Genomic DNA, 144,179 nt, shown 5'->3' with positions numbered 1-144,179 from the left:
AGGTTTTCATTCCTTGCAGCAACGTTTGATTTGCTCGCTCCGCAAGCCCATTCATCCATGGTGATCTAGGCGTTGACAAATCATGCTGGATTCCCTTCTCAGTCAGGAAAGCTTCAAACTGCTGAGAAGTGAACTCCCCGCCCCGATCAGTAAAGAGACAGCCAATACGTTTACCATGAACATTCTCCAACCAAGCACAGAATGCCTTGAACCTAGGAAACGCTTGCGACTTCTGCTGGAGCATAAACACATGAATGTACCTGGAAAAAGAATCAATTAGAACCATGAAGTACCTTGCTCCTCCCAAAGAGGGCGCAAGTGGACCAACCAGGTCTGCGTGCACTAGCTGGTAGGGTTTGGAAGCCTGCCTGCTAGACTCCTTGCCTTTTGGAGCAACCTTCACCTTGTTCTCTGCACAAGATACACATTTCATGTGAAACTTACAGGGTTTGATGTTCAAACCCTCAACCATCTCTGGCCTCTTGGCCAGTGCCTTCCAAGAGAGGTGACAAAACCTTCTGTGTGCATCGTGAATGCATCCTGCATGAAGAACTTTGTTAGTTTGTGCAACACAACAAGAATCAACATTAGACACAACAGCACCAGTGTCATCATAAGTTATACAGAACAATCCATCCATAAACTTTGCATGCAAAATGTCCTCTTTGCCTTTTCTGATGACACAAACGCTCCTCTTGAAGGAAATATCAAAACCACGCCCAGTAAGCTGTGGGTGTTACGGAAAAGCAGCAATGCGAGAGCGAGCTGCAGGTGGCTGCAAAGCAAAACAGGATGTGAATGTTTGGGACTGTACTGGGGAAACAAAGGGACAGTCTATTCACTGTACTGAGCACCGGATGTTAGCTCAGAATGTAATCTGACCTGTACTGGAAGTACAGGGGTGGAGTTTATTTCTCTACTGTTGGAGTCTGATGAGTACAGATGCGTTTCTCTGTACTGCTGCATAGACAGAAATAAAGACATGTAAATAGAATTCTGTCTGTCTCTTTTCCCCCCTGGGGGAGGCAGGGAGGAGGGAAGAGTGGTGTGTCCCTCTCACGCTGAGTGGGATCGCCGATAGTGACCTAGCCTGTATCCTGCCGGGAGACGCAGACGGGGAGGTCAACAAGGATCTTAAGCCGGGTGCCTGGAGAGTGGCCAGTTTCCTCTGACTGAGGCTTAAGAATCCAACAGTGGGACACTGAGCAAATTGTCTGCAGCACCTGGAACATATAGTAGTACATCTTTGATGGTAGTGTGCAGACTTGCCAGTCTCACAGTCCCTTCTCCTGCGATTCGCAATGTCTTTCCGTCAGCCAGGTGGATCTCACCTTCTTGAGGTTTGAAGGAGATAAAGAGATGGCGGTCCTTTGAGACATGGCGGGTACTCCCTGAATCAACAACAAATCTGGCTTTGGCCTTTGGAGCAGCTTTTCCATCAAGCAAAACCTTGTTTTCCATCGGCGTGGGCTTTTGCAGCTTGCCCCCCTGCTCCTGGCCATCAGACTTGCCTTTAGCCTTTGGTGAAGCTGTGACAGCAAACAAAGCCTTGTTTTCCACTGGCGTGGGCTCTTCACCCTCCCTCTGCTTCCGGCCATCTGCAGGCGTCTGCCTCTGTTTACCTTTGCCCTTCCGGTCTCTGCAAAGGTGATGACCTTGGTTCCCATGAGAAACAGAGCTCTCAGCTGCCGACTCCTTGACTCCCCCTGGAGGCTGGAATGCTGCCTGGGATGACGTGACAGTCAGCTCCCCCTGCAGCTTGCAACCGGTGCCCTCGGCATCCCTGCATTCACTCGCATTCTGGGAAACAGCCAGGACCTCCGATGCAGTCAAACTCTGGGCTTGGATGACTGGCAGATGAGCTTCTTTCAAAGCATTCCACATCTTACGTGCAGTCACGTTGCCAGCTAACGTTTTAATTTCCTCCAGAGAGAAGAAGAAGAAGAAGAGTTTGGATTTGATATCCCGCTTTATCACTACCCTAGGGAGTCTCAAAGCGGCTAACAATCTCCTTTCCCTTCCTCCCCCACAACAAACACTCTGTGAGGTGAGTGGGGCTGAGAGACTTCAGAGAAGTGTGACTAGCCCAAGGTCACCCAGCAGCTGCATGTGGAGGAGCGGAGACGCGAACCCGGTTCCCCAGATTACGAGACTACCGCTCTTAACCACTACACCACACTGGCTCTCTGTAATCTGACCTGTACTGGAAGTACAGGGGTGGAGTTTATTTCTCTACTGTTGGAGTCTGATGAGTACAGACTCGTTTCTCTGTACTGCCGCATAGACAGAAATAAACACATGTAAATAGAATTCTGTCTGTCTCTTTTCCCCCCTGGGGGAGGCAGGGAGGAGGGAAGAGTGGTGTGTCCCTCTCAGGTCAGAGATGGACAAGACTATTACGTCAATGGCCTTGGAATTTTCGGCCTTCCATCTATCTGTCAGAGGAACTGGAGGGGCCTCAGACACAGTATGCCACACTCCAAACTGACGCAGCAAACTCTCACACCATTTTGCCCAGGTTTTATAATTGTGCCGATTTAACTTTGGGCACTCAGCAGCCTCAGAAGCTTGGAAAAACTCCATTCCAGCTTTTTATGTGAGCCATGAGCCTTTCACACTTCAGAAACGTCTTATCTCGGCAGCTCATAAATCACGAATTCTCTGGCGCAGCTCCCAGATCCATTAGTCTGCCGGAGTTCAAAGGCCCTTGCTGCGACAAATAGAAAAGCCTCACTTTCGCTTTTCCTCCATATACCTTTCAGCAGTCCGTCGCAGTCTTACTCTCCTGTAAGTGCTATGAATCTGGGCCCGAAACCTGTTGTTGGGATACTGCCAGGGAGATAAAGTCCATCATGGCCCCAAGCTGTCTGCCGGATGATCCATCGATCTCCCGTAGGCACACAGTATCAGCAATTAGCGACATGAGTTTCTAGGAAAAAGCTTGCCACATTCTAGAGCTCATGCACACTCTATCAGCAGATAGTCACAGCAAAAGTCGCACTCAGGAGAGCATTATTTACAAGTTTTAATAAGTGTTGATTAGAACAAAGAAAGACATGACTGCCTGCGTCAGTGTCTCCAGCACAGAGTGAGAACGAAAGCAATAGTTTTCAAAGGCCTGGAAACGATGCCTTATGAGGAACAGCTAAGGGAGCTGGGCATGTTTAGCCTGGAGAAGAGGAGGTTAAGGGGTGATATGATAGCCATGTTCAAATATATAAAAGGAAATCACATAGAGGAGGGACAAAGGTTGTTTTCTGCTGCTCCAAAGAAGTGGACACGGAGCAATGGATCCAAACTACAAGAAAGAAGATTCCACCTAAACATTAGGAAGAACTTCCTGACAGTAAGAGCTGTTCGACAGTGGAATTTGCTGCCAAGGAGTGTAGTGGAGTCTCCTACTTTGGAGGTCTTTAAGCAGAGGCTTGACAACCATATGTCAGGAGTGCTCTGATGGTGTTTCCTGCTTGGCAGGGGGTTGGACTCGATGGCCCTTGTGGTCTCTTCCAATTCTATGATTCTATGATTCTATGATTCTATGATTCTATGATTCTATGATTCTATGATTCTATTCTAGGAAACATAAACATCCTGTGAACAGGAAATACGCAGACTCTGTGACTCACAGCCTGCTCCCTTTTAAGGTGGAACGGAAATATCCTAACAAAAACAGCAGAACATATTGGCACGGGAAGAGGTTTTACTCACTGTCTACCAGTGGCTACTTTCCTTGCAAGGCAGTAGAGTAAAGGTGCATTTTTCTCAGGGGAGCAAGTGGGGCTTTCCCCCCCAAAGGCAGTGGGGGGGGAATGCAAAGTTTGCATGGGGGGGGATCAGTCCCCTGGATAGATCTGCAGATCCGTATGTCCCTTTGCCCGCCAGAGGCTGGTTGATTTTCGGCAGTTCCTCGCTGGCCTGACGCAGTGGGGAACTTTCCACCTAGGCGGTGACAGTGCTGGAGCCCTCTTCTTGCAGCGCCCTCCCCACACTGGCACTCAGCATCCAGACTCTTGCTGGCTGTGGGAGGGCGAGGAGCAGCAGCTGTTTCTGTCACTCACACCCCATGTTCCCTTCTCCCCTGGCCCTGCCTGCCGGTCGCGCTGCTACTGCTTTGGCCTGGGTGTTACTAATGGTACAAAACAAATAAACCTGGATATTTTGCAAAATTTTAAAAATCTGCCCGGATAGCCCTTTTAAACCATAAAAAGAGGATGTACCCGGTAAAAACCGGACATATGACAACTCTACCCCAAAGGGGTGATTTCTAGTAAGTGGCATTCAGAAGCATAGAGCTTTGTTAGTTACAGATTGTTTGTTGTTGTTGTTTAGTCGTTTAGTCGTGTCCGCTTCTTCATGACCCCCTGGACCAGAGCACGCCAGGCACTCCTGTCTTCTACCACCTCCCGCAGCTTGGTCAAACTCATGCTCGTAGCTTCAAGAACACTGTCCAACCATCTTGTCCTCTGTTGTCCCCTTCTCCTTGTGTCCTCCATCTTTCTCAACATCAGGGTCTTTCCCAGGGAGTCTTCTCTTCTCATGAGTCACAGATAGACTTTGTGAAAAAGAAAAAGAAAAGGTAAAGGTAAAGGACCCCTGACAGTTAAATCCAGTCGTGAACAACTGGGGTTGCGGCACTCATCTCGCTTTACTGGCCAAGGGAACCGACATTTGTCCGCAGACAGTTTTTCCAGGTCATGTGGCCAGCATGACTAAGCCGCTTCTGGCGCAATGGAACTCCGAGACCAGAGCAGTGCATGGAAATGCCATTTATCTTCCCGCCGGAGCGGTACCTATTTATCTACTTGCACTTTGACGTGCTTTCGAACTGCTAGGTTGGCAGGAGCTGGGACCGAGTAATGGGAGCTCACCCCATCGCGGGGATTCGGACCGCCGACCTTCAGCCCTAGGCTCAGTGGTTTAGACCACAGCGCCACCCAAGTCCCTAGACTTTGTTAGTCACAGTTAATAGACCATGGTGCAGACCTGAAAGGGTTAAAAACACTTTATAGCATTATGATGTTATAGTTTTATATCTCTACAGTCATACCTTGGGTTACAGATGCTTCAGGTACGTTTTCGGGTTGTGCGTTTTCGGAAGTACGGAACGGGTTACTTCCAGGTTTCGGTACTCACACATGCACAGAAGCAATAAATCGTGCTTTGCGCATGTGCAGAAGCACTGAATTGCAACCCATGCGTGTGCAGATGCAGTGCTGCTGGTTGCGAACGTGCCTCCCGCATGGATCACATTCACAACTCAAGCGTCCACTGTATTTCATTTTAAAATATTGTTAATTTGGCAGGTAGGGATAACTCTGTATGATGCCTGAATCCTTTCTAATTCCTGGAGTCTTGAATGCAGGGTTAAAATCTAATGAAGGAGTAAATTGTTGAAGTAGCCAGGCCAGCTTTTTGGTAATGGTCTTCTAGTATAACAAAGGATGTTACATATAGCATATATTCAACACAAAAAACAGTGACAATTTGTTGTTGACAAAGGACAGCTGGACATCTAAAGGGCCCCATTACCTTCAGAAGCTTAGGGCCTCATCAAACCTAAATCCGTCCCTGGTGTAGTTCGCAGCAGCAGCAGCAAGCACTGCAGTGGTTCTGGTGCAAGTCTCAGGGAGTCTGCATGGGGACAGCAGGGATTTCTGCTGGCTACTTTGCAGAGCTGGGCTTTCCTGGCCAATGAACAGGCCGGCTCTCCTGCCTTGGACAGTCTCTTCTCCTGGAACACAGCTGGAGCTGCTGCTGCTGCTTGTGATAGGAATTTTATGGTTTTAGATATATAGTAATGTTCATAACTGCACATACATAGATCAGCACAGGAACCATTTTGATTCCTAAACTGACCAAATCCTTTCTCTGCAAGGTTAAAAATGGAAAAGCCTCCCCATTGTCTCTTCCTTTAATCTGTGTTTGAATAAGGTGTGAGCCTGTGACCTGGCCCAGGAAATAAGTATTTTAGCACTACAAAAGAATGGCCAGGCTCCCCAGAAAATCCAATCAAGTAACCTGCTAGACAGGAGATAAACAAGGACAAGAGAAAAACAACATTTAAATTTCTGTGATGGAGGTGGGATGTATCTGAGGGGTGGTCTTAGGTTACACCCCTTCTGTGATGTATGCATAATGTTTCTGGGGGTGGTCCTGATCTAGAGAAGGGGAATTTCAAAAGTCTTTATAAGGCCTTGCAGGCCATTGTTCTGGGTCCTCTTCCTCTCCTGCGTGTGAGGGGGGTACCCTGTTGCAACAGATCAATAAAGATCAAGCTTACTAGCTGCTTTGCTTCTCAATATTCTCTGGTTGGCCTCTGTTATTTTCTCCTACCAATAGGGAACCTATGTAAGGACTCTATATGGGCTCTTGGATACCCCATAAGGGAAAAGGGCATATTTTTATTTACAACAGATGGCGACCACGCACGAAGGGACTTTTGGTTACCCGGATTCTGGAAACGAGGAAGGACTGGTTATCCAGCGCGCACCAGGCAGTTTGCCAGGAGGAATAACCAGTCTTCCATCGGTCCCAGGGTCTGGCAATAACTTGGAGTTCAGCGGGGCTAACCAGAGGAAGCAAATCTTGATCAGGCCGGCCTTAAACAATCAGTCAAGACATCGTGGGATCACCAGGAACAGCGCATGCGGAAGTGAGTATTAAGTAGGAAACACGGGTAGTGGGTTGGGGTCTCTAAACCACAGCAACCAAAATTCTTTAATTCTTCCTTTCCCCTTCAAAAAAAAAAAAAATTCTACTTTCTCTCCTCCTTTCTGTCCCCTCAATCTCAACACCAGCCCTAGCCCTTCGGAGTAGGCCCAGGCAAAAGTTGTGTGTGACTTCTTTCATTTCCCTTCTACAGTCTATATGCCGACCTATTCCTTCGGAGTTTTGCCCAGAAAAAGGTTGTGCAATTTCTTCTGCACTGAAAACTATAATTCCCAAAACTATAACTCCCAGGTGTAGCCGCACCTCTGCCATGGCGATCTTTGTTAGAGATGACCTGTGAGCAGAGAAAGCAAGGGCACCTGATTCCTTTCCTTCTTTGTCATTTCTGAGTCCCAATCTGGCACTGCGCTACGCAAGCGTCCAGTAGGGAACTCTCAGGTTAGATTGTAAGAGGCAGGAGGTTGCTGTGGGCTCCCTGGCTGAGTAATGACCAAAGGGGGGGGTTGAGATCGCTGACCGCACTGTTAGCTTAGTAGCCAGGAAAGGCCAACAGCTGTACCAGCCTAGTAAGTCAGGCCAGACGAACGGCGGTGTGTCACAGTACTAATTCTCGGAGTTGTCCAAATTGAGTGTACTGTGGGTTATTTATTGTGTTTCCTGAAAAGTGGGGATAAAACCCTGACTGCAGTATAAAAGTAAAAGCTAGCGCTATTAAAATTCTTAAAATGGGTGCACCTCAATCAAAAGAAATGAACCCACAGACTCCTGATGGGAAAGAAGCCCAGTTGGTGCTTACTTCCCGCCTGGACTCTGACAGTCCCCTTCAATTTGTGTTTAAGAAACGTTTTTCCAGTGTTTAAATTGTACTTAGGCAACATCCAGCAGCTGCTTATCTTAAATGTGCCATCTAAAATAAAAATGCAAGCTTGCTCCAAATTCTAAATCTAAGGAAGCCATGTTGAACCTTATCAGTCTTAAAAACAAGACAAAATGGAGAATGAAGTGTGCAAATGTTTGTTATTTGAGAGAGGCTCTAAAAGAGAGTTTTTCTCCCAAGTGGTAAAATCCTGTATACGTGCTACTTGTGTTCTGAAAGGAGGATTACCCCACCTCCTTCCTCTAGTTTCAGTGGGGAGGGTAACCTAATGTTTCTGCTGCAAAAGCCTAGTTGAGCCAACTGCTCTCTCAAGCTAAAATGCAGTGTATGTATTTCATTAAGCATATGCCTATGAAAGTATGGTGTTCCTTCTAAGAAAAATATCTGAGTCCAGTTTTAACTTTGATTTGGTTAGACAGAAGAGTTATTGTAAGGCTCCTGGTATCAGTCTCTATAAGACGTCCTGGCCTCTTTTCTTAGAAAATGCCCCCCCTTGTTTCATTCTGTCTCTTTCAGGTTTTTTTTCCTTCTCCTTCTTATTCTGTGCCAGGTAAATTTACTTCCGAGTAAGCTTCCTTTAAAGGAAACTGCAAAGGGGGGGGGGCATAGATTAGGCTTACTATTCCTCTGCAAGTTCAGGAAAAATTGTCACTTTTGTATTCCTTTTAAATCAAATCTATGGCTGTTTTAACTATGCTTTATAAGAGATCCTCTCCCTATCTTAGGAAAAATGTTCACTTCAGTCTTTAAAGATAATTTATCTAGGAACTTTCACTCTTTAGTCTAAGGAAGTAAACACTCACTCAAACTAGCTTCAAGATCTGCTAAAAGGGTTGGGTACTTTTATTTTCCTCTTCCTTAGTACATGATAGGCGCATGGCTTGTGGTCTCTTCCCCAGTTGTGTCTGTGTACATAAGTATGTGTGTGTGTCTCTCTGGTAGTACAAATCTTGCTATGAACCCTGTATTTTAGGGTTGGACTAGATGACCCCAGGTCCCTTTCAACTTTCCCAATTTGTGGCTGATGAGTTGAAATCCAGCCCAGATTTGCTCTTTGTTTTTAAAGGTGAGAGGTGAATGTGTGTGTTTCTGGTAGTACAAATCTTGCTATGAACCCTGTATTTTAGGGTTGGACTAGATGACCCCAGGTCCCTTTCAACTTTCCCAATTTGTGGCTGATGAGTTGAAATCCAGCCCAGATTTGCTCTTTGTTTTTAAAGGTGAGAGGTGAATGTGTGTGTTTCTGGTAGTACAAATCTTGCTATGAACCCTGTATTTTAGGGTTGGACTAGATGACCCCAGGTCCCTTTCAACTTTCCCAATTTGTGGCTGATGTGTTGAAATTCAGCCCAGATTTGCTCGTGATGTTTGAAGCAGAACTGGTGATATCAGGCATTTAAGTGATTAGTGTTTATCATTTTGTCTATTATTTACAAAAACCAGACTTAAAAGTCTACTCAAAGTTTAAGCACACAAAAATTCATATAGTTAAGTAGAATTAGCCTTGACCATGACTGAGAATGTTAAAAAAATAAAATGAAAAATCCTATGAATTCTAACTCTCTGGCCATTTTTACTCATAAATAAGAGAGCGGTTGATTGTTCCGCGAATGGCCAGAGGGATATTAGCCCTTTCCTGTACATAAAGGAAGCAGTCTCAGATTGCTTGGGCTGAATGGTGAATACTTGAATTGCTGAGTTTCTCTTTTTTGTTTTAAAATCTAACCCTATTTTTAACATCTACTCCTTACCTTTCCCTTCCTTATTCTAATTGAGCCAAAAGATGCAACATTTTCAATGGTATAAAAGGTTTGCTGAGGCATGAACTCTGCACATGCACAGAGGCTAGATCAGCTTTAAAAAAAGAGAGAGAGAGATTGGAGGGGGGAGAGAGAAGGTTTGGAGAGCAGTGTGCTGCAGGGAGAAACCTTTCCAAATAGCCATTGAGGGAAATCACCCTTAATGTGTTTTGCTCCAGGGGCTACTTAATACAAAAGAGTCAAGTACTGGACATGCCAAATTCTTTTCACAGGTAAATATCAAAGCACTCCCACTGTGAGTTCCTCTCTTGAGTAGATTTTATAACAGTTTGTGTGTGTGTGTGTGTGTGTGTGTGTGTGTGTGTGTGTGTGTGTGTGTATGCCTATGCATTTTAGGAACAGCATTTCCTGTCAGACCTCTCACATGAAATAATTTTCCCTTTCAACAGGTGTGTATATGCCTATGCATTTTAGGAACAGCATTTCCTGACAGATCTCTCACATGAAATAATTTTCCCTTTCAACAGGTGTGTATATGCCTATGCATTTTAGGAACAGCATTTCCTGACAGACCTCTCACATGAAATAATTTTCCCTTTTAACAGAGTGACCTTTCTTTTCTCCCACAGCACAAATGATAATGAGGGGATGCAAACAGTGATTTAAATACTCTATAAAAAGTAATTGCATTTGTTTTTCTTTTGTCTTTCTTCCCTTAAAGCCAAACAGTCACTTTCTTTCTGTTCAGCAAAACAAGTCTGAATCCCTGCTATATTAGTTGATTTCCATCTATCTCTTTGTGGCTTTGACATTTTTTTTTAGGTTACAAATAATTTGTTTCGTTTATTAAGTTCGTTTTATCAGTTCTTCCATTATATATATGAAATTAATCGAAGCACAACCAAACATTGTTTGTGGAATGGTATTTGTTTACCTTTTTGCCTGAGCATTTCTTATTAATTCTGTCATTTTGGCTAGTGCAAGGTACCTGCACAACTTTAAATTGCCATTCATTTTTCTTGGTATTAACTCATTTCCCAGTATTAACATTACAGCTGATGATGTCACATCAAGAAACACTTTTATTTTCATTTGGGATGTTAGAATGCCAAAACAGATTACTTCAGGTTACTTCAGGTTGCTTATTAATTGTGTGTCTTAGCATTTATTTATTTTTGGTTCCTCATAGCTCATTTTGTGTGTGTGTGTTTTACTTTGGGGACATGTTCATCACATGTTGAAAGTCAGTTTCATGAAGTTCTTTTATCAGATAGCATATGGTGAATTTTAAGTTTTTCCCCATTGTTTTCCCATTTTTTCAGTCTAGTAGTAATCTGCGTGGTTTTGATAATATATTTAATAATAGTTCTTTTCTGAATCTGATGTTTTTGTGTCAAGTTTGTTTTCATCTAACTGGTAATCTAATTTTTTGCTTTCCTTTTTATTTTTTAACCTTTGTATTTTTTACAGTTCTCTTTCTATACATGTGGAGTAATTTTTTATTTTATAATATGAAAAGAACAACAACAACAAAAATTAAGTGAAGGAAAGCAAACAAACTTAGCAGATAATAACTGTAATTATATGGAAATGTGATATTTGCAGCTTCCCATGGAAACTGGAGGACATCCTTTTTGCCTTTTGCCCCTTTCTTGTGTAACTGTGTTTTTAAGTCTTCCCAAAACCCTGCCCCCTTACAGGATATCACTTCTACAGATGTGCAATGATGAAAAGCAGCAACAACCCCTCAACTCACAAGACCTGCAACACCAGAGTTTTCAAAGTGCCCACAGTTATCTCTTTCAAAGGATATAGACTGCCAAAGGGGGGAGTGGACCTGACAAAGGGGGGAGGAGTTGAATTGCAAGGACATTTTTTCACTTGAACCTCAAGCCTCTGCTCCAGGATTCAAAAGATACATACGTAAAAGATCACAATTGTGTCCAGATATGCAACAGATATTTAATTATTTTGTTTTGTATTATGTGTTATTATGTAAGAATGTTGAAATGAGTCTGACAGTGTGATTTCCACAAAGGGGGGGGGGGCAATTTTTGTGTGTAACTGTTTTTATGTTTAATGTCTTATTCCTTACACACCAGTGGAGAATTCTCATGCATTTTATACTTTCCAATAGCTCACACTATTGTGTAGTCCAATGTTTAGATAACCACAATTCGTTGTCCCACCTGGCACTATGCCAACCTTCCCTACCCATTTTAAAAAAATGTGCTAAAACTTGCTTTACCAAGGAGAAGCTTCTAAGAAACATGAAGGTGGATATGCTTTGGTTTAGCAGGAATGATCCCTTATAGACTTAAATTGACTTATTTGGACAACTGCCCTTGTTAAGAATGGTTTTCTTTTAACAGATTGGTTTGAAGAGTTGAGAACCATGGGGCAAGATAAATTCAAATTGGACTCAGTTCGAATTGGGCAAGTGTATCCAGGCTGCAATTAGCTTTTGGTCCTTTAAGTGCAAGTGAGCAACTTCCCATTGTGCGAGTGCAAGACCACAGCCTATAATAAAATCCCATAGCTAAAGGCCAAGGCGAAGACCTCTCCCTCACGAGATGCCCAAAACCTGTGCCAGCTATGGTGAATGCCAGGCGACATGGTTAAATGAAAGCCCTGAGGGGATTCAACAGAAGGGATGTGTTGCTGTAGCACTATGTCAGTGTGAGACCACAGAAGAGCTACCTTGACACCTGAGAACACAAAAATGGGGGGGGGGAAGCAAACTGCACTTTTCAGTCATTAGTGGACCTTACCTTCCTGCTAGGTGTAAAGCATAGAACACTATTGAGTAAATGGTCTCTCCCAAAGTGTTAGAATGCCACAAGTAATTTAGTAGCAAAACGCAACATGTGTTATTTTTATGATATATTTATACAAACACATCCATTTACAACATACGATGTTATTATTTGTGGGGCAAAAATTTTTAAGAAAAATTCTAGCCCCAAAGGGGGGAATATTGTGATAGGAATTTTATGGTTTTAGATATATAGTAATGTTCATAACTGCACATACATAGATCAGCACAGGAACCATTTTGATTCCTAAACTGACCAAATCCTTTCTCTGCAAGGTTAAAAATGGAAAAGCCTCCCCATTGTCTCTTCCTTTAATCTGTGTTTGAATAAGGTGTGAGCCTGTGACCTGGCCCAGGAAATAAGTATTTTAGCACTACAAAAGAATGGCCAGGCTCCCCAGAAAATCCAATCAAGTAACCTGCTAGACAGGAGATAAACAAGGACAAGAGAAAAACAACATTTAAATTTCTGTGATGGAGGTGGGATGTATCTGAGGGGTGGTCTTAGGTTACACCCCTTCTGTGATGTATGCATAATGTTTCTGGGGGTGGTCCTGATCTAGAGAAGGGGAATTTCAAAAGTCTTTATAAGGCCTTGCAGGCCATTGTTCTGGGTCCTCTTCCTCTCCTGCGTGTGAGGGGGGTACCCTGTTGCAACAGATCAATAAAGATCAAGCTTACTAGCTGCTTTGCTTCTCAATATTCTCTGGTTGGCCTCTGTTATTTTCTCCTACCAATAGGGAACCTATGTAAGGACTCTATATGGGCTCTTGGATACCCCATAAGGGAAAAGGGCATATTTTTATTTACAACATGCTGTAATCCAAAGTGAGCTGTGAGTCTAGCCCTGCCCCCCAATAGAAGAGAGTCGGCCAGGGGCATAGGTGGAAAAGTGGGTTGTTAATGTATCCTCTCTTTTGCACGTCAAATTATGGCAACCCTCCTTTGGCTGGCCCCTGTAAGAACAGGGCGCTGGACTAGATGGACCATGGGCCTGATCCTGCAGGCTCCTCTTACATTCTTATATTGCTATTGGTCAAATGGTGCTGACTGTAACGTGTTTTTTATATATATACATTTTTATGACAAAAATGATATTTTTTATTTCAGTGTTACAGCGCTATAAAAACTATAATACAATAAACAAACAAACAACTATGATGTTTGTAGTATTATACCTCAATTTCTTTCTTTTTTTACAAAGAAATGCTGAAAAATGCTAACTAAAATGAATGCTAACTAAAAATCAATTAAACAAATAAATGGGTCAGAAAATGGTATTCACTGCAAGAATTACATTGAATGCGTGCTGCGTTTTGAAAGGCTCCGCCAACAAGCCCCCCCCCCGTCTCCAAGAACACAAAGAGCAATAAAGAGAGCAGAACAGAGGCCAGAGGTCCCAGCCGCAGTTTGAGACTGCTTGGGAAACATCCGGGAGAGGAGGAGTCTTAGAGAGGGTGGAAGGCAAGGACTTTCAGTCCTGGCAACTGCTCCATAGGGCCAAGACCTATGGGGAAGTGTGCTGAGACCACTAGGCTGCGTTGTATTTCGTTTCCTTGAATAAAGAGTTAATGTCACTGGCATCAGAGATTTGCTTCCTTTCTTGCAGACCTGAGTCTGACTCCAGCCCTGACACCTGGCACCTAAATCTAGGTAATGATGATGCCCTGGGGAAAGCATAAACAGGGAGCCACCCCTGGGAAGGCTTGTGCTCATGTGCCGCTGGCACAGCTGTGCCTGGGCTCCTCCTCATCCCCTCCTGCGCCTTGGGTATAAGGAGGGAGTTTTATCTTTAGCAGGCTTTTAGCCTTCATCACTAGTTTATTGAAACACTAACCCAAAAGGATCTATAGGTTGACGTGTATATGTGCAAAACAGAAGGAAGTGAGAGGGAAAGGAAAGAAGACCAGACTCATCTTACTAGGTCTGACTCATGGAAGTTATTTGGTTTTCCATTGTGTGAGGGCTTAATCTGAAAAGAAGTCAGCAATCCAAGTCTAGTTGGGTCTTGTGCTCCAGTGCACATCACAGCAGAACTCATTGGTCATTTTGTTGTCCATTTGCTCAGTTTGGAGAGATCCTTTTGGGGCTCACACCATTTTCTCAACTGAGAACCACTACCATTTGGCTTCCTCTTTTCCTCTATATGTGGCTTATTGGCTTGTATCCAGAGAAATTCCATAGGTGGGTTTTTCAATGTTTTCCATTGTTGTTCTATAGAGTTCCTGGTATCTGCTGCGTCCATGTCAGAAGATCTTTTGTGCAAATTTTCTTCATAGCATCTGCACACATAAATAGTAGGGATAACTGAGGAGAGATGTGAATATGTTTTAATAATAACTGATATCTCATGAAAAAAATCATTTCATAATAGGGCAACCTGTGGGTATTCTATCAGAAATGGAAAAAGGTCTCTTAATTCCCACAACGTCTCCAGTGTTTTGGTGAGGTAATGTAAGTAATATGAGGCAGCTGAACAGAGCTATGATACCACCGGTGTAAAAAGTTTTAACATTCTCTCTCATGTACAGATACTGATTTGCATGGCTTAGAGTGTAAGATCAGCGGACTTCCGGGTTAGCGCCACCGGCAATGGCGGGCTTCCTCTGAACTGGAGGAACCTGCTCTGTGAAATCAGGGTCTGGACCGCCACGGCGAGGCGGAGACCCATCAAAAACCACAGGCGGGAGAAGCCTGTGGACCTGGGATTCGGCTGGCACCTTTAGCACCTCCCCTACTCGCGGGGAAACCTGACTACGGGGATCCGGAGCGACGTGGGGTGAGCGGCACAGTGCTTCAAATCGATTGCTCTTTTCACGGAGTGAAGCCGCATTGCTGTTGTCGGAGAGCGCTGACTTTTTTCCTGTGGACAATTGGACTCTAAACAAGTACCCGTGAGTAGAACGGAAAATTGGATTATTAAACTTCGTAATTTGGCACCGGAGTGGGAAGGTCTAAACAGGAAGTCCGCCTCCCACTTTTGTAAACAGTTTGAAGCAAAGATATCGCAAGCTAAAGTCTGGAAAGTCATTTGTAAAGGACTAAATTTCCATAGGTTAAAACTACAAACCCCCCTTGGAAGCAGGAGAAGAGGGGGGAAATATTAAATTGTTCAAGCGTGGACCTGGGGAACTCTACAGCTGTAGAGATTAGAGAGCGTGAGAAACAGGCTCTGACCTTGGATAAGAATGTTGACACAGGAAACCTTAGTGTCTGCTTTGTGCAGGACAAGTGCTTTGTTGGAGCAGCTTCATGCGAAGATGGATTTGATGACTACTGCAATTGATAATTTCGGTCAAACAGTGACCACTGATATAGAACCTGCTCAACAACTGACCCAGGAATCTGCCCTGACAGGGCAAGTTGCGGAGAAGACAAAGGAGGAGGTTGTTGTTGAACCTCAAGTAATACAAGTTGAGAGAGATGTGGACCTGCAGGAGCATAAGCTGTCGTTGCTGAGGACTGAATCTGGAGTGAGGCAGACTTGGAGAGACGGAGTCCTGTCGGGACTGGAGATGGCAAGTTGGTCAGATCCTCCTTTGCAGGGATGCTCTGACCTTTGGGATTTGGTTTTGGGCCAGGAGGAGATTGGAGTGGTCGAGGCACTCAACTTTGGAGGGGCATTGAAGTATGTTTTGGAATATTTTTTGGATTTTAGTGCTAAACATGGAGAACGGGCTGACCGGCCGAGAAGGGATAAAGACACTCTTAGGTTGTTCCCCCGAGATCTACTCCTCAGAGACAAAGGAAGGAAATTAAGAACAAGACCAGCAGAAGACAAAGTAAAGTGCAGGTACAATTATGAAGAAGATCTGCAGAAGGGACATGGAAAAGAGTTAAGAGCCTCGGACATAAGATCACCAGGTTGATGGACTAGATGGAACAGATAGAAAGGACTGACAGAACCCGAGACCAGGAAGAAGAGACGGTGGATGAAGATTGGCAGAAAGTTTAAAAATTCATTTAGAGAAATATTGCAAATTTAACGACTGTTAGGAAAATCTTGGAATGAAACTATTAGGCTTATTAGAAATGTTATAAGGAGTTATGTATAAATAAGTTTTTTAAGTTTTAGGGTTTTTTATGGTAAGATAAGGCTAAAATAAATTAAGACAACTAAAGGACAGAATACAGTGAAAGATGGAAAGGATTTGCTGAGATAATTAATAATTAGAATACAAAAAAGGGAGGTGTGAGGAGGTCGAGGAAATAGGTTAATGAAGATAAGGGTATGGGAATATTGGATTTGTTTTTAAATCTATTTTTTGTTCTTGTTTTTAATTTTGGTGTATGGTATGTTTGGTACTTTTTATTCTCTTTGTATTGATTTGTATTGTTTAATTTCTTTTTTCTTTGCTTTTCTTTCTTTTCTCTTTTCTGTACAGTGGTGCCCCGCAAGACAAAAAACCCGCTAGACGAAAGGGTTTTCCGTTTTTCGATGTGCTTCGCAAGACAAATTTCCCTATGGGCTTGCTTCGCAAAATGAAAAAGTCTTGCGAGTCTTGCGATTTTTTTCGCTTCCCCCCCTTTTTCTAAGCCGCTAAGCCGCTAATAGCCTTTTAGCCGCTAAGCCGCTAAGCCTTTAATAGCCGCTAAACCGTTAATAGCGCTAAGCCGCTAATAGGGTTGCTTCGCAAGACGAAAAAACCGCTAGACGAAGAGACTCCCGGAACGGATTAATTTCATCTTGTGAGGCACCACTGTAACTTTAAATTCCCAATAAATATCATTTAAAAAAAAAATAGAGTGTAAGATCAGTGACTGAAATGTGCTTCAACTCTGTTCCACCAGTCAGGAGCTTTCTGTGTTCCTCAACTCTGTATCAAATTTCTTTCTGCTTGAAAAACAACAACGACATTTAGGCTACAAATTGGGGTTTTAATATACTGAATTTTATTTAAATTGTATTTTATCATTTCATACATACTTCCCAGAGAACAATTTTATTCGGAGGACATAGAAATACAGTGGCACCTCAGAACTCGAACGGCTCCGTTCTCAAACGTTTCAACTCCCAAATGCTGAAAACCCGGAAGTAAGTGCTCTGGTCAGGGGTGTAGCAAGGGGGGTGCAGTAGGTTTGGTCCACCCTGGGTGTCCCCACTGAGGGGGGTGACAAAATGGTGGGTGGCACTCGCTGTGGGGCCCGCAGTGCGCCTGAGCCATGCGTCTCTCCTGGGAGTGACACGGTGGCTTGAGTGCCTGCAGGCTCCGCGCTGCCCCAAAGAGTCTGCCCATTGCCTCCCCCTCAGATGTAGGGCGACTGAGTGGGAGGAGGCAGGCAGACTCTTTGGAGGCCCCAAGGTGCCCCCGTGGGTGGTTGGCCCCGTTCCTGGGCGCAGGACATGTGTGCCGCCCTAGGCGCCTGATTGGCTTTCTCCGCCGCTGGCTCCAGTTTTTGAACCTTCCTCGGAACACAAACATCTGATGCAGCTTCTGCTGTGCAAAAACCTAGCTGTTGGCCAATCGGAAGCCGCACCTCAGAACTCGAACGTTTTGGAAGTTGAACAGTCTTCCGGAATGAATTATGTTCAAGTTCCAAGGTGCCACCCATAGAGAAAATAAAATTTATCTTAAAAGATAAGGTCGAGGGCAGTAGGATTCGTGGAGACGTTCAATTCCATTCACATCTAAAGGGGAATTTCCCTAATCTGCCCTTTCCAAAACAAAACCATCTTTGACATTTTGCAGTGCACTTTTCCAGTCAAGGAAGGGCTTCAAACATGCCTATACTGGCAAAAGCCACATGCCAAACATTAGGGAAAACTACTTGGCAAATGTACATACAGATATGTGTTGATTAGGAGGATTCCACCCCAAAATGCTGGTGGACTTTAAAAAAAAAGATGTGGAAAAGCAGAGAACTGTACTTAAGACTGAAAAACTGAGAGAAATCAAAATTGGCAGATTTTCCTAGTTGGGAGTTGGGAGGACATATTCTTGCGAGTCTTGCGATTCCTAGTTGGGAGTTCTTTTCAGTAAAGTGCAGGAAGGTACCAACTTCCATCCTGAGTAGTCTACTCTTTTTTGAAATCTGAAATTCCCATGATCCACTGATGTGCCTTCCATTTTATAGCCTGACTGCAAAGTCAGGATCTTCTAGCAGTAGGCACAGCTCAGCTCACCTGCTACCTGAGGACGTAGAAGGTGCCTCTGCACCGGAGCCGTTGTGTGCTGCTGATTTCCGAAATCAGCAGAATGCAGAATTAAAATGGTTGTTCCACATGTTCCACATCTAGCACTCTCTTTCTCCATAAGAATACCACAAGGCTTGTTCTCATGGGCAAGTTCTCAAGCTCAGTTGGTTAGAGCGTGGTGCTCATAGTGCCAAGGTGGCAGGTTCAATCTCTGTATGGAACAGCTGCATATCCCTGCCTTGCAGCGGGTTGGACTACATGATCCTCAGGGTCCCTTCCAAAACTACAATTCTATTATTCTACTTATTTCCTCAAGTACTTACTTCTAGACTGAATTGCTGCAATGCTCTGTTTGGACTTGCTTTTAGAAACAGCCTAGAAATGTCATCTGGTGGGAAATGGTGCTGCCATACAGCCCCTACAGAATCAGTAAAGCAGTTGCCTGGAACTCAAAGATAGTAGAATATAACCAAACTTGTTCCGCCTGCATTGGCTGCCTCCTGGTCTATGGGTTCCGTTAAAAGTACAGTGGTGCCTTGGTTTTCGAACAGCTTAGTTCCCAAACAACTCGGAACTCGAAAGCTGCAAACCCGGAAGTAGGTGTTCCAGTTTTCGAACTTTGCCTTGGAAGCCGAACAGGCTCCTGAGCTTTCATTTTTACCCTTGCGCAGCTCATTTAAGTCCCACCCCCCCATCGTAATTAAAGCCTTCCGTTTCTGATTGCAGTGTTCTGAGGTGATATTTGGTCCTTTTGTTTTTGCTATTTTTGTGTTTTTGTTTGTGTGGCTTTTTCATTTTTGTGCCTGTGGCTTGTTTTTTGTTTTATGATTGATGGATTGTGTGACTGCGGAAATGGATAAAAGCTCCTCATCCAAACAATGACTGTCATCAGCACAGGCAAGGAAAAAAATTAATTTTAATTTTTATCATCTACAATACTGTCTTATTTATTTTATAGTACAGAACACTGATTATTGCTTTCATTCTATGGATCATTGGTATTGTTAGTAAAATTCATGTTAGGTTGCTGTTTTAGGGGTTGTTTTTAAAAGTCTGGAATGCATTAATCCATTTTGCATTACTTCCTATGGGAAAGCGCACCTTGGTTTTGGAACGGACTTCCGGTTGGTTGCACTATCGACAATTACACGAAACATATAAAAAAGACAGTAAGAAAGGATTTAGCTATACAAGATCTAGGTTTCAAACCGAAGTGTTTGAAGGGAAAGTGAAATTACTGAAGGCTGCATACAGCATACTGCTAGAATGGGAGACGAAAGATGAAGAGGTAAAATCCGTCATGATCAAATGGGCACAAGATGTAGGTCACAATATCATGATGGAAGATTGGGAAAGGTTATGGAAAATTGACCAAAAATTTACAGATTGTTCTTTGCTGAGGGAGAATTATATGAAGATGATGTACAGATGGTATATGACACCAGTGCAGCTAGGGAAAATGTACAAAACTAGCTCAAATATATGTTGGAAGTGCAAGGAAAAGGAGGGGACTTTTTATCATATGTGGTGGGATTGTAATGTAATTTTTAAAAATTGAGAAATGATATACAATGAATTGAAGAAAGTGTTCCATCTAACATTTGTCAAAAAACCTGTAGCATTTTTGTTAGGGATTGTAGGGAAAGACCTGCCAAAGAAGCTGAAAAACATCTTCATGTATGCGACAATGGCTGCGAGAGTCTTAATAGCACAAGGATGGAAGACTGAGGAAACTCCAATGAAAGAAGTATGGCAAGAGAATCTGATGGACTATGCAGAACTGGCAAAACTGACACACAAACTACGGGACCAGGATAACTGTGACTTTAAAGATGAATGGGGACCTTTTACAAAGTACTTAAAGACACAACAAAGTGAATTGGACTCCTTGGTAGGTTTTGAATAAACAATCACAATTTTTTTATTGATAACAAACAGCTAGACAAATTAAGGATCTATACAAATCTGTAATATGAAGAATAGCATTGATAGAGAAACCAGAGATTGGAACTGAGGGAAGTTGGAGGTGGGTGGGGAGGTGGGTTGTTTTATGGGAGGGAGGGGGGAAATGGGGGGATTAAGGATGATATATTTTAAGATAATATGTTTTATTTAAACCTTTAATAAAAAATCTATTAAAAAAAAGTCTGGAATGGATTAATCCATTTTGCATTACTTTCTATGGGAAAGCGCACCTTGGTTTTGGAATGGACTTCCGGAACGGATGAAGTTTGAGAACCAAGGTACCACTATATTTTGATATCATGGTAGTGTACAGCAAAAAAAACCATCACACATAATTCAAAACAGTACAAGGCAAAAAAGCTTCAAGCAGTTGGAAGTGAGGGTTCCTGCTGCATCTCTGCAGCCTGGAAGCGGAGGAGCCCTGCTCCTCTCTCGCTTCTCCAGATGATCTCAGGGAATGAGCGGGGATAGGATTGCACTTCAAGGACACATCCCAGAACCCCAGAGGGGTGTGGCCTGGGGAAAGGGGTGTGGTCTGAGGAAGGGGTGTGGCTTGGGGAGAGGAATGGAGGGCCGCATCCAGCCCCTGGGCTTCAGGCTCCCCACACCTGTTTTTAAAAAATGAAAAGGTAGCACCAAGGCAGACTGGTCTCCCCAAAACAGTTGGCTTTTTCTGTGCTCTGAAAAAAGGATGAAAATAGCACAGGGAAAATACAGGAAGGCAGGGAGAGATTTTGTGAGAATGTTATGTATTTGCTCAGTAAAAAATGGGGGGGTGCTTCCAGAAGGGAGTGTAATACTATAAAACAGGGGGCCCTAACTTTTTTGAACTGAAGAGCAAATGTGGAATTCAATAAACCACGATGGACACATAATGCACAGAAGAAAATTTGACAGTGCCCAGATCCCACCCCTACCCAAACAGGCAAAACACCAACACCCTAAAAATATATAAAACATAGGCAAAAAAGGGAACCTGCCCCCCCCAGGTCAACATTTACAAACAAACAAACTATACCTGCGCACCATTAAAAAACAGAAGGGGCAGCGGTGCCTTGGTGGGTGCTAAAGGAGGTATTTGTTGGGGACTGCAGTTGTAAAGGGTTGTCCAGATATCACAAGCAGATGGTTGGCAGCAGCAGACATCCTTGGAAAGCCACCAGGGCTGCAAGCACCCTGGAAGGGCATGTTGCCAAACCCTGCTGCTGTGCAGCTTCCAAGGAGCAGCTCCAGCCACCCCACCACCCTATCAGAGAGCAACCCGATGGCATATTGCTGCCCAACCCCTGCAAACAACACCTGGAACTGGTCCTGGCTCAGGCCTCTTCCTTCAGGTTTCTTCTTCAACCCATTTGTCATGGGCCAGGAATCAGCTTCACCTGCTGAGCAGCAGCCTGAAGGAGCAGAAGGCAGAGTGACTCCACCTTCTGCTGATCAGCCCTCTTGCTCCTGATGTGAACCAGCTGGCTCCAGCTTTCTTAGGCAGGGTTTCCTGCTTCAGTCAAACCTTGCTGCTTCTTGCTTCTCTTGACCTTGGATCCTCAGCTTTCTTGACCCCCGGACCATCTGACTACCTGAGCTGAGATGCTCCTGCCCTTAGGACTGGACTGAACCTTGTATATGGACTCTGCCTCCAGGCAAGGACCCCCTGAGACTTGGCTGGTTGGCTGGCCTCTCCCGCCACTGAGCTCTGCCGTTTGTTTCCAGCAACTTGGCTGAGGCCGGAAACCCTGCCTAAGGAAGCTGGATTGGCTAAAAATTACAGGAAGGGATACCGTAAATACCAAGTGTTTCATGTCAGCACCACATTTTCCATTTCAAGTATTTTAGAGCTGATTGTATGCGGCAGTGCCCTCTTTACGTATTCACATGGTGTATGTGGAATACATTGTCCTCTAGATCCAGAAACACACACAACACATATGATAAGCAAACAATACTCCAAAGGGCTTATCTTGTGAACTTGACATTTAAATTGTTTAATTGTGACAAAAGCTCCTGTTTCCAAAAAAAGGACAGGGTAGGGATCTCTGAAACATGGAGGGGAGGAAAAAGAAAAAACAGAAAGGATATTTCCAGGGGTTGGGCCCCTTCCAACTCTGCAATTCTATTATTCCCTTAGATTTAACAGCAAAACTAGCCGTTGACAGCAGCAAACCTGTATTTTTTCAGCTTTGCTTGGAGGGCAGTCTCCCCCCACCCCATTCTTCTCTCCAGGATTTCTCTCACATACCTGTAGTTGCAAAACCACAGGGGATCCCATCTGGCTTCACTGGGGAGAGCCAAGCAGCCTCAGTCCCTCTCTCTTCCTCCCCATGTAAAAGAGCCTTCCACATCACGGGGGGGGGGGGGTAAATCCTGGCAGTTTGGGAGCTTCAATAGTGCCCAAACCCCGGCTAGCCCCCCTCCCGTTACCTACGGCTCTGCATTAGTAGTAGTAGTAGTAGTAGTAGTAGTAGTAGTAGTACCCTGCCCATCTGGCTGGGTTTCCCTAGCCACTCTAGGCAGCTTCCAGCAAAATATAAAAAATAATAAAATGTCAGACATAAAAAACTTCCCTGAAAGTTGTGTGATTCTTTATCTCCCTGGCATCTGATGTGCTTTACCTTGAATCTCCTTGTCTGGGGGCTCCCTATCCCTTAGCTTTCTTCCATCCCAGAACTACTCCGTGATCACTACTCAGCCTGGTCGGTCCCTATATTACTGCCAAAATGACCACATTTCCATTCCTTCACAGGATTTTGGTTGCAAACTCTGTAGCTTTTTGGGCAGAACCCACAAGTGGAATACAGTATGAGGTGTAATGAAAATGTGATTGCTGAACATGATGCTGTCAAAAACCAGGAACAAGGATTCCTGATGACTGCCAAGAGAGTTCAGTGAAGGGAAGGAAATGATTGTGATGACATACAAATTAAAGAGAGCCCACAAACAGTCTGCAGGCGACAGCAAGTGAGAGAAGAAGAGTGGAACAGTTCTCTGTCCCTGTTCAGTGCTCAGCAGAGAAGTCAGGTGGACGTCCAGAGGAGAGAAGCCCCTGCTTCTGCACCCAGCATTGAAATGCAGGGAGAGGTCGCCAGAAGGATGCTCTGCATGACTCTTCTGGCAGTTCCTAGGAGACAAGTGGTCACATCTGCACCATAAGGCACATGGCTCCCATCAAAGAATCCTGGAAACTGTTTACCCCCCACAGCTACAATTCCCAGTACCCTTAACAAATGATATTTCTCAATATTATTTGGGAAAGGCCATGTGCTTTAAATGCGCAATGCAGATATGATGATAATGATGATGATGATTTTGCACACAAGCAACTTTTGTGAGCTTAATTTCAAATTTGCCATAAGCAATGTATCCAGGATCACTTGATTCCTCAGGATGGTGGCCCATTACTCTCTTAGAGGAGATGCAAAAGCATTGAGCATAATTGTTACTCTGCAACAGTCATTTTTCTCCTGATTAAAGAACAATTATATATTGACTATTTTTTGTAAACAGACTTGATTTCACTATGTTCTGCAATGGCCTGACAAATAGTCAGTGATGTGCCAAAATTGCACAAACAAATCCAATCATTTTCAAGGGCAGCCAAGTGAAAGTGGCGTTCCTTGTTTGTTAGTTTTTTATGAAGCCAAAGGAATAACAGGAAAACCTTGAACAGACAATTTCAAGGAAGGATTGCTTCCTTTTGATGAGTTATTAAGAACAAACTATCAACAGAAACCTCTAAGTGTTGCTTTCTGTCTCTTCCCAGGGGGTGGGCAGAAGATAGATTGTGGGGCATTCATGAACCACTGGACCACCTAAGATGTGCAATTAATTAAAAAATAATAATGAGGAATTAGTTTCGCTACAGAGAGAAAGTCATAAATTGAAGCCCTCATGCACTTTTGCAGGGAGCAGAGACTGAGTAATTAAGATCCGGGTCTCAACTGCCATAAATCTGCTGGTGAACAGGAAGCAACTTGTAAAGGAGGAAGAAAAAGCCAAGACAGGAGAAAGAATAGGTTTTGTTTTGAAAGAATAGGTCAAGGAGGAAGCCAGCTGCAAGGGAAAATGGACCTTGCCAAATGGGAATTCTGGTCAAACAAATTAGGCTATAAAAGCAAATGTATCTGGGAGTATGTCTCATTTAATCCAATGAGATACTTCATTCTGAGTAGATATGCACAGGACTGGACTCTTTAGGGTTTTTTTGTTAGATTATGAATTCCACTTGCCTATTAAAATAATCAAAGAGACTTAAATTTTTTTTAAAAATCATGGTAGAACAAAACTACTGAAACAATTATTCACAATAGTTAAAGCATCCAAAGGTCTAAAACTCCCAATAGTGATGAAAGAGCAAGTCACTAATTAATGTTAATAAAAACCTCAGAAGCTGAACGCCTTTGAACTTGAACGTTTCGACTCCTGAACAATCGAAACTCGGAAGTGATTGTTCCAGTTTTCGAACAATTTTCAGAAGCCGAACATCTGGCACAGCTTCCGCAGCTTCCAATTGAAACCATGATTTGGTTTTCAAAGTGTTCCAGGAATCAAATGGCCTCTTGGAACGCATTAAATTCGAAAACCAAGGTACACCTGTATTAGGAAAGAAAATGTCTTTACAATCTGTCGAAATGCAGAAAGAGGGAACCCAGTTAACCTCTAGCAGAAGGGAGTTTCACAGTTGTTGGCCCACCATCCTGAAGTTCCACATGTCTCTCGTGCTAATGCACCTGTTCGGACAGAGCAGGGGCTTTATCCAGGCACTTCATCTGAAAAGTAACTGGATTCTAAATTATTTAATTTAATCCTAAAGTGACAGGGACTGAAGATGGACAAATTATCAAGTGACCTGGCAGGTTCTTGCTGGCCCAGTGAATGTAAGGGCAGAGCAGAGCTCTTGCAATCCTCCATCCTTTTCTGGTTCCCACCCTACCCACTTTAAATTACCAACCTCCCATTGGGAAACCTTTAAAGTGTGCAGAATATTTGGCCCTCCAGATGCTGCTGAACTGCAACTCCCAGCAAACATGGCCAATGATTGGAGTTGCAGTTCAGCAGCATCTGACGGCCAAACAAATTTTCTGTTTTACAATTAGAATATTCATTTAAACAGCCTTAAAATATCAATGACTTCCCTTCTTCTCTTTCCATGGTTCATTTTGCATAACATAAATGCCTGTATATTTTATATAAGCTAAACCATTCAGTATTTCATTACATCCATCAAAACGTATTTACACTGTTTAATTTATCTTAATGCTGCCAGCGTTTTCAAATGTACACAATTCCCCCCCATATATTCAAGAAACATTTTCCAATCTTTAAACGTATGTTCTTCTTGTTCTCTTATTCTATAAATTAGGTCCACAGGCTGCACATATTCCATCAGTTTAAGTTGCCATTCTTCTTGGGCTGGGACCTCACTCGTTTTCCATTTTTGGGCTAACAATACACGGGCCGTGGTTATGGCATATATAAATAACCTTTTTTGACACCTGGGAATTTCCATCTGAATTATCCCCAACAGAAAGAACTCTGGTGTTTTTTTAAAAAAGTGCTTTAAAACATTTTTTTCCAGTTCATTATAAATTATTTTCCAATGCTCTTTAACCCTTTTACAGGTCAACCACATATGAAAGTACCTTCGATCTCATTGCATCTCCAGCACTTATCTGATTCAGCCTTATATATCTTATCAAGCCTACTCAGAGGCAGGTACCATCTGGAAATCATTTTCAAGCAGTTCTCCTTCAAGGAATAACATGCTGTAAACTTCAGATCGCTCTTCCAAAGTTTTCCCCAGAGATTAAAATCTATGTTATGTCCTCTATCTATTGCCCAGTCATAGAGGCTTTGACAAGCTCGTCTTTTGTTTCCAGATTGTACATTTTAGATAAAGGTTTTCTGTGTTTTGTATAAGTTCTTTTTCAGATTGTGAGCTTTGGTCCAAGAAACCATTTTTCCTATCTATTTTAAACATTTCATGTAATTGATGATATTGTAGCCAGTCTGTAACATGGCTCCTTACATTGTCCATTGATTTCAGTTTAGGTTCTCCCTCTGTGAAATACAGCAATTCCCTGTAAGTTGTCTATTAACTCTCTTTATTGTAATAACCTCAATAAGAGATAGCCATAAAGATGTTTTCCTCTCAAGCAGATTTTTATATTTCTCCCAAACTTTATACAAATTCTTCCTTTATGGTTCATAAAACTTTTATAGATTTTCACCTTCCCATACCAGAGACATGCGTGCCAGCCAAATTTTAAATCATGGCCATCTAAGTCCAGGATGTCCGCATATCCAGTGTAATCCATTCTTTTAACCAGCACAAGCAAGCTGCCTCATAATACATTTGCAGGTCTGGCAGAGCAAAGCCTCCTTTTTCTTTTATGTCTATCATAATTTTATGTTTAATTCTTGGCTTTCCCCCTATCAAATAAACTTAGAAATATCCTTCTTCCATTCCTTGAAGCAGAGGGGATCTGAGATGTTGGGGTTCTTAGTTAATGATGCTATATTTTAAAAGAGAAATTTGAAGTTCTTATAGCAAAACATTTTGGCCCCTATCATCATCAGTTGCTGTGATAGAAATGATGCTGTTTCCAAGGTGGCAGTCATAGAGTGCTGAGGATGGGAAGCTCAGAAGGCTTCATTCTCTGAAGCAAAGTGATGCGACCTCTGTCCTCTGAGGCCATGCAGTTTTAATGTACTCAGTGTGTAACAACAGTTTTCTCCACATTTTTGTCAAAATTGTCAGTTGGCAGTTTCTAAAACATGTGCGTAGGTTGGTTGTGGTTTTTAGCTGTGTAAAACTATATGAAATCCCATTTTTTGCATTCAGTAATATAAATTACATTTCAGGTTTGATGTAAAATATTCTGCCCATTCTGGTGCTTTGTAATATAGCTGTCTCCATGAGATACACATGGGATGTACAGTGTTTGAATGAGATAAAATTGCTTAAGTACAGCTGTCATCAACAGCTTATGGAGGAAGCTGGCAAAATGCTCTAACAGGAGGCTTGTTGATAACAATGGGTAGCATTCTCTGATTGCCAGGATATAGTTAGGAGATGGAATAATGGAAGTTGGAAGGGATCTTAAAGGTCATCTAGTCTAACCCACTGCAGTGGAGGAATTGCAGCTAAATAATCCCCGAGAGATGGCTATCCAACCTGTTTAAAAACCTCCAAGGAAGGAGAGTCCACAGCCTCCCAAGGGAGACCGTTCTACTGTCAAACAGCTCTTACTGTCAGAAAGTTCTTCCTGATGTTTAGTTGGAATCTCCTTTCTTTAACTTGAAGCCACTGGTTTGAGTTCTACGCTCCAGAGCAGGAGAAAACGTGCTGGCTTCATCTTCCATGTGACAGCCCTTTAGAAATTGGAAGATGGCTATCATATCTCCTGGCACTGGAAAGAAACATGCTTGCATAAAAAAGATAATCCAGGAATTTAGTCAAAGATGTTTCCAGTTCTGCTCTGGGTTCCCCTTTTCAATTCAAAGAATTCAAATGCTGAGTCATATAATTCTTTAGTGACATATAGCTCTCCCCCCGAAAATCCTGCACTCATGTAGTTATTTATTTATAGACTGAGAACAAGATGGTTGGACGGTGTTCTCGAAGCTACTAACATGAGTTTGATCAAACTGTGGGAGGCAGTGGAAGACAGGAGTGCCTGGCGTGCTCTGGTCCAGGGGGTCACGAAGAGTCGGACACGACTAAACAAATAATAATAATAATAATAATAATAATAATAATAATAATAATAATAATAAATTTATTTATAGCCCACCCTCCCCAGCCAAGACCAGGCTCAGGGCGGCTAACAACCAATAATAAAAACAAGTTGATTGAAATACAACTTAAAAAACAAGATTAAAATACAACATTAAAACATTAAAATGCAGCCACATCACAGGAGGAGAAAGGAAAAAAAGAAAGAAAGAGGGGGAGGGAGTCAAACTGATTCTAAGCCAAAGGCCAGGCGGAACAACTCTGTCTTATAGGCCCTGCAGAAAGAAATCAGATCCCGCAGAACATAGCGTTCTACCAGGCTGGAGCCAGTGTTGAAAAGGCCCCGGCTCTGGTTGAGGCTAATCTGACTTCCTTAGGGCCCGGGACCTCTAGGGTGTTGCTATTTATGGACCTTAAGGTCCTCCGTGGGGCATACCGGGAGAGGTGGTCCCGTAGGTACGAGGGTCCTAGGCTATGTTGCTATGCTTCAGGCAGAGCTCTGCCAATAGCCCAAGCTCTGATAAACCTAGCCCCAGCCCAAGCTCAGGCAAGTGAGTGAAGTCTACCCCTTGCCAACCTAGCACTTCGAAAGCACACCAGCATGAGTACTGCGGCGGGAAGGTAAACAGCATTTCGGTGGCCTCTGGCTTCCATCACAGTGTTCCATTGCGCCAGAAGCGGTTTAGTCCTGCTGGCCACATGACCCGGAAAGCTGTCTATGGACAAACACCGGCTCCCTCAGCCTGAAGCGAGATGAGCGCTGCAACCCCATAGTCGCCTTTGACTGGACTTAACTGTCCAGAAGTCCTTTACCTTTACCTTTACTAGCCCTTGCATTCTAATTTTGAGAAGTGCTAAGGAAGAACACTGGGGACTGCAACAAAACATTGCCAGTCAGCCATGGATCCACTCCAGGGGTTGGGGAACCAGTGAACCCTTTCGTCGGGCCAGAGGCGCAATGGGGGGGCATGTCATGTGTATGATGTCATGACGTCCAGATGTTGCATGTGTGAGCATCATACCTCCCTCCCTAAGCCAGGCAGAAGCTTCCTGGGTTTGGGAAGGAGGCGCCAGGGCTCTGAAGGAAGCCCTCATGGTAAATTCAGTCATTGCCACAAGGGATCTGGTCACATTCGCTTCCGAAACAGGATATCAGAGGATAGTTGGTGATGAGACCCAGGGTCCTGGTCAGCTTCCTGTCTTCTGACTTTCCGTCCTGCGCACTGCGTCCTTCTGGCATCAGAAGCTCCCTGTCTTGAAAAAAAAATGTTTATAATGACATTTGTAAAGAAACCAGAAGCATTTTTGTTAGGGATTTTAGGATGAGACCTGCCATGAAAAACAAAGAATTTATTTATGTATGCTACATCAGCAAGTCTTGTTAGCATAAGGATGGAAGAATAAGGAAACCCCAACGAAAGAACAATGGCAAGAAAAACTGATGAGCTATGCGGACTTGGCAAAGTTGACATATAAATTATGTGAGAAGGACAATTGTGACTTCAAGGAAGAATGGGAACGTTTTACAAACTATCTAAAAAAACGGCAAAATTATTTGGACTCCTTGGCAGGTTTTGAATAAACATCCACAAATTTATTAATAGAATCTATTACAGATAAGGTAATGATATGTACAACTTTCAACATGCAGAGAATAATATGTGCAAAGAAATCAGAGAGGGGAGCTGAGGGAAGTCTTTGGTGGGTGGGTGGGAGAGGAAGGGATGAGGGGGAATAAAAAGGGGCAAAAATGCAATTGGTTATTTTGATGGATAATTTGTTTTGTTGAAATTGTTTAATTTTAAAAAGAAGCAGCAGCTCCCTGTCTTGTTTTGGGCAGGGCGGAGGGACCTAGTCAGGCCCCTGCCTGAGGTTTCCTAGTCTTGCTTCAGGGCACTGTTTATGAAAACATGGCTCCTGTCCTGGCATAAGGAACTGGCAGGACAGCAGCCCTAATAGGATCAGCAGCCTCCGCTACCTTACACTGAATCACTAGTCCAATTATGGTCTGTTCTGACTGGCAGCTGCTCCCCAGTGTCCTATGCTGAGGCCTTTCTCAGTCCTGCATCTAGCGGAGATCCTTTTCCCTAGCAGTGCTGGGAATAGAAGTTGCATGCAAAGCAGGTTCTCAGTCTCTCTGCCACGGTGACCTGTACTGGAAGCACACTCACAGTATCCTGACTCAGCCCAGAATAGATGGCCTGAGGGGGCATCCAAACCCAAGATCTGCCAGGATGAACAAGTTAGGATCCAGCAGATACCTGGTTCAGCTGCCAATTCTTGATGCAGTCAGGCTATGCCAGCATAACTCCCAGCTGAACTGAGATTGGTGGGCCTTATGCCAGCGTAAACCCTGAAAAATGGGTGCTCCAGAGGAGGGAATTTGTCCTGGATCCTAACTCCATCAAACCCTATTTTAAAGGCTTGCTTCCCCTCTGCCAAACCTAGGCCACCTCAGCTACCAGCATAGTAGACTTGCTCCTAGCAGAGTTTGGAACAGGGGAGATTTAGGGTGAAGAGCACACTGCCTGCCTTGTCCCCACCCAGCACAGGAGCGTCTGCCCGACTGCTCTTCATCCTCAGAGGGAGCCCTCCACACTCGCCCAGTCCCTGCTGCTGACAGGCGACCACGTACTGGGAGCATGCAGGGGGCAACTGGTTTTCACACACACACCCAGTATTCTGAGCCCAGAGCCACACCTCCTGCCCCCCATCACGCTATGCCATTGAATCCCCCTGAAACTCAGTGGGGCATACTCAAAATAAGTGTGGATAGGAGAAAGCTATACAACTGTAGCCTTAAGTATATATGATGCTACATCATTCTCACCATGTCATATTCCCTCCCCACCTTCTAAATTTATACAACCACAGGAGGAAGTAGTGCTACGTTTTCTGTTTTATTATTGCATTTAAATATAAGCACTCATCGTGCATCATGCAGCCCAATAGCCTCGGAGGACAGTCAGGACAGCAGCCGCCAAGTTACATTCCATTTATTTAATTTTTTTAAAAAAACAACCTGTCACAGGGAAAGGGTTAAAGTATTTTGCTTATTTATCATATCCCACTAACTTCCCTCTGAAAATAAAAGTTGCCAACTTTTCAAACAGCCCCTTAGATGTAAAGATAAGAAAATGTTAGCAGAAGGCACAGAATACTGGCAACAGCCCGTATTTTTTTGTATTAGGAGAGAAGGAGAAAACAGCCCATCGCCTCGTTAAGATATGAGCACTGACCATTAGGAAAGCCCATCCCATGTGGCTGGTGCACTCTGACCTTCTGGTCCGCTCCACAAAGAAGCTTCAGGTCTGTTGTTGCAAAACGTGCCTAGTATTTCAGGGGAATTCACAATGAGATCAGTGCTAATCTGGTCAAGGTTTGAAAGACTGTTTATGGCATTGAAGGGTCAGGCTTCATTTGATAATCAGTGCCAAGAGCAAAGGAGTCACCTCCATGTGATTTAGGATAATCTCTGGGGTCCTGAGTGACAGATACGACTCAGTTGCAGCAGCCTTTGCCAACCTGGAGCCCTCCAGGAGTTTAGGTGTTTTGGACCATGGCTACCATCAGACCCCAGCCGCACTGGAGGGCAAAGAATGCTGTAAATAAAATTTTCTTGCATGATCAGCAGTGGACAAACCAAATAACAGTTTGTCCTGTGGGATCCATGATGTAGGTCATGAGGCAGCTCTCAGGCACTGAGCAGCATCCCAGAGCGGAGGGCCCCACATTCCAGGGAAGCAGCCTCTGAGGCAGGGAGGGGAGTCCAGTTCCTCCCTGGGGCCCGTTGGGAAGGATGGGAAGTCCCACCAGTCCTGCTCAGCAGCTGAGTCCTACCTCCTACTATCTGGAGCACTTTTTCAAGCCACTCTGATTTTGTACAGCTGATGGCAGGGCTGGCCCCCCCACGAGGGCAGCAGGATCCGCAGGGACAGCAGAACTGGTCTGCAAGGAATGCGTTGCTCCTTGGTGTGCTCCTTGGAGGCTAGACCTGCTGCTTCCTCAGCAGACCCCCTCATCCCCCTCTGCAGGGGCCTCTCGGGGAATAGAAGATGTTGCTGGTCTCCTGCCACCCCAAGGAGTAAAAGTGGGGGCTGGCTTTGAGATCTCCTGGGCTCTGCACCTGCCCTGGGTGCCAGCTCCAAGGGGCTAAAGCTCTTTGGAGCCCCTCAATCTTTCTCTTGAAGGGGCCCATTGTTGAGGCCAAACACAGAGCTGAGCACAGAGCAATGTTAGAACGTCACACAATGTCGCACTCGTGACGTCAGGACAGTGTGCGACATCACTTTGGGCCTGCTCGATGTACTTTAGAAGATGACGCCTCTGGCACTCATCAGAGTGAGCCTCTTCCGCCTCCCCCAAGCCCCTGGTGATGGCCTTCGAATCCCACTTCAACCATTGGGTGAGATGGATTTGATTCCCTCCCCTTGTTCCTGACTCCCCTCTTCTTCCCTGGCCTGGGAGGGGGTGCCAAAATGAGGTGAACCAAAATGTCTTGGATTGGTCCGGGCTGATGGGAGGGAGGGCAGTGGCTTTAGGGCTACCAGAAGGGACACTCAGCCAGAATTTTACACAGCTGGCTTCTGCTAGAAACAGCTCAAACATATATTCACTCCAGAGCAGAGGTCATCAACGTTTTTAGGTCCATGGGCTCATTTGGCATTTTGAGCGAGGGCCATAAGCGCCACCCCCTCTGGTCACTTCTCTCTATCCCTTCCTCTTAATTAGCCTCCCTCCCCCAAGACAGAAGGGAAAGCTGCAGTCATTTCAGAACTGGTAAGTTGCTCTGAGTCGTTTCCATGAGCTCAGCAACGAAATCATCATCACCATCTGAATCTTGAAAAGCACAGAGAGGTGAAAAAGGAAGTAGGACAGCCAACCTTCTTTTTCAGCTTTATGTACGGTTACAAAAGTTGGGAGCCATCCCCCCTCTCTGCCAGGGGGCTCCAGGCACTCACCCAGGGTCTGTGCTCCTTTGAGAATCAAGAGGCAGCAGAGGCTATCATAGCTTTAAGGAATATGGTTTATTCACATCTTTATGCCTGTTTAAATGGACCTTACAACACGGTCATCTCAAGAGGGGCTTTCTCCCCACAGCAGTGCAGCACTGGAGCCCAAGGCATCTCTCCCGGCCTCCCTTCCACCAGCCTGCCAAAATATGGATCTCCTCTTCTTCTTCTTCTTCTTCTTCTTCTTCTTCTTCTTCTTCTTCTTCTTCTTCTTCTTCTTCTTCTTCTTCTTCTTCCCTGCACACCTTAAGACACTCTTTTCCTGTCACCTCACACCCCATCACCTTGGCCACTTCTGTGTGCCCAGACCCAAGATTCCTCTTAGATGGGACACCAACACCTTTTGTCATGTTAACGCCTCTATCTTAGTTGGCCTGCAATCTTCCCTTCAATACTCAAAATAATCAAAACACGACCATTTCTTAATTTAAAGGGTTGGGCTTCCCTTATAACACCACTTTTCAAGGGAGAAAAGGGTAACCCCCCTCATCTCCTGATGATCAAGGGAACAGAGTAATAATACTGTATAGTATTAGGGATGCAGGTGGCGCTGTGGTCTAAACCACTGAGCCTCTTGGGCTTGTCGATCGGAAGGTTGGTGGTTCGAATCCCCGCGACGGGGTGAGCTCCCGTTGTTCTGTCCCAGCTCCTGCCAACTTCACAGTTCAAAAGCACGCCAGTGCAAGTAGATAAATAGGTACCGTTGCAGTTGGAAGGTAAATGGCGTTTCCATGCTCTCTGGCTTCCGTCATGGTGTCCCATTGCACCAGAAGCAGTTTAGTCCTGCTGGCCACATAACCCAGAAAACTGTCTGTGGACAAACGCCAGCTCCCTCGGCCTGAAAGCAAGATGAGCACCGCAACCCCAGAGTTGCCTTTGACTGAACTTAACCATCCAGGGGTCCTTTACTTTTTCCTTTTACTGTATAGTATTAATTTGGGCATGTTTGTGGTCTCACTGTGTGTAGGCAGCCTGTGTCTGGACTTTACCATGGGGCATGCTAGAATCCCCCCCCCCAACTGCAAAAAAACTTCACAGATGACAGTAGAGGCACTACTCTCATACTCTGAATCTATGTCTGAGTTACACATTGCATGTACTTTATTATGTGTGTGTTTTATTCAACTGACCAAAAGAGTTTTAAAAAAATAAATAAGGAAGTTTAATAATCTCACAGTTCTTCTTGATTATAGAACAGCTGCAATTCAAATATATTCAGCAACATTTACTCTCTGGGTCAGGCAGCAGACATAGTTCCTTTAGGGGCATTTGATTCTGCTTCTGCATAAATTTAGCAAGGGGAGCTGGTTGTGGAGTCTCCTACTTTGGAGGTCTTTAAGCAGAGGCTTGACAACCATATGTCAGGAGTGCTCTGATGGTGTTTCCTGCTTGGCAGGGGGTTGGACTCGATGGCCCTTGTGGTCTCTTCCAACTGTATGATTCTATGATTCTATGATTCTATGGTTGCTGATATGGAGATAAAACAATAAGGGAGCTTTCAGGGGCTCCCTTTCTGAGTTTGAGGCTGATATTAAAAATTGCTGGAACAGGAAAATCAAGTTAGACTGTTCAGCGTCTCTTCCTTCCCAGCTCCTTCAACCGTTCCTCATAAGGCTTGGTTTCCAGACCCCTGTTCACCTTGGCCACCCTCTGCACATGCTCCAGCTTGTCAAGATCCTCCTTGAATTGCGGCACTCAGAACTGGACACAGGACTCCAGGGAGATGCCATTGTAGTCCTTGAGGAACTTTGACAAGACTCACTGCTAGATCAGCTGGTCGAGCTCAAAAGGCCCTGCCAGGGGCTGCTAGGACTCAGAAGGCAAAGTCCAGATGACCAAGAATGAACTGCACTTGCCTCAGGGGAGCCCCCCTCTGCTGTTGGCCAGTCAAATCACACAGGCCTTCCCCCTCTCCCCTTCCTACAAATCCCTATAAAGTCTTATTGTTATTGATACAAAATACCTTTCACTTACACATCATTTCACATCTGTAAAAACTAATAATTTTGGTACATACCGTTACATTTGACAAAACTTTAATATATTTTGAAATGTGTTTATTGTTGTTTTATTTTTATTTTGTATTTCATGTAATTGTTGCATGTCATATGCCACCGTGTTAAATAGTTTAAATAGATGAAAATGAATAAAAACTAGGTTACAAAAAAAGAAAAAGAAAAAAACAATGCCCAGCTTTCAAGCCCCTACAGGCCTGATGCAAGATTTCCTCTTTGTCAGCTGCTCAACACGTGGGAACCCAGCAGGCAGGCGCCCGCCACCTCCTCCTCGCAGGAAGCCATCATGTGGGCGCTCAAAAGTCCTTCAGCCCAGGCTTTTCCCCTCCTCCCTCCGCCTGGCTGGCTGCAACGAGAGGGCCATCTACTCACCACTTCTCCTTCCTGTTCCTGTGTGAGCAACTCTCACACAGTTCCAGCCACAGTGTGTGTGGAGAGAGAAAGCAGCTGAAGCAAAGTTCACTGAGGGAAGGTGCCTCTGAGCAACTGCAGAGTGCCTTCACCTCAATTACTCAGTTACCCACAAACATGAAATTAAGGGGAGGTCTTCTAGACCTAAGGCAGGGACTCCCACAGAGCCTTAAGCACATCTGGACACATTTTTCTTTGGACATAATTCACTACTAGCGTCTATGGGAGAGAGTGCCCGTGAGCACATGCAGATACCTCACCACTGGGTATTCTGAGCCTAGGGGGTCTTTTCTGACCTCGTATGTATATGGCAGGGCCCCTCCAGACCAGTGGGTTATTTTATTTCGCAAGGTGTATCCTGCTCCACGCCACTGGTGCCAGAATGGGGCATTAGTGGGAGTTTCATTCTGCACTGTTAGTTCTGAGATGCTCCCCCAGTGCTGGGGGAGTATTGCAGTATTGCTGCCATCTGGAGGGGCACTCTTGAGGTATAGCGCACGACAAAAAAGCAGCCACCTCTGAACATTTGTGGTATAAAAGGCTACCGGATTTCAGCAAGAAGTTATGGGGGGAATACACTGATTGGAAGCAAAGCAGTATGACTACCCCCAAAGTTTTGCAGTCTGCACAAATAGTATTGAAAGCGGGGTTGCATATGCTGGAAAGGCCCATAATCTGCTAAAGCCTGAGACCAACATACATTTAAAGCACACCCACCAGGAACTGTAGTTTGTTAATGGTGCTGTGAGCTGTAGCCCTGTGATAGGGTAAACTAAAGTTCCCAGGAATTGGGGTGTGTGGTTTAAATATATTATGCGTCCACAACCCAGCTATTTCTTAAGAGCAATAGCAGTGAATAACCCTTTAAAAATGCTGTGGCAATCCAATCTAAACAAAAGAAGATGGGAGCAGAAATCTCACAGAAAGGGGAACTTAGCCCCTTATCTTTGTAAACTTATTTTCCATCCTTCACTCATCCAGTTCTATCTCCCACAGCCTTCCAAAGGTCTCCTCTTCCCTCACTTGCTTTAAGCCCCTTATCAAAAATCAAGTTTTCTGGGAAGCCTTAGAACTTCAATCCTTCTCTGCAATTGTATACTATCGCCAAAGTTTTGTGGTTGAAACAACCCCATATTCTTCCTTGTCCTCTGCATGCCTCCATTTCTCACCCCAACACACACACTTTCCTTGCTGTTTCCCTGTCTGTTCCAGACAGTAAGCTCCTCAGTGTAGGAACACGCCATCTCTCTTCTTAGATGGTGCTATATAAATTATAGTTTCTGTTGTTACTGTTTTGGTTTTTATTAAATGGTGGATTAACATCTGGCGTCCATCTAACCACCCTGTAAACTGCTCAAATGAATTAAGATAAGAGCTAATCCACACTTCTGCTTGAACCATGCCTGGAAAACATGAGTCTGAGAAGTTTTCCCCTTGCCCCATTCCTTTCCCAGGGAAAGCCTGCTATTCAGTGCTAAATGGGAGCAGCTGTCAATCCAGATGAAACCCAAATTGCCATTTGATCTGACTGAGTGCTAAAAAGCAGTTTTCCCAGGGGGGCGGGCAGTGGGATAAGAGCCCTAAACGCTTACTGAACAGGAGAAGACATCCGGTTTTGCTGCTACTGGTGCAACATGGCGTTTATTCTCTCTGCACCACTCCCAGCGGTCATTCCTCCTGTGGTCACTTCTGTGGATATCTTTAAATCTTTTGCTTTTTGTTCTCCTTTTTAAAAAAACAACAAACAGCAACAGCAGCTGTGAGGCAGGAGGCTGCCCCTGATCCAGACTGAGGATACAGTTAGAACCCAAAACTAAGAATTTGTCAAGAATGTATAATTTGCTGTTGAAATGGAATACTCAGGATGAAACGGTGAAATCTGTTATGATTAAATGGGCACAAGATGTTGGACATAACATTATGTTTGCTGACTGGGAACAATTATGGACCACAGGTATGAAGTTTACGGCATGTAATGCCTTGAGAGAGAATATTATGAAAATGATATACAGGTGGTACATGACCCCAGTCAAGCTTGCAAAAATCTATCATTTGCCCGATAACAAATGTTGGAAACGTAAAGAAACGGAAGGTACATTCTTTCACCTTTGGTGGACGTGCCTTCCTGAAGAAACCAGAGGCCTTTCTCTTGGGCATTGTCGGCCAATTGGTGCCAAAGAAGGACAGAACTTTTTTTATGTATGCAACAACAGCAGCAAGAATACTTATTGCAAAGTATTGGAAGACACAAGATCTACCCACCCTGGAAGAATGGCAGATGAAGGTGATGGACTACATGGAACTGGCAGAAATGACTGGCAGAATCTGAGACCAGGGAGAAGAATCGGTGAAAGAAGACTGGAAGAAATTCAAAGACTACTTACAGAAACATTGTAAAATTAATGAATGTTAGAAGGATGTTGGATAGAAACTAAGCGGTTTCCAGCTGTAATGCTTTAAGAGATATGAAAAAAGAGGTTTTACAAATGGGTAAAAGTTTAATGGTAAGGATTTGCTGAACTAACAAATCGAACTGGAATACAAAGAAGAGAGGTATGAGGAGGTCCGAGGAAATAAGTGTATGGAAGTTATGTTATTGAAAATTAATGTGTGTTTTTAACTGTTTTTTATTTTGTATTTTTTTTCTTTTTTCTTGTTATATCTTAAAAACTTTTAATAAATATCTTTTTTTAAAAAAAAAACAGACTGAGGATACAGCATTCACTGAGGGGAAGAATTTTAATACCTTTCCTTTGGCCGCTGCACCATTTCTCTGCTGAAACTCCCCCCTCCCCCCCCCCCTTGCTATTTGTTGCAAATCGTAGCTCAGTTGCTTGGCTACATTACAACTGCTTTCTGTGAAATCAAAAGCCCATACGTACAGTGGTTACAAACTTAATTCGTTCCGGAGGTCTGTTCTTAACCTGAAACCGTTCTTAACCTGAGGCGCGCTTTCGCTAATGGGGCCTCCTGCTGCCACCGCGCCGCCACCATATGATTTCCATTCTCATCCTGGGGCAAAGTTCTCAACTCAAGGTACTACTTCTGGGTGAGCAGAGTTTGTTACTTGAGGTGTCTGTAACCCGAGGTACCACTGTAGTTTGCTTCAGCCTGCGATGCTATTCATCCCATTCAGCGACTAATCTCTTGCCTGAAACAAGCTCAGGGCTCGGCTTGGCCTGCCTCCCTAGACGGTGCTTCCATCATTGCCTCAGCTCTCCCCAGGAGCCTTCTGGGCGTTGGGGTCCGTCAGAGATGCAGCTCTCCAGGCCATTCGTGCCGGAGCTGTCACCCCCGTGTTTGCAGCATGCAGAGTGCATCTTTCTTGTGCAGATGCTTTGCAGCTTAGGACTCTGCGGAATGGAGCCCAGGAGACCCTCCTCTCCATATGCTGGGCCTGCTCCAGAGAGGCCTGTGTCTTATCCCAGCCTGGCCTGGCATGGCTGGCCCCTCTCCCTGCAGCACTCCTGCCCCACCTCCTTCCCTTCTCTTCGCCCAGGCGCTTCCTTCTTTGTGCAGAAGAGACCATGTTTTCTCTTGAGCAGCGCAGGGGAACTCCAGGGGGTGGACACTGTGTTTTCTCACTCTCTGCGGAAGGAGGAAGCAGGCAGCTGAGGGGAGTTTTGAGGCAGCAGGAAGTTACCTTGTAAAGAAGGTTACATTTCCACTTTTAACGTGAGAATATGGATTTGTCGGATGGAAGTGAAGTCCCGAGGCATCTGCTGGGGACAGGTAATAAGGAAAGAGGGTTGCCAGCGGGATGGAAGGAGCTCAGCTCCAGTTCTTTCACATTCTCATTTTTCTCATCTCTACATTTTGCAGCAATTGGTGGGTTTTTTTAACTCACAACATTTTAGTGCAAAGTTATCCTAATAAACATCTGCTATATGTAGTTTTCACTAATGTACACATTTGCCAGCAATTTCCCCTAACATAATGCATTTTGTGCATTCTTTTCACAAATATGTTCATTTTTATGCACACTTTCCCCTAATAGGTGTATTTTTGTGAACATTTTTCGGATGGCATAGCAAAATTCAAAGGAAGAAGCTGTGCTTCATTTCATAATTGTTTTGAAAAGTGCAAATTTGACAGACACGTGAATCAAATTTCTCTCCCCTTCCAGCAACCAGCAGAGCGGGGGGTGGGTGGTGTAGTTCTTCCAGACTTCGGGGGGGGGGGGAATGCTGAGTAGCGGACCTTGAGCTGCTACACACCTTCGCGCTGCAGCATGGGAGAGGAGTTCGTTTTTTCTCTGTAGGGAGACAAACCGGGAAAGTGGCTGGAAAACCCCTCCTGACTCTCAGCCGTTGTGCTGTCACACATTTCTATGGTAACCACTTCTCCAAATGTTAGAGATTTCAGGAGCAGCCTTTTACAGGATTTGTTTCCTTATGATTAAAAAGTACGACAGTCTTTATGGGTTTTGGGTGTTGCTTGGTGGTGGTGGTTTTTTGGGGGTAATTTCTGTTTATTTGCAAATATGCAAGTTGAAAAGGAGGAAGCTGTCACAGAGTCAGTGTTGGTCTTGCAGGCACATAGGCGCCGACTCCATGGGGCCTGAGGGGGCTCGAGCCCCCTCAAAAAAATTTTTGGGGGGGCTCAGCCCCCCCAATAATCTCGGGCGCCCTTCCAGCAGAGCGCCGGGGGCGGGGGCTCCTGCCTCGCTGCTTCGCAGCACCACCGCCACTGCCAAGGCACTGCCGGGGGGAATTTCCTTCCTCCTGGCGGTTTCAGCCCCCGCGAGAACAGGGGAATCCCGACTGGCCACACCTCCCAGCCAGCCAATCGGCTGGCTGGGGGGGCGTGGCTTGCCCTATTTAGGGCCGGAGCCACTTTATTTGCATATTCATGAGCTTATTTATTATTCATGAGCTTTCCCGGCCCCCCCCCAATATTTTTTATAAGTCCGCGTCCCTGTGCAGGCAGCTTAGTTTCATTAAAAAGCATCTTCCATATCTTTGGAATTTACACACACACTGGCTTTTTCTTACCAAGCAGCTGAAAAAGCTCTGACTTCTTCTTCATTTGCTGGCTACTTTCAGGGCTTATGCACACGAGAGTTTCATGTGGATTTGAAGCTGTTTATGTCATTAAGGTTGTGGTTATGGTTATGATTTGCTCTGTCCCCATGATGTCCTCCTCATTTGGGCCATGGCATCCACTGCTCCAGCCTCTCTTCCTCTGTCTCTTAGGACTGCAGCTGACCTTGAGCTTTTGGACTCACGTGTTACAATCCAACTTAGAATCATGTTATCAGCTCAGAGGACCCTTCTTTCCTTTTTTGTTTTCCCCACCTGCACCCTGCAAACAACTTTAATTAAATATGTTTCAGAGGCATTACAATAAGACCTCCATGCCTCTTTGCACACCAGCACAGCTTCAAGCATCCGCAGCGTATGGGAAGGAAATAAATGTTGTATTTAAAATAATAATAATGAGACTATCTCAGGAAGCAGATTGTCAGATTGTCATTGAAGGCAGCAAAGTAAGGGGAAAGGCCAAGTGACCCACAGGACATGCCCACAATCTATGCAGAAATTATCCTGCGTGTGCTTCTGTTAAACAGCCAGTTCACACAACACACCAGCAGCTCTGAGCGTGTGGCAAATTCAGAACAGGTTAGAACGGAGTGTGCAGCAAGAGCAGTCATCCGATTGCACCCCATCCCATAGCCAGATCAGCTTTCAAAGACTGGAAAAAAGGCAGGTCTCATGGGTGCATTGACATTTGATCAGGTGATATATGCCATTATCTGCTAGCAATGCCCTTCTGAGGACAGAGACAAGTCTCCATGCAGAAGAATGAATGGACACAAATCTGACATCAGAAATGGCCAGGACCAGCCAACACATGAGACAAGGTGAAGACAATTGAATATAAATATAGATGGGAAACGGCTATGTATAGTGAATACTTATCTACTTTTTAAAATTTTCACCTATGATCCTTTTCTTTTACTTCTTTATTTTTTCTTCGTTCTTTTTTTCTCTGATATCTTATCTTTCATTTCACTCCTTTATTGTGAATAGCATTTTATAGAGGTATAAATAACTGTAAATATAAATAAAAAAAATTCCTTCCAGTAGCACCTTAAAGACCAACTAAGTTAGTTCTTGGTAACTTAGTTGGTCTTTAAGGTGCTACTGGAAGGAATTTTTTTTTATTTTGACTATGGCAGACCAACACGGCTACCTATCTACTACTGTAAATATAAAAAGAGGCAAAGTATTCTCTAATTTTTTTCCTTGGTTATATGTATTTTCTTTTTCCCTTGTATTTTCTTTTGTTGTAAATATGTATGTTTTCTAATTTGTACTTAATAAAAATTAATTTAAAAAAGAGAGAGAGAGACAAGGTGAAGCGAAAAGGATCAGTTTTTCTTATAACAGTAGGAACAAAGAGGAATCGGGGTGGGGGGTGGGGGGGTGGCATGTGTAAACCTGTGGCCTAGCCTTTAGTCCTGGAGAAGCTCATTCCACTTTGAACTGCTGTTCTTGCTCTAACAGCTGAAACAGAGTATTCCTCCCAGTCATTAATTAAGCACTTTTCCATGGTCAGCTGGGGAGAGGTCATTTTAAAAAACAGATTATTATTTTTCCAGAGGAAGCTCTTTCACTCCAGGCTGACACAGCAGCTTTGCCATTTTCAAAAGTATTTTGTGTGGTCAACTATTACAGCATTCTAGTTTGGATCAGGATGTTATTTCTTGCTGGGGGAGGTGCTTTGCGAGGGAGAATTGGGCTTCAGGGTTTCTAAGAATTTACTAGCCTCCTTAAGAAAAAACCTCTCCATAAAACGTCTTTCCAGGAAGGTCCTAGTATGACAGATGGTCCTTCCCTGATGCCAGAGTGCATAGTGGGTACCTGATGACACAAGTGGGCGCTGATTCATCAGCAGGGCCCAATTAGATGTGAGATTAATTGCATAATTTGTTAGGGAGATATTGGGAATTGGTGGCGGGGGTGGAGTTTACCTCTTTGTCTCCCTGCCACAATGCTCCTGACAAAATCACCACTCATTGGTTCCAGCGAAGGCTTCCTTGAAATGCAAATGGCAGCTTCAAGGGGGAAGGGTTTGTGGACCCTGCAGGGGCTTAGCGTGTGCCCCAGGAAGAGCAGGCACGCATCGGGCGGGAGCAGAGGGAGCCCGCCCTACCAGCCCAGCCCCCAGGTACCCCAGCAGCAGCACCGGCACGCTACGGGGGGCTCGCTTGGAAACATGGGGGAAGCGGTCCTTTGCTCCGGCCAGCCCGAGTCTGCCTCCTTCTTTGGCGAGCACATGGGCAGGGGTCACTCTGGCGAGGTGCCCGGGCGCAGGCAGGGAGTGCTGTGTTGCTGTTCAAAACCACCTAACCTTAAACAGTAGGTATACTTAGATGTAGAAGAGGCTTTTATGAAAAGGTTTCAAACGCAGCAAGATACAGTAAAATATTATAAAATTTAATTTCTTTGGAGCCCTCCCACTTAGCCCCACCGCAACTACCAGGCCCACTCCTCCCTTCCCCCTGCTGTTGCAGCCCCACTGCTTGCTTGCAGGATGCGTCTGGGCATCTGATCGGCGGCCGCTGTGAGAAGAGGGTGCTGGACTAGCTGGGCCCCCAGGGCCTTGCGCTTAGCAGAAGATCCTTCTGGATTTGGAGAGTCGGGGTCATGTTCTTTGTAAGAGCAACGAATCATAGAATTGTGGTGTTGGAGGGGTCCCCTAGGGACATCTGGTCAAACCCCACGGCTTTGTATATTGTAATACATATTTGTGTTCATTTGTGACTGCATTAGTCTTTTAATGGTTTAACTCTCTGTTCTTTTTGAAGAGGGGAGGTGCATTGTGGTCCTGCCAGTTTAGCCATCCTCTAAGGAAAGAAAGGGACGCGGGTGGCGCTGTGGGTTAAACGACAGAGCCAAGGGCTTGCCGATCAGAAGGTCGGCGGTTCAAATCCCCGCGACGGGGTGAGCTCCCGTTCCTCGGTCCCTGCTCCTGCCAACCTAGCAGTTCGAAAGCACATCAAAGTGCAAGGAGATAAATAGGCAGGAAGGTAAACGGCGTTTCCGTGTGCTGCTCTGGTTCACCAGAAGCGGCTTAGTCATGCTGGCCACATGACCCGGAAGCTATACGCTGGCTCGCTTGGCCAATAAAGCGAGATGAGCATCGCAACCCCAGAGTCATCTGTGACTGGACCTAATGATCAGGGGTCCCTTTACCTTTACCTTTAAGGAAAGAAAACTACTAAGGCTACAAATGCTGTTGCTCCTGCTACCAATTTGAGCATCTGTTTGCAGGGTTATGCTCACCTCACACTAGAACTGGAAACGCAGCACTAAGGTGGAACTGCATGGTACAATCTGTGACAATCTGGCAGGGGAGAGGAAAACACACACAAACAGAAAATGAAAAAATGGTGTTTTGCACCAGTGTATCTGAAAAGGCTGTATATTGTCTCCCTGCTTATTTAACTTATATGCAGAATTCATCATGCGAAAGGCTGGGCTGGATGAATCCCAAGCCGGAATTAAGATTGCCGGAAGAAATATCAACAACCTCAGATATGCAGATGACACAACCTTGATGGCAGAAAGTGAGGAGGAATTAAAGAACCTTTTAATGAGGGTGAAAGAGGAGAGCGCAAAATATGGTCTGAAGCTCAACATCAAAAAAACGAAGATCATGGCCACTGGGCCCATCACCTCCTGGCAAATAGAAGGGAAAGAAATGGAGGCAGTGAGAGATTTTACCTTCTTGGGCTCCATGATCAGTGCAGATGGTGACAGCAGTCACGAAATTAAAAGACGCCTGCTCCTTGGGAGAAAGGCGATGGCAAACCTAGACAACATCTTAAAAAGCAGAGACATCACCTTGCCAACAAAGGTCCGTATAGTAAAAGCTATGGTTTTCCCAGTAGTGATGTATGGAAGTGAGAGCTGGACCATAAAGAAGGCTGATCGCCGAAGAATTGATGCTTTTGAATTATGGTGCTGGAGGAGACTCTTGAGAGTCCCATGGACTGCAAGAAGATCAAACCTCTCCATTCTGAAGGAAATCAGCCCTGAGCGCTCACTGGAAGGACAGATCGTGAAGCTGAGGCTCCAATACTTTGGCCACCTCATGAGAAGAGAAGACTCCCCGGAAAAGACCCTGATGTTGGGAAAGATGGAGGGCACAAGGAGAAGGGGACGACAGAGAATGAGATGGTTGGATGGTGTTCTTGAAGCTACCAGCATGAGTTTGATCAAACTGCGGGAGGCAGTGGAGGACAGAAGTGCCTGGCGTGTTCTGGTCCATGGGGTCACGAAGAGTCGGACACGACTAAACGACTAAACAACAACAATCTGAAAAGTTCATCCTGCCTAACTGTCACTGTGGTAGTATATCTGGTGAATCTCAAGTGCAGGATTGTGTCCTAAGTCACTGGTCTCATATATTTGTTGCAATCTAAGAGACTTCTGCCACATCCAAGCTAATTCTCTTAAAAATCAAATAGTTATTTCAGTTTCAAAGGGCAATTCAATATAAACACAGAACAGCATTAGCAAATGAGGCAGGAATGTACTGTTGGCTTGCAGGCTTCCGGTGGGGGAAAGGAGAACTATGCTTTTTCTAGTAGGGAGAAAATCCAGTATCTAAATAAGCCAGCTCAGTCTCCTGTTCCGGAAATATTTGTTTGATGCAGAACTGATATTTAACTCTACCTTCGCAAATTCAAAAAGGGGGTGGGGTGGCGGCAATTATTTCTTCCTGGTTTTGAGCCAATCTTCAACTATCACTGGGAAATTGTCGGAATATAAGTAGATGACAATGTCCTTGATAAAGACTATTTAAGGCTCACAAGCTTTCCACAGAATTTCCCAGGTTGGCTAAGTATTTTCCACAAGTCATTTCTTTGTCCCTTTAAACAAACATCCAGGAAGCAATTTTTAAGGGATACATATGACACAAAGAGATTCTGAACACTTTGTTGAGAAATTCTGTTTGCTGGAGAGGGAAAGACAGCTCTTTGCTGAAAGGGAAACTGAGTGTTTCATTCACTTCAACAAAATTCCCGAGAAATTAGCCAACTGAGAAAATCCCATGGAAATTCCCTGAGGTCTCAAATTTTGTATGCAAGAATGGGTCACTTGAAAATTGCTGGGGGTGTTGGAATCATAGAATATATATTTATAATAATTTTGTGATAGTAACTTTGTATTCATGTGACATTTTAAAAAGAAGCATATTTTTGTAATACTGTACTCTGTATACGGTAAGTGCCTGTTGTCACTTCAGTTTTTGTATACCACGTAGAGATTTTTAAATAAATTCAGCAATGTAGACATTAAATAATCAATAATAAGCTGTTCAATCATAGAATTGTAGAGTTGGAAAAGCTGCGTGGGCTACTCAGAGCACAACCTCTACAGCACGAAGACGTTCTTCTCTGGCAAAATAACGAGGGTCCTAGGGACACCTGAGGCCAGGCCCCTTGATGCCACCAGGCCCTTCTGACACCTCCTCTCCCTCGGGCCACTCCTTGTTGTCCCCCACCAGTCCCTGGGCTCTGCGCTTTCTTCCCCTGGGGGTTCCCCAACTGGTGTCTCATGCCGTTCCTTTGTCCAACCAGCCCCGGACAGTTTTTTGGAAATTACTGAGCGGACTTCAGCCTTCTGCTAAGGCGATCATTCTGTCAGGGGAGGCATTTGGGCTTGCTAGATGGAATGATCCTCCCCGCTCCCCCCACTGCACTGCTCCAGGGCTCTCCACCCCCCACCCCCAGTAATACTGGGAGCAGAGAGAAAAGAGCCATTGTACAAGCAGAAATCCTTCTGCAAGGCTTCCACTATCAGGACTCACTAACTGAACCTCACCTTGAATCTTTTTTTAAAAAAAAAATTATAAGCACTTTGATTCATGTCTATTATTAAGTCTCAAAATATTATTTATGATTAAAAGTCATATTAGTTCAATCTTTTTTGTTTTAATTCCTGGATGCAGCACAGACCTATTCCTGGAAAAGCCAGGCTAGCTTCCTGGTCAGGTAATGGCCCTCTAAGTTTGGGCCATTAAGGCAACAAAGCAAGTGTCTATGTGTCAGATGAAAAATGGGTGGGCTTCCCTCCATCAACCTACTAGTAGAAATACAAAGGCCTGAGTTGGGATCTAAAAAAATATATTTTTTTTAATGATTCTCTTGGTTTACAAAAGTACATGCCTTGTCTCTTTTTTCAGGTTGTACAGCCTTTCTTACAAATCAGTTACATTTGTTGTGAGTACAGTACAGTGGTACCTCAGGTTAAGTACTTAATTCGTTCTGGAGGTCCGTTCTTAACCTGAAACTGTTCTTAACCTGAAGCACCACTTTAGCTAATGGGGCCTCCTGCTGCTGCCACACCGCCAGAGCACGATTCCTGTTCTTATCCTGAAGCAAAGTTCTTAACCTGAAACACTATTTCTGGGTTAGCGGAGTCTGTAACCTGAAGTGTATGTAACCTGAGGCGTCTGTAACCCGAGGTACCACTGTATAAGGTTGGGGAAGACGAGGTGGGGAAAGAAGGGCTGGGGTGGAGAAGCTTATTTTCTTTTGTATAGTGTGCATGTGGAGTTTTGTGTCAGCATCACCTGGGAAGGTTCTCTTTCTATTTGTTATTACATTTCCTTGGTAGGGAGAGGTATCGGGGGGGGGCAGGGGGTGGTTGGTTGCCCGTGGTTGGTGGCTGTGGGGTTTGTTTGCATTTGTGGGGGGGGGGAGGGCTTGTTGGGTCAAATTAGCCAGAATGATTTGTATGCTATTGGTGGGTTCTTGTCATTGTCTTGTTGGGCTGTGTGATAAAGGGGAGCCATACTGGGGTGAAGGCGTCCTCTTCTATTTGTCCCCCTGTCAGTTTCAGTCTGTTGGTTATCTTTCCTAGTAAGGCTGTTTTCCAAACGATTTGGTACCAGTGGTTCATGTTTACTCCTGACAGGTCTTTCCAGTGTCTGGCTATGAGGCTTCTGGCTGCTGAAAGCTCTTTATAATGTGAGTGGTCATGATCTTGGAAGATGTTCAGTAGGGCCAGTTCTGGGGTGAATTCTGTTTAGTTATTTTGCATATCTCTTGGAGGACTGATGTCCAGAAGGGTTGGACTTTAGGGCATTCCCACCACGTCTGGAGGGATGTGCCTGTGGAGGTGCAGCTTCTCCAACATCTTGGTGAGGTTCCTGGGCATATCAGCGCCAGTTCCCATGGTGTTGAGTACCACCTGCAGGTGAGTTTCTGAGTAAGTTCCCTTCTTTTGGCCGACAAGGACTTAAAGGGAGGTTTAGACCACATTCTAGTCCATTGGGTGGGTTTAATTTCATACCCTATGTTGTGCTCCCATTGTTCTTTGATTGCGTCAAGGGGGATTTTGAGCAGTATTTTGTACATTATGGATACCATCCTTTTGCTGTGTCCCTCTGCTGCCAGGAGAAGGTTTTTGAAGGTGGTCCAGGGCTTAGTGGCTGCTGATTTTGCCACTGGATTGTTTAAGAAGACATGTAGTTGACGATGTGTTAGCCAAGGTATTTGGGTGTCCCCTACTTTGTCTTGTATTTCTTGTGTTGGTATGGGTTTGTTGTTTTGTAGAAGTCTTTTAGACAGGGTAGGCCTTTGACTTGCCAGATTTTGGAATCGTGGGTAATCGGCCAGGGGGGTTAGTGGGGATGGGGAGAGTTGGCCTAATTTTCCTTTCCATGCCTTAAGCCGGGACTTGTGGATAGTTCAATCTTTTGAACATTTAAACAAATAATTAGGAGAGACAGGTTTGAAAGAGGGTGTGGGATTTTTAGAATAGCTAAAAGAAGCAGGCATGGGTTTAGAAAGGTTGTGAAACAGATGCTGTCTGCAAGGTCAACCCAAGTTATTTTGCCACTAGCAGCAAAACAGAAAATGGAGTTTCCCCTCCTCGTCCTCTGCAGTCCACCCCCATTCCGACCCCCAGCTGCCAAACCTCCTTCCCCCCACAGCCTGAGGGAAGCCCCATCCCACTGAAGGCAGTGAGCAATGAAGAGGCAGCCCCAGAGGAGCAGGCGGAGGCAGCGCTGAGCAGCCCCAAGGCAACGGCTTCCCCCAGCCTCATGGCAGGCCACCCTTGGCTGTCTGCTTCTCATTTCCAAAGAATTTGTTTAAAGAAAATCCCCTCACACAAAATTTTCACGTCAACGGAAAATTCTCTCCAGTCTATGTAGGAGAGCTGCCCCTAAGCAAGGTAGAGGGAGAAGGCGGGGGTGGTGGGGGGGGGGCAGGTTTCACACTAGGCACTGAATATTACACTTGGCTAGATTACACCAAATAGAGTCGTGCTGGTTTTCTTTTAACCCCATGGCTCCCCCCTGTGGTAGTCGCTAGAAAAGCCAAGGAAGCTAAAACAGCCAAGACTCTTAGAATCATAGAATCATAGAGTTGGAAGAGACCACAAGGGCCATCGAGTCCAACCCCCTGCCAAGCAGGAAACACCATCAGAGCACTCCTGACATATGGCTGTCAAGCCTCTGCTTAAAGACCTCCAAAGTAGGAGACTCCACCACACTCCTTGGCAGCAAATTCCACTGTCAAACAGCTCTTACTGTCAGGAAGTTCTTCCTAATGTTTAGGTGGAATCTTCTTTCTTGTCCGCTTCTCTGGAGCAGCAGAAAACAACCTTTCTCCCTCCTCCATATGACATCCTTTTATATATTTGAACATGGCTATCATATCACCCCTTAACCTCCTTGTGGCACCTGAAAGACTAACCCAGTGGTTCCTAGGCGCTGCGTGCGGGGGGGGGGCTGGGTGCTCCAGCCACCACACCTTTCCCCATGAAGGGGCCAGGCACCCACAGCTTTTTGCACCAGGGGCGCGCACACCAAGGAGGGTGGGACACCCCAGTGAGAATGCTGCCTTGGCAGCATCCTTGCGCAGCACAGCCCACAACTCTCCTCCTTCTGTCCACCTCTGGGGAGCTGGCAACTCCCATGCGTGCAGCCCTGTGCTGGAGAGAGGTGGGGTGGCAACACGGCTGCCACTGCCTCTCCTCCTCCTCCTCCTTTCAGGGCAGGGCAGGAGAGGAGTGCCTTGGCAGCAGTGCTGCCGCTGCCGCCTCTCCTCCACTCTGGCCCCGGGTCAGGCCTGACCCAGAACAGAACTGCTGCTGGGAGCGAGGAGGCAGCCTCCAGAGACAGAGCGGGGGGGGGGCTGATCACGCCCCCTCTCAAAATGCGTGTGATGTCAGCTCATGCCGTGTGTGTGGCCCCCGGCACCCACAGTCCCAGGGCCAAGCCAGCAGGCCTGCTGTGGTTGCTCCCTTGACCATCCACAGTCCTTCCATGGCTGCCGCGTGCACTGCAGGCCTGGAAGTGGAGATTTCCCCCTTCTGCCCCTTTCTGCCCAGACCCCTTTTGGCACCATTTTCGGCACTTGTGTAAGTGGGAACACGTGTCAATGGCAACACAAGCCACTGCTCTCCATGTGGCAGCCCCAACCTGCCTTTCACAAAATTAGTGTGCCCATGGGGGTGGGGGTGGAGAGGGCAAAACAAGATTAAGATCAGAAGCAGAAATATTTTGTCACTGCCAGGGGAAGGAAAGCAATAAACACACAACACACATGCAGACATGGTCCTTTCCTGCAAGGTTTCCCCTGTCCCCATAAAACTGGGGGACTGTTAAGGAGGAGCGGGGATGCCTATGTTTTCAATTAAACTGTTCAAGATGAGGTTTAAACTCTGCTCAGCACCATGCTTTTAAATGCAATCCTTTTGACTGATACCTCACACACATGGGCCTGTAGGGTGATAAAATATAGTTCATCATATTCCCACACCTACCTAATACAACCCATCAGCCATTGTCACCAAAATGCTGGACAATGAGAGCAGATTTACTTCTACAGAGCAGCTGCCCCCATATTTAACCCTGGCAACTCCAAAAGGGAAAGATTAAGAAATGTAGTTTTTCTACAAGCAAATGTAGTTGTTATGTACTGAAGTTCTCACCCTGGGCCAGCAGAGGGATACTGTAGATAGTTTTCACTCAGGTCCACATATGCAAATAAGGGATTGAAAGTGATGTTCAGTGATTGGATAGTTACAGGAAATGGTTACTGTTGCGTTCTAGTGGAGCTCTATATAAGCAGGCTGGCTGAACCCTTCAGTTCTGTTCTGGCCTGGCCTGTGAATAAACAAGAGCTGTTTGAAGAATCGCTGTGTCGTCTGATATGTTCACCCACAACTTAACAGTAGTCTTTCTGTAAACAAGCCAAACACTTAAAATTCAAGGAACAGGCCAGGAATATCCCAGAGGTTTCCAGGCCCCCATGGAGCCTGTGCTTTAGAGCTCAGAGAGGGATGCATACGCAGCAGCCTGTTTCAAAGACAGTGGAAATGCGCAGCCATAAACACTCCTTTCCCCAAGCACCAAGATTAGCCTGTGTCTCTAGGCATTTGAGAGAAAGTGGTTCCGTGGGTGTCCCTTTTCCAAGATGGGGAAGGGTATCATGAGCCTCTGCTTATCTGCAGGGTCTGGTGGCTCCTCCTCTGAGACAAAACTTGCTGTTGCCAAGCTCAATGGCAGGCATCTCCCTTAGGGAGATTTGTATGACTGGCATACTGAAGCTTCTGTCATTCAGTACTCACTCTTCAGGTCTGTGACATTCATTTCTCAAGCATCTAGGCATGTGGGCTCAGACATAAGCTTACCACTATATACCAGTTGGAAACGTTTAACCAAATCTTTTGGACTTAGAAGGTTTTAATAACATTTTTGGGTGGCATGCATATTTATGGTATGACAAGGTTAAAGCTCACAAAGCTTTTAAAAATCACATTGTCAGGAAAGCATTATATAATGTCTGGATTAAATACAAAGACTGTTGGAAAATAAAACCCCAAGGTGGTTGTCACCAATGGAGGCAAAGGCTGTGAAAAAACTCAATATGGAGGCCAAATGGCCGAAATGCGGGATTGGCTTCATTATTATCAAATAATGGAGGTGTACAAGTTGGACAGGAAAATTGGCTTCCAGGTGGAAAAATCAAAATTAGAAACAGAACTGTTAGAACCCAATACTAAGAACTTGTCAAGAATGTATAACTTGCTGTTGAAATGGAATACACAAGATGAAACAGTGAAATCAGCCACGATAAAGTGGGCACAAGATATTGGTCATAGCATTATGTTTGCTGACTGGGAACAGTTGTGGACCACCGGTATGAAATTTACGGCATGTAATGCCTTAAAGGAAAATATTATGAAATTGATTTATAGGTGGTACATGACTCCAGTCAAGCTTGCAAAAAATTACCACTTGTCTGATAATAAATGTTGGAAATGTAAAGAAACGGAAGGTACTTTTTTTCACCTTTGGTGGACATGCCCAAAGATTAAGGCTTTCTGGGAAATGATATATAATGAAATGAAAAAGGTATTTAAATATACCTTCCTTAAGAAACCAGAGGCTTTTCTCCTGGGCATTGTCGGCCAATTGGTGCTAAAGAAAGACAGAACATTCTTTATGTATGCTACAACAGCAGCAAGAATTCTCATCGCAAAGTATTGGAAGACACAAGATCTACCCATCCTGGAAGAATGGCAGATGAAGGTGATAGAGTACATGGAATTGGCAGAAATGACTGCCAGAATCCGAGACCAGGGAAAAGAGACGGCGGAAGAAGATTGGAAGAAATTTAAGAATTATCTTAAGAAACATTGTAAAATTAATGAGTGTTAAAATGATGCGGTTTTAGAAAATAAGTGGATTACAGCTGTAAAGATTAAGTTTAAAGAAAAGAAAGGTTAACAATTAGATAAAAGTAAGGGTGAGGATTTGCTGAACTAAAAATTTGAAAGTGGAATGCAGAAAGGGGAGGTATGAGGAGGTCGGTGAAGTAAGTTTTAAGAAAATAAGGATTTGAAAGTATACTTGTTTTTCTTGTTTGTGTTTGTTTGCATTGTTGTGTCTGATTATAAAATTTGTGAAACTTTAATAAATATTTTATATATAAAAAAGGAAACGTTTAACCAATTCAATGATTTTATTGGGAGAAAGGTGGGCAGAGAAAGGCTGCTGAACCCCAAAATCTGAACCAAGGAAAGTTGCACTCAGCAACCTGTATAAATGGGGGGGGGGGAGCAAAATTTATCTTATTTTGCATAATTTATTCTGGTGCTGCAAATCATAGGGAAGGTCTCCCCACAGCGGCTGGGATCAAACCAGACTAAGCTTCTGAGATTTCAATGGACATTTTCCACATCCTTAAGGGCTGAAAACTTGATCCCCTCACCTATGATTAATACAAATATTCTTTTCTAGCTGAATTCCACGTCTGATAGCATATTCTATATGTTTTCTCTGCCAGAGCTCTAAGATCCACTTCAGCTGCTCTAAAGGTACTTGGCTGTTCACCAGGGGTGTGGGAAGGGGAGGCAGTGAGGTGTCATCCCTGGGGGAGGGGTGACAAAATCCCCCCAGTGGCGATCCGCTGCACTGAATGCTCCGCCCACTGGTGCACGGCATGTGCGCTGCTCCGGCTGCCCGCGCGGCTCGCTCCACCATTGCTCTTCACAGCAGCAGTCCCTGATTTTGTCTACAGCTAGTAGCAGATTGATGGAATTCAGGTGCTTTCAGACTATCATCCAGTTCTACCGAGTGCTGCAATGTCCTGAATCACAGTAAATTATTCCCTCTCTTGGTTGCTTCTGTGGGGGCTTGCTAAGAAATGGATCTTTTAGCAGTCTCCATTGTGTCAAAACAGTCTCTTTGAGACTTTGAGCTTTCTTCCCCAATGATCATCTTCTTTTTAGGCAGTAGCCAATGGTGCTCAAGATGCCCAAGACCAACACCGACACGATCACCCAGACTGCAACCCAGCTGTGAGGCGCCTCTGCAATAATAGAAGACAGCACATTAGGTGATGGATGTAATGGGTGCCTGAATCCAGATTTCTGCATTGCAGGGGTTTGAGCTGGATGACTCTCAACATCTCTTCCAACTCTACCGTTCTGTGATTCCAGGATGGAATTGGGCTGCGGAGGAAGAAGTGCTCAGTAAGGGGGGGACAAGCAGCAAGAAGGGCTTGTGCACCGGAAAACAGGCTGCTGCAACAGATGGACCCTGGGCAGTGGCGTAGCGTGGGTTGTCAGCACCCGGGGCAAGGCAAGTAATTTGCGCCCCCTAACCCGTGGATTTGCGCACACTAACCCCCAGATGTTGCGCCCGGTGCGGCCGCCCCCCCCTGCACCCCCCACGCTACGCCACTGACCCTGGGGCACAACCAGCCATGGAGAAATTCTGCATGAGCCTAACTGAAACCAACAGGATGTAGGAAGTATGCAAGAGCCATACAGTGCCTCACCTTTCAAAGTGTTGATGCTGACCTTTAAAGCCCTAAAGCCAAAGCTGATGAAAGGCACTCCGGGCCCCCGAGGCCCCCAGAGCCTCAAGCGACAGCAAAGGATCCAGGAATACCCCCAAGTTATGTACCCGCTTCTTCAGAGGAAGTGTAACCCCATCAAGAGCAGGCGACCTCCCAGCCATCCAGTCTAGGGAGCCACCCACTAACAGTGCCACAGTCTGATCTGGATTGAGCTTCAGTTTGTTGGTTCCATTACTGAGGCAAGAGGATGGATGGCGGCTAATGGATTGAGGTTGAATCCTGACAAGACAGAAGTACTGTTTTTGGGGGACAGGGCGGGTGAGTATGGAGGGCTCCCTGGTCCTGAATGGGGCAACTGTGCCCCTGAAGGACCAGGTGTGCAGCCTGGGAGAGAGCCAGTGTGGTGTTGGAGAGCCAGTGTGGTGTAGTGGTTAAGAGCGGTAGTCACGTAATCTGGGTAACCGGGTTCGCGTCTCCGCTCCTCCACATGCAGCTGCTGGGTGACCTTGGGCCAGTCACACTTCTTTGAAGTCTCTCAGCCCCACTCACCTCACAGAGTGTTTGTTGTGGGGGAGGAAGGGAAAGGAGATTGTTAGCCGCTTTGAGACTCCTGAAGGGGAGTGAAAGGCGGGATATCAAATCCAAACTCTTCTTCTTCTTCTTCTGGGAGCCATTTTGTACTCACAGCTGTTCATGGAGGGGCAGGTCTATTCTGTGTCCAGGGCAGCTGTCTACCAGCTCCATCTGGTACGCAGGCTGAGACCCTCCCTGCCCGCAGACTGTCTGGCCAGAGTGGTGCATGCTCTAGTTCTCTCCCTCTTGGACTACTGCAAGGTGCTCTATGTGGGGCTACCTTTGAAGGTGACCCGGAAACTACAACTAATCCAGAATGCTACAGCGAGACTGGTGACTGGGAGCGGCCGCTGAGACCACATAACACCAGTCCTGAAAGACCTACATTGGCTCCCAGTACGTTTCCGAGCACCATTCAAAGTGTTGGTGCTGACCTTTAAAGCCCTAAACAGCCTCAGTCCAGTCTCCACCCCCATCGTTCTGCCCGGACACTGAGGTCCAGTGCCAAGGGCCTTCTGGCGGTTCCCTCACTGTGAGAAGCAAAGCTACAGGTAACCAGGCAGACAGCCTTCTTGGTAGTGGCACCCGCCCTGTGGAACACTCTCCCATCAGATGTCAAAGAGATAAACAACTACCTGACATTTATAAGACATCTGAAGGCAGCCCTGTTTAGGGAAGTTTTTAATGTTCGACATTTTAATGTGTTTTTAATCTTTGTTGGAAGCCGCCCAGAATGGCTGGGGAGACCCAGCCAGATGGGCAGGGTACAAATAATAAATTGTTGTTGTTGTTGTTGTTGTTACTGTTACTACTACTACTACTACACTGGTCCAGCACTTCCCCTGCCTTACCTGCAGATGTAAAGGAGAAGTAGAGGTGAGTGTCATCCGCATACTGCTGACAACATACTCCAAACCTCCAGATAACCCCACCCAGCAGTTTCATGTAGAATGTCAAACAACATGGGGGATAGGACTGAGCCCTGCAGAACCCCACACTGAAGGTTACATGGGGTTGAAAAGCATTCCCCAAGCAACACCCTCTGGGAACGACCATCCAAGTAGGACTGAAACTACCGCAAAGCGGTGCCACCCACCGCTCCAGCAGGATACCATGGTCGATGGTATTGAAAGCCACTGAAAGGTCAATGAGAATTAACAAGGACATGTTTCCCTTGTCTCTCTCTCGACAGAGGTCATCATACAGAGCGACCAAAGCAGTTTCTGTGCCAAAACCAGGCCTAAACCCCATTTGAAATGGATCCAGAAAATCAGTTTCTTCCAAAAGCGCCAGGATCAGGTCTATGACCACTTGCTCCAGAACCTTGCCCAGGAAAGGAAGATTAGCAACTGGCTGGTAGTTAGTTAGGTTTTCCAAATCCAGGCAAGGTTTCTTAAGGAGTGGTTTTACCACTGCCTCCTTCAAACAGGCAGGGACCTCCCCCTCTTGTAAAGAGGCATTGATCACCTCCCTGGCCCAGCCAGCTGTTCCCTCCCTGATGGTTTTTATCAGCCAGGAGGGGCAAGGGTCCAGAGTGCAAGTGGTCGCCCTGACTGATCCAAGCACCACATCCTCGAGCCTTACCAACTGAAACTCATCCAGCACAACAGGCCTAGACTGTGTTCTGGACACCCCATGAGTTTCATCTGCTATAACAGCAGAGTCAAGGTCTTGGTGGATAAAATGTGCAATTTTATATTCAAAATGTTACCGTCAGTTCTATTATCTCCTTTGGGTCAGCCTGGAAAAGACCTGGAAAAGCTCTGCCAAATGACATAATGAGGATGCAATGGATGCAGCAAAGTATGCCTTCTTTGCTGCCTTCACTGTCACTAGGTAGGCTTCATAATGAGCCCTTACCAGTGTTTGGTTGCATTCATTTGGATCTTCCCTCCATTTGTGTTCAAGTCGTCTTCCAGCTTGTTTCCTTGCCCTAAGCTCTGGAGTGTACCAGGAGACCAGTTGGGCTCCACGAAGTGGGAGAGGGTGCTCAGGGGAGTTTGTGTCAATAGCCCGAGCCATTCGGGTGTTCCAGAGGTCAGCCAGGGCTTTGACAGGGGCACCAGTCATATCAGCCGGAAAACCCCCCAGAGCCGTTGGGAATCCTACTGGATCCATCAGCCTCCAAGGGCGGACCTTCCTAATAGGTCCCCCACCTCTGCAGAGGGAAAAGGTGCTGGCATCCTGAATCTCAACAGGAAGTGATCTGAACATGACAGGGGACTGATGTTGATGTCCCGCCCCTCATCACCCTCTTCCTGCCCAGGTGAGAAAACAAGGTCCAGAGTGTGGCCTGCCATGGGCGTTGGGCCGGTGACATGGTGGGACAGCCCCATGGCTGCCATGGGGTCCTGAGCCGCCCCAGAGCCAACTGCCTTGGCATGGATGTTGAAGTCTCCCAGAACCACCTAAAAGTAGGGACCACGTGCCCAGGAATCATAGGACCAGCTGGGAGGGCAGAGTTAGTTCAGGGCCTGAAGATGCTTCATGGAGAAGCTCCCAGCAATTCCTCACACGCATCCCCTCCAAGTGTCCCAATATTATGGAGGCAGTCCTGGAATTACCATCCCGGCTTTTGTTTTGATCCCGGAATGTCCTGGAATGTCCCTATTCCCCCTGCCAGCACCAAGCTTGAGGAGGAGGAGGAGGAGCTTGTCTCCAGTGATGACGGTGGTGGCAGTGCCAGCTGCGAGGGAGCATCCCGTTGCCTCTCCATGGCCATCGCTGTCGGCCTCCTCCTTTGGGCAACTCATCGCAGCTGCTGGAGAGCAGGCGAGGAGGAGGAGAGGCTGCCACCGCCAAGGCCCAAGCACAGCCCCATGGGACGTGCAGGCAGAGCCCTCCTGGGAGGGGAAGAAAGGGGGGAGCAGAACGCAATCGGTCTGGGTTTTTAAAAAAATGCTTTGTGCATCTACATCTAGTTTTGCCCCTTTCTAAAATGTATTTATGGCTGTGTGTTTTTCTTTTTGTAAATCTACCAAAGAATAAAATAATACAAAACAAAATTGGGATTAAGGTGTTTTCTCAGGACGGTGAAGGACCTGTGTGCTGTGTCCTGTTGGTGTAGCAGTGGTGGCCCTTGCCTTTCTTCTGACAGGAAATGGGGGGTCAAGTCCGGTCAGTTGGGGAGGAGTGGGAAATGTCCCTATTTTCATCTGAGGAATGTTGGAGGGTATGCCCACAGGGCAGCAATGCACAGATTCTGCACTGCCTCACACCACCTCAGAGTGATGCAGCTGAAGAGATGGCATTAGGATGCATCCACATGAAGCTGTTTAAACAATACGTCTTTGGCTGAATGTATTTTCTTTTATGGAAAATTATCCTTGACTTCCAGTTTGGTACTGGAACATTCCTTGCAATGGTTCCCCCTTTCTTTCCATTTATATCAACCTCAACTGTGGAGGAGTAATGAAGTGCAGCCCCTCACCTTTGAAATTATCAAATCTGAATTGATCTCCTGTCAGATCCCCCAAATTGTTCTCCACGCATCATGACTTCAAATTCTCTTTCAGGATCATATACAGTGGTACCTCGGGTTACAAACAGTCCTGCTTACAAACGCTTCGGGTTACAAACTCCATAAACCCGGAAGTAGGTGTCCCGGGTTGCGAACTTTGCCCCGGGATACGAACACAATCCGCTTCCGGGGCCGTGGGAGGCCTATGTAGGGAATGCGCGCTTCAGGTTAATAATGCTTCGGGTTAAGAACAGACTTCTAAAACGAATTAAGTTTGTAACCCAAGGTACCACTGTATGGTGAAATTTCAATTCCTAGTCTCATGAGAAACCAATAAATTGAGATTCTTTGAGATGGGTGTGTATTTTAGGATGGATGGTTCTCATCCTGTACAAGTTTTCACCAGAGTCTACACAGTTTTCATTGGCATCACAATAGCAGCTCATATTCTTCCCTCATTTAATCTGAGTTAATTTATCTGAGTTTAATTCTGAGGGGAAATTAAATGAGTTAAAAAAGCAACAACGACTGGTATCAATGGCCCATTTGTGACATTTCAATGACCCATTTGCAAATTAAGTCCCGTCCTGGAAGCACCCTTGGATGAGGAAGGACGTCGAGAAAGTGCTACGCTGGGGGAAGGGGGAGACTGGAAAGAAAGTCATATGCAACCTACCTTCATGCAGAATGTCAACCTTTGTTGAGCCATTGCCATAGACATTATGTACTAGACATCGGTAAGTCCCATTGTGGTATTTTTGCGCTGAAGGGATTGTGATGGTCTTATTGTTATCTGAGTACTCCACACCAGTCTGGGAGGGGAGATCCCATGAAAACTCTGGAAAGGGCTTTCCCTCTGCATGGCACTTCACCACAAGGGCTGCACCAGTTTTGTACACCGGGAAATTTGTTGAGATGTTCACATTGTATGGACTGGCTGCAATAAGAAAAAAAATGGTTGATGAGTACTAATGGGGGACTTCAATTACCCGGATATTTGTTGGATGTCAAACTCAGCCAAGAGCATAAGGTCAAACAGATTCCTCACTGGCCTTGCAGACAACTTCGTTGTCCAGAAAGTGGGAGAAGCAACAAGAGGAACAGCCATTTTAGATCTTGTCCTAACCAATGTTGATGACCTGGTTAGTGGGGTAGAAGTGGAAAGTTCATTAGGCGCAAGTGATCATGCTCTTCTGAAGTTTACTATACAGCGGAAAGGAGCAGCCAAGCATACTAGGACTCAATTTCTTGACTTTAAGAAAGCCGATTTCATAAAACTTAGGGAAGTGCTGGGTGAGATCCCATGGACAGTAATACTAAAAGGAAAGGGAGTTCATGATGGCTGGGAGTTTGTTAAGAGGGAGATAGTAAAAGCACAACTTCAGGCAATACCAATGAGACGGAAACATGGAAGGGGCCTAAAAAAGCCAGGGTGGCTATCTAAAGAGCTTTTAACTGAGTTAAGATTAAAAAGGGATGTGTACAAAAAATGGAAAAGGGGGGAAACCACCAAAGAGGAATTCAAACAAATAGCCAGCACATGTAGACACAAAGTCAGAAAAGCTAAAGCACAGAATGAACTCAGGCTTGCTAGAGAGGTTAAAAGCAACAAAAAAGGTTTTTATGGGTATGTCCGTAGCAAAAGGAAGAACAAAGAAACAGTGGAGTCACTCAGAGGAGAAGATGGTGAAATGCAAACAGGGGACGCAGAAAGGGCTGAACTCCTCAATGCCTTCGTTGCCTCAGTCTTCTCCGATAAAGAAAACAATGCCCGACCTGAAGAATTTGGAGCAAATGATTCAGCAAAGGAAACACAGTCCAGAATAACTAAGGAGATAGTACAAGAATACTTGGCTAGTTTAGATGTATTCAAGTCTCCAGGGCTAGATGAACTGCATCCAAGAGTATTAAAAGAACTGGCAGATGTGATCTCAGAACCACTGGCAGTCATCTTTGAGAATTCCTGGAGAACAGGCGAAGTCCCGGCAGACTGGAGGAGGGCAAATGTTGTCCCTATTTTCGAAAAGGGGAAAAGAGAGGACCCAAATAATTACCGCCCAGTCAGTCTGACATCAATACCAGGGAAGATTCTGGGGCAGATCATTAAGCAAACAGTCTGTGAGCACCTAGAAAGGAATGCTGTGATCACCAATAGTCAGCATGGATTTCTGAAAAATAAGTCATGCCAGACTAACCTGATCTCGTTTTTTGACAGAATTACAAGCCTGGTAGATGAAGGGAACGCAGTGGATGTAGCCTACCTTGATTTCAGCAAGGCATTTGACAAGGTGCCCCATGATATTCTTGTAAAGAAGCTGGTAAAATGCGGTCTTGACTATGCGACCACTCAGTGGATTTGTAACTGGCTGACTGACCGAACCCAAAGGGTGCTCATCAATGGTTCCTCTTCATCCTGGAGAAGAGTGACTAGTGGGGTGCCACAGGGTTCTGTCTTGGGCCCGGTCTTATTCAACATCTTTATCAACAACTTGCATGATGGCCTCAAGGGCATCCTGATCAAATTTGCAGATGACACCAAACTGGGAGGGGTGGCTAACACCCCAGAGGACAGGATCACACTTCAAAACGACCTTGACAGATTAGAGAACTGGGCCAAAACAAACAAGATGAACTTTAACAGGGAGAAATGTAAAGTATTGCACTTGGGCAAAAAAAATGAGAGGCACAAATACAAGATGGGGGACACCTGGCTTGAGAGCAGTACATGTGTAAAGGATCTAGGAGTCCTGGTTGACCATAAACTTGACATGAGCCAACAGTGTGACGCGGCAGCTAAAAAAGCCAATGCAATTCTGGGCTGCATCAATAGGAGTATAGCATCTAGATCAAGGGAAGTAGTAGTGCCACTGTATTCTGCTCTGGTCAGACCTCACCTGGAGTACTGTGTCCAGTTCTGGGCACCACAGTTCAAGAAGGACACTGACAAACTGGAACGTGTCCAGAGGAGGGCAACCAAAATGGTCAAAGGCCTGGAAACGATGCCTTATGAGGAACGGCTAAGGGAGCTGGGCATGTTTAGCCTGGAGAAGAGGAGGTTAAGGGGTGATATGATAGCCATGTTCAAATATATAAAAGGATGTCATATAGAGGAGGGAGAAAGGTTGTTTTCTGCTGCTCCAGAGAAGCGGACACGGAGCAATGGATCCAAACTACAAGAAAGAAGATTCCACCTAAACATTAGGAAGAACTTCCTGACAGTAAGAGCTGTTTGACAGTGGAATTTGCTGCCAAGGAGTGTGGTGGAGTCTCCTACTTTGGAGGTATTTAAGCAGAGGCTTGACAACCATATGTCAGGAGTGCTCTGATGGTGTTTCCTGCTTGGCAGGGGGTTGGACTCAATGGCCCTTGTGGTCTCTTCCAACTCTATGATTCTATGATTCTATGAGTTGCAGAAGCCATCAGCCACCTGCAAACGATATACAAATGGTCCTTTATTTACTATTTTTTAAAATGGGCTTTGAACACTTTTCTATTCCAATCCTCTTTTAATTAAACTGCTGCACTAAAGTGTTCTTTGAAAAATAAAAAAAATGTTTTATGCTTGTTCTGATTATGCTTCAATTTGTTTTTAAATAAAGCACTATGATGGGTTTTATTTTGTTAGCACTGCTGCTTAGATTTTGTAAATATAGTTAGATTGCAGGAGTGAAATAGTTTTAAAATTACTGTCATTGTTTTGAGTGATCTTTGTAAGCTGCTTTCAGAAGGCTCATCATAAAAAGTGTGATATAAATAGGTAAACAAATAAATCATAAACCTAAAACAGCTGTGAGAGACCCTAGAGAGCCATAGACAGATGGTATTCCAGTCACAGCACCAGAAGCCAAGCATTGCCAGGCTACGATGGAGACCAAACACTCCCCAGTCCCAAGTACATTGCACCCAAAAAGGAATGACCACTCCCCACATTAAATGGGGGGGCACCCCCGGACCCTATGCGGCACCATTAGCACAGGCTTGGCTTCACCGTCCCCAGGTGGGATACCTGGAGGTCTCCGCCTACCTCAGTCAGTTGCCCAATCCCGCCTGAGGAGGCGTTGCCAAGGTGATCAGGCCAGGTAGGGGGAGGGACTACCTGCCCACACAATAGGGGGAGAGTCTTACCTGGGAATTGCCAGTTGGCTCCAGAGCTTCTCCCACCCTACCCACCCTCAGTTAAGACTTCTTTTGCAGGTTAACCTTTTCTCCACAGGTACGCAGGCGCTGCTACATCAAGGTCAGTGTTGAAGGGCCAGAAAGGAATTCTCCTGCATTGGAAGGTTTGCCTTTCCCGTAGTAAAACGTCACAACTTTGGCAGTATCAGGCCTTGGGCGGAATCCTTTAGTCTATCTTCCCTGAATTGGGGGGGGGGGGCGTGCAGAAGTGACCCACGCCCCCCTCCTCTTTGCAGTGGTGATACCAGGGTTCCCCGTTAAAGGGGTTTTTGAGGGGAGGCTTTGGCCGTACGCCTAAAGGTCATCATTGCTCTCCCCTGCGATGGCGGCGTAATGGGGGCGGCTATCTCTGTTTGAACATATGTTCTCCAGAGCCGGCCCATCCCCCCCCCCCACACACACACACTGGATAACCCTGATGCTCCCTAGGTCCCCGGCAGGGGACTGGGAGGGCTAAACGCCCAATGCCTGAGCCAAGGTCTACCCACATCTGAAACATAATAAAGTTGTGGCCAATTTTAATCCCATACCACGTTGTCTTGAGTTGTTATTCCACATGGGGGTCGCCCAGGGTTCGGGGGACTCCGCCTGTCCACACAAAGGAAGATTCAGCACATTGAAGCCTATTCTTGCTTAACTTTGTTGTACTCCATTACCCAAACAGGGGGATGCCTTGCTGGAGCCTTGCAAATAAGCTCACAAAAGATAGTAGCTTTTTACTTTGGCTTCTTTTACTAGCCCCATGCCGTAGCATCCTGATCGCCGCCTGGGCCAGGCACAAACGGGGGGAGCCCACCGCTTCCACACTGCAGCTGGCTGGCAGTGTTGAGCCGCCTCTCCAACTCTTGCCCTGGGGGTGTTGCTGCGCAGATCGGAGGAGGGCCCTGTGGCTGCTCTCCGATTCTTCTGGGGTGCAGCTGTGGCCAGGGGATGAAGCTCCCTCCACACAGCTCCCTTGTGTGCTGGATGCCATCGTCAGAGAGGGGGGCATAAAAAGGCTGGCCCAGTCAGGTCTTTCTCTGTCAAGGTTCCTGGTTGAGCCCCTTAAAAAAATGTGCCTGGGCGGTGACCTCCATGCTATTGTACTAGCCTGCTAAGTGAGCAGCCTGCTTCTTCCACAGCCAGCCAGTATGGAAACACAATGTCCGAGCCTCTTAACAGGCCGATAAAATCAACACCCTGATGATAAAAAGCTCAACAACTTTGGTCTGCCCCAGACACCGGCAGGGGTTGCTACACCGCTGCTGGTCCTCAACTCCTCCTATCAGGTAAGGAGGGTGAGCTGAGCCTGGCTGCCTGGATGGAGATGAATTCTCCCCAGTCCATCCCCTGAGAGTTGAAGCAGCTTGAAGGTGATACAAGGTGACAGCATGTTTGTCCATAATGTTGAGGCCCATCCCACAATTCTCAAACAGGTTTTGTAGGGTTTTATATTGCCTCAAAAATAGACAATAATGGGACAAAAAATAAACCACAGGCAACAACAGTTTTGCTAATATTGTAATGTATAAAGCCCTAGTCAGCTTAGGTAACACTTTCTCCCGTATAGTTCATTGGTGGGGCCTTCTTGGTTAGACCACAGCCTGCAGATGCCCTTCTTGAAGTCACCATGGAAACGGCCTTCTCAGTTTGGGCTCCCATCCAATAGTGCTTTTCCCTCCAAAGGGCACTCAAGTGTATGCAGTACCAGCACCTTTTTGTTGTTGTTACAGTAAGTGCCACACTTTTTAACCACTACAACTTCATGGTGAGTACTGGCACCTATTTCCCCCCCCCAAAAAAAAACCCACTGCCCAACTCCATGGGCATAGCTGGGGGGGGGGCAGGGAGGGGCAGCTGCCTCCCCTAAATCAATAAAGATCAATAGTAATACATAGGTAGCTGAGGTTCTCCCCCCCCCCCAACAAAAACCCTGGCCAACCCTATGCAATAACATGCCCTTGAAGCACCAACAGCAATGTGCTTCCATCATTTATAGAATACTTTTTTATTTACACTGGTCTTAGGGGCCCAATAAGATTTAATGGGGAACAATAGTTAGTGGTGGGTGCTGTATTATTTATTGTTTAATGGACTGGCTTAAATGAATTTGTATTTCAGCTGGTTGTAAATTGGGTGGCATATAAATGCATTTTAACACGTAAATAAATAAAATACTCAGCTACAGAAGTATCCTAAGCCCTCTAGGCTAGAACAAATCGTTAGATACATGTGTGCATAAATTACTTCCAAACCAGCCCTCCCAGCCCTGAACACGTGGCAAAACCAATCAGATGCATAGCAAATAGAACTTACCCACAATCTTCAAGGTTCTGTTTGCACTTTTTTGCAGTACTTCTGAGCCCACCTGGAGGTCAGCTTCGCAGAGAATGACATCCCCATCCTCCTGAGGCTTAGCCAAAAAGCTGTACTCCACAGAGATGCTGTGCTCCCACTTCAGGATATTACTGCCCTTTTTCAGGAAGATGCTGACATTAGATGGGGAGCTGGAACCTCTCACTTTCAAACTCGGGATGCTGCATACAATTTTCTCCCAGTGATTAGCCACAATCTTGGAAGTAAGGTTGAGAACTGGGGTTGAGAACTCTGGGGGGAAATAAAGATATGAATGGCCACCATCTGAAATGGTAAGTGAGGACTAACTAGTAAAGAGGCCTAGGAAATCTACAGCTCCTGGCTTTCTGAAGTTGGAAATGTTAACCATCCCAGTCGTTTAAAATAAATATAGACAACAATTTCAGGGCAATGGGAGGGAAAACTCTGCATGACAACTGAGCATCCTAAACTAATCAAATAATGGTGGACAAGGATGAACTCCAGTTGGTTGGTTGGTTGGCTGGTTGGTTGACTGACTGCTCTTATATACTGATTTTCAGGGCAAAGGCATTCAAAGGAAGTTTACAAAAGATAATTTATCTACAATAGAAGGATATAAACACAAGTATCAAAGCCTTCTTTTGAAAGTTCAGTTTGTTTTCAATAAAATATTTTCTTTATAGGAAACCACTACTCAAAAGTTCAGCCCAAGCCATCCTGCTGTTCCAGAGGTTGGCCAAGGCTTTGACAGGAACGCCAGTCATATCAGGCAGAAAATCCTCCAGAGCTGTCTGGAAACTACATGGATCCCACAACCTCTGAAGGTGGGTCCCCTGCCTCTACAGAGGGGGAAAGATGCTAAAAGCCTAAAACTCAACAAGAAATGATCTGACCACTTTCAGATCACCGTCTTCCTACCCAGTCGAAAAGACAAGATTCAGAGTGTGACCTACGATGTGCGTTGGGATGATGTTATATTGTGACAGCCCCATGGTTGTCATGGCAGACATGAAGTCCTGAGCATCCTGAAGCAGTGGCATAGCATCGAGGGGGCACGACCAGGCAGCCCCCCCCCCATGGCAGGCTCCCTCATTGTGATGGCCCAACACCGCCAGCCACCACAGCTCCACTCCCGGATCAGACCTGACCCAGGAGTGGATTTGCCACCCCTCTTCTTGGCTGTGCACAAGTATGCCCCCCCCCCCGCTCCACTTTGTGAGAAAAGATGCAGCAAGCTCCCTCCACACTCCACCCCAGGCAGTGGTAGCATATGCTTTGCTGCTGCCCTTAAGTTATGTGCTCCCAGAAGGTGTTTTGTTGTAAGATTTGTGCTGCTAATACTACATGCAGCATGATTTTTGTAGAACAGAGGAGCCGCTAAGATCATGTGCCCCAATCACCAAAATGTCTTGGGCGGGTCTTGGGTTTCCCTCCCTCTTTCCTCAGGCCTCACAGCCATGTTATGCAGCATACCATGTCTAATAACATGTGTACTCTGCAATTTTGTGTTAGGGTAGTGGGATGACATGGAAACATGGGACCTATTTCGCCCGCTCGACATTATGTGTGTGAGGAAGGAGGCTAAATCACATAACCTGCAGATGTCTCCCCGCTGTGAAATTCTGTGCATACTCACGGTAAACATAGATGACCACATTGGTGTTCAAGGAATCAAAGCCTTTTCTTTGGACTATGCATATAGGTTGAAGTTCCCATTCAGACACATTGGTGATGTTTAGAGAAATCCACCCATCACCCTTCTGCATTCCTCCTCCAACAGACACCTCCCAGTCCAACTGGGTGTAGTTAGCACACGTAGTTGTGCAGTTCAGATTCACAGAACCTCCAAATTCCACAGCAGGTGCCTCAGGGTGGATAGTCACATTGCAAGTGTCAAGGAAGTGCACTGTAAGAAAGAAAGAAAAGATATGGGGAGGACCGGCTGCAGAGAATACTGCTGGCAATCACAGCATTATTCAGCAAGAACGCGTTGCAATATGATGCAGTCACCATTCCTGGGCCATAGCTATTTCCCATTATTAATATTTTTTATGAAATTTCTCTACTGCCCTTCATTCTAGGTTCACAGAGTGGTTTACAATATAAAAACACAAAAATACATACCACTATAACAAAAACAATCACCCACACACAGGGTCAGACTACATGACCCTTGGTGCCCCTCCCAACTTTATATTTCTATAATTCTATTATTCTAAAAGGCCATAGATTATTTAATTAGCCAAAAGTCTGAGAGAAGAGAAATTATTTAAGAGTAAATTTGTTTGAGGGTTTGTAATAATAATAATAATAATAATTTATTATTTGTACCCCGCCCATCTGGCTGGGCCTCCCCAGCCACTCTGGGCGGCTTCCACAGAAACCAAAAACACTAAAATATCATACATTAAAAGCTTCCCTGAATAGGGCCGCCTTAAGATGTTTTCTGAATGTCAGGTAGTTGTCCATCACCTTGACATCCGATGGGAGGGCATTCCACAGGGCGGGCGCCACCACCGAAAAGGCCCTCTGCCTGGTTCCCTGTAGCTTCGCTTCTCGCAATGAGGGAACCGCCAGAAGGCCCTCGGCGCTGGACCTCAGTGTCCGGGCAGAACGATGGGGGTGGAGACGCTCCTTCAGGTATACTGGGCCGAAGCCGTTTAGGGCTTTAAAGGTCAACACCAACACTTTGAATTGTGCTCGGAAACGTACTGGGAGCCAATGTAGGTCTTTCAAGACCGGTGTTATGTGGTCTCGGCGGCCGCCCCCAGTCACCAGTCTAGCTGCCGCATTCTGGATTAGCTGTAGTTTCCGAGTCACCTTCAAAGGTAGCCCCACGTAGAGCGCATTGCAGTAGTCCAAGCGGGAGATAACTAGAGCATGCACCACTCTGGCCAGACAGTCAGCGGGCAGGTAGGGTCTCAGCCTGCGTACCAGGTGGAGTTGGTAGACAGCTGCCCTGGATACAGAATTGACCTGTGCCTCCATGGACAGCTGTGAGTCCAAAATGACTCCCAGGCTACGCACCTGGTCCTTCAGGGGCACAGTTACCCCATTCAGGACCAGGGAGTCCTCCACACCTGCCCGCCTCCTGTCCCCCAAAAACAGTACTTCTGTCTTGTCAGGATTCAACTTCAATCCATTAGCCGCCATCCATCCTCCAACCGCCTCCAGACACTCACACAGGACCTTCACCGCCTTCACTGGTTCTGATTTGAAAGAAAGGTAGAGCTGGGTATCATCTGCATATTGATGGACACCCAGTCCAAACCCCCTGATGATCTCTCCCAGCGGCTTCATATAGATGTTAAAAAGCATGGGGGAGAGGACGGAACCCTGAGGCACCCCACAAGTGAGGGCCCAAGGGTCTGAACACTCATCCCCCACCACCACTTTCTGAACACGGCCCAGGAGAAAGGAGCGAAACCACTGTATAACAGTGCCCCCAGCTCCCAACCCCTCTAGACGGTCCAGAAGGATGTTATGGTCGATTGTATCAAAGGCCGCTGAGAGGTCCAGCAGAACTAGGAAACAACTCTCACCTTTGTCCCTAGCTCGCCGGAGATCATCAACCAGTGCGACCAAGGCAGTTTCAGTCCCATGATGAGGCCTGAACCCTGATTGGAAGGGATCCAAATGGTCCGCATCCTCCAGGCGTGCCTGGAGTTGTTCAGCAACCACACGCTCAATCACCTTGCCCAAGAATGGAAGATTTGAGACTGGGCGATAGTTGGCCATACTGGCCGGGTCTAAAGATGGTTTTTTAAGAAGCGGTTTAATGACCGCCTCTTTCAGCGGATCTGGGAATGTTCCCTCACAGAGGGAAGCATTCACCACCCCGCAGAGCCCATCGCCCAGCCCTTCCCGGCTAGCTTTTATAAGCCAGGATGGGCAAGGATCAAGGAGACAGGTGGTTGGTTTCACTCGTCCAAGCAGCCTGTCCACATCCTCGGGGGTAACGGATTGAAATTGATTCCATGCAACTTGACCAGACAGGGCTCCAGCACTCTCCCGCCCCAGCCCTGCTCCCACGGTGGTGTCTAGCTCCTTCCGAATATGAGTGATTTTATCTGCAAAAAACTTTGCAAAATCGTTGCAGGAGATCTTGGGGTCTTTACAAGGCCCCGATGGTAAAGGTGGTTCCGTTAAATTGCGGACCACCTGAAAGAGTCTCCTGCTACTATTTTCTGCAGATGCAATAGAGGCGGTGAAGAAAGTCTTCTTCGCCGTCGCTATCGCCACTTGGTAGGCTCGACGTTGAGCTCTAACCTGTGTCCGGTCAGATTCGGAGTGAGTTTTCTGCCACCGACGCTCTAGCCGTCTCAGCGATTGTTTCATCGCCCTCAGCTCCGAAGAAAACCACGGGGCTGTCCGGGCTCCATGCAATCGGAGAGGGCGCTTCGGAGCCAGACAGTCGATAGCCCTGGTTAACTCCGCATTCCAGCGGGCCACCAGGGAATCAGCTGAAAGGCCATCAACATGGGATAAAGCATCCCCTACCACTCTCTGGAAACCATTTGGATCCATTAAGTGGCGGGGGCGGACCATCCGAATTGGTCCCACCTCCCTGCAGAGGGGAAGGGTCGCGGAGAAGTCCAGTTGCACCAGGAAGTGATCTGACCATGGCACTTCTTTGGTTTCATTTTTACTTAGTGTCAGATCACCCACGTCGCTAGAGGTGAATACCAGGTCTAAGGCATGTCCATGACTATGAGTTGGGCCCAACTTATTCAGGGACAGCCCCATGGAGGCCATGCTTTCCACGAAGTCCCGAGCGGCCCCTTGTAAGGTCGTGTCGGCGTGGATGTTAAAATCCCCTAGGACGACCAGGCTAGGTGTCTCCAGGAGAACATCCGCCACGACCTGAAGCAGCTCGGGCAGGGAATCCTTGGTGCAGCGGGGAGGTCGGTACACCAAAAGGAATCCTGTACTGCCCCTATTGCCCAACTTCCAGAACATGCACTCAGAGAACTGGGTCTTCCCAATAGGACGCCTGGTGCAGACTAATGACTTCCTAAAAATCACTGCAACCCCCCCTCCCCGCCCACATGACCTGGGTTGCTGTGCGTAAGAGAAACCTGGTGGGCAAGCGGCAGCAAGGACGGGCCCATCTGTCTCATTCAACCAGGTCTCTGTCACACAAGCCAGGTCAAATCCTCCATCCACAATCAGGTCGTGGATGGCAGTGGTTTTATTCACCATTGACCTGGCATTACACAGCAACACCTTCAGGTTATGTGGGTTTCCCCTGTTGATTCCAGTATCCATCTGGTCAAGGCCAGACCCGGAGGCAGGGATAGTCTTCAAACAACGACTAAACCTGCCTCCTCGGTAATGACATGGTCTGGTCTTAGCGTAACTCCGCCTCCTGCCCATGATCACCGAGATCGGATGTCCCAGTGCTTCCCCCCCTGTGGAACTTGTCCCAGCCATCGTGTTGGCTGGGGCCTCACTCCCAGGCAGCCCTGATCCCGCCCCTTAAAACAAAACACAACTATACAGAACCAATAAAACAACAGAAAACAAAAACAGAACAATTACACTAAAATTAATCCCCAACCAAATATCCATTACACCCACCCACCCCCAGCAAGAGAAAAAAGGAAAAAAAGAAATACAAATTTAAATTGCCACCGACTGCTTGAGGACATTTTAAAACACATTGGAACAGGGAAGCAATTGCAGAACACTTCCCAGCTTCCCCAAAAGTTTGTTCCAAATAAGGGCCTGGGCCCCGCCCCCTGGGCCAGTTGGAGAAGGCCCTGGAAGGGAGCAGGCCCTGCAGTCCTCACCCAGCCGATGGTCCGAGGCTTCCCTGCAGCAGGAGTCCCTTTATAGCTGGGAGAAAGGGCCTGGGCCACGCCCCCTGGGCCAGTTGGAAAAGGCCCTGGAAGGGAGCAGGCCCTGCAGTCCTCACCCAGCCGATGGTCCGAGGCTTCCCTGCAGCAGGAGTCCCTTTATAGCCGGGAGAAAGGGCCTGGGCCACGCCCCCTGGGCCAGTTGGAGAAGGCCCTGGAAGGGAGCAGGCCCTGCAGTCCTCACCCAGCCGATGGTCCGAGGCTTCCCTGCAGCAGGAGTCCCTTTATAGCCGGGAGAAAGGGCCTGGGCCACGCCCCCTGGGCCAGTTGGAGAAGGCCCTGGAAGGGAGCAGGCCCTGCAGTCCTCACCCAGCCGATGGTCCGAGGCTTCCCTGCAGCAGGAGTCCCTTTATAGCCGGGAGAAAGGGCCTGGGCCACGCCCCCTGGGCCAGTTGGAAAAGGCCCTGGAAGGGAGCAGGCCCTGCAGTCCTCACCCAGCCGATGGTCCGAGGCTTCCCTGCAGCAGGAGTCCCTTTATAGCTGGGAGAAAGGGCCTGGGCCACGCCCCCTGGGCCAGTTGGAAAAGGCCCTGGAAGGGAGCAGGCCCTGCAGTCCTCACCCAGCCGATGGTCCGAGGCTTCCCTGCAGCAGGAGTCCCTTTATAGCTGGGAGAAAGGGCCTGGGCCACGCCCCCTGGGCCAGTTGGAAAAGGCCCTGGAAGGGAGCAGGCCCTGCAGTCCTCACCCAGCCGATGGTCCGAGGCTTCCCTGCAGCAGGAGTCCCTTTATAGCCGGGAGAAAGGGCCTGGGCCACGCCCCCTGGGCCAGTTGGAAAAGGCCCTGGAAGGGAGCAGGCCCTGCAGTCCTCACCCAGCCGATGGTCCGAGGCTTCCCTGCAGCAGGAGTCCCTTTATAGCTGGGAGAAAGGGCCTGGGCCACGCCCCCTGGGCCAGTTGGAAAAGGCCCTGGAAGGGAGCAGGCCCTGCAGTCCTCACCCAGCCGATGGTCCGAGGCTTCCCTGCAGCAGGAGTCCCTTTATAGCCGGGAGAAAGGGCCTGGGCCACGCCCCCTGGGCCAGTTGGAGAAGGCCCTGGAAGGGAGCAGGCCCTGCAGTCCTCACCCAGCCGATGGTCCGAGGCTTCCCTGCAGCAGGAGTCCCTTTATAGCCGGGAGAAAGGGCCTGGGCCACGCCCCCTGGGCCAGTTGGAAAAGGCCCTGGAAGGGAGCAGGCCCTGCAGTCCTCACCCAGCCGATGGTCCGAGGCTTCCCTGCAGCAGGAGTCCCTTTATAGCCGGGAGAAAGGGCCTGGGCCACGCCCCCTGGGCCAGTTGGAAAAGGCCCTGGAAGGGAGCAGGCCCTGCAGTCCTCACCCAGCCGATGGTCCGAGGCTTCCCTGCAGCAGGAGTCCCTTTATAGCCGGGAGAAAGGGCCTGGGCCACGCCCCCTGGGCCAAATTTCATGCTAGTTAATACTGCTAATAGATACTTCCATTCTAAGTAATCAAAGGCTTTAAGGATGTCTAGGGACATGATGGTCGGGAGTTTGGTCTTTCTACTGTATTCTATCAGAGTGGGTAATTTCCTCATGGGGTCTGGTAGGTTGTGACCAGGGACAAAGCCTGCCTAGTCCAAGGCAATTCATTTGTGTAGGAAGATTTTTAGGCGGTTAACCAGGTTTGATGTGGACTTCTTAGTCTTGGTTTATCGATGAGATTCGGCAGTATGATTCTGTTTTTATTTTTTTGAAAATATTTTTTTTATTTTTGTCAATAGAAATTTACATTTAGAAAATTTGTATAATCATTTTGTGAGATTCTCTGAATTCCGTGACTTCACCCCATCCCCTACCTGAGTCCTTATTTCAATAATTAAGACTACATATCAATACTGTCAGAGCTGCTCGAAGATCCTAGCTCACAGAGGATCACGCTAGCCAGCGATCATTAAGTAAAAGTCTTTATTGAGTTACAGTTTCCATTTTCCAGCTAATGCGTGCAACTCTACGTCTAGTAGCTAGATCGGCGAAGCTCCGTCTGATTCTCCGCCCCTTGTGCACCAACTTAATATCCTAGCCCTGCTCCACCTTTTCCGCCTGACTGTTCTCCTCTGGGTCCCTCTGCCCCCCGGGGTTTCTTCCTTCCGGGATTCTTCTGACGCTGACCCGGACCCTCCTGCCTCCTTGCGCCGGGCTTTAGGACCTGGCTCCCTTTCCGGGCTGCTTACTGCGCCGCCTTCCTCTGCATTTGAACTTGGCGCGCGCGCCCAACCTTCCACTTTCCGCTTAACCGTTTCTTCGCTCCCCGATGGAGGTGTGGCCACTCCTGACTCATGCCCTCCCTCCTGTGGTGAGCTGCCAGCGCTTGCCCCCTGGCTCCCTTCCTCCTCCCTGCTCCCTAGCAGTGACGCTGGTCCCGATTTCCAACTGCTCTCCTCTGAGTCCCCTCTGGCTCTATCTTCCTGGGGTGCCCCCCTAAACTCCCCCCTTGCCCTGGCCACTGGTGCTCCTTTCTGTGAATCCTCTGATTCACTGGAAAGACTCGGAGATCTCGGGTCGTCGTCATCACTCATCTTTTCTTCTGCCTCCTCCCCTTCGCTCTCTGTTTCCTCCCTTGCCCTTGCCTCTGCTCCTAAACCCCTGACAAATACGTTCTCCACTATTTTTATTTTTCCAAATTGTCCATAATCTTTGTTACTTTTCAAGTGATTCTTATAGTCCAGCAAAAGTTTTGATTTGCTTGCAGTGGTCTCCTAAGTAAATTATAATTTTTCCCCCATTCCTTTTTGAAGTCCTTGTCTTCTTGGTTCCTGAGTCTCCCGGTTAGTTTTGCCATTTCAGCAAAGTCCAGCAGTTTGGATTGCCATTCCTCCCTCATCGGGGTTGTGGCTTCCTTCCATTTTTGGGCTAGTAGCATCCGTGTTCTCGCATGCATGAAAACTCTCTTCTGGTCTTTTGGAATCTCGGTACCTGTAATTCCTAATAAAAAGGCTTCCGGGTTTTTTTAGCAGAAGTTATTTTAAACATATTTTTTTTAGTTCATTGTATACCATTTCCCCAAAAGATTTTGTTGTCTTACATGTCCACCACATATGAGAAAGTTACCTTCCTTTTCCGTACATTTCCAACAAATATTTGAACTTGTTTTATACATTTTGGGTACTTCGGTAGTAGTTAAGTACCATCGAAAAATCATTTTCATATAATCTTCTTTCAGCGTACAACATGCTGTAAATTTTAAATCTATTTTCCAGAGCCTTTCCCAATCTGCCATTTGTATATTATATCCCTTAGCCCAGTTTATTATAACCAGTTTAACCTGTTCATCTTTTGTATGCCATTCCAGGAGCAAATTATAGGTTTTTGACAGAATTTTGGTAATACTTTCTAATTTTTTTATCTCGTAACTAAAACCTTTCTTTTTATCTATATTAAAAGTATCATTTAGTTGATGAATAGAATAGAATAGAATAGAATAGAATAGAATAGAATAGAATAGAATAGAATAGAATAGAATAGAATAGAATCATAGAGTTGGAAGAGACCACAAGGGCCATCGAGTCCAACCCCCTGCCAAGCAGGAAACACCATCAGAGCACTCCTGACATATGGTTGTCAAGCCTCTGCTTAAAGACCTCCAAAGTAGGAGACTCCACCACACTCCTTGGCAGCAAATTCCACTGTCAAACAGCTCTTACTGTCAGGAAGTTCTTCCTAATGTTTAGGTGGAATCTTCTTTCTTGTAGTTTGGATCCATTGCTCTGTGTCCGCTTCTCTGGAGCAGCAGAAAACAACCTTTCTCCCTCCTCTATATGACATCCTTTTATATATTTGAACATGGCTATCATATCACCCCTTAACCTCCTCTTCTCCAGGCTAAACATGCCCAGCTCCCTTAGCCATTCCTCATAAGGCATCGTTTCCAGGCCTTTGACCATTTTGGTTGCCCTCCTCTGGACACAGAATCATAGAATCATAGAATCATAGAATCATAGAGTTGGAAGAGACCACAAGGGCCATCAAGTCCAACCCCCTGCCAAGCAGGAAACACCATCAGAGCACTCCTGACATATGGTTGTCAGGCCTCTGCTTAAAGACCTCCAAAGCAGGAGACTCCACCACACTCCTTGGCAGCAAATTCCACTGTCGAACAGCTCTTACTGTCAAGAAGGTCTTCCTAATGTTTAGGTGGAATCTTCTTTCTTGTAGTTTGGATCCATTGCTCCGTGTCCGCTTCTCTGGAGCAGCAGAAAACAACCTTTCTCCCTCCTCTATATGACATCCTTTTATATATTTGAACATGGCTATCATATCACCCCTTAACCTCCTCTTCTCCAGGCTAAACATGCCCAGCTCCCTTAGCCGTTCCTCATAAGGCATCGTTTCCAGGCCTTTGACCATTTTGGTTGCCCTCCTCTGGACACGTTCCAGTTTGTCAGTGTCCTTCTTGAACTGTGGTGCCCAGAACTGGACACAGTACTCCAGGTGAGGTCTGACCAGAGCAGAATACAGTGGCACTATTACTTCCCTTGATCTAGATGCTATACTCCTATTGATGCAGCTCAGAATTGCATTGGCTTTTTTAGCTGCCGCGTCACACTGTTGGCTCATGTCAAGTTTGTGGTCAACCAGGACTCCTAGATCCTTTACACATGTACTGCTCTCAAGCCAGGTGTCCCCCATCTTGTATTTGTGCCTCTCATTTTTTTTGCCCAAGTGCAATACTTTACATTTCTCCCTGTTAAAATTCATCTTGTTTGTTTTGGCCCAGTTCTCTAATCTGTCAAGGTCGTTTTGAAGTGTGATCCTGTCCTCTGGGGTGTTAGCCACCCCTCCCAGTTTGGTGTCATCTGCAAATTTGATCAGGATGCCCTTGAGTCCATCATCCAAGTTGTTGATAAAGATGTTGAATAAGACCGGGCCCAAGACAGAACCCTGTGGCACCCCACTAGTCACTCTTCTCCAGGATGAAGAGGAACCATTGATGAGCACCCTTTGGGTTCGGTCAGTCAGCCAGTTACAAATCCACTGAGTGGTAGCATAGTCAAGTCCGCATTTTACCAGCTTCTTTACAAGAATATCATGGGGCACCTTGTCAAATGCCTTGCTGAAATCAAGGTAGGCTACATCCACTGCGTTCCCTTCATCTACCAGGCTTGTAATTCTGTCAAAAAACGAGATCAGGTTAGTCTGGCATGACTTATTTTTCAGAAATCCATGCTGACTATTGGTGATCACAGCATTCCTTTCTAGGTGCTCACAGACTGTTTGCTTAATGATCTGCCCCAGAATCTTCCCTGGTATTGATGTCAGACTGACTGGGCGGTAATTATTTGGGTCCTCTCTTTTCCCCTTTTTGAAAATAGGGACAACATTTGCCCTCCTCCAGTCTGCCGGGACTTCGCCTGTTCTCCAGGAATTCTCAAAGATGACTGCCAGTGGTTCTGAGATCACATCTGCCAGTTCTTTTAATACTCTTGGATGCAGTTCATCTGGCCCTGGAGACTTGAATACATCTAAACTAGCCAAGTATTCTTGTACTATCTCCTTAGTTATTCTGGGCTGTGTTTCCTTTGCTGAATCATTTGCTCCAAATTCTTCAGGTCGGGCATTGTTTTCTTTATCGGAGAAGACTGAGGCAAAGAAGGCATTGAGGAGTTCAGCCCTTTCTGTGTCCCCTGTTTGCATTTCACCATCTTCTCCTCTGAGTGACCCCACTCATCATCATCAACCTTTTATTCAACTGTCAGTCAGAAAAAGTACATTTGTCAAAGCACAGTTAAAAGCTCCAGGAAGATTTTAAAACTTAGCCAACACTAAAAAGGGCTAAACAGATAGCCCCATGTCAATACAGTCAATTATAGTCTTGCGACGCTTAAAAGCTAAAAAAAGAAATTTGGCCACCAAGGAAGGTATAGCTCTAGTGCCGTTATTCAGCAAGTGTAAAACCTGGTTTTCTCCAGATAGGAAGCTAGGTTGACATAGGAGTGGGTCTATAAAGTTTTGTCTAAGCTCTGCATAAGAAGGGCAAGTCAATAGGATGTGTTCGGTGGACTCAACCACACCCATGGCACAATGACAGGTTCTCTGGGCGTATGGTACTCCCCTGTACCCTCCCCACAATATCGCAGAGTCAAGGACATTTAATCTAGCCGCTGTAAGAAGTCTACGGTATTCCACATAGTGAATTTCTGCAAGGTAGGGGGCTGGTATGGTCCGATAAATCTGGTCCCCTAGGAACATCCCTGGTTTTACCTGGGCTATGTCCTCTTGTCTGGCAATGTCACTCAGTCTCTGGGAGATCACAGCTCTAGCTTGATTGTACGTCATAGATTCAAAGTAAAGGTGAGACAATCCGCAGGATTGAACCTCGTTAGTGACCTCCCTTTCCCACGATGATTGGAAATCGTCCCTCAATATCAAGGGGGCAATACCCACTGGTTTAAAACAAAGCTTGAGCCATGGCCAGAGCTTCGTCTTCAAGGCCACATGCCGTAGAGCTTGCCAGCCGACCTCTAATCTCATAACCGCACCTGCTACCGAGGGGGGAATCCTAAGGATGGCTCTAAGGAATCGCGTTTGGATAGAATCCAATTTCAAAAAATCCCTACGGGAGCCTAAAGAGATGCCCACCAAAAGAAGGGGGAGGACTTTCATTTGAAAGAGTCTCAAAGCTATCTTCACTGATTGAGCCTGATTCTTAGCATATAGGGATCTAATCTGGATGGCTGCTTTAGATGCGTTAGTTGTTATATAGTCTCTATGGGCCAGAAAAGACCTATTTGACCGTATTACTTGTCCCAGATATTTAAAGCAGTTAACCTGCTCTAAGGGGATCCCGTTCATCGACCATCGATGGAGTCTCGGTCGGGCAGAGAAGACCATGATCTTGGTCTTAGCATAGTTGGGTTGGAGCTCATGCTGGTCACAGTATTCATGTAGAGCTTGCAACATTCTCCTCAGTCCAATAGGGGATCTGGCAAGAAGTGCGGCGTCATCCGCATACAGAAGAACATTTAGAGATCGGCCTGCTAATTTGGGGGGTGGGGTGGGGTGGAAAGCATCATTGGCCATGTGAGTCACCAGTGAGTTAATGTAAAAATTAAACAATGCTGGGGCCAATAGACAACCCTGTCTTACCCCTCTAGTGGTGGTAACAGGGTTGGAAACTAGGCCTTTATTGTCTAGCCTGATTCTCAGAAAGGTGTTTGTATGGAGGCTGATAATCAGATGAAGGAGACGACGGTCGATCTTTGTAGCAGCCAGTTTTGTCCATAGCTGCTTTCTAGAGATTCGATCAAATGCCTGCTTAAGGTCAATAAAAGCCACATGAAGAACCTTTGGGGCTTTGCCAGCATACTTTTCCGCCAGGTGATTCAAGGTTAATATTTGGTCTGTAGTAGATCTTCCAGGGCGAAAACCCGCCTGTTCATCAGCAATGATGTTGTCGTCCTCCATCCATTTCGATAGTTTGTTTAGTAGGTACCCCGAGTAAATCTTCCCAATGACATTTAGCAAGCTGATTGGCCTAAAGTTGCTCGGCTCTGTACGTGGGCCTTTCTTATGTATTAATACAATCAACGCAGAGCTCCAGCTTGAGGGGAATTTTGCTGTTTTGTTTATATGTGTGTAAAGTGCTGCTTAAAGTGGGATCCACCAATCTTTATTTGCTTTGATGGCATCAATGGATATAAGGTCATCACCGGGGGCCTTGCCTGCTTTAAATCGATCTATGAGAGTTTCAACTTCAGGGCATGTAACTGGGTCCCAATCGGGCAGTGCTTCCGGCTCCACCGTATCTCCGCAGGCATCATGAGCTGCATACAGGTCGGCGAAGTATCTTTCCCAAGTGTCCGCTGGGATGTGGGGTTCTATTCTTGCAAGCGGCCTACCCAGGTACCTGGAAATTAACTGCCAAAAAGAGGCTGGATTTCTATTCTCTGCAGCTATCAAAAGGTTGTTCCAATTGTTTCTTTCTGCCTCAAGCTTCTTTTCCTTTAGTAGGGCTTTGTAACTTCTCCTGAGGGTGATAAGACGGTTATTTGGCATGGGGTCATTTGATGCTCTGTATGCCAACCATTCATTATATTAAGTAGTGGGTTGACATAGCAGCCGGCACAGCGATTTCTTCAAGTAGCTCTTTATTAAGACAAGCTGGAATAGAACTGACTGCGAACAGCTCAGCCGGCCTGTATTTATAGGCAGCCGGCTGTCAACATTGTAACCACAACAGCTCAGAGTTCCCGCCTAAACTAACTGCCGCGGACCTGAGTGAAAACTATCTACAGACCTGAGTGAAAACTATATACAGTATCCCCCTGTTGGCCCAGGGTGAAACTACACTACATAACACCTTATACAGATGATTCTTGAAGTTTTTGCATTCCTCATTGAACCATTTTTTGTGGAAAAACTGTTTACCATGCTTTGTGGGGGACCGAGCTAGTGTTGGTTTTAGAAATTCTACTATATCGTCATACATTGGTAGAGGCTCATCCGCCTGCATAAGGGAAGCCCTTTTTATTTGGAGCTGATCAGACCAGAGAAGTTCGTTCAACTGCTGGGCCGAATTGGAGGTCCATTTAAGGGCTGTAGGTCTTATCTCCAGATGATCATTTGATAGGTGCACAAAGGAGTGCCTTTCAAGTTCGTCAGCCAGAGTCAAGGAAATTTCTAGAGGGAAGTGATCACTCTCCAATCTTGAAGCCACCTTAAAGCTGGATATTTTCGGGGTAAGGTCAGGAGATATCCATACATAATCAATGGTGGATGCACGTGAACCTGACCAATAGGTGAATTCGGCAGGGTAGTCCGAGCTGACTGCCCCATTTAGCAGAAGGAAATTGAGGGCCAGCAAGGTTTGCCTGCATTTAAAACCTGCGTAAGTGGCTATGTTATCTTTGAATTTCCTTGGTAAAAGATGTGTAGTCATAAGAGGTGGAGAAGGGTACTTGCTAAATTTAGAGAATAAGATTTGGTCAGTGTGTGACAGGCGTCCATTAAAATCTCCCGCCAACAGAAAAGTGGCTTCGGGGTATTTATCAAAAAGCGTTTCCAATGTCACTTGGATTTCCTGCCATCTCAAATCAACCAAATTTCTCTTATAAAATGGACATAAATAGATATTGATCACTACTATCGTTTCCTCTGCTGTTCGCAACTTTATAATCAGCATGAGTGACGACTGGACGTCGATTTTTTCCGCCTGAAGATTTATGGCTAAGGAAAAAAAAGTAACCAAGCCTCCTTGCGGTCTACCATGTGATAATGAGTTCTGCGTGGCATTCAGGTAGAAGCCCTTGTATCCTGTTAGATAGAAGTCCTCACAGGCCTATGACTTAACTCAGTTAAAAGCTCTTTAGATAGCCACCCTGGCTTTTTTAGGCCCCTTCCATGTTTCCGTCTCATTGGTATTGCCTGAAGTTGTGCTTTTACTATCTCCCTCTTAACAAACTCCCAGCCATCATGAACTCCCTTTCCTTTTAGTATTACTGTCCATGGGATCTCACCCAGCACTTCCCTAAGTTTTATGAAATCGGCTTTCTTAAAGTCAAGAAATTGAGTCCTAGTACGCTTGGCTGCTCCTTTCCGCTGTATAGTAAACTTCAGAAGAGCATGATCACTTGCGCCTAATGAACCTTCCGCTTCTACCCCACTAACCAGGTCATCAACATTGGTTAGGACCAGATCTAAAATGGCTGTTCCTCTTGTTGCTTCTCCCACTTTCTGGACAACGAAGTTGTCTGCAAGGCCAGTGAGGAATCTGTTTGACCTTATGCTCTTGGCTGAGTTTGACATCCAACAAATATCCGGGTAATTGAAGTCCCCCATTACTACTATCTCCCTTCCTTTTGCATGCTTGGCCATCTGTTCCAGGAAGGCATCATCTATGTCCTCCGTTTGGCTTGGGGATCTATAGTAAACTCCCACAATGAGGTCTCTGTTATTCTTCTCTCCCTTAATTTTGACCCAAATGCTCTCACTTTGGCTTTGAGGTTCTAAGTCTTGGATCTCTTCACAGGTATACACATCCCTGACATATAACGCCACTCCTCCTCCTTTCTTGTCTGGTCTGTTTCTCTGAAATAGATTGTATCCCCCCATTATTACATTCCAATCGTGGGACTTATCCCACCAGGTTTCAGTGATGCCTATTATGTCATATTTAGTTTGCTGTACCAAGAGCTCAAGCTCATCTTGTTTATTTCCCATGCTTTGCGCATTAGTGTACAGACATTGAAGTCCATTAATCATTCCCCTGTGTCTCTTATTTAAGGATTTTTTCCTCCCACCACTAGGTCTGCGTGCTGTTTGCTCCATTTGGTCTATGACATTTGGATGATCATCTTCATCAATTGATAGACTCCTACTGTTAAGTTGTGGGCGAACATAGCAGACGATGCAGCGATTTCTCCAGAGCAGCTCTTAATTTGTAAACTGGACAGAACTGAACAGCCAACAGCTCAGCCGGCCTGCTTTTATAGGCAGCCGGCTATCAACATTGTAGCAACAACAACCCAGGGTTTCCCGCCTAAAATAACTGACGTGGACCTGAGTGAAAACTATCTACAGTATCCCCCTGCTGGCCCAGGGTGAGAACTTTAGTACATAACACCCCTCCCCTCCGAGATAAGGCATTAGTTACAATCGTAATGGTTTCCTTATATACAGCACTACACGTAATGGTTCAATTAGGCACAAAAGCATATCGGTTACATTTCCCATACTTAGACCAACAGTGATACATGTCTAACAACATAGTCCTTTAAATAAGTTGGGCGCTTGGAAACTCTGCCAGACCGCCGGGGACTGGTAGCCAAGTCCGGGGGGCCACACAATTCTTGCTGAGGCTGTGGTGCGACCCTAGGTGGCGTTGAAACTAAATCCCCTGGATCCGCTGCTGTGGGTGGAGCGTCCGCAAGTGGAGTGGTCTGAGTCTGTGGTAAGTCTGGCAGACCCTCTGAAGAGGCTGGGTTCGGCTCCACGCTGGCAGTTTGCGAGGGAGGTGTAGGTGGAGCCTCTCCATCTGTAAGTGTCTCTTCTGGAGCCACAAGCGCAGTTGGGGGCACCACGATAGTGTCCAAGTCCCCAACCCTGCGCCTAAGCTGGTCTATGTGCCGGCGCCACAAGCGTCCATCTTCGAGTGCCACCTGGTACGAGCGAGGTCCAGTGACTCCCACTACTGTGGCTGGCACCCAAGGAATGTCCCCCAAATAGTTCCAGGCAAAGACCTGGTTTCCTGGAACAAATGACCGTGGCGCGTTGGCACAGCCTGGGGGTTCGGCCACGGCAAAGTCCGGGTGCAGCCGGTTGAGCGGTGACCTGAGGCGGCGGCCCATAAGCAGTTCCCTGTGGCCGCATGAGGGGTGATGTGTTGCACGAACAAGTATTCAGCGACCCGCTCGTGCCAGTCTCCCCGGTCCAGGCGTGCCAGTGCCTCTTTTGTCGAGCGCACCATTCTCTCCACTTGCCCGTTGCTGGATGGATGAAAAGGTGCTGTTAGGGCATGGCGGATGCCCAGTCCCAAAAGATACCGCTCAAAAGTGCCTGACGTGAACTGCGGTCCGTTGTCGGAGACAAGGACATCAGGACACCCATGCGTCGCAAACAGGCCTCACAGCACCCGGATGATGGCCTCGGTAGTGGTGGAGGGCATCAGGGCCACCTCCAGCCATTTGGAATAGGCGTCCACCACTACCATAAAGATCCGGCCATGAAAGGGGCCAGCCAGATCGATGTGCACCCTCGACCAGGGTGTCTTTGGCGTCTCCCAGGTGTGTCCCTTAGCTGCCGGTGGTGCAGGCCTCGATTCTTGGCACGCTTGACAGGCGGACACCCAGGCAGTGATGGCATCGTCCATGTTAGGCCACCAGACGTAACACTGAGCCAACGCCTTCATTTTGACAATTCCCGGGTGGCCAATGTGCAGAGCCTCCAGGACGCGTTGACGGAGTCTTTGGGGGATCACGACGCGGTCTCCCCACAGCAGACAGTCGCGATGAGCCGAGAGTTCATGTTGTCTGGTTGCGAAGGGCTGGAACTCCGATGCGAAAGGCCCTTGTGGCCACCCCCTCCACACCCAGTTGAGCACACGGCTGATGGTGCGATCCTGGGCAGATGCGGAGGCCACAATGGCAGCCGATACAGGCGCTGCTGGAAGATCCTCAATCAGGAGGAGCGATGAAGCTGGAGCCGGGTCTTCCACAAACGCTGGAAGAGGGCAACGGCTGAGGGCGTCGGCATGGCCCATCGATTTTCCCGGGCGATGGACGAGCCAGTTAGTGGTAGGCAGCCAGGAAAACAGTCCATTGCAGCATGCGTGGCGAGAGGACCGGTGGAGTTGGACGATCACCGGCGAGGAGGCCCAGGAGCGGCTTGTGGTCAGTGATGAGGTCAAAAGTCCTGCTATAGAGGTATTCATGGAACCTCTTCACTCCAGCCACAAGTGCTAGTGCCTCCTTGTCGAGCTGGCTGTAATTCCGTTCCGTTGGAGATAGCGTCCTGGAGAAGTAGGCGAGCGGTGCTTCTCTTCCGTCTGGAAAACGGTGACTAAGGACAGCGCTGATGTCAAAAGGTGAGGCGTCGCAGGCAAGGACCAGCGGCCTGGATTCACTGTACTGTACCAGCACACGGTCCGATGAAAGGAGAGCCTTGACCGCGTTGAAGGCCGCCGTCTCCCGATGACCCCAGGACCAAGGCATCTTTGTGCTGAGGAGTCACAGTGCACACTTTGTGCACAGTGTGACGCGGCAGCTAAAAAAGCCAATGCAATTCTGGGCTGCATCAATAGGAGTATAGCATCTAGATCAAGGGAAGTAATAGTGCCACTGTATTCTGCTCTGGTCAGACCTCACCTGGAGTACTGTGTCCAGTTCTGGGCACCACAGTTCAAGAAGGACACTGACAAACTGGAACGTGTCCAGAGGAGGGCAACCAAAATGGTCAAAGGCCTGGAAACGATGCCTTATGAGGAACGGCTAAGGGAGCTGGGCATGTTTAGCCTGGAGAAGAGGAGGTTAAGGGGTGATATGATAGCCATGTTCAAATATATAAAAGGATGTCACATAGAGGAGGAAGAAAGGTTGTTTTCTGCTACTCCAGAGAAGCGGACACGGAGCAATGGATCCAAACTACAAGAAAGAAGATTCCACCTAAACATTAGGAAGAACTTCCTGACAGTAAGAGCTGTTTGACAGTGGAATTTGCTGCCAAGGAGTGTGGTGGAGTCTCCTACTTTGGAGGTCTTTAAGCAGAGGCTTGACAACCATATGTCAGGAGTGCAATGATGGTGTTTCCTGCTTGGCAGGGGGTTGGACTCGATGGCCCTTGTGGTCTCTTCCAACTCTATGATTCTATGATTCTATGAGTTGGTGAAGAGGCTCAGCCACCGTGGCTTTGTGGCGCCTCTATGATTCTATGATTCTATGAGTCGGTGAAGAGGCTCAGCCACCGTGGCTTTGTGGGGCAGGAACATGTTATAAAAGTTCAGTAGCCCCAGGAACGCCTGCAACTCCGTCTTGTTCTTTGGGATGGGGGCCTGCTGGATAGCGCGGATCTTGGATGTGGTCGGGTGAAGGCCGGAGGCGTCGATAAGATAGCCCAGGAACTCTACCTGTGGAACGACGATCTGGCACTTCTCCCTCTTTACCTTGAGCCCGGCCTCTTGGAACCTGGTCAGTACGGCACGGAGGCGCTCGAACAGCTGCTGGTGTGAGTCTGCGGACACCAAGACGTCATCAAAATATGGTACCACGCCCGGAAGCCCTTGCAGGAGACGCTCCATAAGGCTTTGGAAAATGCCAGGAGCCACACTCACCCCGAACTGCAACCGACGGCAACGGAATGCCCCTCGATGGGTGACGATCATCTGGGCTTCAGCAGTGGCATCATCGATGGGCAGTTGTTGATAGGCTTGGGCAAGGTCCAGCTTAGCGAAGACCTTACCCTCACCCAGGGAATGCAGCAGGTGTTGGACAACAGGATAAGCGTGCTACTGAAGTGCCTTGTTGATCGTGCACTTGTAGTCAGCGCAGATTCTCACCGACCCGTCTGGCTTGACAGGTGTGACGATGGGGGTTTCCCACTTGGCGTGGTCAACCGGCTCCAAAACTCCTTGGGCGATCAGCTTGTCCAGTTGTTCATCCACCTTAGCCTTGAGAGCAAAGGGAACCAGGCGTGGCTTTAGCTTGATGGGGGCGACTTGTGGATCAAGGTTAAAGGAGATGGGCGTACCTGTATATTGCCCCAAAGTGCCATCAAAAACCTCGGCAAAGTCTTTGACCAGACCCTCAGTCTCTGCATTAGAGATGCAGTTGATGCCGGTGACTTCCAGGCCGAGGGCATCAAACCAGTCTAGCCCTAGGAGGCTTGGCCGCTGACCTTCTACCACCACCAGTCGGAGCAGGCCCGAAAAATCCTTGAAGGCGATCCGGAACCGGCCAACACCTACCACAGGAATGTCGTTTCCCTGGTAGTCTCTCAGGTGTACGCGGTGAGAGTCGAGTTGCCTTTTGGACACTCTGGGTACCAGTCTTTTGATGGTGCTCCAAGACACGATGGACAGGGCAGACCCGGTGTCGATCTCCATGTCACATGGAGCTCCTTCAATGAGCACCGTGACGTTCAGCTTGCGTCGCGTAGGCGAGTCGGTTTGGCCAATCGTGGTTCCAGACGGGCAGCGGCAGTTGGTGAGAGCGAAACAGCTTTCCTTGGCAGACTGGAGTGAAGACTTGGACTTGCGAGTCAGTGAAGAGGGGGTGTCAGACAGAGCCGATCGGCAGACCTTAGCGATGTGGCCCCTTCTGGAACACTTCCTACAGGTGGCGTCTCTGAATCGACACTTGGCACGGGAATGGTTGCCTCCGCAGCCGGCACATTCTGGTTGGCTCTTGGACTTCTGTTGGAACTTCCTGCGCTCCCGCTTTGTCTGGTGCACGTCATTGTCTTCACTGGAGGATGCCTCATCACTGCTGGCCTCTTCATGATGCACTGGAACTGGCTTCCTAGCAAGACGCGGGCTGCTGGACTTGCGGATCTCCTGGGCGGAGCGTTCAGCAGCTTCTGAGGCCACAGCCTCCTCTATGGCTTTCTGTAGCGTGAGGTCTGGCTTGGCGAGGAGACGCCGTTGCAGCACTTCCGGGTTGGCGCCATTGCCGAATGGCAGATTCCCTCCGAGCTCCGGAGGGAGTCTGCTCGACAGGGGTCGGGTTCTGCCGCGCCGGCGACGCGGGGACCCTCAAAAACCATGGGCGCGGATGCCCGTGGACCTGGTGACTCGGCGGGCACCGTTAGCGCCCTCCCGACCCGCGAAGGAGCCTTTTCAAAGGCTACGGAACGGGGGACGGGGAGCGGCGCGGTGCTGTGAGTCTACTGCTTCCCCTGCCGAGCGAAGCCGCATGCCATTCGTCGGAGAGCGCTGACTTCTTCCTTTGAAAATTTGGACTAAAAACCAAGAACAACAACCCGTGAGTAATTTGGAAACTGGATTAAAAAAATTTCCTTTTTTGTGGATTTGGCACGAGCGGGGGAGGTGCAAAGAGGAAGTCCGTCTCCCCCCCCATTGTAAACATTTTAAAGCAAGGATTTGACAACTAAGGTCGAGAGAAGAGTCTTTTTTTCCTTTTGGGATAAAAGTTATTAATTCCACGGATTTAAAAGTATAAGTTACTGTGCTGGAGGATAAGAGCTTATTTTCTGATCAAGTGCCACCCTTCCCGGGACCGGGAGTGATCCGCGAGAGGAGCCTGCTGAGGAGAGACAGAAGATTTTGACAGCTGTCGAATTAGCTGTCAAAGTCGGAAAAAACAGAAAGCTTTGGTTTAGCCGGTTATATTGTTATAAGTTGCTGAAAATAAAGAAGGACTGAAACAAATTAACTTGACTTTTGGATTGGAAGTGAAAGGAATACTAAATAACCAGAATCCCTCTAGAGGGGGTTCACGGACATTACAAGAATGGAAATAGGTCGGAAAATACTGGCTGACTTGGATGAGGTTGTTTTTCTCATGGGAAAGCTGCGAAAGATGTACGAGCAAGGTCATGTTTTGTCTACAAGTGCTACAAATTTGAAGTCAACAGCAAATATATCTATTGAGCTGGAAAAGGACTTGACGTACAAAACCCAGGCAGCTGGACAAGAAAAGAAACTAGAGACTGGAGAGGAGGAAGAGATATACGCTGAACAGGAGGAGCAGAAAGGAGGGGCTGAAATGTTACAGAAGGCAAATGAGAGCCGGAGGCCTGCCAAGATGGATATAAAAGAAAATAAGGATTGGAAGAGGAAAACTTGGTTTGAACTTAGAAATGAGGAATGGAAAGATCTTCTTTTGTGGGGATCTGAAGATTTAGGGACTACTAATTTGATCAAGGTGGAAGCTGGAGCTTTAGGGACATTTGGATCTAAGAAACAGGACTTGAGCTCCACCTTTAAACAAGGAGGCCTGGCTGGAAGGAATATGGACATTATAGAGAGAGTGCCCCTTCGAGACTGGGTGTTAAATACAAGGGACTTTCAAAGAAGCTGGCAGAAAGGGACTGAGAGAGATTTAAGGGCCTCAGACGTGAGGTTGCCAGGCTAATAATAGATGGACTAATGGACTATGGTTTTGGGATCGAAACCGGGGAAGGGAGGGTGGGGTTTGGAAATCCAAAGGGGGCTTGATCTTCTTTATTCTGTGTTTAATTCTGTGTTGCTATTAGTATAAGAATGGGGAATTCGTGGAAGGGAAGCACCATGCTCTGATGGTGTATCCTGCTTGGCAGGGGGTTGGACTCGATGGCCCTTGTGGTCTCTTCCAACTCTATGATTCTAAGATTCTATGATTCTATGATTCTATGAAATAGGGTCGACCTTAGAAAAAGCTTTCTATAAATGATTGAGGTACATAAGTTAAAAGTTGATATATAAATTGAATTAAATATAATAATGAATTAAGGTTAAAAATTTAATATAAATAAACATAATAACAAATTAAGGTTAAGAAATTAGAGATAAGAACTTGTTGGATAAATATTTGGACTTGGAATACAAGAAGGGGAGGTGAGGGGAAGTCGCGGAAAAAAGTTATTGAAAATGGGACTGTAAAGGATGAATTCTTTTTTTTCTTTTTGTTTTCTGTATTATTCGAAACTCTAATAAATATTTTTTTTAAAAAAAAAAAAAGAGGGGACGCTGTTGCAGATGGATGTCCCGGACCCCGCAGACGATTCAATCCATCAGAGCATCGTCTAAGTCTCGGAACTCGCAGTGCATTGCAGCCTGTCGCAGGGCGGTGGTGTAGTTGTTGATTGACTCCCCCTCTGCCTGGTTCCGGCGGTAGAACGCATGGCGGGCAGCAATCTTGGACGGCTTTGGTGCGTAGTGGTTGCGGAGCTTATCTTGGATTGTGTCCCACGGTGTTGCCTGGACTGCTTCAGGCGCAACCAATGCTCGGGCCGTCTCAAACACCTCAGGCCCACAGAGGCTGAGGAATAGGCCCCGCTTACGTTCCTGTGATACTTGCGTCAGCTCGTTGGCTTGGAGGTAGCAGTCAAACCGAGTGAGGTAGGAGTCCCATGATTCAGAGGCTGGCGCAAACGGCGGTAGAGGCACAAGTGAAGCCATGATTCCGATGCCAGCGTGAAGGGCAATGGATGGAACACCGTGCTCTAGCCAGAACAGTCAGCTCTGAATTGGTTCTGTTCAGTGATTTCGCTCAGTGATTCGGCTCAGTGATTCAGCTCTGCTCAGAGGGTGGCTGCATCTGGCTGTGCTCTGATGTCCATCAATCCCATCCTCGTCGCCAGTGTTAAGTTGTGGGCGAACATAGCAGACGACACAGCGATTTCTCCAGAGAAGCTCTTTATTGTAAGCTGGACAGAACTGAACAGCCAACAGCTCAGCCGGCCTGCTTTTATAGGCAGCCGGCTATTAACATTGTAGCAACAACAACCCAGGGTTTCCCGCCTAAAATAACTGACGTGGACCTGAGTGAAAACTATCTACAGTATCCCCCTGCTGGCCCAGAGTGAGAACTTTAGTACATAACACCTACCTTCAGGAGCACTGTCTCCCTCCCCCACATTAGTCAGTTTAAAGCCCTCCTGATGAGGTTTCTGAGATTTTTGGCAAAAACATTTTTCCCATCCGTTGTGAGGTGCAGCCCATCGCTTGCCAGAAGTCCATCTTCAAGAAACTGCAGTCCGTGATCTAAGAATCCAAACCGTTCCTGTTTACACCATTTGCAAAGCCAGCTGTTCACTTCCACTATTTTTCCCAGTTACTAATCAGTTACAGCTTTCTTTATCTCTTCAAAGTCTTTTAATTTTAACTGGTTGTCTATTTCGGTTAGCAGCTCTTTTTATAAGTCGGCCAATTGCTTCTCATATTCACTTTTTTCAGAGATATTGCTTCCAAAGGGAAAAGCCACAAGGGTGTTTTTTGCTCAAATAGGTTTTTATTCTTCTCCCATATCCTGAAAATTTATTTTCTTATTATATGATTCTGAAATGCATTATGTACTTTTGCTTTTTTCATGCCATAAATATTCATGCCATCCAAATCTGTTATCATGCCCTTCTAGATCTAAAATGTTTATGTTTTCCAGTGTCCCGGATCCAGCAGATACAGAATGCTTTACAATAGATTTTCAAATCCAGCAAGGCAGAACCTCCTCTTTCTCTTGCATCTGTTTATAGTTAATATTTGTTTATATTTATATTTAAATATATTATATATTTATATTTAAATATGTTATATAATTATATTTAAATATATTATATATTTATATTTATATTTATCTGTTTATATTTAATTCTTGGTTTCTTCCCTTGCCAGATAAACTATTTTTCAAAGTATTCTGCATTGCCTATTACCAGAACTGATTGAAATAAGAATAACATTCTTGGCAATACTTTCATTTTAATCACTGGTATTCTTCCCCAAAATGATGAGTTCATTCTTCTCCATATCTCTAAATTTCTTTTTATTTCTTTCCATACAATCTTGTAGTTGTCTTTAAAAATATTATTGTTTTTGGCTGTTAGCCAAAATCCTAAGTATTAGACTTTTTTATGTATAGCTAAGTCTGTTTTCTCTTCCAGCTCCTTTTTATCTTGCTCCGTCAAGTTTTTTAATCAAAACCTTAGTCTTATTCTTATTTAGTTTAAAACCTGCAACCTGCCCAAAGTCCTGCATCTTTTCTAACACCTTCACTAAAGTATCTTTAGGGTCCTCCACTGTAATTACTAGGTCATCTGCAAAAGCTTTTAATTTATATACCTTATTTCCTACCATTATTCCTCTAATTGATTTATCCACTCTTATCTCTCTCACCAGGACCTCTAATACCAAAATAAATAGTAATGGTGATAGGGGACGTCCTTGTCTTGTCCCCTTTGTTATTTTTCATTTTTCAGTTATAACATTCTTAACAATCAACATAGCCTGTTGTTCAGAATAAATTGCATGTATTCCTCTCTCCTATGATCCCCCAGAATTCATCTTTTCTATTATCTTTTTTATAAAGGCCCATGAAACATTATCAAAAGCTTTCTCAGCATCTATAAACATTAAGGCTGTTTGTTTCTCATTTCTTACTTCCAGATACTCTGTAATATCAATTATATTCCTTATATTATCTTTCATCTGGCATCCTGATAAAAAACCAGCCTGATTGTGATGAATTATTGCTGTTAAGACACCCTTCATTCAATTGGCCAGAATATTAGCAAATAATTTATAATCGTTATTTAATAAAGAAACTGGTATGTAATTTTTAACTGGAAGTAGGTCCGTATCTTGTTTTGGGATCAGAGTAATATAGGCTTCCTTCCAGGTGTCTGGTACTTTACCTAATTTTAAAATCTCATTCATTACATCTTTTAAGGGTTGTACCAGAAAATCCTCCAACTTTTTGTAATACTTTGCTGAAAGTCCATCCAGTCCTGGCGATTTACTTATCTTAGCTTGCTTAATTACCTCTTGCACCTCGTGTCATTATTGGCGCATTTAATAAAGCCATTTTCTCTTTAGGAATTTGTGGTATTTTGTTTTGCTCTAAATATTCTTCAATTTTCTCTTTGTTTTCAGATCCGGCTCGGTATAGTTCGGTATCTTACAAAGTGTTTTCTTATATCTTTTGGATTATCTATTACCTTTCCCCCCTATACTCAGTTTATTTATTATATTTGTGCCCTTTTTTTGCTTAACTGCTAAGCCAATAATTTACCTGGCTTATTCGCATATTTTTTTTAAAAAATGTTTCCTTCTTTTTATCTTCCATTCTCTCTCCTGGTTAGTTATCATTGAATAGTATGTTTGCAACATTTTTATTGCCTGATTGATTGATTTTCCCAGGGTTTTTTACCATATTTTTTGTTCCATAAGATGCACCAGACCATAAGGCGCACCTAGTTTTGGGAGGAGGAAAAAAAGAAAAAATTATTCTGAATCCCAGAGGCCAGAACAGCAAGAGGGATCTGGCTTCTGGGATACTGTGTGGCTGTTCTGGCTTCTGGGATAACTGTGCCAAGCCTCTTCAGGGCAGTGGGATGAAGGTTCCCCCTGCCTGAAGAGGCTGCGCACGGCTAAGGCAGAAGCCAGGACAGACACGCCGCTGAAGGGGCGCTGAGCAGTTCTCCCTTTCTGAGAGGGAGAACTGAGCAGCGCCCCTTCAGCGAAGCTGGAGAAGGGACCCTTCTGTTCCTCCTCCGGCTTCGCATGACAGGCGCGTTGCTGAAGGGGCGCTGCACAGTTCTCTCTCTCTGCGCAGCGCCCCTTCAGCGAAGCTGGAGAAGGAACAGAAGGAGACCCTTCTGTTCCTCCTCCGGCTTCCAGGACAGGTGTGTCACTGCGAAGCGGGAGGAGGAACAGAAGGAGTCCCTTCTATTCCTCCTCCGGCTTCGCAGGACAGGCGCTGCGCAGAGAGGCAGAGCTGCGCAGCGCCCCTTCAGCGAAGCAGCAGGAGGAACAGAAGGGGCTCCGTTCCTCCTCCCGCTTTGCTGAAGGGGCACTGCACAGCTCTACCTCTCTGCGCAGCGCCATTCGCTCCATAAGACGCACTCACATTTCCCCTTACTTTTTGGGAGGAAAAAAGTCGTCTTATGGAGCAAAAAATACAATAATTAGTTCTTTCTCGTTTCTAATCAGTCCATCTAATATCTCCTTTTTATTATTTTTTCTAATTTTCTTCTGATAGGCATTTTCTTGGATAAAAAAATCCTCTCATTACCACCTTACTAGCATCCCAGACAATCCTCCTATCAGTGTATTGATCTAAGTTTAGTTCAAAATAATCTTTCAGGGCTTTTTCTGTTTTTTGTCTTATATCCTGATTATCTAATAACTCCTCATTCAATCTCTATCTAAATGGGGTATTCCCCTCCCCTTTTTAGTTCAAGAATTATCAAATTGTGATCCAGGAGTGTTCTTGCTTGTATTTCTACTTTTTTTTTTTTTACTGTTATTGATAACGCTTTAGATAGCCATACCGAGTCTATCCTTCTGCTAGATTGATGGACCTTTGAAGAAATGTATATTCTCTATCCAGTGGGTGTTTAAAACTCCAAGTATCTGGTAAATTGAAATTCTCCACCATTTTGAAGAAGGTTGTGTGTAGTCTCCCTTCCTTTGAATCTGTTTTTCTTAATATTTTATTCATTTCCAGGGAGACTGCTCCATTTGTATCTCCCATTAATATTATTTTCTGGTCCATGTATTCCAACAAATTATTTTCCAAATAATCTAAATATAAAATTCTGATTTATTCTCATTCAGTACATATATTCCAACTAAAACAATTTTTTCACCTTATATTGTTATTTATACTGCCATCATTCTTCCTCTATCGTCCTTAAATAGCTGTTTTGGGTCCAGTTTGGGTTTAATATAGAAAGCTACTCCTCTTTTCTTTGTAATGTCTGAGGATATAAATTCCTATCCAATTCTCTTATTTATCAAGATTCTTCTGTGAGTGGATCTCAGTCTCTTGGGAGTTGGTTGTGCCTACTATATTATTATTCCCTGCCAACCCATCTGGATTGTCCTGTGTTTCTCACCTTATATTGTCTATTGAACCTATTGTGTTGTGCTGACATAGTATGATGGGTGGGAGAAGAGGGGAGTTAGAGTTAGGGATGGACTGAAGATTGGGGGGTAGGAGAGTAGCCTATATGTAGCTTAATTTTTTTAAAATAAAAATGTTGAGATGTTTGAATATAAAAAATAAAAGGTAGAAATAAGATGATAGTGATAGGGAGAAGGTGGGGGGGTTAAATGAGATTTTTTTAAAAAAAATAGAAAGGGTAAAAATACAAAATATAAGTAATCATAGAAAATGTGTGAAAGGAATAAAAAATGGAAACTAATGGTACTCATAAAAAAGTGGTTCATGTATATAATTTAAAAATGTATTTGCTGTAATTTTGACTCACAAGCAGTTTTAATTTCACTGCGGGGCTCGCAGAGTCTGGATTTCAGGTCCCTGGATTAGGGCTAAGGCAGGAGTCCCAGGGAGTGGCCTTCAAAGGTTCAGGCCTCCTACATGGATGCCATTACAGTTTTTTGAAGAAATAATAATAAAATTATAAAAAAATATATATATGTGTGTATACACACACACACACACACACACATATATATATATATATATATATATATATATATATATATATATATGCTTTCGTAGATTTTCACGGGTACAGGAATGCAGGTTTTGGTGTCTTCGGGTGTCTTCCCGTGTAAGAGTTGGGGTGTCTAGGCGACGTTTCGACGAGGTCTCACTCGTCATCTTCAGGCTGGTGCTTTCGGCTTCTTGTTACTGGAACAGAGCAGGATCTCAGTGTTTGAGTTCCTATAAATACTATATATATCCAACGGGGGGAACCCGTGCTGTGTTTTTTCCTGTGGGGTGGTCTCCAGCACACTGTTCCCCCTGGGTCCCAGCCTGCTATTTTTGCGCTAACCGCCAGGGAGGTAGCCTCGGGGTCAGGCCTGGGCTAGGCTGTGCAATTCCTCACGGCCTCCCTGTCCCTCCCGGTACCCTCCTATCTAAGCTGGTGCTCGGCTGGGGGGGGGGTCCTTTTTGTTTTCTGTTCAGCTCCAGAGGCCTCCAGGTCGTGGAGCTCCACTGGGCCATCGGTGCTCCTGGTCCCAGTGGGGTTGAGGCCACTGGAGGAGCTGGGGGCACCTTGGGCCCCCCCCCCATCGCAGTAGTGGTGGCGGCAGTTGGCATGCGGACCAGCCAGGCAGCGCAGTTGGTGCTGGTGGTCCTCAGAGGGGCTTGCCATCTTGCTTCACCAGAAGTCCTGAGTTGGGAATTTGAGTTATGTGAGCTAGAAACCAGAAGCTGGAAGCTGCAGGCTAGGCAGCTGGGAGAGGCAGAGCCATGCCTGATTTCTGTTGGAATCCAAAGCTATGGCCATGAGAGAATACTCTATTGGATTGTTGATGCTGTGAGCCCCACCATCATAGTTTCAGATTGTATATATATGTAAATTAACCATATATCAAACAGATGACACAAAGCCACAAAGGCACAGCAGCTGGCTCGGCTCGGCTCGGCTCGGCTCGGCTCGGCTCGGCTTGCTCAGTGGTGAATCCAGTGCTTTGGCACTCGGGCTCCTTTAGAAATCTAATGGGCAGAGAGGAGATCTCTATCTCCTCTCTCCTATCACAGAAAAGTCATCAATTTCCAGTCCTCTTCCTTCCAAGGAAACTAAACCAAGGGTCTCTCCAGGAACCAGGAACTGCCTCCTTACTCCCATAATAATTCTGCGGCCTGCCACCCTGGCCTCCGAGGGGGTGTGAGTTTCCAGGGGTTCCAGGCACTCACCCAGAGCTCATGTTTCTTTTTGGAATGAGTTTGTTTTTCTCAGATTGGACCTAGTACAGGGGTCTGCAACCTTTAAGACAAAAAGAGCCACTTGGACCTGTTTCCGAAGAAAAAAAAACTGGGAGCCGCAAAACTCGTCATTATAAAAATAACTTTTTTGTCACTTTTTTATTATTTCTTTGTTTGACCCCTCAGAATTACTCCTCCTCATAGAAATAAACGCTAAATTAACAAGTTACCTTTTTTGTGTGTGTGTTCTTCACTCCCCTTCAAAACAGTGACCAGCGTACATGCCCCCTTTCAATGCAGTGACCAGCGTACATGCCCCTTACAATGTAGCGGGCAGGTGGGCGGGAAGGTGACGTCGGGACGGTGCGTGACTAATGCACGCACCGCCCCCATGCGGCGTCACAGCCAGTACAGCGCCTGCCACAGTGGGGAGTGTCGGGGCGCACAATGCGCCTCCTCCCCTCGCTAGTATCCGCCCCGGAGCCGCGGCAAAGGTGTAAAAGAGCCACATGTGGCTCCGGAGCCGCGGGTTGCAGACCCCTGACCTAGTATAAATGAGATTGTATCTTGGCATCCAAGATTTTTCCTTTTATACCTATTTTTTTCCTTGCCACCAACACTTCTGACACCTCATCCATCACACAAGACATTTCCCATTCCCCCATTTGTATTTGGGGATCTTAGGATGCTTTTAGAAAGACATTTAGCGTGGGAACAGTATGCCTTAGTCATGCAGTACCCACACAACATTCTCATCCTCAAAATGCCAGCCCATAGCACACACACAATTTAATCTGGATTTACCCTTTCTATGGAAACGACAATACACTTTTTAAAAAACTGTTGCAATAACTCACTGGCAAATATCTCAATAATCTGTTTGCAAATTAAGCCCCCATCGGGAAGCACCTTTAGATGAAGCCAGTTTCCAGATTCCTCCACCAAGGGAACACAAACTAGACAGCTCTCCTTGGCTCTGGAATGTAAAGAGTTTTCAGGATGACTCACCCATAGGCAACCAGAAGATGAGAAGCACAGCAAAGTTCAGAGGCAAGACAGGTATCATCTTCACCAGGACAAGGCAGAAAAGATGACCATTGGGAGTTTGATGGTTTTCCAGCTTGCTATATGGAGCCAGAACAGTCCAGGGAAGTCTAAGCTTAGCCACGCTTTTGTCTAAAGTTTTATTTAACGTTTTGGTTCAGGAAACATGTATATCCTTTAACCGGCTGACTCACCGCCCCACCCAAGCACTTCCTCCCTTCGAAACAAAAATATGGCTCTGAGGAAATAGCTCTGAGGAATATAAAACTGAGTGTAGGGATAAGTGTTCAATGGCCAATATAGTTCCTTGAGTTTCAGAACAGGTCTGGGGGAGCTCTGGCCTGCCAACTACTGCGTCTGCTGTTCGACTCTATCTCCCATCAGCCCCAGGCAAGACGGCCAGTGGTCAACAATGATGAGAACAGCAGTCCGGTGACATCTGGAGGACCACAGGCTCCCCCATCCCTGCTTTGAAAATCACTCAGAAGATGTGATCCTACCAGATGCAGTTTTGACAAGGCATGTGTGCATATTGAGAATTACATTTTCCTCACCTCTGTAGCCACACATACACACACTTCTGTTTTTCTAATTTCAGCCTGTCAGCTCAAATAAACTTGCAAAGCATGTCGGTGAGATGGGGCCCTTCACTGCAACAGTGACCTAGGCAAGCGGAAGTCAGATCATCATACTACAAACAGCTTCCACACTGTTTCCAAATGTGCTCCCACTGCCCAACAGTCCTCTAGCTGCATGGAAGTGGTTTTGCAATGACAACATCAGGGTCAGGCCATGGAGAAAGGACTTCCAGTTCAAACGTCACTAGTTCTCACTCTGTACAACAGGCGCAAACTAATCAAAACCCACAGGAAGTGTGAAAACTTACAATATATTAAACCCAAGTCACATCTGCTTGATCTCTTTCATGCGTCTGTAGGGCAACTGCTGATGGGAATCTGGAGTGGGGAGAATAGTGTTGCCATCATGCTTCTAGACTTCTGAGAGGCATCAGGCTGGTCACAGTGAGAAGAGGATGCTGGACTGCTTGTGAGCCCATGTGCTAACCCCACCTGGCTCAGGATCCAGCCCATAAATAAGGAGACACAACAAGAGATGTATGGGATTAAATGAGGCCACAATTTCATTGACTTCAGATGTAGGAATCCTTGGCTTAGGCACTGGACCGCATCCCTCTCAGCCTCGTGGGTCTGAGGGTGCGCAGCGCAGACAGGTGTTATGAGGGGGGCTGCAAAATGAGAATTTTCATAGCGTACCCCCCACTTCACCCGATGTAGGGAGTTTAACCTTACACCCCCACTCTGGGCCAGTAACTCCTGCAATCAAACCTTTAACAGGCCCTGCAAATGTCGCTGCATGGGGGTGCATTAACAATGCTACCCCCCATTCCGAAGATAGACTATAGGATTCTGCCCAGGACCTAAAAACTGCCAAAAAACTGACAATTGCTATGGGGAAGGCAAAACCTGGGGAAATTCCTTCCTGGCTCTGGGACACAGAAACCATTGTGCGACCAGAGCAACACCCGCGGACCTAGGGAGGAAAGGGTTAGCCTGCAAGAAAACCACATGACAGTTAGAGGGAGGGAGGGGTGAGTGATGCTCCAAATGGAGAGGTGGTCAGCTGGAGGCCCACACTACCTGGTCTTTGCTCCGCCCCCCAGCCAGCAGCTGATTGAGTAGCGGGGGGGGGGCAAGAGCCAGCAACAAAAGGGGGTGTCACCTGGCACAGGAAGCCTGCACAGGGTCACCAACCCCACCCACTGCTTTGATGAGTGAGCAGTAATTATCAGCACAGCAAAAAATCATTGAAATAAATCTGTTGCTCTTCCAGTCTACAGCTCTGATACTGTACAAGCACACAAAATATTGACTGTACTGATAAAAGTTTTCAGATCAACTTACCGAAAACAAAAATATGCTTCTTACAAAATAACTAGCACAGTTGCCACTTTTTATTCTGGCTCTGCCCCAATGTTTTTAACACAACCCTGAAACAAAACAAACTATAGGAAATGAAACTTTTCCTGACCTGGCAGGTGAAAATAAGGGAGCAGTTTCAGCTCCTTAATCTCTGTGTCTCAGGATGGAATCAGGATGCTGGAATAAAACCTGTCAGCCATAATACACTGCTAGTGCAGGCTGTCTCTGTGGACTTTGGGAAGGGTTTTTTCTTTCCTAACTGCAGTGAATCTTAGAAGTCTTTGCAGGCACTCTGTGTGCTTTTCAAAGGCAGACTTGCAAAAGTTGTGATCTCTCAAGCCCAACACAGCACACCTACAAGGTAGGCCTACAAGGACTCAATGGGCCTCCTAGTTTTGCTGCCTTCCTAGAACTGGAAAAATGGGAGTAGGGAGTTGGGTCAGCTGCCAGGTCACAATGCATGGCGGATGAGCTGTATTCAGCCAGGTGGCGCATAAAACATCTACACCTGTTTTCATCTGAACCAGAAAGTTCCCAAACCCCAAAGCTGATATTCTCAGATTCTAAATTCTGCACAATATTCCTCGGCACACCCAGGTGGGGAAAAGCCATTTGGCAGAAGGGTAAATGAAACTTTTATTTCAATTACTCAGAAGTCTCTGGGTGTTATGTACTGAAGTTCTCACCCTGGGCCAGCAGGGGGATACTGTAGATAGTTATGCAAATGAAGGATCGAAAGTGACGTTCAGTGATTGGATAGTTGTACAGTATGCAAATGAAGGATCGAAAGTGACATTCAGTGATTGGCTAGTTACAGAAAATGGTTACTGTTGCATTCTAGTGGAGCTCTATATAAGCAGGCTGACTGAGCTCCTCAGTTCAGTTCTGTTCCAGCTTACAAATAAAGAGCTGCTTTGGAAGAATTGCTGTGTCGTCTGATATGTTCACCCACAACTTAACACTGGGGATCCCTGATAATAAAATCTATCACCTTACAGCAGCTTTCCCATAAACAGCAACAGTTGTATGCCATCTGAGCAGGAACCCAGGAAAATATATCTGACCTTTGGCTCTGAAACAGTTTCCATTAGAGGGAAAGAATTCAGCAAAACATTAGAAATAAAAGTTTGCTCTGGGCAGTGCTGTTGAAATCACACACAAGCACACAGATCTCCCATAGAAATCCAACAAAGTTGCATTGGGCTTCAAAATAAAAAACTTGAAGGGTCAAGAGGCTCAAATCTCTCCAGAATGCTGGGTCAGGGTGGAGTGGGTGAAAGGAGGAGAGAGAAAATCTCAGGAAAGGTCCCACTAAGTTCAAGAGGATGCCAGCATAGTTAACAGAGTCAAGGAAACTAGAGGTAAGAAGACTTAATTCGGAAAATGGAAGTCTTGCCCAAAAGAGAACAAAAAGGGACACAAGGTCTAGCAAAATAAATGCAAACAGGTTATCAGAGCAACAAAGCAAAATAATTTCAAGGAACTTTCCACCAGCTGAATAACAAGAAAAATATTTAACTATGTTAGAAGCAGGAAACCAGGTAGGGAAGGCAGTAGTGCCTTTGGAAAACAAGGGAGTTAAATATATGCTAAAGGAGAAGGGGATGTTGTTTGAATGCAAGTGGGTTTGAAAGAACACTGCTGCTGTTCCCTCAGTGGAAGGAAGGAAACAATTATGGATTGGAGTTACTTTGTTTTTGCTCCTATTGGCAGAAACCAAAAATGCTGGAATGTGGATAATATCAGGGGAAAATATTTCACACAGAATTATGAAGACAAAAGTTTGAACAGACCAGTGGTTGTAAACATAAATGAAAATTAAGTGAAGGATTAACATTGGAATGGTTTATTGACTAATTAAGAAATGCAATGTGATATTAGATGATTAGCACTCCGTGAAATTCAGAGCATGGGAAGTCGCTCAAAGATATATAATTTGGCAATATATTTGGCTTTTTATTGTATTGTAATTTGGAATGTTTTAATGTGGTTCTTATTGGATTATTAAATTGGAAAACTCAATAAAACTCAATAAAATATTATATATATATAAAAAAAAGGAGAAGGGGATATTTTAAAGAAGCTGGTTGAATTATTTGCATCTATCTTTACTCCAAAATGTGCAAGTCAGTTCCCTGTGTCTGAACTTTCTCAGAAGAACTGGAACAAAGAGTGTTGGCAAGAGACAAAGGACCAGGGGCCTCTCCAGATTGGTGGGGTTTTTCCCCCCAATTATATTCTGAAACCTAAATAAAAAAAATTCCTTCCAGTAGCACCTTAAAGACCAACTAAGTTAGTTCTTGGTATGAGCTTTCATGTGCATGCACATACCAAGAACTAACTTAGTTGGTCTTTAAGGTGCTACTGGAAGGAATTTTTTTATTTTGACTATGGCAGACCAACATGGCTACCTATCTGATTCTGAAACCTGTTATCAATGCAATAATATCCCATCTGCTTTATTAATTGTTCTGTAAAACTCCCCCAATGTATACTGCATTACTGCCATGGGGGCAGGCACTCTTCCACTCTAGCGCAAGAAGAGTTGCACACAAAAACAAAAACATGGAACACTGGTAGCCTAAAAGGCTGATTTCAACAGGACGTTTGCCCATGAGGAAATGAGGCTCTCTCCCCACCTGTGCAATTAAAAAAGGATCCTATTGGGTTGAAAAAGCCTTGGCAGCTGCCCAGCACCTCTGCTTAGCATGCAGATGTTGTGTGCGGTAAATGATCTTGCGAAGAGGAAACAGCAACTGTAGTTCAAAACCACAGACCCCAAGATAAACAGGCTTCCTTTTCATGAGGCTGTTCCTGTTTTGCTGCTTAGTTTGATACTACTTTACCAAAGGAAGCCAAAGTGTAAAAGTGCATTAACTTTCTGTGCTGTTGCCCAGACAAAACTGCAGAAGCAAAATCAGGTCAAGCAATGAGTGCAATTCTTACCTTGGTATCATTCAGGGGTTGTCAACCTGGTCCCTCCTGCCCACTAGTGGGCGTTTCAGGATTCTAGGTGGGCGGCAGGGGGTTCTACGGCACAAGCTGAATCCTCCTTCCATCGAGCACTGGGGGGCGGTAAGGAAACTTTACCATCAAGAAAGAGGCATTAGTGGGCAGTGGGTATAAAAAGGTTGACACCCCTGATATAGTTGGTTGGAAAAGTTAAAAGTGTTAAGCTTCCGGGGTGATTGCAAGATGGCGAGGAATTAGCCTCCAAGAACGACTCGGCCATCAAGAGACTTTTGGGGTGCGCACAAGGACGCTGTGCCTACAGAAAGAAGCCCAAAGAGAAGATTTGGGCATGGAGCTTCGGCAGCGCTAAATTGTGGGTTCTTGTGTCTCCCCCACCAAAAAAAGGGGGGGTTGAGATGGGATTGAGCGGCAGAGGTGCAAGAAGAAAACAACAAGTCTCTGATGGAAAGCCCTGAACTTCAGCCTCAAGCAGTAATATTTTTCAATAAATTTAAAGCCACATTGGTAAAATAAATTGAAAAATTGGAACGGGACAATTAATTGGCAAAAAACAGACAAGGTGGGGAAAAATGGAGGTTCACTTTGTGCTGTCAAAATTTAACTTGCAATTCATAGATGCCAACGAAATGATATCTTTCATGGAGCCCCAAATCGAGGGAGGTTGACAATTATTTTGTGATTCTTCCGTTTGCAAATTATTGCACCAACTGTTGTCACCTTCTCACCAAGCTGCTTGGCAATAGTCTTGTAGCCCAGTCCAGCCCAGTCCAGGTCTACAATCTTGTCCCTGACATCCTTGGACAACTCTTTGGGCTTGGTCATGGTGGCTACTTTAGAATCTGCTAGATTGATTGCTTCTGTCGACAGGTGTATTTTGTACAGGTACTGTAACAAGCTGGGATTACAGGTAAGACCTCTCCCTTACAGCGGGTGCTTCTAATCTCAGCTCGTTACATACAGTGAAGATACCAGGTAGCCAGGCATCTGGCTGGTTGATAGGGGATCAAATACTTATTTCACTCATTATAATGCACATCAATCTCTGACTTTTGTCCTCTGGGTTTCTGGGGGTTTTCCTGTTGTTATTCTGTCTCTCACAGCTACAATAAACCTACCATTAAAATTATGGACTGGTCATTTCTTCATCAGAGGGCAAACGGGCAAATTTAGCAGGGGATCAAATACTTTCCCCCCTCACTGTAATATTGCTTTTAAAGTATAGCAGTAGCAGCAGCAGTGGTAATATTGCTTTCAAAGTGTTGTTGTTGTTAATTAGATTATTACCCACCCAGAAGAAGAGTGGCAGTTAAAATTGACAGAATATGTTGAATGGGCAAATTTTACCATGAAATTAGAAATCAAGAAGAAGCAGATTTTAAGGATTGGAAACGTTTTCTAGAATATCTAAAGTGCTATTGCAAGCATGTAAAAACACAAGAAGGATTTGAATTAAGAACAACAGTAAAACATGTATCTGGGAACAAGCGGGAAGGGTAGGGTATAGAGTAATTAAAATATGCAACAATATTAGAAAATACAGTGGTACCTTGGTTCTCGAACTTAATCCATTCCGGAAGTCTGTTTGACTCCCGAAACCATTTGAAAACCAAGACGCGGCTTCCGATTGGCTGCAGGAGCTTCCTGCACCCAAGTGCAAGCTGCTTCCAAAAAACATTCACAAACTGGAACATTCACTTGCAGGTTTGCAGCGTTCTCAGCGGCTTTTGATATTATTGACCATGGTATCCTTCTGGACTGTCTAGGGGGGTTGGGAGTTGGGGGCACTGTTATATAATGCCCCCACTCCTTTCTTTTAGGCCATGTTCAGAAAGTGCAGGGGGAATAAGTGTTCAGACCCCCGGGCCCTCACTTGTGGGGTGCCTCACGGTTCTGTCCTCTCCCCCATGCTTTTCAACATCTATATGAAGCCGCTGGGAGAGATCATCAGGGGGTTTGGACTGGGTGTTCACCAATATGCAGATGATACCCAGCTCTACCTCCATTTAAATCAGAAGCAGTGAAGGCAGCGAGTGTCCTGTGTGTCTGGAGGCGGTTAGAGGATAGCAGCTAATGGATTCAAGTTTAATTTCGACAAGACAGGAGTACAGTGGTGCCCCGCAAGACGAATGCCTCGCAAGACGGAAAACTCGCTAGATGAGTTTTCCGTTTTGGAGGTGCTTCGCAAAACAAATTTCCTATGGGCTTGCTTCGCAAGACGACAATGTCTTGTGAGTTCCTGCTGGGTTCCCCCCCCTTTTTCTAAGCCGCTTATCAGCTGATCCGATCAGCATATAAGCTGCTAAAAGCCGCTAAAAGCCGCTAATAGCGCTAATCCGTCAATGGGCTTGCTTCGCAAGACGAAAAAACCGCTAGACGAAGAGAATCACAGAACGGATTATTTTCGTCTTGCGAGGCACCACTGTATTGTTTCTGGGGGACAGAGGGCAGGCAGGTGGGGGGGTACGACTCCCTGGTCCTGAATGGAGTAACTGTGCCCCTAAAGCTGTCCATGGAGGCACAAGTTAATTCTATGTCCAGGGCAGCTGTCTACCAGCTCCATCTGGTAAACAGGCTGAGACATGTCTGTGCACTGTCTTGCCAGAGTGGTATGTGCCCTGGTCATCTCCCGCTTAGACTACTGCAGGCATGTCCAACTTGCATTAGGCTGCAATCTACTATCCAATATCAAAAACTGGCAGTGATCCACCACACTCTCCCATTGTCATTCTGCAGCTTAAACATATATTTGGCTGGGTAAACCCTGCCAGATGGGCGGGATATAAATACAGTGGTACCTCAGGTTACACACTCCACTAACCCAGAAATAGTGCTTCAGGTTAAGAACTTTGCTTCAGGATGAGAACAGAAATTGTGATCCAGTGGTGCGGCGGCAGCAGGAGGCCCCATTAGCTAAAGTGGTGCTTCAGGTTAAGAACAGTTTCAGGTTAAGTACGGACCTCCGGAACGAATTAAGTTCTTAACCTGAGGTACAACTGTAATAATGATGATGATAAAAATAACAAATTATTACCCCCACACCAGCCCCCTTCCAAGGCCCTTGGTGCACACGGGAAGCCAACACGCTCCAAAATGTCCAATTCCCCCTTTACTAGAAGAAGAGCTCTGTGGAGAGGGGGGCAGCGGCTTACTTACGTGTAAACACAGCTAGGCTGGAGCTGGAAATGTGGGGAATGTTCAGCATCCAGCAGAACTAGAAGGGAGAGGAGGGCATCTTCTTTCCATGGGAACCGGCAGGAGGGGCTAACCGGGCACGTCCGCAGCTGCAGCCCATGCAGAGCCCATGCGCCTCATCTTTGCCTCCCTGCCCCATGGCTGCGGCTTGCAGGGGGTAGAGGCAGGTGCCTCGTACCTTTCCAGGCTGGACAGCTGACTGGGCATCGGGCAAAGCCAGCGGCCGGAGTGGGGTGCTTGAGGCAGCCACGAGGCAGAGGCAGTGCAAGTGCCAGCCAGAATGCTTGCTGCGGCAGCACCGCAGTGAGCAAGGCTGGCTAAGCAGAGCCTCAAACGCCCATGCCGCCTGCGGAGTCACTCTGCCCGTGGCCTAGCGTGTGCCAAGGGCACCTGGTGACCATGGGTGAGGCGGAGGCACACCAAGGCTTGGGTCGCGATTGATGAAAATCCATTGCACAATCAACTCATCGGTCATGATCGTTTTGGACATGTCTGGACCACGGCAATGCGCTCCACATGGAGCTACAAACTAATCCAGAAAGCAGCAGGTAGACTGGTGATCTTGTATGATCTACACTCCCAGTACGTTTCCAAGCACAATTCAAAGTGTTGGTAATGACCATTAAAGCCCTAAACGGCCTCGGCCCTGTATACCTGAAGGAGCGTTTCCACCCCCATCGTTAAGCCCAGACACTGAGATGCAGCACTGAGGGCCTTCTGGCAGTTCCCTCACAGACTTGAAGCTACAGGGAACCAGGAAGAAGGCCTTCTTGGTAGTGACACCTACCCTGTGGAATGCCCTCCCATCAGATGTCAAGGAGATGAATAACTATATAACCTTTAGAAGACATCTGAAGGCAGCTCTGTACAGTCAAACCTCAGTTCCCAAATGCCTCCATTTTGGAACATTTCAGCTCCCAAACGCCGAAAACCCAGAAGTGTTCCAATTTTTGAACTTTTTCTGTTAGCCGAATGTCCAACACGGCTTCCACTTGAGTGCAGGAAGCTCCTGCAACCAATCAGAAGCTGCGCCTCGGTTGTCGAACATTTCAGAAGCCTAATGGACTTCCAGAATGGATTACGTTTGACAACCAAGGTTTGACTGTATGTGGAGGTTTTAAAAGTTTAATGTTTTATTATGTTTTTGTATATGCTGGAATTATTAATATGGAAACGGTGCTGACTAGGAGAGCCCTTGGTCTGATCCAACAGGGCTCTTTTTCCATCCATCTACCCCTTCCGAAATTCACCATACAAACATATAGCACAAAAGCATTTTGGCTTTTTTGTTTCCTGACTTGTGCAAATTCAACAGTAAGCACCAAAAATCAACTGTTTTTTAAAAAATTAAAGATTTTTGAAAGAGGAACTATGTCTCAAGATAAAGGCAGGCTGTAACCTGGGAAGACAAGTTAGCTTTAATGTTCATGTTAGGTGGGGGGGAACTCTTCCAAGGATGCAAGGAGTGAGAGGTGTCCGGCTCACAGCTGTTCAGTCCACCTTCGCCATAAAGGTTATGGGAAGTCGCTATAGGGCAACGGCAAAGGGTAGAGCAGCCTGTATCGCGAGTCATGCCACAGCAGCTTCTCTTCCAGGAAGGCAACTGCATCCAGGGTCAGCACAAGGGTCTCGTACTTCAGCATACTGTGCACATTGAGACCTGTGAGGAAAAAAGACACAGGAGTCAGGCTGTATCTGTAGTGAGACCTGGCCCCAAAGAGCGGAAGGGTAGCAATGGCAAGACATGACAAGAAGACTAGCTTGGATGCAGGAGACAGGAAGGGGGGGCAGTCCATCCAGAAGATCCGAGGTTCCATCCCCAGGATCTCCAGGTGGACAGCCTCGAGTGTTTTTCTTTTTATTTATTGCATTTGACTGGCCTTGTTATGCAGTCATTGGTGCTCTACAGTCAGATATGGATATATTGGCTGCATGTAGAATGACATTATTCACTGTCAATGTTAGCACAAGTCATAGTAAATATCCTCACTGTTAACTATAAAGCTGACAATTAACTTAAGAACTTGCTTAAGAATATGCCTTTGTCCTGTGTGTGCACGCACTTTACTATACTTTGTTTCTTGTTAAAACTACAGTGTAATGACCAATAGTCATAAGCAGTAAAGGACGAAGTAAATAATATCAATAGACAGATATGGATAGATGTTTTGTGCATTGAAACTGCTGTGCTGTATGAAGAATTAGAGACTGGGTGGGATGCTTGCCGGCAACTGTCCAAGCATCCTACTCCACCCAGACTAAGTATGCAGTGAGTCCTTCTGCAGGAGGCCCTGCCCACTCTCCCCAACCCCACTCACCTACGGCTGGCAGGACTGTGATTGTTTTAAGGCCTCTCGTTGCAGCTTTGATGTTCTCAGGTAAGTCGTTGCTGGAAGCCAGAAAGGGAAAATTATATATGTTTTGCAGGTTCAGGTCCAGGATTTGTTGGGTACAAAATACTAGTCATTGCCCTTTACATTTTGGCTGGGCAGTATGCAGTGACCGAGAGGGGGGGGGGTCCTCATTTGCCTCCCTCCGTACCTATCTCCTGTCCCTGCTGGAGTCTGCACTAGAGGCTCATCGCTCAAAAACTTGATTAGCAAAAGGGGCTTGAAGAGTCGCTCTGGTTCGGAAGCCTCACCAAGATTACAACTGTTCCAAAATGTTTGCCATGAAATTGTGTTGCCACAAAATAGAAAATATTGCTATAGTGCCTTAAGAAATTAATGTCTTATAGCTGTTGCAGGCTAAAGCGCACTTTGCAGACAATAAATCTGTTAAGTCTTTAAGTCAGTCTGTAAGGCAACCTTTGCCAAACGGCTGCCCTCTGGATATTATGGACTCCAATTCCCATCATCCCTGACTATGCTTATGCTGCCTGGGGCTGGTGGGAGTTGGAGTCCAACATCATCTGGAGGGCACCAGCTTGGGAAAGGCTGCTTAAGGCATTGCAAGTCTCTCTGCTGTTTCAATATGAAAGTGGTTTGCATGAATTTTGGTCAGAAGAATACTCTGTATAGGAATCATTTGTGGGATTGAGTGTAAGTATGTTTGAACACTTTTAAGGATCGTATGAAATGTATGTTTGTATATCTGTAATATATGTGTATTAATGATGAACTATTTTAACAATAAAAACTTATTATAAAAGAAGAAGAAGAAGAAGAATACTCTGTATCCAACCCAGAGGCACAATGAAAAACAGGCCCAACAAATGGACTTCAACGAGGGCTTCAGGTTTCAGGGCCCTCTACTGTTAACACAGCAGTTTAAGGTAAAGGTAAAGGTACCCCGACCGTTAGGTCGTTGCAAACGACTCTGGGGTTGCGGCACTCATCTTGCACCTTCCGGGTCATGTGGCCAGCATGACTAAGCCGCTTCTGGCGAACCAGAGCAGTGCAAGGAAACGCCGTTTACCTTCCCACCAGAGCGGTACCTATTTATCTACTTGCACTTTGACGTGCTTTTAAACTGCTAGGTTGGCAGGAGCAGGGACCGAGCAACGGGAGCTCACCCCGTCGCGGGGATTCGAACCGCTGACCTTCCGATTGGCAAGCCCTAGGCTCTGTGGTTTAGACCACAGCGCCACCAGCGTCCCACTCAACTTAAGGTAATTGGGCCCAAATAAAAAAGTGCCTAACATGAGTTTGACCAAACTGCAAGAGGCAGTGGAAGACAGGGGTGCTCTGGTCCATGGGTCACAAAAAGTCGGATACAACTAAACAACAACAACAATCAAAGTGCCTAATTTCCAACCTTTACAAGAGATATGTTCTTGCACACCTAAACAAGCGTGCAACATTTATGATGAAGGGCATTTCAAATTTGGATGAAATCACAAGGAACATGGTTGAAACTTGAGCCGTTTTATGTAGAGACACATTCTGACACATAAAAGCTACCTAAATCCATAAAGCTCCAGTACCCAGTCACATGACTGAAGCTAATGCTATTTTTCTTGTTTTACATGACCAAAAAACCATATTCCACCTTGGTTGGAAACCTTCGCCATCTCATAGAATCATAGAATCATAGAGTTGGAAGAGACCATAAGGGCCATCGAGTCCAACCCCCTGCCAAGCAGGAAACACCATCAGAGCACTCCTGACATATGGTTGTCAAGCCTCTGCTTAAAGACCTCCAAAGCAGGAGACTCCACCACACTCCTTGGCAGCAAATTCCACTGTCGAACAGCTCTTACTGTCAGGAAGTTCTTCCTAATGTTTAGGTGGAATCTTCTTTCTTGTAGTTTGGATCCATTGCTCCGTGTCCGCTTCTCTGGAGCAGCAGAGAACAACCTTTCTCCCTCCTCTATGTGACATCCTTTTATATATTTGAACATGGCTATCATATCACCCCTTAACCTCCTCTTCTCCAGGCTAAACATGCCCAGCTCCCTTAGCCTTTCCTCATAAGGCATCGTTTCCAGGCCTTTGACCATTTTGGTTGCCCTCCTCTGGACACGTTCCAGTTTGTCAGTGTCCTTCTTGAATTGTGGTGCCCAGAACTGGACACAGTACTCCAGGTGAGGTCTGACCAGAGCAGAATACAGTGGCACTATTACTTCCCTTGATCTAGATGCTATACTCCTATTGATGCAGCCCAGAATTGCATTGGCTTTTTTAGCTGCCACGTCACACTGTTGGCTCATGTCAAGTTTGTGGTCAACCAGGACTCCTAGATCCTTTTCACATGTACTGCTCTCAAGCCAGGTGTCACCCATCTTGTATTTGTGCCTCTCATTTTTTTTGCCCAAGTGCAATACTTTACATTTCTCTCTGTTAAAATTCATCTTGTTTGTTTTTGCCCAGTTCTCTAATCTGTCAAGGTCGTTTTGAAGTGTGATCCTGTCCTCTGGGGTGTTAGCCACCCCTCCCAGTTTGGTGTCATCTGCAAATTTGATCAGGATGCCCTTGAGTCCATCATCCAAGTCGTTGATAAAGATGTTGAATAAGACCGGGTCCTAGACAGAACCCTGTGGCACCCCACTAGTCACTCTTCTCCAGGATGAAGAGGAACCATTGATGAGCACCCTTTGGGTTCGGTCAGTCAGCCAGTTACAAATCCACTGAGTGGTCGCATAGTCAAGACCGCATTTTACCAGCTTCTTTACAAGAATATCATGGGGCACCTTGTCAAATGCCTTGCTGAAATCAAGGTAGGCTACATCCACTGCGTTCCCTTCATCTACCAGGCTTGTAATTCTCTCAAAAAACGAGATCAGGTTAGTCTGACATGACTTATTTTTCAGAAATCCATGCTGACTATTGGTGATCACAGCATTCCTTTCTAGGTGCTCACAGACTGTTTGCTTAATGATCTGCTCCAGAATCTTCCCTGGTATTGATGTCAGACTGACTGGGCGATAATTATTTGGGTCCTCTCTTTTCCCCTTTTTGAAAATAGGGACAACATTTGCCCTCCTCCAGTCTGCCGGGACTTCGCCTGTTCTCCAGGAATTCTCAAAGATGACTGCCAGTGGTTCTGAGATCACATCTGCCAGTTCTTTTAATACTCTTGGATGCAGTTCATCTGGCCCTGGAGACTTGAATACATCTAAACTAGCCAAGTATTCTTGTACTATCTCCTTAGTTATTCTGGGCTGTGTTTCCTTTGCTGAATCATTTGCTCCAAATTCTTCAGGTCGGGCATTGTTTTCTTTATCGGAGAAGACTGAGGTAAAGAAGGCATGGAGGAGTTCAGCCCTTTCTGTGTCCCCTGTTTGCATTTCACCATCTTCTCCTCTGAGTGACCCCACTGTTTCTTTGTTCTTCCTTTTGCTACGGACATACCCATAAAAGCCTTTTTTGTTGCTTTTAACCTTTCTAGCAAGCCTGAGTTCATTCTGTGCTTTAGCTTTTCTGACTTTGTGTCTACACGTGCTGGCTATTTGTTTGAATTCCTCTTTGGTGGTTTCCCCCCTTTTCCATTTTTTGTACACATTCTTTTTTACTCTTAACTCAGTTAAAAGTTCTTTAGATAGCCACCCTGGCTTCTTTAAGCACCTTCCATGTTTCCGTCTCATTGGTATTGCCTGACGTTGTGCTTTTACTATCTCCCTCTTAACAAACTCCCAGCCATCATGAACTCCCTTTCCTTTTAGTATTACTGTCCATGGGATCTGTTCCTCTTGTTGCTTCTCCCACTTTCTGGACAATGAAGTTGTCTGCAAGGCCAGTGAGGAATCTGTTTGACCTTATGCTCTTGGCTGAGTTTGACATCCAACAAATATCCGGGTAATTGAAGTCCCCCATTACTACTATCTCCCTTCCTTTTGCATGCTTGGCCATCTGTTCCAAGAAGGCATCATCTATGTCCTCCGTTTGGCTTGGGGATCTATAGTAAACTCCCACAATGAGATCCCTGCTATTCTTCTCTCCCTTAATTTTGACCCAAATGCTCTCACTTTGGCTTTGAGGTTCTAAATCTTGGATCTCTTCACAGGTATACACATCCCTGACATATAACGCCACTCCTCCTCCTTTCTTGTCTGGTCTGTTTCTCTGAAATAGATTGTATCCCCCCATTATTACATTCCAATCGTGGGACTTATCCCACCAGGTTTCAGTGATGCCTATTATGTCATATTTAGTTTGCTGTACCAAGAGCTCAAGCTCATCTTGTTTATTTCCCATGCTTTGCGCATTAGTGTACAGACATTGAAGTCCGTTAATCATTCCCCCGTGTCTCTTATTTAAGGATTTTTTCCTCCCACCACTAGGTCCGCGTGCTGTTTGCTCCATTTGGTCTATGACATTTGGATGATCATCTTCATCAATTGATAGACTCCTACCTTCAGGAGCACTGTCTCCCTCCCCCACATTAGTCAGTTTAAAGCCCTCCTGATGAGGTTTCTGAGATTTTTGGCAAAAACATTTCTCCCAACCGTTGTGAGGTGCAGCCCATCACTTGCCAGAAGTCCATCTTCAAGAAACTGCAGTCCGTGATCTAAGAATCCAAACCGTTCCTGTTTACACCATCTGCGAAGCCAGCTGTTCACTTCCACTATTTTTCCCTCTCTCCCTGTGCCATGTCGTTCAACTGGGAGGACAGATGAGATGACAATTTGTGCATTTAGTTGCTTCAATTTCCTGCCTAGAGCCTCGTAGTCTCTTTTGATCTTCTGGAGGCTATTGCTTGCAGTGTCATTGGTTCCCACATGAACCAAGAGGAAGGGGTATTCGTCAGTGGGTTTTATGATTCATTGCAGTCGTTCGGTTACATCTTGGATCTTAGCCCCGGGGAGACAGCACACTTCCCGAGACATCTTGTCAGGCCCACAGATCACTGCTTCTGTTCCCCTCAGTAGGGAATCCCCTATCACCACTACACGCCTCCTCTTAGGTTTGGTCGGGGTTCTTCCGTGAGCTGTCCGTTCCAAGGTCGCCTGCACATTCCCTGAGGACTGACTTTGCTGCTCGTCTTCATATACCTGATCGACTGTAATGAGGGAGAGATCCTCAAATGGAGTCTGCTCTTCGTCTTCCATGCTAGGGGAGAGGACCTCAAAGCGATTGTGTATTTCTAAACAATCAGAGCGAACCCTGGGCCTCCTACTTCTTTGAGTCACGTTTCTCCATATATCCGGCTCCTGTGCTGGTGAACTAGCCTCCTTCTCTGGGGAGTCCCCTGTCTCCTCCTTGATGGAGGCGGTGTGGTCTGTTGCTTCCAAGAAGAGCTCCAGCTCTCTAATTCTTTGGAGCGTAGCTACACGTTCCTCCAGTTGCTGGACTTTGTCTTTTAAGAGGGCAATCAACGTGCAATTGCTGCAGGTAAATCTGCCTGCAACCTTTGGCAAGATGGCAAACATTGCGCAGGAACCGCAGGCGACTGCAGCTGTTCCCTCCCCCTCCATCTTGAGAACGTCGTTGGGGTGGCTACAGCGGTCCCCAATCATAAAAAGCGTGAAGACAGGACAAATAACTCCCCCCACAAGAAAGCCGATGTTTCCTCCAGAAACCTACCAAGCTGTTCAGCAACCGCTCTCTCAGTTACCTTACCCAGATATGGAAGATTTGAAACTGGGCGGTACCGTATTTTTCGCTCTATAACACGCAGATTTTTTCTCCTAAAAAGGAAGGGGAAATGTCTGTGCGTGTTATGGAGCGAATGTGTGGTCCCTGGAGCCGAAAAATAAAGCAAAAATCAAACCGCGCTTCAGGGAGAAGGGAGCTCCGTGAGACAGGAAGTTGCTGCTTTCCTGCATTCTGCCTCAGGGTCTTACTGCCCACCCTGCTCTGTTTCGTTGCTGTGTTTGCTCAAACGGAACAAAGAGCAGGGAAAGCCCCTCCCCTCCAGGCAAGAAGAGAGGAAAGCAGAGCGTCCGAACAAAGAGCAGGGAAAGCCCCTCCCCTCCAGGCAAGTAGAGAGGAAAGCAGAGCGTCGCTCTATCCTGTCCCTGCTCCGGAGGGAACAATGTATGTGAAGGGAAGAGAGATTACAGGTTCGGCTTAAAATTCTGATTTGACTTCCTGCTTTTTGTTTTTGGGGACACACAGCATTCAAATATGCTTTCTTCCATTTAAAAGGATGAAATCCTTAAACAGTGGCTGGCTTGGGTGGGTGGGTGGGTGGGGGAAAACTTTTGCCTTCCTTTCCTCACGTTATAGCCCTCTCCTGCATTCTTAGCCTTCTGTGTTTTTCCTTCCCTCCCCACTTAAAATGTGGTTACAAAGCATGGATCCACATGGATCCTCAGGATCTTTGCATTGGGTCACCCCAAATTCACCATCAGAGCACACAGCACGTCCATGGCTACAGCCTGCCCCCCCAAAATCACACACCCATTGTTGCCTGGGGCTGCAATGGTGCAAAAACGTGGTTACAAAGCATGGATCCACATGGATCCTCAGGATCTTTGCATTGGGTCAGCCAAAATTCACCATCAGAGCACATAGCATGTCCATGGCTACAGCCTGCCCCCCCCAAAAAAAATCACGCACCCACTGTTGCCTGGGGCTGCAATGGTGCAAAAACGTGGTTACAAAGCATGGATCCACAGGGATCCTCAGGAACTTTGCATTGGGTCAGCCAAAATTCACCATCAGAGCACATAGCATGTCCATGGCTACAGCCTGCCCCCCCCCAAAAAAATCACGCACCCACTGTTGCCTGGGGCTGCAATGGTGCAAAAACGTGGTTACAAAGCATGGATCCACAGGGATTCTCAGGATTTTTGCATTGGGTCACCCCAAATTCACCATCAGATCACATGTCTGTGGCCACAGCATGAAGCACAAAAATGATACGTCCACTGTTTGATTCAGAATATTTTTTCCCTTGTTTTCCTCCTCTAAAAACGATGTGCGTGTTATGGTCAGGTGCGTGTTATAGAGCGAAAAATACGGTAATTGGATAGGTCTAAAGGATCTAGTGTTCTTTAAGAGCGGACACACCACTGCTTCCTTCAGTTCCCCTGGGACACACCACTGCTTCCTTCAGTTCTCCCCCCACAAGAAAAAAACCTAGGTCTCCCCCAACAAACGTTTGAGACTAGCTCCCCTAAATCTAAAAGATGGATCAAACTGCACGCGCCGCTGCCCCGCAAGCTCTGATAAGCTCTTCCCACAGCTAATCACCTGACTCAACAGAAACCCTGCCCCCTCTGACCTTTGCACAGGGAGAACAGCTAATCAGCCACAAAGAAACACACACACACACACACACACACACACACACGAAAACCTTTTTTGCTCCTTCTTCAACTGCTGCCCTGCTAGGTCTCAACCTCACGGTCACTGGAATGCACCACGGAGCATCCCAAGGCATACTTTAGAGAACAAAGCAGGTTCCCAGGGGCCGGGACTGATGGATCTTACTCTCACCCTGCGTGAACCAAACACTGAATGTGACTGCACAGTTCAAGAGATCAGTAGTGGTGGGTACTTCAAAGCAAATTGTTGGGACACTACTGATCTTTTTATTCTGGACCCTGAATAAGGTTCTGCCGAACTCTAGGGTTCCTCAGTTTGAAAACCAATGGCCTGGATAAAAGTTGTTACAAACACTTGGGCCATTTCTGAAAGTGTTCCCGTGGCTCAAGACAGCAGCAACCTTTGGTCAAACCAACATCCTCCAAAACCACATGAGTGTCTCTAAAGCTCTGACCCCAGTGACAGGCTGTATCCTCAGCCACCCCACCCCCCCAAACAGAACCTGAAGAAGCAAAACTCACACATCGACAACCAGCACTGATTCTCCCCAGTGTCTGTAGCGAGCCAGGTCCATCAGATACTGTGGGTCAGAAGTTGGCATATCTAGAGAGTCTACAACATGCAGATTATCCTGCAGGGAAAGAGAGAAGAAAAGAGTCGAAGGAAATGAACAGAAGCCGGCCTGCTAAGCTACTTCTCCCATGGTGTTTCTTATGTCTGCAGCTCTCTTCCAGGGCACCTGTGAGGTGTCACAAAAGCCTTTCCTGAAAATCCCAAACAAGTGTTTGTAGCTCAGTGACAGAGCACATGCCTTGCATGCAGAAGGCTGCAGGTTCACACCCCCTTCCCCACCCTGTTAAAAGGATGTCAGAGCTGGAAGAAACACTGTGTAAGTTGTGCAGAGCTACTGCCACTTTGAGTAGACAAAAAGCAACTTGATGGACCAGTGGTCTGACTCAAGGAAAAGACAGCAGAAGCAAAGCTTTCCTCAAATCCTTTGGCTTAACCCTTCAAATTATTCATTCTGAACTAGAACAAAGCCCAGTTACATGGAACCTCACTTGCAGGGATCTGTCATTTCTGCTTATGCTAGTCAGTAAGGCTACATGCACATTGACCACTCTGTATAAAACATTAGCAACAACTACAAAGCAGCAACAATAACAGCTGCCAACTCAAGCAGCCCTTTGTAGGGTAGAGAGAATTTTTCTGCTGCAGCAGATGAGCAGGGGTGCCTTAGCCTATAGGCCTTTTTGTTTGTCAGTAAAAGCAGTGGCAAGGGGAAGGGTTCTATTTAAAAAGACAAAAAACCCAAACTCAGACTGAAGTTCTCAGCAGCAGCAGCAGCTCACAAGAGCAAGCATGGAGACAGAAGGCTGCCAGTCAATCACTGGCAGGGAGGGAAGCCACAGCAGCTTGTCACTGTTGGAAATGGGAGCACACAAAAAGGGCAAGAGCACAGCAAGCAGGCTTCACATGGGCAATGTGGGGAGAGGCTGCCAGAGCCAGGAATACCAGAATCTAGGGCTGTTGGCCAGGTCACTGGTTTTTAAACACTGCAATACTGAGGCCCCCGACTGCTTTTCTCCACAGACCATCATATTTTCTTGCCAGCACATGGGATGCTTTTTGGAAGGATTCTGAATTAAGTAATCAAATTTCCACACATCTCCTCTGTGATTATGGACTAATTAAAATAAATGTGCATTAAGCAGAGAGCATTCCACATATAGCCAGGTGCCAGTCTTTCCCAACTTCATGCTCCAGGTATTCTTCAACCATAACAAGGTGAGAGCTGCCATTGCAGGGTTGTGATGGGTCCTAAAAATTTATGTTTTTATTTTTTACAGAATTTAGTTAATTCTACTCATTGGAATGAATGAAAAAATAAAAGGGGGAAACCAATGCAATTAAGGTAGTAGGGCTTAAAATGACCTCAGAAATGCTATTTAAATTATTTTGATCTTCTTAGTGTCTAGTCAGAACCTGCTTGTTCTGTTATGTTAGGAGAAAGGCGCATAGAGGGTAAAAAGCACAATATTTCTCTATTTCCAAAGTAACAAATCATTCACTTTCATGAGCCTCACTACTATCAGGGATCAATAGTACCCCCACAGGTTAATGAAGTGCTTTTACAAACCTGATTTGTTCCCTAGTTAGAAATCCTTGCAACCCAACTGTTCCTCTTCATGACTGTTATTATTCTGTGCAAAAAAATGGGTTACTGTGACCCCAATTGCATCTGCAAAGGACTGCAAGCAACCTGCACCCTCACTGCAACAGGTGGACAGACCTAATGGGTTCTTCAGATTCCCTATGTTACAGGACTGCTGTAGGATATACTATGATGATGTTGTTTGGAAACCCTGTAAGTACTACATAAATACTAATCAATATGACTATTGCTAGACAGAGATATATAAACATAACTACGGAGTCCAGTTCCAGACCTTAAAAAACTAACCATGAGCCAACCCTTTGACCAGTCACAGCATATTACACTGGTAATAACTCTTTGAATGCACAAAGAATTGTGGCTGTGTGATACCTGTGCCAGTTTGGTTGTCAATGCCACCTTGAGTCCCAGGACACGCATTTTCATGGGGATCATGTAGTAGTAGCTGGTGGGACCACGAGGGCCACAGGCAACACCACCTAAAAGCAAGAGCCAGAGAAGTCTATGGGACGTTAGTGGAAATAAACACATCATCCAATCAATCCAAGAGGGAGAGGGGGAGTGACAGTTAACGAAACACCATGGGACTGCCCTCCCCGCTTGGGGTGCGGTTGGTTGGGTTTTATCTTCTAGGGATACTTACCCTATCAAACCTTCACCTCTTTCCCATACCATTTTGACCCAGGAGTCCTGGCCCAGGGATGACTTGTTAGTGAGGGTGTTACCCCTCTATTGGGGAGGCTAGTATAGGGTCTGGGATTTCCACTATTGAAGGGCTAGGGAGGAATGGCGGTGGGGCTAGATATCACTATCGGCGAAGGGTTTTGAGATGCAATGATGCTCGAACCCCTTCCAATCTACGCCCCATCCCAAGGGACGAGGGTAGGGCGAGCAGGGATTACCCACCTCCGTCATTGGTGCTGTGCAATGCCAGGTCCATAGGTAACAAAACTGCCAACATGTGTGACTTTTTTGTCTCGCAGGGGATTGTCCTGGCTTGCGTGACAGACCTGGGTACAGGAAGGCAAAGTAGTCTCCCTGCATGAGATAACACCCCCAGGTTTCTCTGTCCTCCATCAATCGCGGACTGTGGGTCGGGGGGGGGGAGTAGCGTTTTTATTCCGGGAGGATTGCTCTTTCAGAGCTCTGCCATCACCGGCGATCTCCGGCATTGAATGTGTTGGTCTCGTGTGGGGCACCAAGGAGAGCTTGGCTGTCTGGCTGGTGTACCGACCACCCAGCACACCGGCAGCCACCCTGTCAGACCTGCTGAAGGTGGCGGCAGGCTGGGCCTTGGAGTTCCCAAGCCTACTGGTTTTGGGAGATTTCAACGTCCATGCCGATGCCACTCCCTCTTCACAGGCTCTGGACCTAGTGACTTCCATGGCAACACTAGGGCTCTCCCAGTTTGTTTTGGGCCCCACTCATCAAGCAGGCCACACGCTGGATCTGATCTTTGGTGCTGGCATAGATGAGATCATGCTCCCCTCTGTGGAAGTGCAATGGTCTGATCACTACACTCTGAAAGCCAAGACTGACTTCCGGCTCCTCCCCTGCTCGGGTGGCGAGCCTATTTGGGCTCGCCCGCGAAGGCTGTTGGATCCTGATAGATTCCGTCAGGCCTTGCAGGACCCTGCTCCTCCTGGCGACTCATTAGATGACCTTGTCGAGGACTGGAATAACCGGCTCTTGGCAGCCATCGATGAGATCGCGCCTAAGCACCCTCTGCGACCCCGTCGAAACCGGGCTCCTTGGTTTACTGAGGAGCTACGGAAAATGAAGCAGGATCTCAGACAGCTAGAGCGAATATGGCGATGGGACTCGTGACGGAGCCTCAAGAACATCTTATAGGACACTTATGAAAGCCTATGAGATGGCTATGAAAGCTGCTAAGAAATCTTACTTCGCAGCTTCCATTGCATACGCTAGCTCTTGCCCGGCACAACTTTTTAGAATAATTAGGAGGACAACTAAATTTAAGCCCAGATTCGACCCACAGCTGTGAGGCATTCGTGAGCTTTTTTGCGGAGAAAGCCCTGTTGCTCCACCGTGACCTCCCTGCTAATTTAGATAGTGACTAAACTGGAGGCCCCTCGACTGACTTCAGGTCCAGTGTTGGACCATTTCGATCAGATACTCCCTCCTGATGTGTATAGATTCCTCTAAGCTGGTAGGCCCACCACCTGCCTCCTTGATCCGTGCCAGTCAGTCCGTGCTGATTAGGGCATGTCCAGATGCTGCGCGGACCCCGCTGGTTGAAATTATCAATTTGTCCCTTGGCACGGGGACATTCCCAGGGGAACTGAAGGAAGCAGTGGTGTGTCCGCTCTTAAAGAACACTAGATCCTTTAGACCTATCCAATTACCGCCCAGTTTCAAATCTTCCATATCTGGGTAAGGTAACTGAGAGAGCGGTTGCTGAACAGCTTGGTAGGTTTCTGGAGGAAACATCGGCTTTCTTGTGGGGGGAGTTATTTGTCCTGTCTTCACGCTTTTTATGATTGGGGACCGCTGTAGCCACCCCCAACGACACGTTCTCAGGATGGAGGGGGAGGGAACAGCTGCAGTTGCCTGCAGTTCCTGCACAATGTTTGCCATCTTGCCAAAGGTTGCAGGCAGCTTTACCTGCAGCAATTGCATGTTGATTGCCCTCTTAAAAGACAAAGTCCAGCAACTGGAGGAACGTGTAGCTACGCTCCAAAGAATTAGAGAGCTGGAGCTCTTCTTGGAAGCAACAGAGCACACCGTCTCCACCAAGGAGGAGACAGGGGACTCCCCTGAGAAGGAGGCTAGTTCACCAACACAGGAGCCAGATATATGGAGAAACGTGACTCAAAGAAGTAGGAGGCCCAGGGTTCGCTCTGATTGTTTAGAAATACACAATCGCTTTGAGGTCCTCTCCCCTAGCATGGAAGACGAAGAGCAGACTCCATTTGAGGATCTCTCCCTCATTACAGTCGATCAGGTATATGAAGACGAGCAGCAAAGTCAGTCCTCAGGGAATGTGCAGGCGACCTTGGAACGGACAGCTCACGGAAGAACCCCGACCAAACCTAAGAGGAGGCGTGTAGTGGTGATAGGGGATTCCCTACTGAGGGGAACAGAAGCAGTGATCTGTGGGCCTGACAAGATGTCTCGGGAAATGTGCTGTCTCCCCGGGGCTAAGATCCAAGATGTAACCGAACGACTGCAAGGAATCATAAAACCCACTGACGAATACCCCTTCCTCTTGGTTCATGTGGGAACCAATGACACTGCAAGCAATAGCCTCCAGAAGATCAAAAGAGACTACGAGGCTCTGGGCAGGAAATTGAAGCAACTAAATGCACAAATTGTCATCTTATCTGTCCTCCCAGTTGAACGACGTGGCCCAGGGAGAGAGGGGAAAATAGTGGAAGTGAACAGCTGGCTTCGCAAATGGTGTAAACAGGAACGTTTGGATTCTTAGATCACGGACTACAGTTTCTTGAAGATGGACTTCTAGCAAGCGATGGGCTGCACCTCACAACGGTTGGGAGGAATGTTTTTGCCAAAAATCTCAGAAATCTCATCAGGAGAGCTTTAAACTGACTAATGTGGGGGAGGGAGACAGTGCTCCTGAAGGTAGGAGTCTATCAATTGATGAAGATGATCATCCAAATGTCATAGACCAAATGGAGCAAACAGCACGCAGACCTAGTGGTGGGAGGAAAAAATCCTTAAATAAGAGACACGGGGGAATGATTAATGGACTTCAATGTCTGTACACTAATGCGCAAATCATGGGAAATAAGGAATGTTAAAACGATGTCTGATGGAAATTAAGTGGTATTGGTAAAAAGTTTTCTAAGTAAATGTAAATAGGGATTGATGATTGGAAAATTGATATTTATAATAGGTTGAGTGAGGTTAAATGTTAGAGGGTAAGGATTTGCTGAATTTAATATCTGAACTGGAATACAAAATGGGAGGTGTGAGGAGGTCAAGAAACTAGTAAATGAAGTATAAGATTTGAAAATACTAATCTATTTTCTGTTTTGTCTTTTGGTTTTTCTTATTTTTTTCTTTTTTCTTCCCTCTTTTTGTTAACTGTTTTCTATTGTGTACTTTTTATGTGTTTTGTTTTTGTATTTTTATATTTTTGTAGTTTTTCTTATGTTTAAATTTTGGAATTTTTTATTGTTTGTGAAACTTCAATAAACATTATTATATAAAAAAAAAACAAAATTAAGGGAGAGAAGAATAACAGAGACCTCATTGTGGGAGTTTACTATAGATCCCCAAGCCAAACGGAGGACATAGATGATGCCTTCCTGGAACAGATGGCCAAGCATGCAAAAGGAAGGGAGATAGTAGTAATGGGGGACTTCAATTACCCGGATATTTGTTGGATGTCAAACTCAGCCAAGAGCATAAGGTCAAACAGATTCCTCACTGGCCTTGCAGACAACTTCGTTGTCCAGAAAGTGGGAGAAGCAACAAGAGGAACAGCCATTTTAGATCTGGTCCTAACCAATGTTGATGACCTGGTTAGTGGGGTAGAAGCGGAAGGTTCATTAGGCGCGAGTGATCATGCTCTTCTGAAGTTTACTATACAGCGGAAAGGAGCAGCCAAGCATACTAGGACTCAATTTCTTGACTTTAAGAAAGCCGACTTCATAAAACTTAGGGAAGTGCTGGGTGAGATCCCATGGACAGTAATACTAAAAGGAAAGGGAGTTCATGATGGCTGGGAGTTTGTTAAGAGGGAGATAGTAAAAGCACAACGTCAGGCAATACCAATGAGACGGAAACATGGAAGGTGCCTAAAGAAGACAGGGTGGCTATCTAAAGAACTTTTAACTGAGTTAAGATTAAAAAAGGATGTGTACAAAAAATGGAAAAGGGGGGAAACCACCAAAGAGGAATTCAAACAAATAGCCAGCACATGTAGACACAAAGTAAGAAAAGCTAAAGCACAGAATGAACTCAGGCTTGCTAGAGAGGTTAAAAGCAACAAAAAAGGCTTTTATGGGTATGTCCGTAGCAAAAGGAAGAACAAAGAAACAGTGGGGTCACTCAGAGGAGAAGATGGTGAAATGCAAACAGGGGACACAGAAAGGGCTGAACTCCTCAATGCCTTCTTTGCCTCAGTCTTCTCCGATAAAGAAAACAATGCCCGACCTGAAGAATTTGGAGCAAATGATTCAGCAAAGGAAACACAGTCCAGAATAACTAAGGAGATAGTACAAGAATATTTGGCTAGTTTAGATGTATTCAAGTCTCCAGGGCCAGACGAACTGCATCCAAGAGTATTAAAAGAACTGGCAGATGTGATCTCAGAACCACTGGCAGTCATCTTTGAGAATTCCTGGAGAACAGGCGAAGTCCCGGCAGACTGGAGGAGGGCAAATGTTGTCCCTATTTTCAAAAAGGGGGAAAGAGAGGACCCAAATAATTACCGCCCAGTCATTCTGACATCAATACCAGGGAAGATTCTGGAGCAGATCATTAAGCAAACAGTCTGTGAGCACCTAGAAAGGAATGCTGTGATCACCAATAGTCAGCATGGATTTCTGAAAAATAACCTGATCTCGTTTTTTGACAGAATTACAAGCCTGGTAGATGAAGGGAACGCAGTGGATGTAGCCTACCTTGATTTCAGCAAGGCATTTGACAAGGTGCCCCATGATATTCTTGTAAAGAAGCTGGTAACATGCGGTCTTGACTATGCTACCACTCAGTGGATTTGTAACTGGCTGACTGACCGAACCCAAAGGGTGCTCATCAATGGTTCCTCTTCATCCTGGAGAAGAGTGACTAGTGGGGTGCCACAGGGTTCTTTCTTGGGCCCGGTCTTATTCAACATCTTTATCAACGACTTGGATGATGGACTCAAGGGCATCCTGATCAAATTTGCAGATGACACCAAACTGGGAGGGGTGGCTAACACCCCAGAGGACAGGATCACACTTCAAAACGACCTTGACAGATTAGAGAACTGGGCAAAAACAAACAAGATGAACTTTAACAGGGAGAAATGTAAAGTATTGCACTTGGGCAAAAAAAATGAGAGGCACAAATACAAGATGGGGGACACCTGGCTTGAGAGCAGTACATGTGAAAAGGATCTAGGAGTCTTGGTTGACCACAAACTTGACATGAGCCAACAGTGTGACGCGGCAGCTAAAAAAGCCAATGCAATTCTGGGCTGCATCAATAGGAGTATAGCATCTAGATCAAGGGAAGTAATAGTGCCACTGTATTCTGCTCTGGTCAGACCTCACCTGGAGTACTGTGTCCAGTTCTGGGCACCACAGTTCAAGAAGGACACTGACAAACTGGAACGTGTCCAGAGGAGGGCAACCAAAATGGTCAAAGGCCTGGAAACGATGCCTTATGAGGAACGGCTAAGGGAGCTGGGCATGTTTAGCCTGGAGAAGAGGAGGTTAAGGGGTGATATGTTAGCCATGTTCAAATATATAAAAGGATGTATTATTATTATTATTATTATTATTATTATTATTATTATCTTGGCTGCACACTAGCAGCCTTCTGAAGGGACAGTGTTTGGGTACCTGCATCCCAGCCACAAAGGGAACAGCTACTAGTGTCTCCAAGGCTTACAGAGATGACATATAGCACAGTGGTTTGAGATGGAGAGAGAGATCACGCACCACCACGCCACAAAGGTGACCGGATACTGCCATGCCGGGCCCGTCCGCTGCCCTTCTGTGCCCAGGGTTTTCTGCCGCCACCACGCATCTCCGCACGAGTCTTCGTGTTGGCATAACTCTGGAAAATTAAGGGAGGTGAGACTGGTGTATGCTGCTCTGGCCAAACACAATCAGAATGCTCAAAGTGCTGGGCACAATTTGCCTCAGTAATTCCTACAACAACCTTGTAAGATTGTTGTCCCCAAAGGTGGTAAGGGGTCGGGGCTGAAGCTGAGAAAGTATTGCTTTCTTAGTGGAATTCATGGATGTGGCAAAATGTTAAGGAGTCTTCCCAAGATAAGCAAATTGACTTTGGACTTTTAACTTCATTATGCAAAGAGTGGCCCTCCCTTTACCACTGCCTATTATTTTGCCCCCTTTCTCCCTGGCAAATTGTCTGCCCCAAATTTCTCCCTGAAAAACTCCCACTGAACAATGTTCTTCCCCATATTGCCCACCAGCTCCTGACCTTCCAATTTCTATACTTACAATTCTCTTAAAGTTCTTCTGCCAGATGGCCACTGTGTGTAGAATATCAACGCTGAGAGGAAAACACACAGACACCAACAAGAAGCAAGTTAGCAAGAGATCTGGGAAATCGGACAGCGCCACAGTAATCGTCATGATGGAAAGCAGTGTGGTTAAAATGGTTCAGAATTTAAACACAAGATTTTTACACCAGTCCCTTTTGCCACAGTAACTGAAGCCTCCATTTTATCCAAAGGAAAAGATACAGCTGGAGGTGGTGGATACCAATTGAAACCTGGCCTAGGAAAGTCATGAGGAAGTAAGATTTCAACTTCTGTTTTGGTGTTAAATGCTCCCTAACCAGCTTAGCTAATACAGGCAACTCACGTTTTAGGCACGACTGATATGTGTGCAATCACACACATGCGCACAGTGGCGAATCCAGAAATGACCCAGAAATATCATCAAAGACGTCACTAAAAGGGCAGAACAGGAGCAGGGGCAGAGAGGGGTGTTTCAATTGCATGCAATTTCATGCAAGAGTGCAATGACCTAAAAAGCAACCCCCACACAAATTGGGAGTTGCCTGTAAAAACAAACTGAAAAGCCCAGACTCCTGAAATGACAGCGCCAAATTTCAGGAACTATTCAAGGCATCTTATCCCTATGGAACATATGGACAGGCCCAGCCTGGTCTATAGGATTGCCAGGTGCTCAACTGAATATGATTCCTGAAACTTAAGATCTGCATATCAGCCTTTTACGTATCGTTACCAATACTCCATATCTCTTTTCTGTTACCTACCCCCAACCTTCACCACCATTCCTTGATGCATGAAATGCTTTATGAGAAATCCCCACACCCACTTTTTGACGACTGATGGTCACTTCCAGCCCATCTCTGCAAATGTCTAGTAACTGGTAATCAATTCTTACCGGGGCATTACTGCAAACACATCAGGATGCAAATCTGTCAAGCCCACGTTCCTGGCGTCATAATGCTTCAGGGACTCTACCCAGGCCTGAGCAGGCGCAAGGTGTTTGGGGATGGCAATGCTGCATTTCCGTAGGATGGGCTCACTGGAGACGATGTCAGGACACTTTTCTAAAAGGAAGCAAGGGGGGGATATGTGCAGGTGTGATTTCTTGCAATCTTGCCTGAAATAATTTCTTTGAAACTTAAAAGTAAATTCACAAAAGCATCACTCCATATACATTTTTACAAGGCGATATGCACACATTCCTGTTTTATTTATTTGGGACTCATTATTGCAAAGAAGAAAGGTAACATCTTACCCAATTTACAAATGCTTTCTTAATTGTATGCCTAGAGGAAATGCCACGTGACTCTTTAAAAGCCTGTATTAAGATTGATTCTATTTCAAACCATGACTAAAAAAATATTTGAAATGGCTAGGTGCTTTCATCAGATCTCTTTTAGGACATAACTGGACTGAAAATACTGCTTCAAACTTCTAGATATCTGCACTAAATGTTTAGGTAGGCAACCCCTTCCAAGTTTGTCAGCCACATTTTAAGCATTTTAGAGCCTGTAAAGTTGTTGCTTGCAGATTACTCTAATGATATCGCCTGAAATCGCCAACTTCCTCAGAAGCAATGGGTTGAGAACTACAGGTGCACACGCAGTTGGGATTGATTCTCTTTCAAAAATTTATTCCATTCTTAATCATAGTATGTAGCAGTGATATCTGTTTACTGGAAGATTTTGAATCAGGAAAAAACTACTACCCTAAATTGATGGTGTTCTTATTTATGTTTGACTCATATTTAGTAAAAAAATAAATAAAACCACACCATATTACTTTCGGGGTGCAACAAAAGTTAGTTTCAATAGCCAGAAACATTTGATTAAATGAAGAAATCAATAAAATACAATGCAATTTTAATTTTATAGTTAAATTCAAAACTTTACTTGAAAATTATTCTTACTGAAATAATTGTAAATATTTTAAAGACACAACAACTTGATAGAATTGTAGAGTTGGAAGGGACCCCGAGGGTCATCTAGTCCAACACTCTGCAATGCAGGATTCTCAACTAAAGCATCCAGCACATCTAGATGGCCATCCAACCTCTGCTTAGAAACCTCCAAGGAAGGAGAGTCCACCACCTCTTGTGAGAGTCTGTTCCACTGCTGAACAGCCCTTACTGACAGAAAGTTTTTCCGAATGTTTAATTGGAATCTCCTTTCTTCCAACTTCATAGAATCATAGAATCATAGAGTTGGAAGAGACCACAAGGGCCATCGAGTCCAACCCCCTGCCAAGCAGGAAACACCATCAGAGCACTCCTGACATGGTTGTCAAGCCTCTGCTTAAAGACCTCCAAAAAAGGAGACTCCACCACACTCCTTGGCAGCAAATTCCACTGTCAAACAGCTCTTACTGTCAGGAAGTTCTTCCTAATGTTTAGGTGGAATCTTCTTTCTTGTAGTTTGGATCCATTGCTCCGTGTCCGCTTCTCTGGAGCAGCAGAAAACAACCTTTCTCCCTCCTCTATGTGACATCCTTTTATATATTTGAACATGGCTATCATATCACCCCTTAACCTCCTCTTCTCCAGGCTAAACATGCCCAGCTCCCTTAGCCGTTCCTCATAAGGCATCGTTTCCAGGCCTTTGACCATTTTGGTTGCCCTCCTCTGGACACGTTCCAGTTTGTCAGTGTCCTTCTTGAATTGTGGTGCCCAGAACTGGACACAGTACTCTAGGTGAGGTCTGACCAGAGCAGAATACAGTGGCACTATTACTTCCCTTGATCTAGATGCTATACTCCTATTGATGCAGCCCAGAATTGCATTGGCTTTTTTAGCTGCCGCGTCACACTGTTGGCTCATGTCAAGTTTATGGTCAACCAAGACTCCTAGATCCTTTTCACATGTACTGCTCTCAAGCCAGGTGTCACCCATCTTGTATTTGTGCCTCTCATTTTTTTCCCCCAAGTGCAATACTTTACATTTCTCCCTGTTAAAATTCATCTTGTTTGTTTTTGCCCAGTTCTCTAATCTGTCAAGGTCGTTTTGAAGTGTGATCCTGTCCTCTGGGGTGTTAGCCACCCCTCCCAGTTTGGTGTCATCTGCAAATTTGATCAGGATGCCCTTGAGTCCATCATCCATGTCGTTGATAAAGATGTTGAATAAGACAGAACCCTGTGGCACCCCACTAGTCACTCTTCTCCAGGATGAAGAGGAACCATTGATGAGAACCCTTTGGGTTCGGTCAGTCAGCCAGTTACAAATCCACTGAGTGGTAGCATAGTCAAGACCGCATGTTACCAGCTTCTTTACAAGAATATCATGGGGCACCTTGTCAAATGCCTTGCTGAAATCAAGGTAGGCTACATCCACTGCATTCCCTTCATCTACCAGGCTTGTAATTCTGTCAAAAAACGAGATCAGGTTAGTCTGACATGACTTATTTTTCAGAAATCCGTGCTGACTATTGGTGATCACAGCATTCCTTTCTAGGTGCTCACAGACTGTTTGCTTAATGATCTGCTCCAGAATCTTCCCTGGTATTGATGTCAGACTGACTGGGCGATAATTATTTGGGTCCTCTCTTTCCCCCTTTTTGAAAATAGGGACAACATTTGCCCTCCTCCAGTCTGCCGGGACTTCGCCTGTTCTCCAGGAATTCTCAAAGATGACTGCCAGTGGTTCTGAGATCACATCTGCCAGTTCTTTTAATACTCTTGGATGCAGTTCATCTGGCCCTGGAGACTTGAATACATCTAAACTAGCCAAGTATTCTTGTACTATCTCCTTAGTTATTCTGGGCTGTGTTTCCTTTGCTGAATCATTTGCTCCAAAATCTTCAGGTCGGGCATTGTTGTCTTTATCGGAGAAGACTGAGGCAAAGAAGGCATTGAGGAGTTCAGCCCTTTCTGTGTCCCCTGTTTGCATTTCACCATCTTCTCCTCTGAGTGACCCCACTGTTTCTTTGTTCTTCCTTTTGCTACGAACATACCCATAAAAGCCTTTTTTGATGCTTTTAACCTCTCTAGCCAGCCTGAGTTCATTCTGTGCTTTAGCTTTTCTGACTTTGTGTCTACACGTGCTGGCTATTTGTTTGAATTCCTCTTTGGTGGTTTCCCCCCTTTTCCATTTTTTGTACACATCCTTTTTTAATCTTAACTCAGTTAAAAGTTCTTTAGATAGCCACCCTGGCTTCTTTAAGCACCTTCCATGTTTCCGTCTCATTGGTATTGCCTGACGTTGTGCTTTTACTATCTCCCTCTTAACAAACTCCCAGCCATCATGAACTCCCTTTCCTTTTAGTATTACTGTCCATGGGATCTCACCCAGCACTTCCCTAAGTTTTATGAAGTCGGCTTTCTTAAAGTCAAGAAATTGAGTCCTAGTATGCTTGGCTGCTCCTTTCCGCTGTATAGTAAACTTCAGAAGAGCATGATCACTCGCGCCTAATGATCCTTCCACTTCTACCCCACTAACCAGGTCATCAACATTGGTTAGGACCAGATCTAAAATGGCTGTTCCTCTTGTTGCTTCTCCCACTTTCTGGACAATGAAGTTGTCTGCAAGGCCAGTGAGGAATCTGTTTGACCTTATGCTCTTGGCTGAGTTTGACATCCAACAAATATCCGGGTAATTGAAGTCCCCCATTACTACTATCTCCCTTCCTTTTGCATGCTTGGCCATCTGTTCCAGGAAGGCATCATCTATGTCCTCCGTTTGGCTTGGGGATCTATAGTAAACTCCCACAATGAGGTCTCTGTTATTCTTCTCTCCCTTAATTTTGACCCAAATGCTCTCACTTTGGCTTTGAGGTTCTAAATCTTGGATCTCTTCACAGGTATACACTTCCCTGACATATAACGCCACTCCTCCTCCTTTCTTGTCTGGTCTGTTTCTCTGAAATAGATTGTATCCCCCCATTATTACATTCCAGTCGTGGGACTTATCCCACCAGGTTTCAGTGATGCCTATTATGTCATATTTAGTTTGCTGTACCAAGAGCTCAAGCTCATCTTGTTTATTTCCCATGCTTTGCGCATTAGTGTACAGACATTGAAGTCCATTAATCATTCCCCCATGTCTCTTATTTAAGGATTTTTTCCTCCCACCAGTAGGTCTGCGTGCTGTTTGCTCCATTTGGTCTATGACATTTGGATGATCATCTTCATCAATTGATAGACTCCTACCTTCAGGAGCACTGTCTCCCTCCCCCACATTAGTCAGTTTAAAGCCCTCCTGATGAGGTTTCTGAGATTTTTGGCAAAAACATTTCTCCCAACCGTTGTGAGGTGCAGCCCATCACTTGCCAGAAGTCCATCTTCAAGAAACTGCAGTCCGTGATCTAAGAATCCAAACCGTTCCTGTTTACACCATTTGCGAAGCCAGCTGTTCACTTCCACTATTTTTCCCTCTCTCCCTGGGCCACGTCGTTCAACTGGGAGGACAGATGAGATGACAATTTGTGCATTTAGTTGCTTCAATTTCCTGCCCAGAGCCTCGTAGTCTCTTTTGATCTTCTGGAGGCTATTGCTTGCAGTGTCATTGGTTCCCACATGAACCAAGAGGAAGGGGTATTCGTCAGTGGGTTTTATGATTCCTTGCAGTTGTTCAGTTACATCTTGGATCTTAGCCCCGGGGAGACAGCACACTTCCCGAGACATCTTGTCAGGCCCACAGATCACTGCTTCTGTTCCCCTCAGTAGGGAATCCCCTATCACCACTACACGCCTCCTCTTAGGTTTGGTCGGGGTTCTTCCGTGAGCTGTCCGTCCAAGGTCGCCTGCACATTCCCTGAGGACTGACTTTGCTGCTCGTCTTCATATACCTGATCGACTGTAATGAGGGAGAGATCCTCAAGTGGAGTCTGCTCTTCGTCTTCCATGCTAGGGGAGAGGACCTCAAAGCGATTGTGTATTTCTAAACAATCAGAGCGAACCCTGGGCCCCCTACTTCTTTGAGTCACATTTCTCCATATATCTGGCTCCTGTGTTGGTGAACTAGCCTCCTTCTCAGGGGAGTCCCCTGTCTCCTCCTTGGTGGAGACGGTGTGCTCTGTTGCTTCCAAGAAGAGCTCCAGCTCTCTAATTCTTTGGAGCGTAGCTACACGTTCCTCCAGTTGCTGGACTTTGTCTTTTAAGAGGGCAATCAACATGCAACTTGAAGCCATTTGTTCGAGATCTACGCTCCAGAGCAGAAAACAAGCTTGCTCCCTCCCCCATGTGACAGCCCTTAAGATATATGACGATGACTATCATATCTTCTCTCAGTCTCCTCTTCACCAGGCTATACATACCCAGCTCCTTCAAGCACTCCTCAGAAGGCTTAGTTTCCAGACCGTTGATCATCTTGGTCGCCCTCCTCTGCACATGTTCCAGCTTGTCAAAATCCTTCTTAAATTGTGGTGTGCAGATTTGGAAACAGTATTCCAAGTGTGATCTGACTAAGTCAGAATAGAGTGATACTATTACTTCCCTTGACCTGGACTATTGATGCAGCTTAAAATAGCAGTAGCTTTTTTTGCTACTACGTCACACTGATGACTCGTGTTAAGCTTGTGGTCCACCAAGACCCCATGATCCTTTTCACATGTACTGCTAGTAAGCCAGGTGTCCTCCATCTTAATATTTGTGCACCTGGTTCTTGCTGCCTAAGTGCAGAACCTGACATTTGTCCCTACTGAAATTCATTTTGTTAGCTTGTACCCAGTTCTCCAATCTGTTAAGATCATTTTGAATTCTGATTTTGTCTTCTGCTACCCTTTCCAGTTTGGTGTTGTTTGCAAATTTGATGAGCATCCCTTCAATTCCTTCATCCAAGTCATTTACAAAGACACTGAACAACGTATAGCATGCATTTCCCTTACACTGTTTAAATTTAAAAAGTGAATGCACTCAGGACAGTTACCATATTAACTCTAGCATGCTCAAAGAGCTGAATACATAAATGCATGTACTTTCCAGGGGTACTCATGTGAAAAAAAATGACAATATTTATTTTATCTTTGACTGCTATTAGATCCATTCAGTATGCTGCTAATTACTTGTATTAAATGATGCATTTCTAAAAATGGAATGTTTTCCACCTCACATCACTGTTATGGATCAGGCATTTCTAACACACTTGATAACTAACAGTACAAGTTTATACATGTCACATCAGAAGTAAGCTCCACTGAGTTCAATGGGACTCACTCTCAAGTGTGTAAAGGATTACAACCATTCCCCAGTGAGGAAGTTCTAATGTTCTGCCAACAATTCTCACTGCCCCTGACAATTGGCCGTGCAATCTAGGACTGATGGAATCTGGGTCCCCTACAACATCTAGAGGCAACAAGTCTGTTCAAGTCATGAAAAGGCCTTACCTTTTAATGAAGCTACATCCGTCACACTAGCTGAAACACCAGGGTTGCCTAGAAATCCTGTCTGGTTTGATAATGTACACAAAGGCTAAGGGAAGAAATAAAAATGGAGTAAGATATCTGAAGGTACCGACAGCCCAATCAAGATAGCTCCTGTAAATGGCTGCTCATTTATCACGGAGATGGCTTATGCTTGGATCATTAGACAGAATGCCAACCTGGTGCTACCTCTCTCAACTTAGCCCCAAATCCCGTTTTCCCATGGGGTCATTTGAGATAACCCTGTACTTTTCACTGTGCACCTTTACAGTCCTAATGAAATACAGAAAAAGGCTAGCCTTGCAGATGTTTACCACAGTGTTATTCCACTAAACTGATGCATAGGGATTAGGCTGTAACTAAGGAATGCATAACTTTTTTTATTATATTAATCCCATTATCCTTACCATCATCCTTTCTCTTTAATACGCCCAATTTCCCCACACTACTGAAATGTACATATATGCTCACTGAGGCAGAGGCCTGACATTTTTGCTTATTTCTCCCCTTTTCTTTTGCTTATGTTGCTTTGTAAAGTTCACTTGGGATGCTGTATACAGTGGTGCCTCACAAGACGAAATTAATTCGTTCCGCAAGTTTTTTCTTCTTGCGAGTTTTTCGTCTTGCGAAGCACGGTTTCCCATAGGAATGCACTGAAAATCAATCAATGCGTTCCTATGGAGACCGTCCGGGGACACAGGGGAAGCGCCCTGGGCCTTCCCCTCTGTCCCCGGACCTGTTTTAAAGCAAGGGAAGGGGCAGCGGGGAGAAGATCGCTTCTCCCCGTTGCCGCCCCTTGGTTCAAAAGGGGTCCGGGGAGAGAGGGGAAGGCGCAGGCGCGCCTTCCCCTCTGTCCCCGGAGATTGCGGGGCTGGCAACAGGGAGAAGCGATCTTCTCCCCGCCGCCCCTTGCTTCAAAAGAGGTCCGGGGTGCGGGGGCAAGCTTCGTTTTGCGAAGCAAGCCCATAGGGAAATTTGTCTTGCGAAGCAACTCGAAAACGAAAAAACCTTTCGTCTTGCGAGTTTTTCGTCTCGCGAGGCGTTCGTCTTGTGGGGCACCACTGTATAAAAATGAGTGACAATACATTGATGCTTTTCGATACATGTGCTCACCATACTGTCAAAATGTTATGACTTTGCCCTAAACTCCTTTTAGTGGCACAGTGCAAAAAAGATAGCACTCCCCGTCATGAAAGCTCTCTCTGCCTCCTATGTTGGATCTCCGAAAATGCTTTTGATGAGTAGTCCCCACAGACATCAAGGATGCTTTGGGTATTTCAGGACTGGAGTGGACTGGGTTTGCATAGCAGGTGGATGTGCTGTACAATCAAGTGAAGACTCAGAAAATTCTAAAAGACAGCACTATGCACTTCTTTACACAGCTGCAAATACATCTGCACAGGGCTTCACCTTGTTCTTGTTCCCTCTGTGGCTATATTCACATGTATTGAGAACAACTGACTGAATATAAAAAGTAAGATTCAAGACAAGGCAAAGAAACTCCCTTTTCACACAAAAATAATGAACTTGCTGCTGTGATATGTGGTGATCAACACTAACATATTTTTTTTTCAAATACAGTGGTGCGAAATTAATTCGTTCCGCGAGTTTTGTCGTCTTGCGATTTTTTTCGTCTTGCGAAGCACGGTGTCGGGAAAGTTTTGGAAAAGCTTCAAAAATCACCAAAGTCTTTAAAAACCTCAAAAAAGGCTACCACACCGTGTTCTATGAGTTGCTCCTCGAAGTCAAGTCGCAACTGTATTAACAGTGTTAAGAAAAAGGAAACAAACTTGCAAGATGTTTCCGTCCTGCGAAGCAAGCCCATAGGGAAAATCGTCTTGCGAAGCAGCTCAAAAAACAAAAAACCCTTTCGTCTAGCGAGTTTTTTGTCTTGCGAGGCATTCATCTTGCGAGGTACCACTGTACTCTCTGTTAATTTTGCACATAGTTTAGAAACCAATAAAGCAAACATAATGGGGGGTGGTGAATCACATTTTGATGCACAAGAGACATAAATAATGTAAGTGGCTAGTGTATCTTATGCTTCACAGAACAAATACAAAGATAGGAAATGAACTGAAAAGAAGGAAAAATGGGGATACTTAAAATATTGATATAACTACAAAAATAATACTGTCTTCACATATTACATATGTCTGTGGAGGCTGTCAAGGAGTGTAGCAGCTTTGCCCTGTTCATATATTCAATAAGATCTCTCCAAAACACCCCAAAGGCTTCTGGCTTAACCCTACCAGCCCTCTCCAATGCTGCCTTCTACTTCTGAACCATGGTAGTACGTGCTGCCATGACTAAAAAAATTAATAGCGTCTTCAATTTTATTTCCTCGTTTCCATAGCCCCCCCCCCCAGTTAATGGCACTGCCATTCAAAGGTGTGCAGGCACAGCGTCTTGTGATTATGTGGCGGGAGGCTTACCAGGGCCCATGGGGGCAGCCAAGGGGGGTAGATGCCCCCCTAGTTCAATAAAAAATACTTAACTGGGGTTCTCCCCGCCCAAAAAAATCCGGTCTAGGCCCATGCCAGCCTCCCCCGCAATATTTTATTCCGGTTGGGGCCCCGGCTCGTTTCTATCCCCAAATATTGAGAGCAGCGCCAGCTGAAGTCCAGCCAAGTACAACCCTTATTTCATTTACAGCCCCCTGGGCGCGCGCGCCTGAGTGGCTTTTCGGAGGCCCCCGCAGCTCCCTCACCCGCCAAGCGACTCCCCGACGCGGCAGCGACGCGCAGAGCCGGAGCATCACAGCAGCCCCTCTCGCGCCTTGCCCGCTGGAAAAGACAGAGCATGCGCACTAAAAAAAAAAAAGCTTTCGTCCCTGGCCGATGACGTCAGGCGCGAAAGGGGCTTTGCTTCATCTGGGCGCGCAGGAATTTTCATGAGAGTGAAAAAAGACGCCACGCGACGGACCCTTCCGCTCTAGGAACGGCTTTCCCTACTTCCGCTTCCGGTGCTTAGCGGGCTCTTCCGTGTAGAAAGAGACGAGGGACAAGACATTTCCGCTCTCTGGGGACCGGAGTCATAAGAGACGAGGAAGCAAACAAATGGTGGGCTCGTTTCCGTGCAAGATGGCGGCTGAGGACGCCTCTCGTGTTCTCGTTTGTTTCTCACCCGCAGAGCTTTCCGGGCTGCCTTGCGCACGTCGCCGTTGTGTCTCCCCGGCTGCCTCTTAGGATTGTCGTGAGGCGAAAAAGGAAGCGGGGGGGGTGCGCAATTGGGGCCGCCCCTCCTCTGGACGAAGGGCTGAATAGAGGGGTGACGACGATGATAAACGATAAGGAAGTGTGCTTAGCCTGCGAGGAGGAGCGAGCGGGTGCTGGGCATCTGCTCCTGCCGGGTGCGGAGGCGGCGTCGGACGCCCCCGCCTGCCTGCCTGCCTGCCCCCCTCCCTGGGAAGCCCAGCACACACGGACTTGGCAGCCTTTATAAATACAGCCCTAAATACTTTCCTTCTACTCTACTTTTGTTGCATTTTGGAGGCTGTCCGGAAGGCACCCTCGTGGGGGGGGGGGGTGTACTCCTTATTCATACCCCAAGTATTTAATGAGATGCAGAACACCAGTTTTCTCACAGTTCACAAACTGCCTAACACACTTTGGAAACTTACTCCCTTAATAGCACAGCCATTCAAAAGGGAAATATTCACACTTATTTGCAGAAAACTGATTTTCTAGATCCATTTCAATCAGTTTTGGTACAAAAACTGCTTTGGCCACACTGTATGATTACCTCTGTCAGGAGAGAGACAATGAAAATATGTCCTTGTTAATTCTCAACCTCTTAGCTTTCAATACCATCAACCATGGTATCCTTCTGGAGTGGCTGTCTGAGTTAGGGGTGACTGGCACTGCTTTGCACTGGTACCAGTCCTAATTGGAAGGTCATTTCCAAAGAATATGCTTGTGCAGTGCTCTTCAGCCCCATTGAGACTTCAATGTGGGGTCTTCAGGGTTTAGTTTTATCCCTTACGCCACAGGTTTTCAACCTTTGAGTACATGGCTCCCTTGACTAACTACTGATGTAAACAGCACTGGGGGGGGAGTTCCCCCCCTTCACATTCCTGTAACCTACTGTTAATAAAGTGTGTGCCCAAGGACTAACAGAATAATGTACGACCTTGAAATAATCATGTAAAATGTAACACTGTATTCTATGAATGAGTTCTCTAATTAATTCAATGAATGTCTCTAAAGGGATGCTTAAGAAATACCCTATGAAATAATGTAACAGCAAAGTGAGAACTTATGTGTATAAATGTAAAAATTGTTGCCATTATGACATGTCCGATATAGGCAGCCCCACACTGCCATCTATTGAGTCTATGCCAGGGGTTGTCAACCTGGTCCCTACCGCCCACTAGTGGGCATTTCAGGATTCTAGGTGGGCGGGGTCGGGGGTTCTACAGCACAAGCTGAATACAGTGGACGCTCCGGTTGCGAATGTGATCTGTGCGGGATGCACATTCACAACCTGCAGCGGTGCGTCTGCGCACGCGCAGGTTGCTGTTCGGTGCTTCTGTGCATGCGCAAAGCATGATTTAGCACTGTATCAGGAAATTTTAAATTTCTATTTAAAAAAAAAGATTTTGTGCTGTAAGCTGCCCAGAATGGGTGGGGTATAAATAAATAATCACCTCAGAAGTTGAGTCTGCCCTCCAAAGCTGGCTAATTGATGCTCCAGGCAAGCCAATAGAACTCACCAGCAGGTACTCACCATGAAGTTGTTACAGTAAGTGCCACACTTTTTACATTTGGGGGGAAAGGTGCCAGTATGGTATACTCTTGAGTACCCCCAGGAAAAGCACTGATAAGGTCATAGAATTGTAGATTTGGAAAGGACCCTAAGGGTCATCTAGTCCAACCCTCTGCAATGCAAGAACCACAACTAACCAACCTCATCCTCATGCAATGCAGGAATCACAGGTAAGTTGCAGTCCATAACTTTTTACTTTGTTTAACTTACAAGAGCAAAAGGATTCTTACGAACCAGGAATCATCTGAAAAGTTTGCAAAAGTTTTCTTCAAAGGGGTGCCCAAATTTTTTCAAGAGCCATTATGGCCTTGGATCTCCAGGCCTTCCTCAGACTGAGGCACACCTGGAGACTCCCTCACTGTGCCAATTGCATGAAAATATCACTAAGCCTCAAATTACATAGAATTGTAGAGCAGGGGTCAGCAAACTTTTTCAGCAGGGGGCCGGTCCACTGTCCCTCAGACCTTGTGGGGGTCCGGACTATATTTTTTGGGGGGGAGAATGAATGAATTCCTATGCCCCACAAATAACCCAGAGATGCATTTTAAATAAAAGCACACATTCTACTAATATAAAAACATGCTGATTCCCAGACCATCTGCGGGTCAGATTTAGAAGGCGATTGGGCCGGATCTGGTCCCCGGGCCTTAGTTTGACTACCCATGACTTCTGGGTTGGTGCCTCCGGCAATGGCGGAGTTCCTCTGATCGGGAGGAACTTGCCCCGTGGGAATTTGGGTCTGTACCGCCGCGGCGAAGGCGGAGACCCGTAAAAATCACAGGCCGGAGAAGCCTGTGAACGTGGGATGGTATAGGTGCAATTTATTCAGAACAAAAGGGAAAATTAATTGTGAACAATGTAGTGACAGAAGAGTTTAAGATTGAGAAAGGGACACGACAAGGTTGCCCAATTTCTCCATTGCTCTTTATATCGGTCCTTGAGGTTTTGTTAAATGTGATTAGAAAGGACCAAGAGGTTAAAGGTATACAAGTGGGAGCTAAACAGTACAAACTGAAAGCATTTGCTGATGACTTAGTATTGACTTTACAGGAGCCAGAATCTAGTACTAAAAGGGTATTGGAACTGATTCAAGAATTCGGACAGGTAGCAGGTTTTAAGTTGAATAAGATGAAAACTAAGGTTTTAGAGAAAAACTTAACTGTGAATGAGAGAGAAGTTTCAGGAGGAGACAGGACTAACATTGGTTAAGAAAGTGAAATATTTAGGGGTTAACATGACTGCCAAAAATGTGAATTTATTTAAGGATAATTATGAAAAAATGTTGGACTGAAGTGAAAAAGGATTTAGAAATATGGACAAATTTGAAGTTATCATTGTTAGGCCGAATTGCTGTGATAAAAATGAATGTGTTGCCAATGATGTTGTTTTTGTTTCAAACATTGCAAATTTTGGATAAGATGGACTGTTTCAAGAAGTGGCAGAAAGATATTTCTAGATTTGTTTGGCAGGGCAAGAAGCCTCGAATAAAATTTAAGATATTAACTGATGCCAAAGAAAGAGGTGGATTTGCCCTGCCAGACCTTAAACTTTATTATGAATCAGCTGCTTTTTGCTGGCTGAGAGAATGGCTGCTTCTGGAAAACACTGAAGTGTTGGATCTAGAAGGCTTCAATAATGCATTTGGCTGGCATGCATATTTGTGGTACGATAAGGTAAAAGCACATAAAGCGTTTAAAAATCATATTGTTAGAAAAGCATTGTTTAATGTTTGGATAAGATACAAGGATTTGTTAGAAAAGAAAACCCCAAGATGGTTGTCACCAATGGAAGCGAAGGCACAGAAAAAACTCAATATGGAGGCCAAATGGCCGAAATATTGGGAAATTCTGGAACAAGATGGAGATAGAATAAAATTGCAGAGCTTTGAAAAATTGAAAAACAAAGTGCGAGATTGGCTCCATTATTACCAAATAATGGAGGCATACAATTTGGAAAAAAAAGTTGGTTTCCAGGTGGAAGAATCAAAATTGGAAACAGAACTGTTAGACCCAAAAACCAAGAATTTGTCAAGAATGTATAACTTGCTGTTGAAATGGAACACTCAGGATGAAATGGTGAAATCAGCTATGATTAAATGGGCACAAGATGTTGGACATAACATAATGATGGCTGACTGGGAACAGTTATGGACCACAGGTATGAAATTCACGGCATGTAATGCCCTAAGAGAAAATTTAATGAAAATGATTTATAGGTGGTACATGACACCAGTCAAGCTTGAAAAAATTTACCATTTGCCCGACAATAAATGTTGGAAATGTAATGAGACTGAAGGTACATTCTTTCACCTTTGGTGGACATGCCCAAGGATTAATACATTATGGGAGATGATTTATAATGAAATGAAAAAGGTATTCAAATATACCTTCCTGAAGAAACCAGAGGCCTTTCTCCTGGGCATGGTCGGCCAATTGGTGTTAAAGAAGGATAGAACTTTTTTTATGTATGCAACAACAGCAGCAAGAATACTCATCGCGAAGTATTGGAAGACACAAGATTTACCCACCCGGGAAGGATGGCAGATGAAGTTGATGGGCTATATGGAACTGGCGGAAATGACTGGCAGAATCCGAGACCAGGGAGAAGAGTTGGTGGAAGAAGACTGGGAAAAGTTTAAAGACTATTTACAGAAATACTGTAAAATTAATGAATGTTAGAAGAATGTTGGAATGAAGTTATATGGCTTTAGTAGAAATGTTATAAGGAATTAAGTATAAATAGATTAAAGGGAAAAATAAGGTTAGAATGTGTTAAGATAATTATAGGATAGAAAACAGAGGAAGATGGAAAGGAATTGCTGAAACAATTAACAGAAGTCGAATACAAAAAGGGAGGTGTGAGGGGGTCGTTGAAATAAGTCAATGAAAGATAAGATATTGAAATTGTTTGATGTGTTTTAAACTGTTTTTGTTTTGTTTTGTTAGCTTAATGTGTTAGTGTTATGTAGTGTCTCTGTATTGTATTGTATTGTATTGTATTGTTCTTTTCTTTTTCTTTTGTAGTGTTTTCTTTTGTAGTGTTTAAATTGTTGGAAAAGGAATAAATATTACTTTTAAAAAAAAGAGCTGTTCAACAGTGGAACTGACTCCCCTCAGGTGGCTGTGAACTCTTCTTCATTAGAGGTTTTTAAGCAGAGCTTTGCCATCTGTTATGGATGCCTTCGTTGACCTTCCCGCATTGCGGGGATTGGACTAGATGACACTTGGGGTCCCATTTCTATTATTCTATATCCCCAAAATTAAATGCAGCCAAATATATCTAAGGAATTTTTCTTCTTCAAAGATCAGCATTGCCTGTTATGTCCTGGACACCTCCTACTCTATTTCTCCCTCACCTTACAGGAACAAAACCTTGAGTTTGGTTTCCATTGTTTATCATACTCAGAGATGGTACATTAATTTCAGTCGATCTACTCTGTGTAGAATGAAGGTGGTCTGAAGCAATTACAGTAGAGCTGTGTACACATCATACATTCAAAACACAGAGTTTTCCCCAAAGAATCCTTGGAACTGTCATTTCTCCTTCACAAAGCTACAGTTCCCAGCACCCTTTACAAACCACAGCTCAAGGGATTCTTTGGGGGGGGGCACTGTGCTTTAAATGTATGGTGTGCACAAGGTGACTCTGATGCACAAAGAGTTGCAGGCACCAGTCAGGCAATAAAGGCTAGGTACACATTAGCAGCCTGAAACACAGTGAAGCTGTTGGCAGTGGCTGCATCTGAAGTCACGTTTATATGTTGCTGTGCACACCAGAGATGAGGTGGAGATGTCTTCACCTGATGTGTGTTACCTGGATTGTCTCCCTGCACCTGGAACCCCACCCTGAATCTGACATCTGTGCATGTGAAATGACTGTCTGAAATGTCACACATCAGCGTAGCCACAGCCAAGTGGGAATGTTGGAGGGAAACAATGTTTCTCAAGAAGCTAAGGATACCTATGGATTGTGGCTAATGTCTTGCATTCTCAGCTTCAAACACTAGCGGTGGGAGCACATTGGAGCCAGAGCCAGAGCCATGACAATACATGTACACAGTCTAATACAGTGGTGCCTCGCAAGACGAAATTAATTCGTTCCGCAAGTTTTTTCTTCTTGCGGGTTTTTCGTCTTGCGAAGCACGGTTTCCCATAGGAATGCATTGAAAATCAATTAAAGCGTTCCTATGGAAACCGCCTTCAGACCAGGTCCAGGGACAGTCTGTCCCCAGACCTCTTCTGAAGGCTGGCGGGGGAAGAAGCACTTTTCTCCCCACCGCCAGCCTTCAGAACAGCCTTCTGAAGGCTGGCGGTGGGAAGAAAAGCCCTTGTCCCGCCGCCAGCCTTCAGAAGAGTTCCCGGAGGGCTGCCTAGGCTGCGGATAGCAGCCTGCTGCCCGGTGCGAGGCAGACATCTGCAGCTTGGGGTGCCCTGCAGGACTTCCCCGCAGGGCTCTCCAAGCTGCGGATAGCAGCGTGCTGCCCCACACGAGGGGCGCTCTTAAGCAGAGCGCCCCTCGCGCGGGGCAGACATTCGCAGCTTGGGGAGCCCTGCAGGAGTTCCCCGCAGGGCTCTCCAAGCTGCGGATAGCAGCCTGCTGCCCCGCACGAGGGGCGCTCTTTAGCAGAGCGCCCCTCGCGCGGGGCAGACATCTGCAACTTGGGGAGCCCTGCAGGACTTCCCCGCAGGGCTCTCCAAGCTGCGGATAGCAGCCTGCTGCCCCGCACGAGGGGCGCTCTTAAGCAGAGTGCCCCTCGCGCGGGGCAGACATTCACAGCTTGGGGAGCCCTGCAGGACTTCCCCGCAGGGCTCTCCAAGCTGCGGATAGCAGCCTGCTGCCCTGCACGAGGGGCGCTCTTTAGCAGAGCGCCCCTCGTGCGGGGCAGACATTCACAGCTTGGGGAGCCCTGCAGGACTTCCCCGCAGGGCTCTGCAAGCTGCGGATAGCAGCCTGCTGCCCCTCGCGTGGGGCAGACATTCGCAGCTTGGGGAGCCCTGCAGGAGTTCCCCGCAGGGCTCTCCAAGCGGCGGATAGCAGCCTGCTGCCCCGCACGAGGGGCGCTCTTAAGCAGAGCGCCCCTCGCGCGGGGCAGACATTCACAGCTTGGGGAGCCCTGCAGGACTTCCCCGCAGGGCTCTCCAAGCTGCGGATAGCAGCCTGCTGCCCCGCACGAGGGGCGCTCTTTAGCAGAGCGCTCCTCGCGCGGGGCAGACATCTGCAGCTTGGGGAGCCCTGCAGGACTTCCCCGCAGGGCTCTGCAAGCTGCGGATAGCAGCCTGCTGCCCCTCGCGCGGGGCAGACATTCACAGCTTGGGGAGCCCTGCAGGACTTCCCCGCAGGGCTCTCCATGCTGCGGATAGCAGCCTGCTGCCCCGCACGAGGGGCGCTCTTTAGCAGAGCGCCCCTCGCGCGGGGCAGACATCTGCAGCTTGGGGAGCCCTGCAGGACTTCCCCGCAGGGCTCTCCAAGCTGCGGATAGCAGCCTGCTGCCCCGCACGAGGGGCGCTCTTTAGCAGAGCGCCCCTCGTGCGGGGCAGACATTCACAGCTTGGGGAGCCCTGCAGGACTTCCCCGCAGGGCTCTCCAAGCGGCGGATAGCAGCCTGCTGCCCCGCACGAGGGGCGCTCTTAAGCAGAGCGCCCCTCGCGCGGGACAGACATTCACAGCTTGGGGAGCCCTGCAGGACTTCCCCGCAGGGCTCTCCAAGCTGCGGATAGCAGCCTGCTGCCCCGCACGAGGGGCGCTCTTTAGCAGAGCGCTCCTCGTGCGGGGCAGACATCTGCAGCTTGGGGAGCCCTGCAGGACTTCCCCGCAGGGCTCTGCAAGCTGCGGATAGCAGCCTGCTGCCCCTCGCGCGGGGCAGACATTCACAGCTTGGGGAGCCCTGCAGGACTTCCCCGCAGGGCTCTGCAAGCTGCGGATAGGCGCAGCAGGCTGCTATCCGCAGCTTGGAGAGCCCTGCGGGGAAGTCCTGCAGGGCTCCCCAAGCTGTGAATGTCTGCCCCGCGCGAGGGGCGCTCTGCTTAAGAGCGCCCCTCGTGCGGGGCAGCAGGCTGCTATCCGCCGCTTGGAGAGCCCTGCGGGGAACTCCTGCAGGGCTCCCCTAGCTGCGAATGTCTGCCCCACGCGAGGGGCAGCAGGCTGCTATCCGCAGCTTGCAGAGCCCTGCGGGGAAGTCCTGCAGGGCTCCCCAAGCTGTGAATGTCTGCCCCGCACGAGGGGCGCTCTGCTAAAGAGCGCCCCTCGTGCGGGGCAGCAGGCTGCTATCCGCAGCTTGGAGAGCCCTGCGGGGAAGTCCTGCAGGGCTCCCCAAGCTGCGAATGTCTGCCCCGCGCGAGGGGCGCTCTGCTTAAGAGCGCCCCTTGCGCGGGGCAGCATGCTGCTATCCGCAGCCTAGGCAGCCCTCCGGGAACTCTTCTGAAGGCTGGCAGGAGAGAAGGGCTTTTCTTCCCACCGCCAGCCTTCAGAACAGCCTTCTGAATGTTGGCGGTGGGGAGGAAAACCTTCCTCCCACCGCAAATCTTCAAAACAGGTCCGGGAACAGAGGAGAAGCGCTGCGCGCCTTCCCCTCTGTTCCCGGACCTGTCCTGAAGGCTTGCGGTGGGAGGAGGGCTTTCCTCCCCACCGCCAACATTCAGAATGCTGTTCTGAATGTTGGCGGTGGGGAGGAAAAACCCTCCTCCCACCGCAAGCCCCGGGAACAGAGGAGAAGCGCTGCGCGCCTTCTCCTCTGTTCCCGGACCTCCCACCACAAGCCTTCAGGACAGGTCTGGGAACAGAGGAGAAGGTGCGCTGCGCTTCCCCGCTGTCCCAGGAGATTTCCCTATGGGCTTTCGTCTTGCGAAGCAAGCCCATAGGGAAATTCGTCTTGCGAAGCCTCTAAAAATCGGAAAACCGTTTCGTCTTGCGGGTTTTTCGTTTAGCGAGGCATTCGTCTTGCGGGGTACCACTGTATGTTTTTCTAGCTTGCTGCTCTTGGTAGGTTTTATCTTTGTTTCCAACTTGATAAAGGGATTAACTCTTCTTCTGAGTGAAACAACTGTCTCAGCATTACCAACTTCACCCCTGCCTAACTTCCCCAGATTTTAAAACTCCAAATCCTAGATTGCACCCAAGTTTTTTATGTGCAAGTTTAGTGATCCCTCTTAAAGGAACCAGCAGAGGGCAGTCTAACATATTTTTATGTTCAAGCAAAAAGTTTCCTAGAAGGCACTTTTCAGCTTCCACATGATTGGCAAGAGCTAATTAGAAAAGGAAAGGAGCCTATATGAATTTCACCTCTTGCACAGTGCTTTTCATGTGTAAATGAGTTATAGACTTTTACCCTCACAATAACCTTTACAGCAAGGTAAATTAGACGGAGAAAAAACAGTGGCAAGTAGAAGAAGCTGATCCAAGTGAACTGATGTCTCAGGTGTGGCTGCCCCAGGCACTCTATTGAGGCTTCAGTCAGATTGACAGGATAACAAGCAGCAGACACAGGGATGCACAAGGGAAACGAAGCCTTTCACATCGACTGCCAGCTTCTTCCGCAGGGAAGTGCACAGAGGGCAGCAGAGCCTTGCCTCGCCCACCCTCAGTCAAGGCCAGATGAGCAACAGGCGATGACTTTAAGAACAAAGCAGCAGCTGGAGAGGGAGGAGGGAGATTTTTTTAAAAAAATTAAAAGTTGTGTGACTTTGTTTCTCTCTTTAATCCTTTGACATGCTTTTGTATGTATTGTGGTATTTTATGCATTGTGACTTGTTTTTGATTTTTTTGATTTTATTGATTATAGAATTTCTGTGTAAGTAGTATTTGCTGATATCTTGAGAGTTAATTTTATTGTGTACTATTATATTCTAATGGATTTTTAATATTACATCATTTGATATAAACTGCTTATTTTAAAGCTATGTTTTTATTATGACTTTCTGTATCGGATTAGATTGTTATAAGCCTGTGTGATCTTTGTGGTATATTGTTGTTGTAAACTGCTTTGTGTATACTAATATAGAAATGCAGTATACAAATTAAATGGGACATGAAATGTTACCGGGGTGGAGAAATGGGCCCAGCTCGCTCCAAAGCAACATCAGGGAATGGAAGTCAGTGTCTCCCCAGATGTTGGGGGACTGCAGCTCCTGCCTCCCTGGCCTTGGGATGCTATGCAGTGATGCCCAGTAACTCCTGCTACCACAGTAGAATTTAGCCAAAACATGATTATTCCTGCCCATTGCCCCTCACCCTGTACATCTCAACTGAAGAGAAGCAGTTTGGGTCAGATTGCACACATTTGATCCAAGAACCAAATACACTGAGGAATTTTCTGCTTTCCAGTGAAATGGAAGTTGACTCAGTGACACATCAACTTCTAAGTTAATAATTCCAGACAGAGACCATGTGATTTCCTCTTCCTCAGTCATCTGGCTACTTGACCCTAGTGACTTCTGCAAGGGGAAGAAGTCATTTTGCAAGAGATGACAGCCAACCTATTTTATTAGGCTGCAATATTTAATTGAACGAACAGATAAATCCATTTTAAAATGTTAGATCAATTTAAAAGCCTCTCCTATTCGCTTGAGGAGCATAGTTTCACAGAAAATTGTTTTTAACACAAGTTCTGCAGATAACAAATTATTGTTGCCATAAGTCGTTTTCTCCTGGACGCGTCGTCTTTTTCAGGACTGAAACGTCCACCCGGGCAGATACTTTAAATGACGCCAAATGTCCGGGGCGTTTTGTTGGTTGGTTGGTTGTTGGTTTGTTTGGGAGCGCGAAGCAGCCAGGGAGCTCCGTCCGCCCAGGGGCCTTCCTTCGGCCAGGGAGCCGAGCAGGCCGGAGCTCCGGCCCCCTCGCCGGAGGGCTGCTTCTCCCCCCGCCAGACCTCCCTCCCTCCCTCCCTCCCCGCCATGTCAAGCAGCCTCGACCTGGAGCTGACTGTGGCTCAGATCATCAGCTTCTTATAGCAAAATTCAAGCTTAAACTGAAGAAAGTAGGAAAAACCACTGGACAGGTAAGATACAATCTAAACCAAATCCCTTATGAATACACAGTGGAAGTGAGGAACAGGTTTAAGGATTTAGATTTGCTGGACAGAGTGCCTGAAGAACTATGGGTGGAGGCTCGCAACATTATACAGGAGGCAGCAACTAAAACCATCCCAATGAAAAAGAAATGCAAGAAAGCAAAGTGGCTGTCCAACGAGGCCTTACAAATAGCGAGGGAGAGAAGGCAAGCAAAATGCGAAGGAGATAGTGAAAGATACAGGAAATTGAATGCAGATTTCCAAAGAATAGCAAGGAGAGACAAGAAGGCCTTCTTAAACGAGCAATGCAAAGAAATAGAGGAAAGCAACAGAATGGGAAGAACCAGAGATCTGTTCAAGAAAATCGGAAATATGAAAGGAACATTTCGTACAAAGATTACCATAATAAAGGACAAAAGTGGTAAAGACCTAACTGAAGCAGAAGACATCAAGAAGAGGTGGCAAGAATACACAGAGGAATTATACCAGAAAGATATGGATGTCTCGTACACCCCAGGTAGTGTGGTTGCTGACCTTGAGCCAGACATCCTGGAGAGTGAAGTCAAATGGGCCTTAGAAAGCACTGCAAATAACAAGGCCAGTGGAAGTGATGGTATTCCAGCTGAACTGTTTAAAATTTTAAAAGATGATGCTGTTAAGGTGCTACACTCAATATGCCAGCAAGTTTGGAAAACTCAGCAGTGGCCAGAGGATTGGAGAAGATCAGTCTACATCCCAATCCCAAAGAAAGGCAGTGCCAAAGAATGCTCCAACTACCGCACAATTTCACTCATTTCACATGCTAGCAAGGTTATGCTTAAAATTCTACAAGGAAGGCTCAAGCAGTATGTGGACCGAGAACTCCCAGAAGTGCAAGCTGGATTTCGAAGGGGCAGAGGAACCAGAGACCAAATTGCAAACATGCGCTGGATTATGGAGAAAGCTAGAGAGTTCCAGAAAGACATCTACTTCTGCTTCATTGACTATGCAGAAGCCTTTGACTGTGTTGACCACAGCAAACTATGGCAAGTTCT

The 144,179-nt window shown here is 46.1% G+C and overlaps 2 protein-coding genes across 2 annotated transcripts; both read right to left on the bottom strand.

The window, feature by feature from the left end:
• Positions 1-52,362: 52,362 nt before the first annotated feature.
• Positions 52,363-95,048, bottom strand: LOC308577329 (vascular cell adhesion protein 1-like). Its single transcript, XM_081177440.1, has 5 exons — positions 94,870-95,048; positions 65,888-66,157; positions 64,231-64,521; positions 58,436-58,696; positions 52,363-53,234 (listed from the first exon to the last, which is right to left on the bottom strand). Exons 1-5 carry the CDS (start codon positions 94,925-94,927, stop codon positions 53,140-53,142), a joined length of 975 nt encoding a protein of 324 aa, XP_081033566.1. The 5' UTR covers positions 94,928-95,048; the 3' UTR covers positions 52,363-53,139.
• Positions 95,049-104,410: 9,362 nt separating this feature from the next.
• MRPL4 (mitochondrial ribosomal protein L4) lies at positions 104,411-132,239 on the bottom strand. Its single transcript, XM_081175893.1, has 9 exons — positions 132,082-132,239; positions 129,336-129,420; positions 122,918-123,086; positions 122,003-122,054; positions 121,475-121,592; positions 115,212-115,318; positions 113,185-113,294; positions 105,329-105,399; positions 104,411-104,670 (listed from the first exon to the last, which is right to left on the bottom strand). Exons 1-9 carry the CDS (start codon positions 132,127-132,129, stop codon positions 104,525-104,527), a joined length of 906 nt encoding a protein of 301 aa, XP_081032019.1. The 5' UTR covers positions 132,130-132,239; the 3' UTR covers positions 104,411-104,524.
• Between the last annotated feature and the right edge of the window lie 11,940 nt (positions 132,240-144,179).

This window comes from Podarcis bocagei (assembly GCF_964188305.1).
Source record: "Podarcis bocagei genome assembly, chromosome: 17".
Classification (NCBI taxonomy): Eukaryota; Metazoa; Chordata; class Lepidosauria; order Squamata; family Lacertidae; genus Podarcis; species Podarcis bocagei.
The sequence above is the reverse complement of the archived record's forward strand: the minus strand, read 5'-3'. Positions and strand labels throughout refer to the sequence as shown.

Bases quoted from the DNA above. Each gene is read 5' to 3' on its own strand.
- LOC308577329 (XM_081177440.1), bottom strand. From the start codon at position 94,927: ATGATACCTGTCTTGCCTCTGAACTTTGCTGTGCTTCTCATCTTCTGG. The intron at 64,522-65,887 runs GTGAGTATGCAC...ATTTCCCCCCAG, and splicing joins TGTGGTCATCTATGTTTACC to AGTTCTCAACCCCAGTTCTC. The intron at 58,697-64,230 runs GTAAGTTCTATT...TTCTTATTGCAG, and splicing joins CAGAACCTTGAAGATTGTGG to CCAGTCCATACAATGTGAAC.
- MRPL4 (XM_081175893.1), bottom strand. From the start codon at position 132,129: ATGCTCCGGCTCTGCGCGTCGCTGCCGCGTCGGGGAGTCGCTTGGCGG. The intron at 115,319-121,474 runs GTGCGTGATCTC...TCTTGCTTTTAG, and splicing joins GTCACCTTTGTGGCGTGGTG to GTGGTGTTGCCTGTGGCCCT. The intron at 113,295-115,211 runs GTATCACACAGC...CTTTCCCTGCAG, and splicing joins TGACAACCAAACTGGCACAG to GATAATCTGCATGTTGTAGA.